General features: G+C 42.9%; 4 protein-coding genes across 6 annotated transcripts in view; 2 read left to right on the plus strand and 2 right to left on the minus strand.

Annotated features, from left to right (window-relative positions):
* SDSL (serine dehydratase like) overlaps nucleotides 1–2830 on the minus strand; it is an 18803-nt gene extending 15973 nt beyond the window's left edge. Inside the window, exons 1-2 of one of the 2 annotated variants that reach the window (XM_066601966.1) lie at nucleotides 2633–2830; nucleotides 1–127 (exon numbers count right to left, since the gene is read on the minus strand). The exon at nucleotides 1–127 is cut by the window's left edge and continues 34 nt beyond it. In XM_066601966.1, coding sequence (XP_066458063.1) covers nucleotides 1–125 — 125 coding nt within the window. In that variant the 5' untranslated portion in view covers nucleotides 126–127; nucleotides 2633–2830. Of the gene's footprint in view, nucleotides 131–2632 lie in introns of both variants that reach the window. The other variant, XM_066601967.1, reaches the window with a different exon arrangement.
* A 38646-nt stretch (nucleotides 2831–41476) lies between these two features.
* On the minus strand, nucleotides 41477–58875 carry PLBD2 (phospholipase B domain containing 2). The gene is made up of 12 exons (XM_066603833.1): nucleotides 58664–58875; nucleotides 57490–57583; nucleotides 53969–54127; nucleotides 51260–51360; nucleotides 49274–49488; nucleotides 47590–47684; nucleotides 47176–47336; nucleotides 46339–46434; nucleotides 45410–45481; nucleotides 45163–45315; nucleotides 44894–45056; nucleotides 41477–43408 (listed from the first exon to the last, which is right to left on the minus strand). The coding sequence occupies exons 1-12, from the start codon at nucleotides 58846–58848 to the stop codon at nucleotides 43241–43243; spliced, it is 1662 nt and encodes a 553-aa protein (XP_066459930.1). The 5' UTR covers nucleotides 58849–58875; the 3' UTR covers nucleotides 41477–43240.
* A 98-nt stretch (nucleotides 58876–58973) lies between these two features.
* SLC8B1 (solute carrier family 8 member B1) lies at nucleotides 58974–104127 on the plus strand. The gene is made up of 17 exons (XM_066603838.1): nucleotides 58974–59106; nucleotides 60774–60812; nucleotides 77472–77601; nucleotides 84517–84669; nucleotides 86685–86737; nucleotides 90446–90503; nucleotides 93409–93514; nucleotides 93696–93863; nucleotides 94688–94795; nucleotides 96384–96440; nucleotides 98839–98969; nucleotides 99923–100064; nucleotides 100184–100305; nucleotides 100403–100556; nucleotides 101844–101924; nucleotides 102629–102693; nucleotides 103524–104127. Exons 3-17 carry the CDS (start codon nucleotides 77473–77475, stop codon nucleotides 103725–103727), a joined length of 1731 nt encoding a protein of 576 aa, XP_066459935.1. The 5' UTR covers nucleotides 58974–59106; nucleotides 60774–60812; nucleotide 77472; the 3' UTR covers nucleotides 103728–104127.
* Nucleotides 104128–116563: 12436 nt separating this feature from the next.
* FICD (FIC domain protein adenylyltransferase) lies at nucleotides 116564–122561 on the plus strand. Of its 2 annotated transcripts, none has more exons than XM_066603836.1 (3): nucleotides 116564–116610; nucleotides 116866–117199; nucleotides 120179–122561. In XM_066603836.1, exons 2-3 carry the CDS (start codon nucleotides 116932–116934, stop codon nucleotides 121252–121254), a joined length of 1344 nt encoding a protein of 447 aa, XP_066459933.1. In that variant the 5' UTR covers nucleotides 116564–116610; nucleotides 116866–116931; the 3' UTR covers nucleotides 121255–122561. The 2 variants fall into 2 exon arrangements, with proteins under 2 accessions (XP_066459933.1, XP_066459931.1); XM_066603834.1 differs by having other exon boundaries at nucleotides 116587–116637.
* Nucleotides 122562–129058: the final 6497 nt, after the last annotated feature.

Consider the following 129058-nt stretch of genomic DNA (forward strand, 5'->3'; position numbering starts at 1 on the left):
AAGGACCCCACTGGTTGAAGGTTCTCCAGTTTCATTAGTACCTGGGTACCAGCCAGCTTGGAGAGAGCTAAACTCTCCTTCAATGGACTAACAATGTGAAAAGGGATTTCATCTTGGGGGTCCATCACTGCTGTGAAAAATATCTGTATTATAACATATAAGGAACACTGTGTAGCATTGATTGGAAACTTATTACTGAGACATTAGATTAAGGATTTCATTTCTCTCTTCTCCATTAAGATTTAGTATTGATTCTCATCATAGCTAGGGTAAGTTATTTCACCTCACCACCATCTACATGGAGAAGACCAAGTTAAATACCCCGTACTCCACTCATGTTCTTGTAGCTCCACTAAAAGAGTTGCCCATGTAGTAATATCATTTACATATCTTCAAAGGTGCTTCACATTGTGTACAGCACTGAATATGGCCTTTTGTTTGTGATGCAAATAGATTTCTAAATATCTGTATATCTTAAACAGAAATAGTAGAATCTAAACATAAAACGAAAGCCATAAAAGGGATTCTGTCACCAGGTTCATGATGCCTGAACCATGGGGCAGATGAACCTGGGGCAGCTATGCACAATGCCCCCATAGATGTTTTATTCTGAATGGCTGCAATGAAGTTTGACTTGGAGCTGAGCCCTGAGTCACAGGGGCGAGCCGCACTGGCGTCTCACCGCTTGTATCACGTAGATTAACGGTTCTTTCCCTATTTGTATATAAGGAGAGAGCTGTCACTCTACATAATGTTGGCAGGGAGACCCAGTCCTGATGCTCATGTCAAATGTAGGTGCTTTCAGCGTTGGAAAGGAAGTGGCATGGGCATTCTTACCGGTCTGCAGTTATGCAGTGCAGTGATGATACGTTTCTGCCATAGCAAGCATTAATTTCCTCTGCGGTTTGTGCTATAGTAGCTCCTCTGTGGGTCTGGAGGAGATGGGCTAGCCTTCTCTCCCTATGCGCATCAATGAGCCTTAATCAACCATTGCCATGTTGCCGCTTCACCATTTGTCCCTCCTTGATCCATTTTTGGTAGGTACTAATCACTGCATACTAGGAACACTCTACAAGACCTGCTATTTTAGAGATGCTTTGACCCAATGATTAGCCATCCTTATTTGACCCTTGTGAAAGTTGCCCAAATGCTCACACTCTGTTTTTTCTCCTACCAACACCAACTTCAATAACTAGCTACTCATTGACTGCCTAATATATCTCACCCAATGAAAGGTGCCATTGTAACAAGATAGTCAATGTTATACACTTTCCCTACACTATTGGCTGTATTTGTTTTGCTGATATCTGTCATTTTCATTTTCAGCCATTTATACCCAAGAAACAGATTAACCTACAGATGTCAAAGAGGTAAAGTTGTCATTATTTTTGTGTGCTGTGATAACGCAAAGATTTTACATGGGCAACAATTCGTATCTATATGAATATCTAAGGGCCCTTTTACACGGGACAACCTGTCGGGCACAGATACCCAACAAATCATCTCAGTGATCTGTGCTTTTAGACAGGAACAATCATCACTCAATGAATGGAGATAGAGCGGACTGGGTATAGTTTTGGCCCACCTGTCTCAATGCACAGGAAGCACGTAGTCGTTCATAGACGAATGACTGCCTGTTTACAGGCGCTGATCGCTGTTTAGTTTTTTATGCCTGCAGAAACTGAATGACAAACAATAAGCGAACAAATTAATGTTTGTCGTTCATTTGGTGCATGCGTTTTGACAATTATTCAGGGGTCAGAAACGTTATCTTTTCTCCTTAGGGAGAGCACCTAGACAGTGAGTAAGGAGACTCAAATGGCCATGCACGCTCCTCTGGGTAATATGCAAATAAGGAAGATGGAATAAAACCTCTACAGCGCCACCTATTGGAAGGCAGCATTTCTTTGCGCCAAAGTCAGACTTTTTATAAAAGCCTTGTAACAGTGACGGAGAATTAAAACCAAAGCCAGACTCCATGTACATACAGCTGTTTCAGGGTTTTTGCCCTTCATCAGTGTACAGTAGGAGTCTGGCTTTGCTAGTGAGAGGCCTAGGACAGGGGTTAGAAACGCTATCTTTTCTCCTTAGGGAGAGCACCTAGACAGTGAGTAAGGAGACTCAAATGGCCATGCACGCTCCTCTGGGTAATATGCAAATAAGGGAGATGGAATAAAACCTCTACAGCGCCACCTATTGGAAGGCAGCATTCTTTTGAGCCAAAGTCAGACTTTTTATACAAGCCTTGTAACAATGACTATGAATTAAAAGCAATTTTTCAGACTCTCGCTGGATTGCAGAGATCTGAACTATTTATCTGCCCCTGTAAAAGGCCTCTAACCTAGTACAACACTACTGCTACAATTATGTCGCATAGCATTATATTATATGCCATGTACTCTCTGGTCAGTAACTCTTCCAGACAAGACTGTGTACCACTGAGTTAAATGAATATATCTTATGTGTATGAAAACCAGGCAGAACATTCTATGATTAGTATGCATTGTATTTCAGTGTAATGTGAAATATGTGAATATGAACTTCAATGGATTTTAACTTTACATGGTTATTATTTCCTCTGCTTTGTGAAAGAAAATTGCCTTGAATGATTGAAATAAGCCATTAACCATACCTGAGCTATTCACCACCGTCTGTGGGACTAGCTTCTTGCTTGTTCCCCTGGTCAAGGTCCAGAAGGGTGTGCCGGCGAGGAGGGAGGGAGCTTCTAGGTCACTGGAATGTATTTGTCACTAAAACAACAGAGGATTTGTTTTCAGATTGGGCATGAAAAGACGTATCATAAGCAATAGATTAATTTCATGTGCATATAAAACGGCTATTAGATTTCTAAATGAATGAACAATCATAGCGAATCAATCCACTTCATGCCTATATTATGGATCATTGGTTCTGCTAAAACAGAACACACTGAGTAATTCTTGTGGATATTTTAGTTTTCACAGCTTGAAAAGACTGTTCATGATGTTGGGTCACATGAGCTCCTAAAAGAGCTGCATTGGCATTCTATCCTATAGTAGCTGTTGATGTAGCAAGTGTGTCACTATCTCTGTGTCATTCAGTCTTTGCATGGACTTTTGTGCTCATTTCACCTAGTAGGCGAGTCCTTATCTCTATTCTGCAGAGTCAGGATCTTATGATTAGCAGAAAATTGTATAATACACTGGAAAGTAATCATTCTGCATGTATGTCCTTCTGGTAAGGATTAGCTAGGAATCGGATGTATTTCCTATGTAGAATACTGTACATGTTTTAGAATTACAGTTCTACAAGTCTTAGGTTTCAGGTATGCAGGATATAATTTGCATGATCCATGCACTCAATGTAATGTGAAAAAAAGTTCCGGACCGTGTTAGCCAGTAGAGTAAAATGTGATTGTTCTCAGTAAGAGAAACCAAGTAATCTTGTAGATATGATACCTTTTAATAGCTAACAAAAATTCATGATGTTGCAGCAAGCTTTCGGGATATCCCCTTCCTCAGGCTAATGAATGAAACAGCCTGAGAAAGGGGATATCCCAAAAGCTTGCTGCAACATCATGCATTTTTGTTAGCCACTAAAAGGTATCATATGTACAAGATTACTTGGTTTCTCTTACTGAGAACAATCATAATCCACTCCATGTAACAAGGTACAGTTAAATACATTTCATTTCAAGACCCATTTTGGGGCTCAGAATAAAGATGGGTACGTTGATTATGCAGATACCTGCTGCTGCACATTTTAACTGCACGCAACGATGATTGCTTTTTATTTATAAAGAGTTTATTCTAAGACAATGTATTGGTATCACTTTGCAAATGACCAGAAAATCAGATCTATAATCTGAACAGTGGAAAGAAAAGCCATACAATGTGCGTATGAACTCGAAAAACAAATGAGTGAAAAAAGATAGGCACTTACAAAGCACTTAACTGTATTATTAGCGCTATTCTAGCACACCAACACGTACAATGCTGAAGGACAGCATGTAAATCTAATGCAAATAGAAGTAAATAATGTAGCAAGACATCATTTAAACATTCAACTGCCTGAGCAATGCTGCTGTTCTGCCCTGTAACCATTTCATTTGAGCAATTTTCAGTTCTCTGATTACATATCTTATAATTTTAGCACAGATGAAGCTTTGTAAGGGAGGATGAAATGAAACAGTAAAAAAAATCTAGACATCAATTAGCCATCATTGTATTAAAGGACCTGCCCATATTATACATTGATCTATTGCTTCTCAGCAGTATTTATAAACATGAACTTCTTTGTTACATTTGGATCAAATTGTATAAGCTCACTACGCATTTCATGGCAACCTCTGGAAGCAGCAATAATTAGCCATCATTTTAAAAGGGGTTTTCCAACCTTAATTAAAACAAGCCTAGATTTTTATTTGTCATTTAAAGAGCGATATGGTCTCAATTTGACAAGATCTCTGTTCGTTCCTGTTATTTTTGGAGGATAGAGTAGTAGCGATCTCTCTTTAGTGAGTCCCTACACTACTGGAAGCAGCACCGATTAGCCATAATTTTAAAGGGGTTATCAAACTTTAATTAAAAAAATTAAAAGTAGCTGCTCAAGAACAAAACAAAAAACAACCAGTACTCAACTCTCATTTCCCCAAGAACTACAGAGCTGAAGCTTCAGTAGTCCTCCCAGTCTTAGTATACAAAGAGCCACCAATACATCCAATCAGTGGCCGCAGTGGTCATGTACCATACTATAGCATCACCGCTTAGCTATAGTAACCACAATGCCAGGAATACAGCATGTGACTGCTGCAGCAGTCACAAGCAGTATGAAATGTCACTGCTGACACTGATGGTTCCTTTACACATAAGGGAAAATGTGGCTAAACCCGCTGATTTTGGTATGGGTGCCTTCTGGGAAGGCTCAGTCTTTTTTATCTCTGGAGATTGAGGCTAAGCTGCAGCCTAAATTGTCTGCCAGTAGATTTTTCCACTCTACCTATTCAATACACATTACCACTCGGCCAAAACGGGTGTTCATATGTATGGGCGAGTTGGGAAAAATAGCCATCTGCCAAATGAATGTTTGGCTAAGAGCTATTGAAGCTTATGGGAATCTTTCACTTTCTTTTAGCCCTATAAGCTAAGCTAAGTCTAGGGATATAAGTGTTGTATTTACCTCTCCTGTTGTTTCCCCGGTATGGGCGCTGAATACCTCTGCTCAAAGCATTAGTGGTGCGCTAAGTAGTCCACCCAGTCTAATTTTATAATGGGAGGACTATTTAGCAGGCCGTTCAATGCACTGTAGCGGTAGCTTTCAGCACTCACATCGGGGAAACAATGGGGGAGGTAGATATAACAGTTCAACAACTGTATGAGTACTTAAGGCTGGTTTACACGAGGTGATGATCGCTCAAAGATCGCTCAAAGGACAGTTTGAGTGACAGCTTTAAACCATAATTTTGCATAAACTATTAAGTAGCTACTCAGCTACTTAAGAGCAATTAGGTGTGCAAATAAAGCTTTAGCTGAATGCAGTTAATAGCCCCAGGCTCTTATCTGCATTCAGATCCTTTGTTCTCCAGGTGGAAACAATGCTATCCGCACTCCCCGTGGAGAACTGCTGATAAGACTCACTGACGATTTTTAGGTTGGACTGAATTTAACGATAAGCTAGCAGTGCCCAAAAAGTCCACGATGGGCGTGCGTTTAGACGCACCGATTTTCGCTAAACCGGTCGGCAATTAGCTTTTTTTTTAAGCGATCATCAGCTGGTGTAAATGGGCCGTTACTGGGCCTTTTTCTTTTGTTTGTATTATTAAACTGACGGACACATTCTTCCTCTTCTGATTCAAGGAATAAGAGGAAATTATTATTGACGTTGGGTCATGTGAGCGCCTAATAAAGAAGCCATGGCATTGTATCCCAAAGCAGTTGTTGATGCAGCAAAAGTGTCACTATCTCTGTGTCATTCAGTCCTTGCATGAACTTTTGTGCTCATTTCACCGAGTAGCCGAGTTCTTCTCTCTTCTGCAGAGTCAGTTTATGATTAACAGAAAATTGTGTAATGAACAGACCATTCAGCATATACATTCTCCAAAGGATTACCTAGCAAGGTTTAGACAAAGTGTGGCCCTAAATCTCGAATACGTTCATGCAAAAAATATATACTTAATTAAAGTACTTCAAGCAGAAATTCAAGTTTCATTTTTTTACATGTCCACCTGATACCCATCCAAAATATTCTTCAGTGTTGACTGACAGAACCTCATCAAAAGCTCCTCAGCTGCTGCAGCACCTCATAATACACGTGTGCGCATCTGAAGATACTCATAACACACACGTCTACTTTTGAAAAATAGTGATAAGCAAACTTTTTTATTAAAGTTTGGTTCGGCTGGTTCACTGACTTCAGGCGAAATGTTTAGTTCAAACCAAACAGGAATTCCCCAGTACCCCCAAAACTGTTGTATAATACTTACCTAAAAGCCATGTATAACACTCTAGGTCACCTAAGAATGTGTCTAAGTTTGAGCTGGTTTAACGAAGAAAAAGAAGAAAAAACTGAAAAAAAAGAAGATGGAAAAAGGAGAAGGGAAAAGGAGGAACTATATTATTTTTCCTTCAATTGTTTTTCCTCTTCTTCTTTTTCTTCCTTTTTCATTCTTCTTTTTACCTTCTTTTTCCCTCTTTTTAAAAGAAGGAAGATGAAGCAGGGAGAAGAAGAAGAAAGAAGACAGAACCCCCCATTCTAAACCACCACAAAAGCATGGCCTAATACATTAGAAGGTGATTTGGTGTAGAAATAAAGTGATGCAAGTCATTTATTAAAGTACATACTGTATACTTTGGATGTTACACATGTGGAGTTGTGGTGAAATCTCCCAGCAGAATATCATCCATATGCTTCAGAAAATTTGGGCGATAGTCGTCGCATGTACAAGTGGCCGCCAACAGGGCACTGAGCGACATTTGTAGGAGTTGTTTGGTTTTTAGCTCACCTAAAAACCAAGCGTCTGTCGGCCCGTGTAAAGTAATCTTAAGTAAAGGTCTGTGAGAGCTGTGCAGCAGTGGTCTGTCAAGGTAAGGGCTCACCTTGTCACAATTTTTTGCGAGAGTAGGCATTACACACCTGGTTAGCAAGGGATGCCAAATGTTTAGTCAGAGGCCAGACGGCCAGGCTTTTGCTTTGCACTGCTTTGTGTAAAGTGTTTCCTGCCATGATGTGAATACAATCTGGTGCGACCTGTTTAAACTTGAACCATGGTCTACGAGTGAATTTTATGTCTGCCATCTGTGTGCCAACCTAGAAAGAGGTCATGTCATTGAGCAGACATCCCCATAGTTGTCACTATATTGTATACATAGGGGGAAATTTATTCAGGTCCAATTGCAGTCATAATATAATATCCACTGGCGTATGATGCACTTACTTTATCAAGAGGTGCACGCCTCTGATTATCTTAGGCCAGTGATGGCGAACCTTTTAGAGACTGAGTGCCCAAACCGCAACCTAAAACCCACTTATGTATCGCAAAGTGCCAACATGTCAGGGGGCGTGGCTTATCACCACGTAAGATTTTTACCTTCGTCATTATAAAAAGGACAGGGCCGGTTCAAAATAGACCCGATGCAGATTTTGACTGCTTTTTGGATGCGGTAATGCTGCAGAATTTGCCACGGAAATTTCTGCTGAGGGCATTCTGCAGCATTTCTGCCACATATAAACATACTCCAGCAGTGACAGTCACCCCCAGAGCGGCCCCAGCAGTGACAGTGACGCCCCCCCACAAGCAGATCTAGCAGTAACAGTAACCCCCCCAGTGGCCCCAGCAGTAATAGTGGCATCCCACAGTGGCCCTAAGCAAAAACAGTGGCATCCCACAGTGGCCCCAGCAGTAATAGGGACATCCCACAGTGGCCCCAGCAGTAATAGTGACATCCCACAGTTGCCCCAGCAGTAATAGTGACATCCCACATTGGCCACTGACGTCACAGTCTGCGCCGGGATCAGTGCCGCTGAGTGAATACTGGCAGGGGTGCCGAAGTACCACTGATTGTATTCACCAACGTGGTGAGTGGCTGACTGTGGCGTGTGCCAACAGGGAGGGCTCTGCGTGCCACCTCTGGCACTCGTGCCATAGGTTCGCCACCACTGTCTTAGGCACACCTCAGCTCCTTTGTGCAACTACATAGAAATCTAAGCCAGCTGGAAGCTGGTATAGATTTCTGGCGCAATTGATACATAAATGTATCGGTCCAGGGCAGCCACTCCCCCTCCTGATAAGTCACACCCTTTTCAGGAAGGTGAAGCAGTGCAGTGTACTGCTCAAAAAGTCCCATAATTTTTGCGCAAGCAGGGCTTGAACCAAATCGTGCAACATTTATGCACCAAAAAAGCCTTGATAAATCTCCTGCATAATATTCAGCAAATGGCTCACATCCGACATGCGCCTTATCTTTATTGACCAGTAAATTGATATGTGTACATAACTGTTACGGTTCAAGCACCTGTCCATAACATGGCTCTGTATGACCTCAGAGTCATAGGAATTTATGACAAAATAAGGAACGATTGTGGAATATAATTAAGGCAAATCACCTGGCACAGAAGGTAAAAAAACACTGATAGGGAGTAACATTGATGTGTATTTCAGTCACTACAAGAGTATAGAAACCATTTGGTTAAACTTACTGTATATCCAAGCACTGCACATAACAGGACTAATTTCAGTTTTTTAGCACTTGGGTACATATGGACTTCCACTAGGGGTACTGTAACATGCAAACACAGAGAACTATAAAACTGCAGCAAAAGGGTTAATGTAGTTAAGAGAAACTCCATTTTGACAATCAGATGACACTTCTGTAATTGTTTGCTAGTTATTTTACTTGCTATTGCCTTCTTAAAAATGGGGGTTAATTTGAGGACTATGCCAGATTTCTGATGTAAAAAATAGTGGCAAAGTTTTGCACCAGTCTTATTTAAATATATTTAAATTCCAACTTTGGGCATTTTTTTTCTGCCACCCTTCCCCCTTTTCCAAAAAGTGGACAGGGCTTCAGAAAAGAGGGCAGGGTCACCTGCAGTCCAGAAAATTTACTATAATTTAGGCCAGGAGCTAGGGTAAATTTTGGACAAATCTAGATTTGATGTTTTGGTGCGCAGGTCAGCTATAGAAGTGACAAATGTATTAAGAAGCAAGCATTACGTAAAATGCAGTTTCAGTAAATGTGCCCCATAGTATTTAAATGGCATTTCTGTCATCACAAATCCAAAGCAGCGATGGGGGATTTTCAAGGTGAGGAATACTTAGAAAATCTTTTTTTAAATTCTTGCTCGCCATGCCTAAAAGTAATAAAATAATGTATACTCACCTCTCTTGGTTCCTCGCAGCTCCAATGCTGTTTTTTGCGCTTGGTCTGTGTTGATAGACTGCAGCTAGCCTGTTTATGGAATGTCACATCACGGTCCAGTCATGGACCTCAGTCATTGAGCGCTCAGGTCTCTGATTAGCGGTAGCAGCCTATGATGTCTCAAACACAGGCTTGCTGCTGCCTGTAAATACAGTGTAATAGGGGAGACTGGAGGACATATGAACAGGGAATGTCATCTTGGGACACAGATTTGATACACACAACCCCTTTGACACACAGTTGCTTATAGTGGAGCATATGGATCTCATAGAGCAGGGTCTTAGAGCATATGGACATCAAAGAGCGTGGTCTCTTGCTTGGAACCCCCCTCCCCCCCACCACCATATAAGCATATATCTATCCTAAGATAGAAATAATATAAGGGTAGATTAGATGGAACATGTGGTCTATTTCTACTGTCAACTCTCTATGTTTCTATGTATGACCTATAATGGTGAGTTGCTCAGTGAGTGCAGCTCTTGTTCCGTCCTGTAAAACTACATTTCCTCTGCAACATAATTTGTGGGTACCGCTGCTTTTCTAGCAAGATCAGCTGATTCCTGGGGAGAAGGGAAGGTTAGAGTGAAGGACCTGGGGCGATCAGCTTTTTCCTGGGCACCACATCCAAGGAGGGGTTATGCATCTTAGCACGACCCCTTTAAGATTACAAGTCATCTTGCCTTGCCTACTACAGCAGCCTGTACAGTTTGTGATCACTAGATGGTAGCACAGCAGCTATAATATCAGATTGACAAACCTGAAGTCATCTAATTCTATTTAGTAAGCATACGCAAAATAAGGATGATGACATAATAGCAATGAACACTAATAAGTATAGTAATTAAAACAAAATAAGTTCATTTCCACCACTTACTTAGTATGCTAACTAGATGTAAAATCAAATTTGCATAATACAATTAAATGCAGAACCATCAGTGAAAGCATTGAGTTCTGTTATCATATAAAAGCAAAATAATGCTATTATACATCCCACATAGTGCAGCAGTCAATGATAGTATGTGAGGAGGCAAAATGCAGCATTTTTAGAAACACAAATACCATGTCAAGTATTAAAGAGGTTTTCTGCCTTAAAGTCAGTAAAGCTTAAACTCTGTACAAAATAAAAAGTTCTACAATTTTCTTATATTAAAGAAAGAATTTGTAAAATTCCAACATCAAAGATAACCCTTTATTTCTTCATTCTTAAAATTGGCAACATGAGGGGATCCTACACATTTTGAGTAACAACTTAATTCATAGTTGTACAAACATGAAGACAGCAAAAACATTTAAAAACAGTATACCCAATGAGACCCTATTAACACTGACAGATGATCGCTCAAAAGTCGCTCAAACGACTTTAGTTTGAGTGACAGTTTTGAGCTATCATCTTTGCATAGTCTATAGTAGCTAAGTAGCTACTTAAGAGCTATGCAGGCGGAGCAGGACACCGACACTATCACTAGGCGAACAATACAGCTGTTCTGCATAAGCAAACACCTGTATTGTTCTCAGGGATTACAGCTCGCGTCCTGCTGTGAACTAGTAGCGGGACATGAGCTGAAAGAATCTTATCAGCCCTGCCGACTGTGATAACCGCTGATAAGAGTTCATCGGTCAATTGAAGAAAACTAGAATTGAACGACTCGTGCATTTAGACGCAACAGATATCGCTTAATAGATGGCTTTCAGCAAATTTTGAGCGAGACTCCTTGTGTCTTAATGGGCCTGAAAGTAGCAACTGATTACTTGCGGTCCTCTAATCAAATGCCGTGACCTGGAAGTGTAATCAAAGGAATCAATATTTCAAAACCATATGTGCTGGTTAATTAATACTATGGAAATAATAAAAGATCATACAATGTAATTTCCATAAATAGTGTACGTCTTATAATATAATCAAACATTGGATTGGGACCTGTTACTATGAGATCAGAAACACCAAACTGACAAACTACAGAAAACATGCATAGGAAGCTGTTGTGAAAGGGATGGAGAGATGGGCCAACGCTAATGGGATGGTAGTGGGGACAGCTCTCATGATTATGGCTTAAAAGAGGTCACAGGTATATCCAAGGCAACACTGAGCTTGGCGCATGGCGTATGGATTCTCTACCACAAGGAAGGGTATCATGAGCGGGGTGGTAATTGGGCGAATTGGCGGCGACTACATACTGGATGACCGCAGTCTGCCAAAAAACTCCAACATTATTTGCCAGCATTTTACTTTGCCTAAAGTCTGGCCATCTCCAGTTGGTGACATAGCACGAAGTCCGTAAAATTTTATAGCTTTAGGCCCGATGAGTCCCTTAGGCAGAGTAGCTATAGTGCAGTTCCAGCACTCTCTTGATGCCTGCTTTTAAGTGCAGCAGATTCTCTCTTTACAATATCGCCATAGCCATTAGGAGCTTCTGCTAACAGGAGAATGGGTTGCTGTGGTAAAGTGCAGAGGTGCGACAATTAGGTGGCATAAGATAAATTTTTTGACAATTCGCACTGGACATGCCAGAAAGGACATTGAGTGATTGGTTGTTCCCTGGATCGAGAAAGGGAATTCTGAGTTATAACACAGGAAGAAGAGAGAAAGTGCAGCAGTATTAGAGTGAGGGAAAGAGCTACATGTTGAGAGAGCATCTCAAGGAACCCATTTGCTCCGTTTGCTTCATAGTGAAAGATGGCAGCAGGAATTTTCAGGAACATCAACTGAGGGGATCGAACGTACAAGAGTGCACAGACAGGACAACAGTTTTTTTATATGCAGATCCTATTCAGTTCTTTAGTTAAAATAAAAATTTTGATTTTAGTAACTTCATGGTCCGCCTCGTATCCTGTGATCTCTGTTGCAAGGCACCACCTGCAACATAGTCCAAAATCGACAACTGGGTAGGGCTTACCTCTCACTTAAGACTGGAACCATGCGAAACATACCTTTTATATATCCTTCACTCTTGCATTATCTGCGAGATCCCACGTCTGTGCTGCATCACCACACCTACGATTTAAAGGGGTTGTCCCGCGGCAGCAAGTGGGTCTATACACTTCTGTATGGCCATATTAATGCACTTTGTAATGTACATTGTGCATTAATTATGAGCCATACAGAAGTTATCAAAAGTTTTATACTTACCTGCTCCGTTGCTGGCGTCCTCGTCTCCATGGTGCCGACTAATTTTCGGCCTCCGATGGCCAAATTAGCCGCGCTTGCGCAGTCAGGGTCTTCTCCTGTCTTCAATGGGGCCGCTCGTGCAGAATGCCGGCTCCGTGTAGCTCCGCCCCGTCACGTGCCGATTCCAGCCAATCAGGAGGCTGGAATCGGCAATGGACCGCACAGAAGAGCTGCGGTCCACGGAGGAAGAGGATCCCGGCGGCCATCTTCACCGGTAAGTATAGAAGTCACCGGAGCGCGGGGATTAAGGTAAGCGCTGAGCGGTTTTTTTTTTTACGTCCCTGCATCGGGGTTGTCTCGCGCCGAACGGGGGGGGGTTGAAAAAAAAAAAAAAAACGTTTCGGCGCGGGACAACCCCTTTAAGGTAACAACATCATTCTATAACATTTTTAACAAAAAAACAATCATAATAAAAGAACATTAGAACAGAGCGGGGTTCCCCTATTACAGTTACATAGTAACACATTTGTTGAATGGAGGAATTGCGTGACCTAAAGGATCCAATGAATGGCATGGATGCTTCCCGCTGCAAAGCTTATTTCATGGATGAAAAGATCACATGCTCTAAAACACTAAATCATAAACTACAGTAACCTCTTACAAACCAAAATGTTCACATAAAATGAAATAAAAAGGCATGTGACATGGGACAACCAATCCATAACATAAAGCCCTACCAAAGCAAAGCCCATTTCATGAATGGATAGGTCACATGATCTAACTTGCTCAGCGAGTGGTTTGCCTAACCTATACAGCGCTGCATGCGGCAAACCACCATACTGTGCAAAAACTCATTTGTCTATGTAGGTACAACCACCCTGACGAAGAGCAGTGGACAGCTTTGCAGGCCCAGGTTGATGGAAGCTGAAGCCAGGCAAAGTCATATTTGACAGTGGGGCCAACCTGCTGTCAGTCCTAGATCTCGAAAATCTTGCACACATACCTTGTCCAACCCACATGATGAACCTGGTAGTCCAATGCTTCCTAACCATTTTGGCCTACCACCAAACTGCCTCATCTGTAGCGTGTCTACATGGTGGAATTCCATGTCCTTTAATACTCTTCTCTTCTCTGCCCTGGCCGCTGCTACCCTACCGTGGTTTTTTCCAGCTAGGACAAGACTCAAACTTCGAAATGTACTGAATACAGCTAAATTGATGAAGGGGCTTTTTACCCTGAAACGCATTTTTATTTGCTGGTTGTTGAATTTACTAAAAAAAGAGAAGTTCGATCTAATCTTATCTCAAACTTTAGAAGGCTACGCTGTAACACCAATATTGTTCTTTATAGTTCCTTATTAGTGATGAGCGAGCATACTCGCTAAGGGCAATTGCTTGAGCGAGCATTGCCCTTAGCGAGTACCTGCCTGCTCGAGAGACAAGGTTCAGGTGCCGGTGCGGGGGAGAGGTGAGTTGCAGCAGTCAGCAGGGGGGAGTGGGGGGGGGGAGAGGGAGAGAGAGATCTCCCCTCCGTTCCGCCCCGCTCTCCCCCACAGCTCCATGCCCGCCACCGGCACCTGAACCTTTTCTCCCGAGCGGACAGGTACTCGCTAAGGGCAATGCTCGCTCGAGCAATTGCCCTTAGCGAGTATGCTCGCTCATCTCTATTCCTTATTCTACGAGGAGTACACTCTGCCCTCACGGTAATGAATGGTGGTGCTGCTATCCTCCTATTCCACCATGTTTCCTCCTCCTACGTCTCCTTTACTCTTAACCCCAAAACAAAAATATTTAAAAAGCATAAGAATGAGCTATAGCGCTAATGTTTTTCCTTGAAGGAGGCCTGTGTTTGGGTCTTCTCTCTACCTGGTATCATTTTTCTTTTTAAAAATTACATTTATTGTAAAAAAAAAACCACCACGCCTGCTGTCCTCCTTCACGTGATTTTTGGTCTAGGAGACCCTATGTGGGCGACACCTGTGCTCCAAGTCACCTCTACACCACTGTGCAGCATTTTTAACAATTTTTTGATAAGCACAATGTTCCCCAGATGTGTAGCTGTACTCTCATGCAATTTGTGTGCATTTGACAGCACTAGGGAACTTCTGGGGGTCAAATTAGTTACTCCTATTTTTACACCCATTGACTTTAATGGAAATCGGGATTGGGTCGTCCTGATTACCAATTATTTTTGGAAAATCAAGCCAATTACTCCCAATCCGATGTAATGTTAATAGTGACAGATGGTCTAAAAACATGAAACCAGTAAATTTGAGTAAGGGCCCTTTGAAAAACTGTTTTCTAACAGTGAGAAGTTGGACAAACTTGTTTACATCAATTATGGTATTATAAAGATCAAATCTTTCACTCGGAACAAAGTTTAAACCCTTAGTCAATAAATGTATTTGTGCTTCTGTGAAGATACAAGCAGATTTACTACTGTCAAATTATCCAGCTTGAATTCCGTGAGCTGTTCCCATCTTATCGACCATTGTAATTCTGTTTGCATATGTGGTATCTGCGAACTTTTGCATCTCCACTTCCTTCCAGCCCTCCTGTTTTTTTCACATTTGTGAAATAGTTACGTCTGGTTTAAATAAACACTTTCTTGTTTTTTGATAATTGTTTCTAGATGACAGCATTGGTATAAAGTCTTTGTTTTCTCACTTTTCAAATTATCTTCATTTTTAATGATGATTTATCAGAGATTTGAGAGATGACACTACAGGAACTATATAAGGTATATATGTGGCAAGAAGAGCACCATCTTCCAGTTGAAAGACACACAGAAACAAGGATAAAAAGAAATATAGTAACTGTTAGGTGGATTCACAACTGGCTGAGTGATCGTACTCAAAGAGTGGTCATAAATGGCTGCACATCCAAGTGGAAGAATGTATCAAGTGGGGACCACAAGGCTCTGTCCTAGGCCCAGTGGTGTTCAACATTTTTATAAATGATCTGGAGAAGGGAATTGATGGGAAACTGATCAAATTTGCTGACGACACAAAGCTAGGAGGGATAGCTAACACTAGGGAAGAGAGGGAGGGTATTCGAAAAGATCTAGTAAAGCTTGAACAGTGGGCAGCGACTAACAGAATGGTATTGAACAAGGAGAAATGCAAAGCCGTACATCTGGGCAAGAAAGATGAAAAAGGCACATACAGAATGGGAGGAATTGGTCTAAGCAGCACATGTGAAAAAGACTTGGGTATACTAATAGATCATAGACTGACCATGAGTCAACAATGTGATGCAGCAGCCAAAAAGGCAAACACAATTCTGGGATGTATTAAGAGAAGCATAGAGTCTAGTCATGTGAGGTCACTATCTCCCTCTACTCTTCCTTAGTCAGACGTCACCTTGAATACTGTGTCCAGTTCTGTGCACCCCACTTTTAAAAAGACATAGACAAACTGGAGCAAGTTTAGAGAAGAGTTCCGAAGATGGTGAGCGGTCGGCAAATCATGTCCTATGAGGAACGGTTAAAGGATCTGGGAAAGTTTAGCTTGCAAAAAAGAAGGCTGAGAGGAGACTTAATAGTGGTCTACAAATATCTGAAGGGCTGTCACAGTGCAGAGGGATCAGTCCTATTCTCATTTACACAAGGAAAGCCTAGAAGTGATAGGATGAAACTGAAAGGAAGGAGACACAGATTAGGTTTTAGAAGAAACTTTCTGACAGTGAAGGTGATCAATGAGTGGAACAGGTTACCACGGGAGGTGGTGAGTTCCCCTTCAATGGAAGTGTTCAAACAGAGGCTGGACAGACATCTGTCTGGGATGATTTAGTAAATCCTGCACTGAGCAGGGGGTTGGACCCGATGACCCTGGAGGTCCCTTCCAACTCTGCCATTCTTAACTACAAGCAAAATCAATGTCTCTTTCTCTTCCTCTGAGCTGGAGGCCACAGAAGCAGTAGCAGATAATTCAGATTCAGAGACTAATGTACACCGAGTAGGAAAAACAAAAGCTTTACTTTATACCATTAAAGTTATCTAGAAACAATCTATCAAGAAATGAGAAAGTGTTTGTTCACAAAATCCTGACATGCCTACCACCAGTAGACACATGCCAACTACCTGTGAACAAAATCCTGACTTGCCCAGCACCAGTAGAGGCATACCAACTACCAACAGAGAAATACAAGTGTCCACTGCAGAGCTCCCTGAAATTGGCTTTCTGAATTGGCAACCACCAAAAATGGACATCTCTCCTTTGTCTCAGAATATAATATTATGCCCAATGTTAATTTGGATCAGTATGTAACAGGATTTGGCTCACTAAAGTTTTTTCCGCTGTTCATAACTGGCAACCTACATGGCGTTCTTGTTAAAGAAACACATTTATATGGTGCCCAATATATTTTGACAAATCCCTTATCCTACTATGTCATGTTTGGATAGTTGATACCTAAAAATGTAGATGAATTGAAAAAATTTCTGGGGATTAGCCCTGGAAATTGGTATTGTAAAAAAAAAACTTCAATATGGTCTTACTGGGAGGCAAGTCCTATCAATGGCACCCCAAGGTTTTCAACTGTAATGCACAGAAATTCTGAAATTCTTCCATTTCAATGACAACAGTCTATGAAATATATAGGCCACTTGTAAATGCTGTGTCTGAAAAAAATCTAACAGTCTATACCCCCTCTGAAAATGTATCAATTGATAAATCACTCAAATTTAACCCTTTCCAATCCAATTTGTATCCTGGTTTTCCTAGGGGGCTTACTCTTTTTCTACCGTTATACAACGGCGCTATCTGCTGGCTAAAGCTAGTACTGCATGAGGTGACACGTTGGATAGGCTCCGACAGCAGAGAGGCTGGCAATATACAGTAAGAGAACCCCGACGGACGTCTTCCAACATCGGAGCTGTACAGCCTTAAATCATAATGTCTTCAGACGTTAGACAGTGGATTGGAAAGGGTTAAAGGAAGGTTACATTTCAAACATTTACTTCTATCAAAGCAGACAAGATATGGCATAAAACATTATAGATTCTGCAAGAATACAACAGACTACACTTCGGTATATCAAGTGTACCAAAGAAGAGACAACTAATTAGACCCCCTAAAATGTCAAGGAAAATAAGGGACGAATGGGTGTACTGCCGGGAAAGGGGTACAAATTAAATGTTGATGATTTTTATCACTATTCCTCTTTTCCAAAGATAAAATGCAAGTTTTCCACAGTCCCTACTGATCAAATAGGAGAATCTGATGGCCCTTGAAGCAGCAACCTGCTGGCAGTATATTACAGCAACAGAAAAGATGTGCTTCTGCTCAGTACTATTGACACTGAAGTCACAGTGCCAATAAAAGAAAGGGGATCAGCCACTAAAAACCTAAATCTCATTTGTGTTGTAGATAATAACACATACATTGGGGGGGGGGGGTGGCTGTGAGGTAATGTGCAAGTTCTGTTTAAGAAGAAAAAGTATAATAAGTTGTCCACCCACATATAGAGTCTACTTTCTAACCATAATTTTTTAAAGTTACTTTTAATGCTCAAACATAGGGCTGAGGTAGTTTTACCTTTTTCCCCATTAATACAAAAGAAGACAATGTCCATAGTCATTTTCCAACAAAAATATTTAAAAAAAATAACAATATTCCTGCCATTGAATACCCTCTGGTGTTTGATTTTGAAGTTAAAAAACAGCCAGAAAAGCCTCTTCCATAAAAAAATCTTCTTAAAATGACATATAAAAAATTAATATTGATGTGACATTAAATTTTTAAAATATATATTTTTATTTTATGTACCATCTTCCAACAAATAGTGGAAACTAACCTATTTTGCATGCTACCCTCTTGTTGAATACCTTGGTGTTTGTTTTCTTCAGTAGTGTCTTTTCTGGTTGGCTTATAATGTCTTTGCTGCATGGGCCCATTGTAAAGACAGAAATACTCTCCTATCTACCTTAGGGTGGATTCAGAAGACCGTATATCGGCTCGGCTTTCACGCCGAGCCGATATACGGTGTCCTTGTCTGCAGGGGGGGATGGAAGAGCCAGGAGCAGGAACTGAGCTCCCACCCCCTCTCCGTCCCTTGCCACCATTTGCAATAGCAGGGGGTGAGATGGGGGCGGAGCTAAGTCCTGGCATTTAGCTCCGCCCGTCCCACCCCTCCCATTGCAAATAGTGGCGAGGGGCGGGGAAGGGGCGGGAACTCAGTTCCTGCTCCTGGCTCTTCCATCCTCCCCCCCCCCCTGCAGACAAGGACACTGTAAATCGGCTCAGCGTGAAAACCGAGCCGATATACGGTCGTCTGAATCCACCCTTAGGCTTTCTACATATGGGCGAGTGCAATATCAGGGCGTGAAACCCACTCAATATCACACTCTCCAGCATGCTTTTTATATGGGGGATGCAAGGCGTTTTCCTATCAAAAACACCTTTCATCCTTTCAGTAAAATAGCGGTCCTCCAGTGCGGCTTTCAGCCCCGGAGAATCAGCAAGTGTTTCCCATTGTTTTCGATGGGAGACTGCGCATCGCACTCGCGTGCACATCACACACCATGCAATGTGTTTTCCTTTCTATTGAAAACAATGAGCAATGAGTTCTGAGGGAACGCCCAAAGATAGAATATACCACTACAAAATAATAAAAATCGCTCATGTATAGGACTCCATTCAAAAGAATGGAATTCATATTTGTGTGAGATTTGTGCATCTTGCAATGCACAAATCTTGAGCGAATTTTCGTGGCCTTGCAAAAAGATATCCGAAACTATGTTAATTTACCAATTTCCCGGATAGGCCGTATGTGAATCAGACAAATGTTACTGCTCCCTAAGATACTCCACATTATTGTATCTAAAGCTGTTTTGATCAGAATTCAGAAATTACTGATGGGTTTTATTGGGCATAATCAGAAAGCAAAAGTAGCTGCTAGAGTTCTGTATCCGCACCCTTACCTAGGAGATCTGGGCTACCCCTGTGTGCAGGATTATTACTATACTTCACTTTTTTTGGATCAATTAAAAAGCTGGTGGCCGAATGACTTCACTAAGCATTGGGTCAATATAGTCTCGCATTACTGGCTTCCCTAAACTTTCTCTTTTTGCTATGGGTTTGTAAAGAGATTTACAAATATCTTCAACTAAGATACTCTATCTCCTCATGGGACATCCTAACTTCTCCCCTTAACACCGCATACAAATGTTTTTTTTCTGACTCCAATTGACAAACCAAAGGAATTACTAAAGCTTCTGCTGCATTCTCTTTACAGCAACCCTCCGGTCCTGGAGAAACAAGGAGGGCTGAGCCAGTTCTCGCTGTTGTACAGCGTACAACAGGTAGTTAGAGGACCAATGTGGCCATCTTTGTTCCTGGACTCGAGGGGGCTTTAAGTTCAACTCCATCCTCTCTCCTTTTTATAACCAACTGGGAAAGAGATTTTCAAGAATCCTTTAAAACAAATCAACATATGTACCATTAGATCATCTCACTGTGCTAATTACCTAGAAACTAACATAAAACTTTTATATACTGTAGATGGTATTTGACTTCATATCCAAAATTCCTGCAAACTTTTAGGCCTCCCTCACACGGGCGACACGGCATCGCCGCGAGAAAATCTACTCGTGGCAATACTGCAATTTTGTAGTGCGACTTTGTAGCACCATATGCGAGGATTTTCGGGGGTGGTGGGGAAGTCTTGAAATATAAGCCCTGCGCTAAAAATAAGCCATAACTGCAGAAAAAAAAAGTATACTTCACCTAGAAGCGCTGTCCGGAGCTCCGCTCTCCTTCCCCGGGCAGAAGAGATGAAGGAGAATAGTGCCGGGGACCCGGGAAAAAGATGTGGCCAGTCTGACAGCGCTTCTAAGGTGATGTATGTGTTTTGTTTTTTTCCTACAGCCAGGGCTTAGATTAGGGCTTTGACAGTAGATTTCCTACTCTCAAAGTTGCATCGCACTGCACGAAAATCACGTTTTCGTGCGATGCGATGAAACAGAAAGGAAGGCTCCATAGAGAAACATGGGCTACAAAACATCACGTGTCACGTGCATATTGCCAGACTCCTGAGGTTTTAGTGTTGGGATGTCGCATGCTACAAAACATCGCATGTGTGAATTAACCAATAGGAAAGCATGGGCTTCACATACATGCAATTTGTAGCATTGTAGCAATGCGACAAAATCGCACGACTTTGTTGCCCGCGTGAAGGAGGCCTTAATCTGTGTTGGAGGTGTACTAAACGAGTGGGCTTCCTGCTACATATCTTTATGAACTTGTGAGCTTTTAAAAACCTTTAGTGGACCAAATTTGCTTCATTTTGAGCATAAAGTTTCATTGGGCATTGAAAATATAACTCCATCTGATCTTATTTTTCATGTATTAATGGCGACCAGGGCCTCCATTGCCAGGAAATGGAAAAATTCAAACATTCCAATGATCAGCAAAGTCTGTAGTAGCATTCAAAATAATTGTGTAATGGAGCATTTGATTGCCTCTAAATTAGATCAGTACAAATATAACTGGCTGAAGTGGCATCAATTTTCAGGTTATACATGTGGAACCCTCCTCTCTCGTTGAGTACAGCAATTTAGATACACTTAATATTGGCTGTGGGTATTACATATATATTTGGTTCATTAAATACAGCATAGAACCCTTTTGTATGTTGCTTGTCTCAAATTTTGTTCATTTGTTCAATAATTGTTTTTTTAACAGATGTTTTTACACACATGGGCCTTCTTTTGTTTCCAATGACACCCCTGTGCTCCAAGTGACCCCTACACCACTCTACAGCATTTTTGCCAATTTTTTGATGAGCACAATGTGTGGCTGTATTCCCATGCAATTTGGGGCCATTTGCCTGCATTAAGGAACTTGTGGGGGTCAAATTAGTTAACCCTATTTGTACTCCCATTGACTTTAATGTGATTAGGCTGTCCAGATTCCCAATTATTTTTGGAAAATCAGACCGATCACTTCCAACCTGAACCAATTATTCCAATAAATCGCTCAGCACTACTTTGATTATCTCAAAGCATGAAGCCAGTGAACTCATTCATCTTAACAGCATCATGTTTAGCCTGGTTATCATTGCATTGCTTCACATTATTGACTTGGGCTCCTTTTACATGGAGCGCTAAATCGTTTGCACGAGCGAACGATAATAGAGTTTAATCATTTGCTCGTGTCGCCTGTTAATACAGGCAGATAAATCGTTCGAGATTGGATTCGCATTACGTTCGGTCGTTAACATTCACTGTACCACGATCGCTGTTCACACACATAAAATGAACAACAATGAGAAGCAAACAAATCCTCGTTCATTTGTTCAATCGTTCGTCATGCTTGAACTGAACGATTGTCGTTCACATTCGTACGATCTAATAATTTTTTGAACAATAGTAGTTCCATGTAAAAACGCCCTTTGAAAAAAGTGTTTTCTAACAGTGAGAAGTTGGACAAAATTGTTTACACCAATTATGGTATTATAAAGATCAAATCTTTCACTCGGAACAAAGTTTAAACCCTTAGTCAATAAATGTATTTGTGCTTCTGTGAAGATACAAGCAGATTTACTACTGTCAAATTATCCTGCTTGAATTCCGTGAGCTGTTCCTATCTTATCGACCATTGTAATTCTGTTTGCAGATGTGGTATCTGCGAACTTTTGCATCTCCACTTCCTTCCGAAACTCATGTTTTGTTCTATTTGTGAAATAGTTACGTCTGGTTTAAACAAACAACAGCTAATCAACTATTGATGACGTATCCTGAGGAACTGAGTCTAAATATCCATCTGGTCTCTTCTTTTAGTAATTTGGCATATATGTCACCACCACGTGGACCCATCCTAATCTGGGTAATACCATAAAACTTCAATACATTCAAATCACCCCCATGTACGGTATTGACGTGCCCCCATACAGAACTGTTGTCCTTATTGAGCTAAGGCATGTACAAATTCTCCTTTGCAATTCCAGTATTGTTTTCTCCACATATAACATGGGACAGTTGAACTTTGCCACATAGATCACATATTTGGTTCTATAGTTGATACGCTGTCTGATATTATACATTTTATTGTCTAGGGGGTTCCTAAAAAAGGCAGACTTGGTCATAAACAGACAAAAAGAGCAGTTACCACAGGGTTGACTGCCAATGGAGTCTTCAATATTGCTTTCCCTACTAAACTGAGATGTTATACCAAATGGCTGTGAACAAGAATGTCCCTAAGGTTGTGACTCCTCCTGTACATAATACTGGATTGTTTAGTTATGATGCTTTCCAATTCATGATCTGCAAGCAAAATTGGCCAGTATTTTTTCAGGATTTCCATAAATTTTGGTATATCCATCGAATGTACCAATGCACCTAATGATCTTCCTTCCATCTGCCTCATTTTGTCCTTCCTACAACTTGTTCCAGTTGGCCCCCATCACTCTATTATAGGCTTTATATAGGCATTTGCCTACGTAACTCCTCTTTCTGAACTTGAGAAACAGTTTCCAGCATTCCAATTGGAAAGATTCTTCAATGCAGCAATTACGTTTAGCAAGCAGGTATTGCCACACTGTAATTCCGCTCTTCAGGTAAGGGGGAGTACAAGCTTTCCCAGTGCAGAAGATTATTTGTAGCAGTTGACTTCCTAAAGATGTCCATTGAATCCTGCCTTCAAGATCAATATTAATGGACAAATCTAGAAAGTGAATGCATGATTTGTGATATCCATGCGTGACTCTCATTCTAATATGGTCACTGTTCAGAACAAATGAACCATCACCATAGAATAAGCACGTTGTCTATGTAACAAACCCAAAATAAGATATGTTGATTAAACTCTTCCATGTCATCCATGAAATCAATTGTAGACTCCCACCACCCTAAGAAATGGTTCGCATAAGTGGGTGCATAAGCCGTGCCCATGGCGGTACCACATATCTGTAAAAAAAACATATTACACAATAAATAATTGTGCATAAGTACAAAAAAGAGTAAATGGTGAATGAAATGGTTGTGAGCAGATAAATGTGGGACACATGTAGATAAAAAAAATAATCCATAGCCTTCAGGCCCAGACCAAGTCAACGGTTGCCAAAATGACATTCTCCAGATTTAAATTCAATCAAAGATAAGAGATTAGAGATGAGCGAGTATACTCACTAGTGCCTTAGCCTAGTATCTCCCCGCTCGTCTCTAAAGATTCAGGGGCCGGCGGAAGGCGGGGAGCGGCGGGGGAGAGCGGGGAGGAACGGAGGGGAGATCTCTCTCTCCCTCTCTCCCCCCCGCTCCCCGCCGCAACTCACCTGTCACCGGCGCTGGCCCCCGAATCTTTAGAGACGAGCGGGGAGATACTTGGCTAAGGCACTACTCGCTCGAATAATGTGCCTTAGCAAGTATACTCACTCATCTCTATAAGAGATGTTACTCCAAAGCCTCTGTCAGGATTGACTTGAATTCTTCAATGAACTGTCTTGTGGGGTCATTAGACAGGGTTCAATATGCTCGTTTGTCTTTGACAAGACGTTCCAGCCATTACCATATAATCTAGTTTGTTCATAATCCCTTTATTACCTCCTTTGTCAGAAGATTTTATTTTAATGTCCACATTACTACGCAACTCCTCCAGGGCTATCACCGTATTTCCTTAGATGTAAAATTGGAATAAATCTTATTTTCAGAATATCATTTGTTACCATACGTGTGAATGCATCAACACTAGCAAACTGAACAAGAGTTGTGTGTGTTTTTGGATTTGGGCGAAGCTTAGTAAAGCGGCCCTGCATCTCTGCAACACCCATTTCATTTTCTGATACTCTGATGATCGTGGGGTATTAAGAGTTACGATTTGTAAAGGTTTTTTTGAACTTTTTTTTTTATGAACTACACACGCACTAGTAATCTCCCATGCCGCTGGCTGAGAAAAAAACAGTTTGGACTAAAAGCGAGCCAACGACTGAATTGTGAGCAAGGATTGTTCACTTTTTGTTCGCCGTTCATTTCATGCCGGCATAATAATCATCGTTGGATCGTTCCCTTATCGTTCAGTTTAAACAGCAATCATTAAGTCTTTCACATTCATTAATACAGCGAATGAGAAAGGCTGAACGATGCTGAACTCTGTAGAACAAGCCAAAAGATATCTGCCTGTCTAAACAGGCTGATCGAGAGTGAAGGAGCTAGTGGTGACGTCACTTGCTTATTCAAATGAGAATCAGCTTGTCTAAACAGACCCTAAGTCCTTCCCTATTGTAAGTACACATGCTCTGCCATTTGGGATTGAAGTCTGTGCTGTGCAATGTTCTGCAAAGCAGCACAGTTGAGCAAGGATCAGTCTATTATAGACATAGGTAAGCAACTGATTGCACCTTCTATATGTCAGTTCAAAACTTTTTCCAATAGCAATGTGATTTAGACATGGAATTCAGGGATTGGCAGTTTGAAATATTTGGTTACTCCCTTCTAACATAAAAAGGTTGTCTAGTCATGGGTCCCTTGCCTATAGTCTCAGTATGTTTCCCCTGAGGACACTGCTTTAAGTAGCAAAACATGTTGGATGGGGGGAGGGGCAGGGGCGTTTTTTATGTTTTAATCATGGTTTCCGCATGCCTAGCCTTTACAGTGGGTGATTTAGCCTATATAGACTCTAGCTACTCAAGCGTATTCACAAATGAAAAAGAAATCTCACACGAGATGCAGGGGAATACAATGAACCCCCAGCTAAATATCACCTACCTAACGCAGAAGAAAGTGCATAGCTGGTTAAAAAAGATTAAAATCAATAAGTCACCGGGCCCAGGTGGAATACACCCGAGCGTTCTAAGGGAACGAAGTGCTGGATAGACCCCTATTTCTTATATTTAGGGACTCCATTGAGACCGGGGTTGTACCACTGGATTGGCATATTGCCAATGTGGTTCCAATATACAAAAAAGGGTCAAGAAGAGAACCTGGTAACTACAGGCTGGTAAGTCTCACTTCCATAATTGAAAAAAAATATTCAAGGGGTTTTTGAGAGATGCCATCCTGGAATACCTCAAGGAAAACAACGGAATAACTCTTCATCAGCATGGGCTCATGAGGGGTCGATCATGACAGACCAATTTGATCAGCTTCTACAATGCAGTAAGTTCTAGGCTGAACCTGGGAAAGTCTATTGATCTCATATATTTGGATTTTTCTAAAGCATATGACACCGTGCCGCATAATAGGTTGACATGTAAAATGAGACAGCTCAGATTGAGCGAAAACATGTGTATCTGGGTAAAGAACTGGCTCAAAGATAGGAAGCAGAAGGTGGTTATAAATGGTTTGTACTCCGATTGGGCCACCGTTGCTAGTGGGGTGCCACTGGGTTTAAGATTAGGTCCCATTCTGTTCAATATATTTATCAATAACCTCATAGAGGGACTACACAGTAAAATGATCCGATTTGATTAAGCAAAAGAGGCCAGTCACAACAAGTAGGAAACTTTCTAGAACATTTAAGTCTCTTTTACACGCAACAATTATCGCTCTAAATTCACTCAAAGGTCCAAAAGTGAGCTAAATCGTTATATGTAAACGCGGGCAGTCATGCACTATTCATTCAATTGTCGTTCAGCACTGGTTTTTAGCCTGCATAAAAACCTTTGCTGGAAGTTCAAAAGAACAAAACATATATCGCTTATTGAGCTGTTAGGAATAACCCTTCACTCTATAATCAAACAAACTGTTTGTCAATGGCTATCTAATGGGTATTTGGTGTCAAAATCCCAAGTCCATATATAGACAATGCATGGGATGACAACCCTCTTTTTATTAATAAACAAATTAGGGAGCTTCCCTCATTGAGGACTCCGAGATAAACCAAAAATTCCAGATAGAGAGAGAGATATTGTGCGTGTTGTAATGACACAGAACTGCACCCTATAAGCTCAAATAAAACCCCCCGTCAATATTAAATAGAGGGGGACTTAATTAAGTGCATAGTGTTTTTACTCCTTTAGGTCTTGATTTCATATATTCTTTTATTCATGTGTGGTAACCATGATTAATCACCACTATTCCCATGAGGGTATGAAATAAATAGGAAAGGTTAAATGGAAGTAAGGACCATCTATAAGGATCAGGGACTAGTATTTTCAGGGTAGAGTAGATATTATCCCAAGTAAAATACCAGTACATGTATATGATGTAGGGCACGATTAAATTTCACAAGGTCCAGTTGGTGAAAGGTTAAATGGTGCCGTGTGCATATGGATAAGAGGAAACTAGCGAAGTTAATGAAAAAAGCTGGTTCCTCACTGCTACTCAGCTGCTTTCCTCCTTAGTTTGTCTCCAATTGAGTCTATCGATTTATTAGAACAAGAAAGGAGAGGAAAGGGTTAACTAGTGACGGATGAGTCCTTCCACTTCATATACAAGTGGCCCAATTCAGAGCTACTGCTATAAATATCAATAGACCAAATAGGAAAGCAGTAGAGATGAGCGAGTATACTCGCTAAAGGCAATTGCTCGAGCGAGCATTGCCTTTAGCGAGTACCTGCCCGCTCGAGGCAGAAGGTTCAAGTGCCGGCGGCGGGCAGTGAGCTGCGGGGGAGAGCGGGGCGGAGCGGAGGGGAGATCTCTCTCTCCCTCTCTCCCCCCCGCTCCCTCCTGCTGACTGCCGCTACTCACCGCTCCCCCACGCCGGCACCTGAACCTTCTGTCTCGAGCGGGCAGGTACTCGCTAAAGGCAATGCACGCTCGAGCAGTTGCCTTTAGCGAGTATACTCGCTCATCTCTAGAAAGCAGTAACTGTCTATTAAGCGCTCTAAGTCAGCACCTGAGGGGTTAATATTGCCCGTGTGCCTAACGTGCTGCTGGCTGCTGTTCCTGTAGCTCAGATTTTCCCTAAACCATTCTGGGATAATAAATGCCTAGGTGAATATCCCTATTGTCTAACACAGCACCGCTGTGGAAAGGGAAAGGCTAAATCGGCATCGGTGCAGATGTGAATGGGAGCGGCCGTGATGTCTGGCGGCATCCCTGGGGGGCCTCCTGAACCGAGTATGGTCGCAATCATTGAGCACCCATGGGTGACCGCTGTGCTGTCCACTGAGGGTGTTAATGCCTTATATTACATATTTCCAGTAGACAAGTAATACTAGGAATTGAAGAATATTAAATGCCTGCACAACTTTGGAAATAGAATGCCCTGTCTGTCTGGCACCCACTATTATGCCTCATTCCAACTCTGATTCAGGTCGACTTGCCATGAGCACGCAGGCCAATGTTAAGCCTCACCCACAAGAGAACACTTCAAACTTATACAAGTATGAGTATTTCCAAGCTGCACCTGAGGTAACGCCAGTTCGTAATCCATTTACATACTGCTATCCCATGAATTTTGGCATGTCAACATATATTAAGTCTGTTATTGAATCTTGACATTCAAGATTCATTTCCAGCTGTCATTAGTATATTAATGACATGGTGGATGCTCATTTGTGAAACATTCAATGAGTTAGGATAATTAATGAAAATATACCAGTTATTTGACATCAATGTAATTAAAATTATGACTCTCCATGTGAACACCATATTTATGAAGTCCATATCAGCGTTTCCAACACAAATGTCAATTTTTGCTTGCCTCACGAAAAAGGAGCATATCCCCCAGGCTGATTAACAAACATTGTTCAGTAGTACATTAAGAAATTGAAAGCAAATTCTTAGCCTTGGCCTGGCTGTTAAATCCTTTCAAAGGCAAGTTAAGAAATACAATTAGTAACAATATGTTAACACCAATCTGGGTGTCAGGAATCGGACCGGGGACCTCCTGCACTCCAGTCTGTAGCTCTCACTACTGAGCTATTCAGCTAGTAGAATGTTTCCTTGCATGACTCCCAGCTGTGTTTCCTGATCCCAGTTACCTAGTTCCTGCCTCCTGGTCCTGACCCTGCCTCTGTCTTGATTGCACTTCCTATAAAAGCCTGGCCCTGCCACTCCCTCAGTGCGTGATTATGCTTTACAGCACCATTTAATCAAGCTCCACTTGCCTGTTCATTTGCATTTTCGGAAAGACCTTCCGTTACCGACTTGTAAGCTTCCCTTCTAACTATGCTACTCACCTCATCCATCTGTACTGCAAACAGAGACCTCCCATTGCTGCTCCTGGCGCTTCCTTAACTACTCTCCAGACCTGTGGCTGCAACACCTGAAGCTCCAGCCTAGTGCCTGAAATGGCTACACTGGAAGATACATTTGGAAATTTCAAAGACCTCATCCCAGAACAGTCTGAGAGATGAACAGTGGCACCAAATGTGTAGATATGTACTTCTGCATATGTCTGTGGTGTAAGTGTCATAAAGATGGGTCTGTGTAGGGATGGTATACCATCTAGAATTTTTTAATATGAGTTTTCCAGCACTCCAATGCAATTTGAGAGTCCATGAGAGAGTTGGTAGATCGTTTTGACTTGCATATCCGTAAATTTACAGAACAAAAAATCTTGAATAGCTTAGTCATTAAATAAAATTATTATTTTTTTAATTGCTCTGCATTTGACAACATGTGGCGAAGATTCTCCCATTGCATACTGCCAGTTACTGAATGTCTCTGTGCTGGAGTTTACAGAAGGGGGGTAGCTAAAGGCTTATGGTACTGAGTGCAGAAGTCTTGGTGCCCCTCTCTCTCCCCACAACTACTCAGTACGGCTCAAAGTTGTTGTATGCCCAGAACGTTTGCTGCATAATAAAAGATTACAGGCTCAGGAACACATGACTTTTACACAAGAATGGATATGCTGGCAACAATTAAAATCTTGTGAGCTAAGAAAACTATTTCAGAATATATTTCCTTATGTAGATAATTGTAGTTGCTCTGGTTGGTGAAGAAGGTAGAGGTAAACTTAAAGGGGTTGTCTCGCGGCAGCAAGTGGGGTTATACACTTCTGTATGGCCGTATTAATGCACTTTGTAATATACATCGTGCATTAAATATTGGCCATACAGAAGTTATACACTTACCCCCTCCGTTGCTGGCGTCCCCGTCTCCATGGCGACGACTAAACTTCTGCTCTGGTCGCACGAACAGTCGGGCTTGCGCACTGAAGATTCCTCTTCTGGATGGTCCGGGCTCACGAGCTGCGTCCTGGCTCCTCCCCCTTCTCAGCGGCATCGCGTAGCTCCGCCCCGTCACGTGGTGCCGATCAGCCGATGAGGTGGCTGTAATCGGCAGTGGAGCTCAGACTGGAGAAGAACATCCACGGTGCACCATGGGAGAAGACCTGCAGCGCACTATGGGAGAAGACCAGCGATGCACCTTGGGAAATGACGGCGGCCATCTTGGAAGAAGATTTTTATAACTTCATGAAACAGCTTCATGGTGAGTAGAAACGCTCTAAAAAACCGATTTACATGTGTAGTTTGTGATGCTTGCTTAACATGGGGGACTGGGGTGTGAAAAATTTTTCATTTTGGCCGCGGGACAACCCCTTTAAATAATGCGACTTCAGGATATGACTATTCTGGAAAAGAGTTTACGTTTACCCATGACCCAATTGCACTTCTAATTGTTGAGATATTACTTGCTACATATATAGCGTATAGTTATAATTATCCCTATAGCTTATAGCGTAATTGATTCTATGAAACTAGCTGTAAAGCTTAAAAAAGTGAGTTATTAGAGGAATAATAGAAATGAGAGGGCAAAGAAGGAACATTTAATACATGCTGTATTAAATAGGGTTCTGTGGAATTTACCTTCAGTGTCAATTTTACTAATCAGACAATGTTAGCCAAATTTGTAAATCAATTTAAAAATATGTTTCCAACCCAAGATCTCAGGATCCACACTATATGGGTAGCTTTTGTCCTGCTATAGACATAGATGCTGATCCATGCTACAAGGATGAGTCTGAGCTAAGCGGCCCGGCCATCCGATGGTCTTGGGCCCGTTTGCATACAGCGCACAGGACAGAAGAATGAAGATTTCCCTGTGATGGAAGCGCTACCAGAAGAAATCATGTTATGATGCCCCTCTATGTTTGAGAGCTGATCTGGCAGTGCAAATAGTAGGACTCATTTCACCTGCAGACTTCCTTTAAAAACATTCATACCCTATCCACAGGATACTTATCTGATTGCTGGTGGTCCGACTGCTGGGACCACGAGCGTTGAGATCTGTGGAATGCTCCATTCACATGGTGCATCCAGAGGGGACAATTCTCGGAATCAGAGGGGGTCTTTGCAGTCGTACCACCAGCAATTAGGCATTTATCGCATATCCTGTGGATAAGAGATGCCATTAGTGGAAAACACTTCGATAAATTCTACTTCTTAAAGAACCATACACAAAAAACCCCACATATACAGTCATACCTACATTTTTCACATACATGCATATTTATATACATTAATACTGTAGTATTTCCGATCAGGCCACTCAGACTGCCTTTGCAAATCGCAACTCAGAGCTTACCCCCGGCTCATGCTGCCTCCACTCCTCTAGGCTCTAACAACTAGCTTGGAGGATCCTAAAAGTGAAGAGGTCTGCAGCAGGTGTCCCAGGCATCTCCACTCAGTTGGCCAAGGACTGATGCTGGGGCCTGGAATGGATTAAGCTCCTACATTCGTGGGCAGTACTGAACTAGAGAATCGGCACAGTAAGTAACCCGAGAGGTGGTCCTGTGGTGGGGTCAGGAGGCAGAGCCATACACTAGTGGTGCTCACATCATGTGGGGGTGGTAGCAAAAAAAAATCTCTTTGCAAAGATCGCCATGTAACCTAAGGCGGATCCCGCACAGGCAAGTTCAGCACTTTGTAATGAACACTGTGTCTCAGCATTTCCTGCATTCTTAAATATACCAAGAATGCCGGAAGCAAGCATGGCTGTCGGGAGCTCCTGGTAGAGCACTTGCTATGAATTACCACATCAGAACCAAAAGAATTGTCGCATTACAAATGCACTTTATGCACTGGATGAAAATTAAATTGAAAAATGAATAGAACAGTGTTTCAATATCTGTTTAACACATGGGTCATAATGTACAAAAAAGTCCTAAGGAACTGTTTACACTGGCCAATGATGGTGTCCACATATTCATTCACCCCATCATTGCCCTGTGTGAACAAGGCAGCGATAAGCCGACAACCTTAGTCATCAGATGAAATCTTTTGTGCCAACACAAAAATCACTGTGAAAAATATATGCGGCAGGGGTGCAGCTAGAGGCTCACAGGCCCTGGTACAAAAGTTCAGCTTACCACCACCACTCTAACTACAATTCATAGCTGCCGGCTGTGGCATGCTCGAAAATGTACACGGTCTCTTAACGGACTAATGGATGCAGCACTAGCAGCCAGGGGTTTTGCTAGGGTCTGAAAAGGTTAGGAACCAAGGGAGTACTTACCATAGAGGCAGATAATGTGATTGCTACTGCATAGAGCCCTTGGAGAGGGGAGGCCATAGCTCTAATTATACCATCCCGTTTGCTACTGGGTAGGGAGAACGTATGCAGGGCCTTCATCCAAAGAGAAGAAGATTATTCAATAGGCCCCCCGTTCGGCGCGAGACAAACCCGATGCATGTGTTAAAAAAAAACCGGATAGTACTTACCCGAATCCCCACGCTGCGGAGACTTCTTCCTTACCTTGCTAAGATGGCCGCCGGGATCTTCACCCACGGTGGACCGCAGGTCTTCTCCCATGGTGCACCGTGGGCTCTGTGCATTCCATTGCTGATTCCAGCCTCCTGATTGGCTGGAATCGGCACACGTGACGGGGCGGAGCTACGAGGACCAGCTCTCCGGCACGAGCAGCCCCATTCATCAGGGAGAAGACCGGACTGCGCAAGCGCGTCTAATCGGGCGATTAGATGCTGAAATTAGACGGCACCATGGCGACGGGGACGCTAGCAACGGAACAGGTAAGTGAATAACTTCTGTATGGCTCATATTTAATGCACGATGTACATTACAAAGTGCATTAATATGGCCATACAGAAGTGTATAACCCCACTTGCTTTCGCGGGACAACCCCTTTAAGGGTCATTTTAAAGGGCATGGCAATGGAAAAACAAATACCAGGTCTTTTTGTTCTGGGTGGCAAAACCAGACACCATAATGGGGCCCATTAAAGCTTTTGCTATGAGCACCCATCTCTTCTATGTACGCCACTCACTGTTAGAGGCTCAAGCTCCAAGACTTGTTTTGCCCCCTCTGTGCCCATTCATAGTAATAGAGTCCTCTCTGTGACAGTCGCAAGTAAAAGTGCCTCCTCAAAGTAATAGAACCCCCACCTTCCTGAAAGTAAAAGTGCCCATGAATGTATTAGAGCCCCCTCTGTGCACCCATTCAAAGTAATGCAACTTTCACTATGCCGTTATTCAAAGTAATAGAGCCCGCTCTGTGACAGTCGTAAGTAAAAGTGTCTCCTCAAAAGTAATAGAACCCAAACCTTATTGAAAGCAAAAGTGTCCCTGATTGTATTAGACCCCCTTCTGTGCAACCATTCAAAGTAATGCAGCTTCCACTTTGCCCTTATTCAGAGTAACAGAGCATCCTTTGTGCCCCTCCTGAAGGTAATAGAGCCCCTCTGATTCTCCATTCAATGTAATGGGACCCCCTGTATTCTCCCCTACTCCAAAGTAATAGTACTTCTTCAAGTAATAAAGGCCGCCCACACCCTGATCTGATGGTTTGTGCAGAGGTGCAGTAATGTGGAGTATACCACGTCCATTTTCCCCAAGTCCTGAGCTTGGAAACGGCCTAGTAGATAGTTCAAAGTGAAACAGGATGGATCAAAAACACACTAGGAAAATTTGCCATTCAGGTACCTAAAAAAGCTGGGTAAGAAACCCTTGACATACCCTATGAGAGCTGCAATGTTGCTCAAAATTTGCAGCCACCAATTTTACCCAGAAAAAGAATTTAAAAAAGGGGAATACTCATAATTCATGTAAGTTTTGGACAAAATGGATAATAATCATGCAAAAGGATTATTATAACAAGGTCCTTTAGTGGATCATTTTCAACACGAGCAGAACACATTTCTAACAGCCCTTCAAACTGTCAAAGAAGTTAATTACACACATTAGTCATCAAACTGTTTTTTCTTCCTTAGAAAAAATCTTGCTCCTTTATCTCTATTCATTTTTGGCATTTTCTTCTTTGTTTGACTTTTTAGTCCCTTTTTATGGTCTCTCATCCAACTTTTTTATGGGACATTTTAGGTCACAGCAGAAATCCACAACATAAATACTCATGCTGCGGCTTTGGAAATGTTCTACCCTTTCCTATGTATTTGTCCCAACTCCCAAGCCATGTAATATGGTCACAATATGCAATTTAAATTCTGAGACATGTTACTTACTAAATAGCTCCTGATAATACTAATTAGCATTTGATACATTAAGATAGTACATTTATAAATACGCAGTGCACAGAAAAGGTTTAATGCATTGCACTTACTTGACTGGCTGTGAGGAGGTTTTGGGGAGGAAGATCTTTGAATACTGATGATACTTCTTGCTGTTGTTAGCACTTGCACAAGTGCTTCATGGGAACTCTTTTCCAACAAGAGTCCTAGTTCCTAGGAAACTTGAAATACAAAGAACAGGGAGTAACTAGAATTTTCTCCTTCTGTGTCTACAATATTTTTGCTGAGATTTATCACCAGTTTGCCATCACATGGCAAGGTAAAATAATGAGATTGTTCACCCCTTTGGGAATTCTCGTTCAGTATGGAACAACTTTGTTTTACATAGTGTTATAGAAAATAAGACATGGGTCAAGTTTGCCAATACTAAGGATATGCAAAGTACAGTTGTATAGTTTATAATAATATGTTGCATTATAATTAGAGATGAGCGAGCATAATCGCTAAGGCAAACTACTCGAGGGAATAGTGCCTTATGCAAGTACCTGCCCACTCGTCTCTAAAGATTCGGGTGCCGGCGGGGGACGGAGAGCGGTGGGGGAGAGCAGGGATGAACGAGGGAGGGGAGATCTCTCTCTCACCTCTCCCCCTCGCTCCTCCCTGCTCACTCCCGCAACTCACCGCTCTCCCCCGCCGGCACCCGAATCTTTAGAGACGAGCGGGCAGGTACTCGCATAAGGCACTACTCGCTCGAGTAGTTTGCCTTAGCGAGTACGCTCGCTCATCTCTAATTATAATACCTGGCTCTATGGTAATGTGCGCTAAATCATGAAATGTGAGACAATTGGTCATCGTTAAAGTGACTGAAATATATGTGTGGCGTTTCACATTTCATTATCATTATTTTCATATATGGACTATATATTATCCACATAAATGGCATATGGATGGAAGAAAAGAATTGTTTTTCACACAAAGATAGCAAAGTGCTAAATAGATAGCTAGCACTTCTATGTAACAAGATGGTGTTCTTGTATAAAGACTGGTTTGTCTTTGACAAGTGTTATATTTTCTTATCGCTCTATAGATCATCATGCCAGAAATTAGCTGTCTTTGTCTTGAACACTCCATTAAAGACATTGTGCCAAAGTCCAAACTATCTGGTATAAAAGTGTATCTAAAACTTGACAATGCACAACTAACAGGGCCCTTTAACCTTTTCCAATTCACTGTCTGACGTCTAAAGATATTCTGATTAAAGGCTGTACAGCTCCGATGTCAGAAAACATCCGGCAGGGTATTCTTACCCTATATTACTGTCGCTCTGTTGTCAGGGGCCTCTCCAGCATGTCACATACCGCAGTACTGGCTGTAGCCAGCAGATGGCACCATTGTATAATGGCAGAAAGAAAAAGCCCCCTAGGAAATCCTGAACCCAAAATTGGATTGCAAAGGGTTAAAATCTGCGGGATTGGATATTTTTGTAAAACAGTAAGGTAAAAATTTGTAAAAACATTTAAATTAAATAGGACAAAAAACGTATAGAAATTACTACAAGTATTTATCCTTCATAAAAAGAGGTTATATGGATCCAATAAGTTATTTCATTTCTGTATGGCTGATTAATAGGACTTGTGTCTGTGTGCGGTCTGATGCAAGTTGTGCCCGAGCCTCTTGTGGACAACTTGAACACACGGCTGGCATGCACCTAGCCTAACAGAAATATATCCATTCGATAGTATCAATAGTGTCATGTTTTAGGAAAGACACAAACACTTATCTCCTGCCTCAGTGTGGCCATTGGGAGCACAAACATGAAAAGTGGCTAAAGAAGAACCTGTATTTTTAGAGGTCATCTCTGACCAAGATGCTGTAATGGCCATTGAAAGATTTCTAGGCAAGCAATTGCAGAGACTATAACTCATTGTGAAGTAGCCATAATAGATTACATAATAAGATATGAATAGCAAATTTTATTTAGAAACTATTAAAATGCTGAATGCACCATGATTCAGAGCTACTAATTATCTACAGTTGCAATCAAAATTAGTCAGTCCCCTACCCCAGCATTGCAATTTAAGTTTATTTTCCAAAATGTACAAACTTTTAGCTGTTAAAAAAAACCCCTCAAAAACACAATTAACATAACAAGTGATTTCTCCACATCCCACTATAAATTTTTTAGGGGTTCACATCAGGCGACGGATGGCCACTTCAACATCTTCCTGGACGACTTCTGAAACCGTGGTGGACTTTGCCGTATGCTTAGGATCACTGTCCTCTTAGAAGGTCCAATGACACCCAAGCTTCAGCTTCCTCACAGAAGTTGCATTTTCTCCTACTATTTGCTTAATTCCATTTTGCGTTCCACTGCCAAAGGAAGCAAATGAGCCTGAGGAGCATCACCGAGTCACTGCTGTACTTCACTGTAGGCAGGATGTTCTTTTTAACCTATACTTCACTTTTCCCTCCTTCAGACATACTGCTGATCCGTAGGCCTGAAAAGTTCCAGTTTTGTTCCATTGTTGTACCCAGCAGCGTCCCTTAGGGAGACCCCGGACAACTGACATACGTGGGGAGCTAGCTGGTAGGGTATAGTGCTGGCTTGTCACGACGGCACTTACCATGCTCCTACCCGAAGGGAAAACATGCAGCCAAGGCCAGAGCATCACTGCAGGCCACCGGGACACCCCTAGGATAGGGTATGCCCGCTAAAAAGGGGAACAGGGATTGTAGTGGTCACATGTGACGCCACTGTTCCTACACACACTGGTATGACCCTTGGCGGTTTATAAATTCAGCTACAGACAGTTCTAAGTACCATGGCTCTCAAGGAACGGTTAGAGCCCGGCATAAACTTTACTTGAAACTTGCAAACAGATAATACAAGGCAGTTCAATTGTAGACTTCACAGTGTCGGGAACATGACTTGACTTCAGAACGTAGTACCTCCACACGGCTCTCATAAACTCAAAGACGCACATGTGTGAACAGACATTATTATCTTGCAGTACCGCCACCCCGACTTGGAGATGTGTGGGTGTGACAAAGGGTGTATATCTATGTGCTGATCCAGACCTCAGACGGCCACATAGGAAAATTAGAGGTTTAATTAGTATCTCTGCACTGGCCTTGGAAGACAGTCGTTACGTACAGATGCTCTCTCTCTCTCATTCACTGTCAGGGACTCACGCCATGCACATCCAGCTCCCAAGCAGCACGGGAAACCTCTACTCTTCTTCCATCTTCACCACATGAAAGCTGAAGGTGCCTCCATGTGGCTCTGTATTATGTTGTAGACAAGATGGAAGATCCTGAACCCTCTTCCCGCTTACAATCACTCACTTTTGTAAGCTCTCTCATACCACATGACATGACATAACTGATACATTTACAGACAGGTTTTGGATTTTATTAAACATTAACCCATCAAGTGCTGCAGCTGTGCGACATACATACTGGAACTGACAAGACAGTTTTGAACTGTGCATCAACATAAGACATTAGATGTATGACATTTATGGAGGGGACCAGGATAATGTACTGGGCCACTACACCATCACATCACAGCACAGGAGTGCAAAACTTCTGTGGCTTATACAGTTTTGAGCATACTGGAACAGAGACGTTTTTCTGCACTTTTGAGTCAGTAGAGGTGTACATTGAGTAGTTTGGGCATGAAGACCATGAGAACGAATCTGTGCAAACAGAAACCTCAGTGGCTGTTGCATTCAAACATTGCTGCAGGTCGTTTGCAGTCATGCAAGGGTTTTTGACCACTTGCCTCCCCAGAAACTGGTGGCAGCCTGTGATAGAAAGTGGGAGAAGGAACGCTACTGTGGAGATTTTGTTCGCCTTACAAAAATGCTTTCATCCAAAAATACACAAAACAAAAAAAAAACAAAAAACACCCGACCACTGACAAATGAATTGGTCATTATGTACATCTTACACAAAGAATAGCTACTCCTAATTTCAGATTTACTACTACAATAGTGGTTTGTTACTCAGCTTTTTATTGAGGATTACACAGCACAGCAATGTGGTTGGGAGGGGTGAAAAAATTATTCTTTACTCTCGGACCGTCAAAAGGTTTGTGCATTTTGTTGACATGCTTGTTGCACCAGTATGTGGTTCCGTCGTGCTGCAGTTTACAGAGATGTTATTGGGAAGCTGCAGGAGGGCAAGCTGAATCTAGATTTCATCTGAGGTCATTACTGTGTGTGATGGGAACAACATTGCTCTCAAAAAGCTATTCCGACTTGAAGGAGAACTCACCACCTCTTGTGAGAACCTGTTCCCCTTATTGATCGCCCTGTCAAAAAGTTTTTTCTAATATCTAATCTGCGTCTCCTCCTTTTTATCCCATTGCTTCTAGGCGTTCCTTGTACAAATGAGAGTAGGGCTGAACTCTCTGCACTGTGACAACCCTTCAGATATTTGTAGACAGCTATTAAGTCTCCTCTCAGCTTTAACCTTTTCTTATAGGACATGATTTGTAGACCACTCATCATCCTGGTATCTCTTCTTTGAACTTACTCCAGTTAGTTTTTATCTTCTTTAAATTTGGGGTGCCCAGAACAGGACACCGTATTCCAGATGAGGTCTGACTAAGGAGAAATAGTGGTCACAAGATCTAGACCAGGGTTTCTCAACTCCAGTCCTCAGGAACCCCCAAAAGGTCGTGTTTTCAGGATTTCCTCAGTATAGCACAGGTGATGTAATTATTAGCAGTGCCTAAGATATTGCCACAGGTGTTCTTACTATAGGAAATCCTGAAACAATCACCTGTTGGGGGTCCCTGAGGACTGGAGTTGAGAAACACTGATCTAGATCCTATGCTTCTCTCAATACATCCCAGATAGGAGTTTGCCTTTTTAGCTGCTGCATCACACTGACCCATGTTCAGGTCTGTTATCTATTAGTATACTTTTTTTTCCTTGCCCAGACAGAGGACTTTGCATTTTTTCCTTGTTAAATACAATTAGTCACCGCCCACTGCTCAAGCTTTTCGAGATCTTTTTTTAATCCTCTCTTTCTGCGTTAGCTATCCCTCCTAGCTTTGTTTCGTCAGCAAATTTGATCAGTTTCCCTTCAAATCCCTCTTTCAGCTCATTTATAAAAATGTTGAATACTGGGGCCAGGACAGAGCCTTGTGGTACCCCACTTACCACATTCTTCCAATTAGATGTGCAGCCATTTAGGACCACCTTGCGTACGATCACTCAGCCAGTTGTGAATCCACCTAACAGTTGTCATGTTGAGCCCATATGTGGTCATTTATTAAATAAGGATGGTGTGAGATACTTTGCCAAATGCTTTACTAAAATCGAGATATAGTATATCTACCACATTTCCCTCATCAATTCAGTCAGTGAGTCTGTCATAGAAGGAAATTAGATCAGTTTTGGATTACTTGTTTTTTAAATTGGCTCATTCTCATCCAAGTTTTTGCATATATATGCTGTTTAATAGATTATTCAAAGGTCTTTCCCCCTATAGAAATCAAGCTCACGTTTGTAGTTTTCTGGGTCCACTTTTTTTTTTTTTTTTTTTTTTTTAAGATAGAGCCATTTGCCTTTTTCCAATCTTCTAGGACTTCTGGAGACTTGAATTAACTTAAATTAGGTAAGTGTTCCGTCACCCTCTCTCTGCTTATAGATATAACATCAACTGATCTTCCCTGTGCTATCTGCTTTGAGAGAAAACCTATACAAAATAGGAATTTTAGAAGTTCAGCATTCTCAAGATCATTTTTAACCAAGTCTCCATTTTCATCCTGTAAACATCCTATAGCATCTGTTACTTGCCTTTTGCTTTTGACATTTCCCTAACAAACTCTTTTTGCTTCTGTTGCAAGCCTCAATTTATTAGCTTTTGATACGTTCCCTACAATTTATACAGACGGCCTTATATTGCACCTGCTTTCAAATTTGGTAAACATTTTTCTTCTTTAGCAGGTGTGTGCAAGTTCTGCGTTCATCCATCCTGGTCTTTTCAAATGCTTCCCCTTCTTTTAGGGATTGTCAACAATTGTGCTTTGAGAGTATCATTTCTCAATATTTACCCAACCTTCTTGGACATTTCGGTCCTTAAGAATATCCAGACATTAGATTCTTCCTACCCTCGTTCTGAGTTCATCAAAAATCTGCCTTTCGGAAATACAACCTTGATGTTCGAGTTTTCTCAGGTCTACCTCCCCTTCTTATCCAAAGATAGCATGATCACTGCCTCCTAAGGTTCCAGGCAGCCGTAATTCCTCACCCATTTCCTTCTTGTTGGTAAGAATTAGGTCCGAGATAATAGATCCCCTTCTTTTATAGTCTCCCTTTTGGAAGATAAAAGTTGTCAGCAAGAGTGGATAAGAATTTGTTGGATCCATTACTTTTACCTGAGAGATTCCCAACAAATGTCTGGATGATTAAAATCTCCCATGATCACTATGTTATGCTTTTTTGAGAGCTTGGCCATCTGATGTAGAAAGAGTTCTTCCATATCTTCTGCATGTCTTATGTAAATGCATACAAATTGCGTCCTTTCTGTTGTTCTCTGCTTGTATTCTTACCCAAATTGTTTCTACAGAACTACCATGCTCTGAAGCTTGCAACTCTGTAGAGATATATGTTAGGGAAGCATACAATACTTCTTCTAATAAGTCTGTTTCTTATAAAGGTTGTATCCTTCAAGCCTTGTATTCCAGTCATGTGTATCATCCCACCAAGTTTCTGTGATGCCTATGACATCATATTTCTCTTTCTGTGTTAGGGGACCCATTTCCTTGTTTGTTCTCCATTATCTGTGCATTTATATAAAAAACATCTTAGTTTGTGTTTGCTGTCTCTTGCTCTGCTATTTTTTCAGATTTTTTTTTTTACCTGGCCTTTCACTCCCCTTCCCATATTGTTCTAGTTTAAAGCCCCCTTGCATTTAGTCCCCCCTTGCATTTAGTCCAAATTCCCATAAGGTATTGGACAAGTTTTCTGGATATTGCATCAACTCCAAGGTTAGTAAAGCGCAGACGGAACAGAATGACATGTTCTTTACAAACCTCAGAAATATGTTTACAGTGTTATCTATCATTTAATCCACAAATGTTTGACAGATGTGATTGTACCAAATGCCAGTAGTTTGTCACAGCATACACAAGACACTTCAGTACTCCTCATCTGACGACCTCCTATGCTAGCCACAGACCTCAGGAACTTTGTCAGAGCCAATATAGATTAGTGCAAGAGATTTATGAGAGTTGGTCATAGATTATAGAGATATGGATACTGAATGTAAATAGGCTTTACACAAAATGTTTTGTTATGTACCAGTAAAGTCTTGCATGTAACCATTTCAGTGTAACTACTATCTACCTGTTCTGTGAACATATTAGTGGGAATATTAATATTATGTGAATTGTTGCATGCACATCTAATAAATCTTATTTCAATGCTTTATGTATAATTTCTGCTACATTCAAATGTTTTCTAATAAATCCACTGTGAACATCTTTGATTAAACTCCTGGACAATTAAAAATTAGTGCTGCAGAGGCAACAGGGTGTGAGCAAGTGAATGTTTTACAGCACTTATGGGGCAGAATACAGGGATCATATACAAAACTAGAAGAAAAAAACAAAACTAAACTTTATTACAGCACACAAAACAGGAGTCGGACACAAGAGAAAGTAAAATTACAGTTTTAATATAATTAAGCAAACCAGTAGCTTATCTTTACAAAAATGTACACAGGCATGGCAGACAATATCAAAGCCCTAACAAATACTGCCCAACTACACCTGCTTACAAAATAGAATTGCATAGATATTTAGCAAATGGGGTGGGTGAACCCACATGTCAACATACTGTATTTATTCAGTACATTACCCCATATAGTTAACACTGCTCTAGCTTGTAGACAAGTACCAACATCTGCAATAAAAGGTTTCAAGGGCCCTTTTACACATGCCGATAATAGTTCATTCTTGCTGATCGATAATAAATTAGTGTAAATGCCAGCAATGTCAGAACGATGATGAATAATTTATTAATTAGTCATTGATTTGTATGCTTGTGCAAACTGAAATGATCAGCTGTGTGAACAGGCAGTTCACCCATGATTGACTGCCTGTTTACTGTGAATGTAGGTGGGTGGCTGCAGTTATTTGTCCTCCAAAGCACAGAAGCGATGATTGTGGCGCTGACTGTTGAGTGCTGCAGCACCCAATCATCCTGTGTAAAAGGGCCCTTCATTTACCAAGTCTGTAAAGGCCAAGTTATGATCTCATGTGATCAATGTGCTGAAGGTACTCTTACCTACACTGTATGGTACATTAGCCCTAGTATAGTGCCATGAGGCACGCAAAGCTACGAGCTGATGCTAGGCATTATAAAGAAACCAAAATTAACGAGGGTACAAGTCTGAAACCTACAACACAGCTAGTTTCTAAATCTAACACACACTTACTAGACACCTTGATTAGAATATAGTCAAGGCAGCACACAAGTCATATTTGCTTTAACACCAAACACATTTACAGCAAAAATTGGCATATACATCTCTTCTACACCAAGGGGTCTGAATTGGTTAGGTTAAATCAAACTTTATGGGAATACTTAATATTGATTCATAACCAAAAGTTACAACTCCAGGGAGACTCATTTTGTTGCATGCCTTCATACAGAGTGTCCTAGGTCATCCACTATTTCAGGATCAAGTAAAATCAAGCAAGACCTTTGGAGCAGGCAGGCAATGGCCATATGGAGGGATCTATAGGAAATACACAATAAGTTGTAAGTCTTCCCAAGTGAGAAAATATGATCTGTGAGTGGTCATGTCATTTTATATACTGAAAAAGCAAATCAGCAACAAAATGTATCTCATATGTTTGCTTTGGTATGACATGAGGTAATAGTGTAAATTGCTTATTGACCAACTGTTTCAAAAGACATGCCTTGTTCTAAAGTGCTCAGGCAATGAGAATATAGATAGCGGTCAGTTTGACGTAAAAGTGACAATATATGTCACATTACCAAAGACAACTTAAATTCGGAAAAAAAGTTATGTCTATCTATATTGACATGAGGGATGGGAGCATGTTACTCCACAGCCATTCACATTAACCAGAACACCCCTGACTACAGTCTAGGGAAATAGATGGGTTTATATATTACTTCAAGTGTAGGTACAGCTTGTCCTCATTACTTTAATGTATCGTTAGGCAGATAGAAGGGGGGGGGGGGGGATTATACATCCAAACCATAGCACACATCTTTAACCTACCTTACACTGTATCCCTTATCATTTGATACTATTAATCCTTGATTGAATTCTCAGCCTTAAACAGTACCCTTAATATAAGTACCATGCCAGTTGCACTGCATGTCTAGGTACAAGAGTTTTAAGAGCTGATCATAAGTGCATTGAATGAAGAGGAGAGAAAATGACTCAATCCCAGTTGATTGCAATGGGAGAAAAATTCCAGAGGTCAGGATGGCCCATATGCATGAGGTTGCTGAAGGGAGATGTGCTCCATTGGAAGGCTGGAACCTGGTCCCATGTGGGGCCATTAACAGCCAACATTTTGTGATATTTGGCAAATTCATAGCTTGTAACCTGTCAAAGTAAAAAAAATAAAATAGCGTTCACTAAAATAAAGGCAACTAAAGCTGTATTATTTAGCCGGGCAACTTAGGTATATTCGGCACTGGTTGTCAAACGCTCCCCTCCCAAACTCTGACCACCACTTAATGGTTTTTCTGTCTGAAATCTTCCTCTGGATTGTTCTGGAGAAACCAAACCTGTTGACCAAGCAGATGCTACCCATCCACAAACTGGCAGTTAGAGTGTGGCAGACATGTAAATCACTGACTAAATATGTAGGTACCCCTTTAGAAACTCCTGTGGGATAAGCAAACACTCCCACATCTTGTGAATCTACCAGATAAGCAGTTCTGGGTTAATCTAGGAATTACCACATTGGATCATCTGTATATTGACGGGGTACTAGCCTCCTTTGAACAGCTCCAGCAGCTCTACCAAGTGCCTAGGACTGGATTCTATAGATATTTGCGACTCCGGCATGCTCTTATGGCACAATTCCCAGAACCAAGGCAACCTCTGTCTCTGTACCCTCCGATAGGCATAGTGCGCACTCAAGGCCCCAGGGGTCTGATATCGGCATTGTACACCCATCTGCTGCATTCTAAAATTTCCTATACGCCAATGTCAGTGAAGGATAGATGGAAAGGACTTATCCCTTACTGGCAAGCAATGGGATGTTGCGAAGGCATCATATACCATGGTATCACCAGCCGCAAAAAATACATTACCTCAATTATATATACTTCACTGGTGCTAACACTGACTAGGCTTTATAAAATGAACAGGGTGTCTACCAACCAATGTGATCGATGCTGAGCAGGAGGGGCAATTTTAATAATTTAATATGGAGCTGCCCAGATATCTATGCATATTGGGGGAGGTTACAGAATTTCTAAACCAGCTAATGGGGACACCAATTCCACTTGACCCGATCATATGCTTGTCGGGTGTTTTGGATGAGGAGCACTGGCAATTTCATGATGGGATATTTCTTACTAAGGTGTTGTTCCTGGCCTGCAAAACAATAGCTTTACGCTGGATGGATAAACGGTCCCCAACACTCCCGATGTGGCAGAATATTGGTAATTCCACCTTACCATAGGAGAACATAGTCTATAAAAATAGAAAATGCCCGGAGAAACGGGGGAGATGGTGTGGCTTGACGGACACATCTTTCACACAAGACTTGCTCCAAGGTTTATTGAACAGACCTGTATCTAGGGCTGGTCAGTAATGTGGGTGCCAACTCTCAAACTCTACTGACACTAACCTAATGCACTGTATTTATATGTCGGTTGTAACAATGTACCTGTGGAGTTCTCCCTTAATCTGAAAAATTTACGATGTATGCAATGTTCATATACTGTATGGTATATTGTTCAATAAAACGAGTTTAAAAAAAAAAAAAAAAAAAAAAAAACCAACTAGTGTTCAGAATACTATATGTTTAGGATCAGGACTCGATTAAAAGAAACACACCACTAGATTGTGACCCACCTTCATATCAGTGCCTCCGTGCGGTCGCTGCCGCATGGCTCCAAATGGGTAGGTACCGTTGGCAGGATTAAGATCAGATCGAGCAGAGATTGCATTCTCTCCATTTTGCTTTGGGGTACAGCTTTCACAACGCGAGAGGGGATCATGAAGAAAATCATTGTACCTTTAAAAAAAAAAAAAAAAGTACATTATAGTCTTAGAAGTTCTACAGAGAGGTACAGTATGTACGTGGTCAGTTAGTATATAGCATATCAGGGTGACCTTCTCACCTCATAAGTTGGACCATAGATTGTAGATCCTGCACAAGTGTCTGATTCCTGCGGAATATTTGAGCACGAGGAGTTTTTGAATAACTGAACCAGTCTCCATATTTTTTCAGAAGATCCATTTGCCCACTTACATTAAAAACCTCTTCAAAGTACCTATAAATAGGCAAGATACATGAGTAAGACCAACACAAAAACTTCGAATCTCCGTCTTCAGTGGTTGAAACCGGAACATTATACACGCACTTACGGAACATTGTAGCTGGCCCAATATCCAGTCTGGTAAAGATGATCAGATTTATCTTCTGAGACCACCAGACCCCTAGTAGGGTTTATGAAGATGAAACAAAACAGATCAATGCCAATTGTAAACCAGTGAGGATTTGCACATTGATAAACAAATTCGACTTTTTCTGCTTGAATATGGCTCCAGACATCCCATTTCCTGAACAGGGTCAGTAAAGGCCCATTTAGACAACGATTATCGCTCAAAATTTGCTCAAAAGCTGTCTTTTCAGCAATAACCGTTGCGTCTATACGTGCGGCCATCTTCCACTGTTCGTACACTATTCGTTTATTGGCGATTTCTAGCAAGCAAGAAATCACTGATTACTTATCAGCGCCGCACATTGATCTTCTCAGTGGGCGGCACCGATAGTATTCTTTCAGCTGGTATCCCACTGGCAGTTCTCAGCGGGACACCAGCTGCAAGCTCCGAGAACAATGCAGCTCTTTGCATATAGAAAACAGCTGCATTGTTCGACACCAACAGCCATGTTTTGCTCTGCCTGCATAAAACTCTTAAGTAGCCAATTAGCTACTATAGACTATACAAAGATGATCGCTCAAAACTGTCACTCAAACTGTCATTTGAGCAATTTTTGAGCGATTATCTTACAGTGTAAATTGGCCTAAAGCCTACAAACTAATCAAGGCTTACTCTACCTACCAGTTTCCTCAGTCTGCTGCTGAGGATCAAGGTTTGGCTGAAGGAGTGGGCATAAGCTTGCCTGGACTATGGTAGCGGGCACAATCTACTGCTCCCTCCCAATAAAAAGCAAATGTACTCTGCAATTCACCACACTAATAAGGAAGAGGACACGGATCCCACATATACATGTGAAGGACTTATCACTTTCAAGAGAACAGGATGAGAAGTAGAGGAAGTATATAGCTTACGGAAGCTGTTCTAGGATGGTGAGAAGTTCACTTGGCACCTGTGTGCTTCCAGCATTGAATTTATTGTAATCCACGACCATCCACTGATTATTGTACCTAAGAGGAAGATCATATAGTGATAGCAGAAATAAGACTTGCATGAACAGTTGTAACAAAAATTAAGCCAAAAAAAAACTTTAAGAGTAAACAGTCCCCCATATCTGGGACATCACAACACTATAATCTTGTACCTGGCAGAAACTTCAGTTCTTTAGCCTCATACTTCATCTGCCACATTAGAGCAAGACTTCAATAAGGAGCTCAAAGATATGCAAGCCAGTACCTACAGGGGCCGATTCCTCAAATCGAGTTGTAGGGCTTCTTTTTAGCTCCCCTCTATGAGGACAGAGCGGTGATCTAACACTAGCTTAGCTACAGTAGTAGAAGTACAAGCGGAAGTAGTCTGCGACACACCCCGGAGTAAGGAGGAAGCCTAAATCAATGATCAGACGGGGTGTGTCCCAGACTTCAGATTCCGCTTGCACTGCTGTAGCTAAAGCATAGTACCAGATCACAGCTCTGTCCTATTAAAGCTGAGCTAAAAAGCTGCCAAGATTTGGGGAAATACAGCAGGCAAGTCATCCCTTTTGAGCCATTAACCAGAGGGTTGTCTTAGAGTACCTGCACTTTCATGTTGGAGCACTTCTGCTGCATCGGCTGTTTTCAGGTCCATCCGGCAGCTGAAGATTGCCCCATATAGCGGCCGGCGGAGCAGGAGTGCTCTGATGTGAAAGTGCAGGTACTGTAGGCCATCATGAAGGATCGTTTCAAGGCTTATTCTACATTTTCTTTACTTACGTTCCACTATTAAACTTCGTGAAGATATCAGCCCATTCTTTCCCACTTGTGGCCAGTCTGTTTGCTACAACGTTCCTTAGCCACTCCAGGACAGAATTTTGTGGCTGGATGTATTTCCAGAGATCCGGATTGCTGTTACCAATCGTTGTCTCCAAAGTAACCTGCAAAAGGACCAGTTATCTTCGGGATTCTCAAAATGATAATTCAATAACTGCTCACTTATAGTAAATGTGGCTGTGCTGAACATAAAATGTATTATGTTCTAAGATTTGAAACATTGTGATTTTTTTTTAAATATTTTTTTTTGGGGGGGGGGGGCCTTTGCTGTTGCATATCATATCAGAAAGATGGAGAAAAAGGTTAAATCCATCAATGTTCAGACCAGTATGAACACATATGGTATGGTGTACTCACCAGCCCACTGCTGAGTATGTAGAAGTCATCACCAGAGAAGATGGTTCCCGGGTAAGAAGAAAAGGTCTGAACAAAGCCTGGCACCACCGAACCTCCTGCAGAGAGAAGTCATGCAAGTTGTCCTTTGAAATTACAACTAACTATGGAGGCAATTATGAAAGGTGTAGTAACAGAAAGGAAAAAAATCTATGCAAGGCTGTATGTACTTGAGTGAGTGCAGTATAGGTCAAAGAAGATCTGATCTAGGAGACACTCATTTGTCCGCAGTTTTAAAGGCTTCTGCAACGAGTTAAAAAAACAAACAAAAAATCATGTTTCTCAAGTAGCTGAAATGGGAAAGAACATAAACACCACATTGCACTTGCATGACAGGTGAATGTGATGCAATTTTTTTTCATGCACCCATTGGAAAAGGGAGATTCATATTTTAGGAGACAGGTCTAGCTTCTGAATTCGGGTTTGTATCTTGTTTTTTACTTATTGCATGGCAAATTAAAAGCTCGTTGTCAGAGTTAAGAAAACCCCATGCCTTAAAACTATTCAGCAGTTACCCACCTCTCCTTGCTGGCTCTGGTCTCCCTGTGTGGTCACTTTGCGGGCTGCAGTCAGCCTGAGCCCATCTTCAAACAAGCTGCAGCAGCCAATGACAATGCTCAGTGATCATGGCTCTGCGTTGTCATTGGCTGCTGCAGCAGGTTTACAGTGCGTCACAGCTGCGGGTAAACAAAGCCAGCGAAGACCAGAGTCTGTAGTGGAGGGAATGAGCAGGGAGAGGATAGCAGTAACTGAGGTTATTTTAACGCATGGGGGACCTGGTAACATTGGTTCACTCAAGTCAGACAACCCCTTTATTACTAACTATACAGATTGTCCTGTTATATTACATTGGTTCCAGATAGCCCTTAAGCTAAACACCAAGGATCTAGGACAATTTATATATGGGAATCCCTTTTGGGATATTTGGTTCTAGATGAACGATTGTGTATAGTATAAAACATACATCGGCCTTTGAGGCTGCTCACATCTTTGTCATTCATATGTTACAATAAGTATAGTGTATTTAATCTTCACATGTGTTTGCACTGGAGACTGGCACATTTTCTCACCTGTCAATAATGCGTCAATACTTACTAATGTTTTCTGTACTACTGTGTTTTATGAACTTTCTATATATCTATCATATGAGATTTGTGGTGCCCCAGATCTGTATATTGCTGTGCATAGTGAAGCAGCAGACGGGCTGATTCTGCTGTATAGCTGTTCTCAGTAGGTAAATATTTGTTGCAGTTCAGAGATGACGTTTTTTGGTTTGCTGGGGTTTCTCCGATTGTTCTTTTTACAGCATAGCTGACAGATTACACGCTGCCCCCTGATGACGCCAGTGTAAAGCGCAGGTCAGGGTGCAGCCGTCATCTGTGTCTGTACATGTCATTTATGAGGTATTACTCTATCAGGTTGCTGGGTCCTTATCAGGAATTGAATAGTAAAGTGCAGATGCAATAAAGTAGCCTTTTGATTAGGTTTTGTGATGAACTACAGCGGTTATGTTGCTTCATGCGAGTTTGTGCCATCTTAAGCATTTTATGATTTTTCATCATTTATCTATTTATTGGAACACACACACACACACACACACACACGTTTATAGGTTGTATACATCTGCCTACATCTAGTGCTTGCTCACCTTTGGGGTTTGAGCTAAAGGGCAGTGTGTACTTCTTGACAATGCGCAGCATGGACTGGTAGGTGTTCCAGGTTACATGAGACACCAGCAGATCTTTATTGCCTGGAAGGAGCTTGATGAGAGCAGAGCACGACCCTGTACCCAGCTCTCGAGTGACATCCGACTTATTCAGAGCAGCTTCTAGATCTTCTAAATCACCGCCAAGTTGAAAAAGACTGCCATGCAAAGAAGACAGTCTAAGTAAAATTCAGAGAGAGTAACATACAGCATTGCATACATGTTGAGGGGGGGGGGGGGGTTCCTTATTCAATCTTGATGTCTATTCTATCAGAGTCCTGGAGCCCATAAAGTCGTGCTCTACATGGACTAAAGATTGTCCAACAGCTAATAGGTAAATTTGCATCACTTCCCAATTTAAAAAGAGGTTTTTTATTGCTTTACCTTAAAGGGGTTGTCCCGCGCCGAAACGGGTTTTTTTTTTTTTCAACCCCCCCCCCGTTCGGCGCGAGACAACCCCGATGCAGGGAGGTAAAGAAAGCTCACCGGAGCGCTTACCTTAATCCCCGCGCTCCGGTGACTTCTCTACTCACCGCTGAAGATGGCCTCTTCCTCCGTGGACCGCAGCTCTTCTGTGCGGTCCACTGCCGATTCCAGCCTCCTGATTGGCTGGAATCGGCACGTGACGGGGCGGAGCTACACGGAGCTACACGGAGCCCCATAGAAGACTGCAGAAGACCCGGACTGCGCAAGCGCGGCTAATTTGGCCATCGGAGGCCAAAAATTAGTCGGCTCCATGGAGACGAGGACGCCAGCAACGGAGCAGGTAAGTATAAAACTTTTTATAACTTCTGTATGGCTCATAATTAATGCACAATGTACATTACAAAGTGCATTATTATGGCCATACAGAAGTGTATAGACCCACTTGCTGCCTCGGGACATCTCCTTTAAAGCAAACAGGCTCTGGCCACAAGGAACATGGCTCACAGCCACTTCACATCTATACATGCTTCCCCTGGTCTTACAAGTATATGACGTGCTGTCATCACATACCCGTACGTCACTACTAACGCCATGTTATAACAAGACAAAACCTTAGATACTTTACAAAACACTTCAATTAAGTACCATCTCTGGAGGACTTCTGCGAGCAGCCTGGGTTTTTTTGCTTGCATTCCCCACATTACTATATAAAACTCCAACAGAGGTTATTTCACAAGTTAGCTGTACGGAATATCTACTCAAATGTAATGACAGTAGGCTGTATTTGACTCTTTATATGCCAACTTTTATGACAGTATTAATATCTAAACATTATGGTTAATTTTCTGGATGAAAGCATTTACGAGCCTCGTATGCCATCATTACTTGTGTGCATTTAATGAGGTGCTGGCTGTGTAATACCTGTGCATACATGTACACAGCCCTAACTATACACCCTCTCAACCAAATTAAGCATACGCCCTGTATGTGGGATTTAATACCCCTCACAAAATGAGAATGTTTCATGTTTTAGAGTAGAAGAGGTGTGAACATAACCCAACAGAATATGTAAGACAGGGCACACCCCAACTGCCGCAGTCTTAAAGCAAACTCACCTGTCTTTTCGCCCCTCCCCCCCCAATCACCTTGTTGTTCTGCCCTTTAATATATCTTTAGCTGCATGACTATTTGGGGGCAACCGATATGCAGTGCACATGATATATATTGCCACGTCATAAGAAAATCATGCTAAAGCCATTAGGTTTCCTTCAAAGTCTTTCTAACTTTGTGGAAGGAGATGGAAGATCGACATGTGATTTTTCTTATTATGCCCACTTTTACATAATTTCTTATATATCGATTTTTTATTTATTTATTTTTTCAAATCACAGGTTTGTCACAACCAAAGAAAAAACTGCTACATCAACCTTAAAGGTCAGCATAATGTGTTGGTTAACACAACATATCAGTATATTAACACTCCCCACAACTTTAAGGACTTACAGGAACCCAAAGGGACTAAGAGTGAACTTGCTTTGGGGAAGGGAGATGCGGCCACTATAGCTGTCCTCCAGACCTTTCAGTTGCAGCAGTGCAAGCCGAACCTGCAAATGTACAAATTCATTTTTTAATAAACCAGCACCTATGTGCCATCGGTCAATGACTGTAGGCTCTTCACATCTGCATTATAGCCCCACTGAGTACATTGGAGTTTCAAATTCTCTTGTTTGACAGCCGGAATGGCAATGTGTGCTGCACTGCTCTTGCTGTCAAAAGTAACACTGTTCTCCATCAGACATTCTGTGGACAGTTGTAAGAGCCTTGAATCCCCATCCCAAAATAGTGTTACTTGTGCATAGACATTAAAAACCACTGCCACAGCAGGCTTTCAAAACTTTATCATTTTCCAATTGCTCCAATTTTGCTGCAACTTTTCCCCCACTGATGTTAATTTAACAGCAGCATTAAAATACATTTCCGCCGTCTCCGTAGGCTCTTTGATCCTCAAGGTGAAAGACAATTTAATGCAGGTTTTGCAGATTGCACTCTTTCACAGACATTATGATGGTTAATACAAGAGAGACCATGGGGGGGGGGGGGGGGGGGGGCGGGGGCAGTTTGGGGCTCTTCTGTTTTTTTATTTTTTTTTGTAATTGGATACTTTTATTGAGTTTTAGCATATGTAAACATAACTGGATGAGTAGAGGAGTAAATACTTAATTAGTAGACTAATAAGAATTTAAAAGTTTTATAGTCTCTGAATTAGTGTTGGGGGGGGGGGGTGTCACCAGGCCAGAGTGTTATCTGTGCTACAGATTTCTCATACTTCCTAATCACGAATGAACCCCCTTGAAGAATGTATGCCTCTGTTGAAAGTGTCAAAGGCAGTTATACACTTGTACTCCCAAATTCTTCTGTGGTTTTGTGATTTGAAAAACACACACACTTTCTGGCTATTTGGGTTGGTTAGTGGTTGGTAGAGACATGTCTATGTCTTTATTGTAACAAACAGAAACTTCTCAATTAAAAGAGGATTCTACTGTCAACTTTGTGTTGTCTTTTTGCACTCCCTTCATTATAGAAATACCATCTAGCTACTGGCAACACAGATGGCTACTTACCACCAGCAACTTTAATAAATTGTAAAAGTATGCAAGTAGAGATGAGCGAGCACCAAAATGCTCGGGTGCTTACAAGTAATACGGGAACAGCACTCACCACAGAACCAATAAGGTAGGACCCACAGATACAGAGCTGCCAGCTACAGCAGGAGTCTGGATCAATAGACTCCACAAAAGTGTCATCCAAGTTGTAGATATGCTGTAGCAGCAATAATGATGCAGGAGTTATGCCAAAAAAGTCTTTATTCCTCTGTGCAACGTTTCGATCATTCAATGATCTTTGTCAAGCATGACAAAGATCATTGAATGATCGAAACGTTGCACAGAGGAATAAAGACTTTTTTGGCATAACTCCTGCATCATTATTGCTGCTACAGCATATCTACAACTAAAATGCTCGGGTGCTCATTACTGGAGCCGAGCTTTTTGTAATGCTCGAGAGCTCGTGTCAAGTAACGAACCCCATTGAAGTCAATGGAAGACTCAAGCATTTTTCATTGCTCCACAGCTACTGCCAGCGGCTCCATTGAAAACAATGCCCTGCCAGCACCCCTGAATTGTTTTTCATGGAAGGGCTTTATATATAAGCCCTTCCCTGAAAACTAATAATTTTAGAGTAAAAAAAATAAATATAAAATCTTACCTCTCCGCCGCTGCTGTGTCCCCCACGGGGATGCAAAACACATCTGTTGCATGCGGCAGATGTTTTTCATCCCCGCTAGTAAAAAGAATTTCCTGCTGCTGCACCTGCCACATCTGTGACAGATGCAGCAGAGGAATTCAATCCAGCTGTCCACTCCCTGTCATTGGATTTCAGGGAAGGGCTTTAAATAAGCCCTTCCCTAAAAAAAAAAAATTTAAAAAAAAAATAAAAAAAAAAAAAAACTGTAAAAGTTGTGAAAAAAAACAAAAAATACATACTCACCTCCTTTTAGCTGCCGGGGCTCAGCCGCATCTTCTCTGCACTGTCCCCGGCTCTGTAGTGCTATTCTTTGAGCAGGCGGGGATTTAAAATCCCAGCCTGCTGTAAGAGCCGATTATGATTGGCTGAGCGCCTCAGCCAATCACAACCAGCTCTTTGAGCGGGGGGGTTTAAATCCCCACCTGCTGATAGATCAGCACTACAGAGCCAGGGACAGCGCAGAGAAGACACGGCAAAGATACTATTTTGCAAATACTTTAGGAAAATAATAAACATGTGGGGAGGAGAGGGTGAAATTTTCTAGCGCACCTAAGCACCACGTGGTGCTCGCTCGAGTAACGAGTGCTTTCGAGTATACTAATGCTCAAACGAGCATTAAGCTCGGACGAGCATGCTCGCTCATCTCTGTATGCAAGTAATAAGCTAAACTAGATTTCATTCACTGCTTAAACACCAGCATGGGGTAAAACAGGTTCTAGGTTTTGCACCATTTCCCTTAGTCCATATGCTCTCCCATCCCTTGGTTGCTCTTGAGGTCTTTCAATAGTGCCAACTTCGTAACAATTCAATGCTATATGTAGTCTGTGCTCCCTCACAATAGTCTCTTACCTTTGTGGCAGGTGCCATAGGTTGAGGTCACCATCTCAGACATCGGAGATCTTTTCTTACCTGGTGCCAGTATTCCTGATCTTGCTCCTTCTCCATCTGTTCCTGCATCCAGGCTAAATTAGCTTCAAGATAGTTCCTCAGCCTTTCACAGTACGGAGTTTCATACTTATATGGACCACAGTAACCAACCATGGTGTTCATCCAATGCATGTACATAAGCTGAAGACATATGCCAATAGAAAAAAAAAAAAGAAAAAAAGAAGTCACCTGCAGTACAGTGAGTGATTTTTTTGCAAGACATAAGGAAACCAGTGAGCGATGTCTTCAGGCATTAATACTTGCAATTAAGGGAATTCTTTCAGCACATTAAAGCCCTTTCGGTGTGTGGTAGCTGCCAGCATACCCTGCAGACAAAGGACTCTGCCAGGGAAGCTACAGCCAGCACAGGGAAATATATTACATCTAGGTGGCTGCAATGTGATACAAGGACATAAAGCTTGCCAGATCAGATGTTTGTTCTTGCTCACAGAGGAGCTTTGAAGAGGACCTCTGATCTACTTCCTATTATGTTATGTGGACATTATGTACTGCCATTGTCTTCAAGATACAAACTAATACTATCTCTTGTTGCACAAGTTATGTTACTGCTACAGGAACAATCCTGGGAGGTTCAGCAAGGTGTGATCTGTGGTTTATCTGGCACTACTATGCATTATTAGGTTACAGATGTCATGTATTAGCACAAGTTCCTTCTGTTTACCCTTAATGGAAGGGGGGGGGGGGTAAGAGGAAGTGGGGTTAAGGTTTGTTTGTATGCATGAACTAATCCATCTGTAAATTGAACATGCTGGCAATCTGACAAGTTGTGAGATGATGCACATGAATCATTCTCTGGCTTTTACATAATTGAGACTATGCCAAGTCACCTGCATTAGGAGTTCTGCGCATTGGGCAGAGCCATGTCAACAGCCTGCATGTTAGCCGCAGCAGTGCTTTCTAGGGGAACCCCTCACTAATATGGCATCCACATGACACCATTTTCTTTTCTATCAGATTCATACAGAACTGTAAGAAGTGCCAACGCTTACTATAATGATGCAGCGGTGCCTCAGTGTTACACGTCCGCACGCAGGGTGCCTAAGGTTGGTTTAGCAGCATAGACGAAAAAAAAAGTGGGCACATAAGCTGAGCACACCCCTTTAAATCAAAGTACCCTTTTCATGGAACGATCACTCCGTTTATCGCTGATCAAGAAAACTGAATGATAATTCTTCAGTGTAAACACTGCCAGAGACCGAACGACAAACGATAATGTGTTCACTTATCAGTTGGCATTCAGTTTCTGCAGGCATAAAAAGCAAATGACGACCAGCCTGAGTAAGGAAGTAGTCGTTCATCTATGAACAGCTGCATATTTACTGTGAACGGAGGTGGGAGGGACGGAAGAGATTGCCAGCCCGCTCCGCCTCCATTCACTTAATTACCGCTCCTGTGTGAAAGCATAGGAACAATATTTGCAATGAATGTTGGGCGCTTAAAGGGGTTTTGTCCTTAAGTTAAAAAAAAACAAACCACCAACCACAACCATAATACTAGTCTGTCTTTGAGCCCCAGGACACAGCTGAGAACTGCTGTTGATACCGGCAGCGACTTTTGGGTTGATGGCCAGGTGGAAGTCAGGTGTTGTCTGCTGCCACATCACTGTACATGCTCCTGGTAAACATGTACGGTGACGCTGCAGCCTCTGATTGGCCACAGACTGCTCTTAGCTGCGTCCCAGGACAGGAGAGTATGCCCTTTTTAAAATAACAAAAAAACAAAAACAAACACTTTAGGCCGGGCCTTTAGGCACCTCACAATAGTTCTGTCTACAAAGACCCTTAGGCTGGGTTCTCACAGGGCAGATTCTCAGTGGAAATCTCACGGTTTGACCGCAGCGAAAAACCCCAAGATTTTTGCCGGAGAACCGCCGCTGCAAAACCCGCGGCGGCTTTGGAGCGGCCCGGCCGCTCGCTCTTCCACTGCGCCCGGCGCTCCCATAGAGAAGAGCATGGCCGCAGCGGAAAAAAACAAAAAAAAAAAACCGAACATGCTGCGGCCGGCAAATCCGCGCTGCAGCAGCGGCTTCTGCCGGCTTAGCCGCTGCGGATTTGCCGTCCTGTGTGGATGAGATTTCTGAGAAATCTCGTCCCCATGGCTGGCTTATCCCAGGATTAGCGACCGCATGCAGATTTGCCACGGTGAAATTCCGCACTGAATTTCCGCGGCAAATCCGCCCCGTGTGAACCCAGCCTTAGGGAAGCAACAGGTCTGCATGAAATTTACTCCATACTGTGCATACCAATAGCCTGAATTCGGTTGCAGAAACCACTTCATAGTATTCCTAAATTGCTTGGACTACAAATTATACATCACAAGCTGTGGTCATTTGTTTTTTTATTCCTCGCTGGTATAATCAGAGCAACATCACCAGTTAAGACATAATTCATGGGAATAAACACCTGCATGCGTATAGAACTTAGTTATCCAATTACAGTACTCCATAATGACACCCATCCAAATAATCTGCTCTGTACTTGCTACTTAGACCAAATTACCTTGTCAAACAGTTTCAAGGGGATTTTAGTTTGTCTGATCAATGTACTCAACGGATCCGTTGTAGACATTTGTTATAGGATCAAGCCTGATAGAGCGCCTGGTAGGGGCATAAAACAGACTGCTTGTTTGGATGTGTAACCCCAAAGGTTAGTGTTCTATCCCCCACCGCCCATTGTTCTTGGCCAGAGTCAGAAATTCTTCAGCCCATAAGGTTGGTTTGACCCAGACAGATGATCTGCCCAGTGAAGAGTGCAGATGGGCAGCTCATCAATCAGTGCTCATTACTGCCAATTACAAGACGATTGCTAGTGTGGGAACAAAGGATCGCTTACATGACTGTTCAGGGGCAAACAGTCGGCTTTCATTGGCAGCATGACAGCATGCGTGGGTGGTATTTGCATGCTTTGCGGTTTGTGCAAGCGGAGGAAAACTTGTAGCATGCGCCATTTGTGTGCAGATTCCAAGCAGACAGCTTCAATGGAAGCCGGACGATCCGCAGCCCTTATGCAATTGAATTGTGGACAGTTCACGAATTCCGCATTATCGCTAGGCAATGATGTGGGAAAAGCAGGAGTTTTAGGGAAAAAAAAATCTGTACTGCGCATGTCCAACGGTGAGCTGTGCGTAACATCCGCAGTACAGAGGAAACCGAGAGTAAGCTGGTACGCGCGGACGCCGCCGCCGCCGCCGCCGCTGCTGCTGCTGCCAGGGCCGGATTCTGCATGTGGAGTTTGGCTCTGCCGTGTGCGGGGGGGGCCTCAAGGATAGGATTAGCTGACAACTGGGCAGTTAGACGTGTTCAGGGGCCAGAGATCAGCATAAACAGCCATAAGAACATTCCAATAGAAGGGCTCTTACGTTCCAGAAAAAAGAAATAAAAGTTTCCATTTGCCGAGGGCTAAACAAGCAGATTTCAGTACCGACATCTGAAGCGTTAGATTATACCAGACTGCCACACTGTACAATATCCTCTGGACACTTACCCGCTGGGTCACGGCGGCCTCCGCCACGCCTGCCGCGTACGCCTGGATGCTGTCATTATACTGCTCATTGCTCTGCAGCTCAAGAACAGCCCAGCTGGGGAAGAGAAACAATGTAACCGATTAGTATCCTCCGGGAGCAACACAGAATCATGTGACGATGAAGCAGAGCTGAACGGTCCGGTTCAGGGGGCGCTTTCCATAATTAGGCTGGTTTTACATGAACGTATTTAAATGGCGTATTCCACAATTGCCGCTCGTGTGTCTGATACGCAGGCAGGCAAATGCATTGACTTTCGTCGCTTTGCTTTCCGAGATAAAGAAAAATCCCACCATGCTCTGCACTGACCACTATGGATGTGTTGGATCGCAGCGCAATTAACGTTCGTATGGACACGGATTCGCTGGCAAGCTGCTAGGAGACCAGATACAAACGGGATAAAGAAAGAAGGAATTTGTGGGCAGACAGTGCAGGACGGGGCCTGGGGAGCAACACCCCCACCCAGACCGCTGTCTGCAGCCTCCGCTTGTTCTAATGGGCCCTTCCTCCACAAGAATAAGGGTTTTGGTTTTTTAAGTGGTTTATACTACTTCCAAAAAAAGTAGTATAAATCAGCCGAGCCGAGCGAGCAGCAGCCCGATCTGAAGGCCCTCAGAGGAGCGCTCACCATGGTGGCACAAGGGAATGTTGCCCGAGTGTAGAAGGGTCTGCAGGGGGCTGGGCAACTTTCTGATGTCATTCCTGCTTTGTACTCCCGCGCGGACGATACGCGGTCCTTAAAATGAACAACCGTGCAGAAAATAAACACATACGTGACTATGCGCAATTAATTCCTGGGATCACTGGCAGGTCTGCTGCTTGGGGTACCCGACAGTGTGAGCCCAGTGGAACAGTAACAGTTACTTGCAGTCCTATGTAAGCAGGCAGATCACACAGCTGCTGCCGACTATCTGCTAGAGAGGAACACAGTCTCACTTCCTTAAACCTCCAGGTTGAGGCAAACATGAAAGCCGCTGGAGTAGCTTCCTCTTGGCTCTGCATGTAGCCCCCTCCCTCCTGCATGCAGCCCCCTGCCCCGGGGCAGCGCCCCATGCCCATATGTCTTGTGCCCAGACCTTGTGAACTCTAACCGCCCCTCACAGGTGAGCGGCCCTCCAGCCGGCGCCCCGCGCTCACCCGTTCTCCAGGATGGTGTCCTTGAGCGTCGCCCACGCCACCGCATCAGCCCTCCGCTCGGGCACAGTGCGCAGCTGCCCGGTGGTGGCATCCACGATGACGGACACCTCGGAGCTCTGCGCCCTCCCTGGAGGGGGAGCCAGGAGCACTACGAGCAGCAGCAGACCCCAGGCAAAGGCGGCCATCTCTGCGCTCACGTGACGGGAGGCCAAAGTCATGTGGAGCGGCCGATCAGCTGACACCTGGGGGAGGAGTCGCGTCGTAGCCTCTAAATACTATTGGTGCTTCCATAAACCACGCCCCTCAGCGCTGCGGGTTGTGTGGCCGGACGATCTGCGAGGTCAGCTGATCAGGCAGCGTGTAAACAGGAGCAGTGACCGCCGCAGCTGCTGCAGAACTGAGACATGAGCCCGGGGGTCACACACTGATCCGGCACCGCACAGGTAACCTGCTGACTACACTATGTTATACTATGCAATACTATACTATATTACATAACTCTGTAGTATACTTTTCAATGCTGTACTACACTATACTATATAATTCGATGCTATACAACACTATATAACACTACACTATGTTATATGCCACTATACTTTACTATGCAATATGCCACTATACTTTACTATGCAATATGCCACTATACTATATAATATGCCACTATACTTTACTTTACTATACAATATAATATGCCATTATACTATACGATATAATATGCCACTATACTATATAATATGCCACTATACTTTACTTTACTATACAATATAATATGCCATTATACTATACTATATAATATGCCACTATACTGGACAATCTGCCTGCTACTTCTTAAAATCTGCTCTGACACTAAAGATTGGTGACAATTAATGTGAGCCCTACTGCAGCTTTCCCAGAGCCCTGAAGGCTGGTCTGCCCAGTAATACCCCCCCCTTCCCCCCCCCTCCCCCCCCCCCCCCGGGCACCCCACCCCCTCCTCTCTAATCACTGCAGTTAGGCTGTGTTCACACCAACAATTGTCATGTGTGACTTCCTACGGGATGGATCAAACCCACAAGTGAAAACAATCCATGCATTTCAATGTGTTAATTCACATGACGATTTTTCTCGCAGACTGAAAGTCCAAGAAAAAATTTTACATATCCAATTTTTGTGTGATTTTCTTTTTTTTTTGTTCAAGAATGGCCTATTATTTCCTTTAGGAGCATGACAAGAATCCCATTGTTCTCGCATGCCGTGCAATTTGCATGTGAGCGCGATGCGTTTTTTACTACTTTAACTACTGGATCCACGTGATTTATTTTATTTTTTCACATGCGTGATAAATCTGTGTACATTGTGCGTTTTTAATGACCAAATGGTGTTAAGGGCTTAAGCAGACTAACGTGTTTACGCACTTTGTGCGCACATGAAACTCAGGCACGCAAAACCTGACCAAACGTACCTATTGATTTCTCGCACCTTGCCCTATCTCTCTGCATGTTAGAACGGGTTCACACGACCGTATGGGAATTGTGTATTACGCGGGCGCTGTACGCCCGTGTGATATGCTGTAGCTCGCATGCACAATACCATTTAGCCCCCGTACACGAGTGTCAGCAGGGCCGCGGCTGGGTTCACGCTGTAAAACGCAGCGAGTGCCCTGCAGCATTTTACGCTTACAGCCGTGTGATCCTGACCTTATGCAGAAAGCTGCCGTAGAAGTCTATGACAGGTTTAGAAAATCAAAGGGACGGGTCTGACCCTGCGGACAACGCCTGATCATGTGCAAGTACGCTCTGTCGCGGTGCGCGTATTTGTGCATTCGTTGGTCTGTTGAAGCCCTAATATATATTCAGCATCCACATACTGCAGACCTTTGTGGATGGTCCCTGTATTTAGGGTCAGAAAGAGGCACCTTGGTGGTTTCCTCTGCCAGGTTTGCTCTCACACTTGGCACCCAGCTGGGACGCGTAGAGTAATCGTTGGCATGTAGTATACGGTGCTGGACGAGCTGCTTGTATACGGTTCAGGGTGTGGATCAGCTTCTATCAGCACTGAATCAGAACCCTTTACGAGATGCACTCTCCACTGCTCAAGTCATAATATCATATTTTTTTTCATTTTCTTCCAGTCTCCTTCAGTCCCCAGAAGCCCCCAGCAGCTCACAGTCGTAAGTATTTCTTTAAAAATGTATTTTTATCAGCTTTCAACATAATAAGATGATTGTACTGCTTGGAGCAAAACACATAAACCAGAGAAATGGTCCAAAGTTCTATAAAAAGAAAAACAGTGGAATCTGGAGAAACCCGGGGAGGAGAGTGCAGGAGTCAGATGATTCACACGAGTGCGGACTGTTCAGATCCTATTTTTTTTTTTTTGTAGATCCTGTTTATATAAGATTTACAGTAATATAACATAGACCGGTGCATGTTCAAAATATGTAAAAACCGTAACTTTTTACATATTAAATAAATGCTAGATTGCTCTTAGGCCGGCTGTCCACGGGCAATGCGGTATCATGGGGAGAAGCTTCGTCGTGGGAGCCGCCGCCCAGGAGCCGCCGCCGAATCTCCGCCGGTCAGCCCTATGTAATAGATAGGCTGACCGTGGAGAATCAGGGGTAATTCGCAGCATGCTGCGAATTGCCCACCGTGAGCGGAGAATCGCAATGATTCTCCGTTCGTGGACAGGTGCCGGCGCTTTCCATAGCAATGCTATGGGAAGCGTCGGCCGTCATGATTCGCCGGTGGTTTACCGCTGGCGAAATCAATGCCGTGGACAGGGGGCCTTAGTGGGAATTGTACTCTTTGAGCAGATTACACCTAGTATTAGGAGCTACTTGCATATATTGGTCAACATATAATAGTATCAAAACAGTAAAAAAAATAGCAACAGCAAAAAAGAGTCCTTGTCATAAAAAGAAAATCTTCTAGTAGGTAAGAAGCGGCCGTTACAATCACACAGTGATTGCGTAAGAGTCCCAGGTAGACCATAAAAAAAAAAAATCGGAATGATCAAACGTATTGCGGGTGGAGGCTGTCGGGTATTCCAGAAGACGGATGTCCTGCATACAGCTAGAACTATCAGACCTCAAAGCAGGAACACTACACTTCCAAAAAAAGAGGCGTATGGCTGCAGTGAGTACAAGGAGGAGCAGCCTGGGATTTGATCTGCTGAAATACTTGAGGGGCGAAGGACGAGGGTGGGGGGCGCATTCTAAAGGTGAGTGGGATTAGTGGGATATTGACTTTAAATAAGTCCTAAGGTGTAAGCTGCAACGCAACTCCAAAAAGAGGAATATGAAAAAGGGTGCCAGTTTGGGAATTGCATTCCAATATATTTCAGGGATGACATTACTAACCCCCCAGCAGTCACATTCAGTCTGGAAAAATCCTTCCAAAAATGTCACTTTTTTATTGTACATTTTGAATTTCCGTCTCATATAGATATAGTTGGCGCAGAACGTCGTCACCCGAAATGTATTTTTAATCCCTTAGTTTTAGTCTTAAGTACCAGTAAATCATTTCCCCTTTTGTGTTCCAGCAATGATAACTTGTACATTTTTCTTTAATTAGCTGTATAACGCCTCGTATTTTGTGTTCTAGTCTTTATGAAAACTAATATAATGTATCGAATAACTTTTATGAATATTTTTGCTGGGGAGCAATGAAGAAAAAGCAATTTGACCATTTTGGGGGGATTTATCTTTAGGGCTTCCACCATGGGGTATAAGTATTATATTAGCGTTATTCCACAGGTCATAATGATAATGACTACTCCAAATGTTATAGGTTTTATTATGTTATTAGTAGTACTTTTGTACAATATCAACACTTTCTTTTACATAGGAAAACTTTTTTGGCAGCACATTTCAAGACCAGAACATTCTTATTTTTCCGTTTATAGAACTGTATGGGGCTTGTTTTTTATTGGTACCATTGTGAAGTATATACAACTTTTTGATAATTTTTTTGTTATTTCTGTTTTGGTGAACATAAAACAGCTATTTTGGCATTTCCGTAACTTTTTAAAATGACATTTACTGTGCCGGATAAATAAAGGGTTATTTTATATTTTGGGTTGTAATGGATGTAACGATTCTAATTATGTGCACTTTTTTGGTATGTTTTTTTTCATGATTAAAAGTATGAATGGGGGAAAAAAAAATCTTCAAAAATGTTCCGTAAAAATGTTTTGATGCCTCTGTCACAATGACTGCAGCATCTGCCTTGTTAAATGGTGTAGATGGGTGATTAGATGAGCAAGTCCTTATTTCTCAATCCTTTTCTGGTGAAAAATGACCCCCATAGGTGACAATGCGAGAGCAAGTATGTTGTGTGATTGAGGGGTGGGTAATAACATGAATAGAAGAGGGAGACACAGGAGAGTCACAAACCTTCTCTGCTGCCTTTCACCTCCCTCCCCCCTCTCTCTGTAAATTCAGTGTTCCAGACCCCACTTGAAAGGGCTGTATGTCCGGTTCTGCAAGTGCTACCAACTTACTTTTGGTGGCATTTTAAAGCCAGGAATCTGGCTTGTTTTATCTACATTTGCAGGAGAACAAGCTCTTTTTGTCCCAAACTGTAATGTCCTTTTCTAGCAGAACAAACAGAGTTCATCCCAAACTGTGGGGGATTAAGCTTGTGCAATAAAGCTGGCGTATACTACCATGTCATCAAGATCTTATCCTGATTTTCTTTGGGTAAGGCCATATTTGCTCAGCCGATAACAAGCCCATCCTGAGATTCTCGGGCACGACTCGCATCGTACAGCACACCGACACCCCATTCGTGTGCTGTGCGATGTACGGGAAAATACATTTGCATGTACTATTCATGTGCAACGGTCGCATAAAAATACGACATGCTGCAATCTCTCCATCAAAAATCGCTCATGTAAGTAGACCCATTGCAAACAACGTCTTGTACGAGAATATAGGCCATATAAATACAGCCAAAGGAATACATTGAGGTTTTCTTTGCTTATGACCAAATAATCAACCACATAGAGGGTGAGATCTCTTTGTAACCACTCGCCCATCTGACCATACATGAATGTTTGTTTGATGGCGTCAAAGGTCTAACATTAAAAAATTGGTAAATTTGAGCAATAAGGCCTTTGAAGGATGGGCCCAGAAGACAACTATGTTCAAACATGGTCAGAGTAGGGAGAGGCATCAAGCCAAATATGGAATGATAAAAATGTTCAATTTTATAAAAATGATGTGTTCTTATGCGAGACAGCTTATTTGTCAGTTAGGGTCTAAATGGGGTACGGGTGATGGGTAAACAGATCCACAAGATCGCGGAGATGAAAAACACCAGGTTAGTGCCAAGGTCTGACGAAGACAGAGGAAAAACTATCAGCTAGTTGTGTAGTTTAGAAAAAGAGGATAAGGGGGAATTTGGGGGTTCATAGATGGAATTGGGATCAGGCGTGGCACTATATATTTTGTGTAAATTTAATCGGGCCCAAAAGTTATTGAGAAGGAACTTGGTACACCAGTTCACATATCAAGGAGCAAGGGTGGCTTGGGGCAAACTAGAGCTTTTCTATCTGGACAAATTGTGGTCCATGAGGCTATGTGGTGGAGATGGGTTGTGTAATAGTAGTGGGTAAGGTCTGGAAAGACCAGACCCTCCTGTGAAGATCTGCAGTCAAGACTGACCTAGGGATTCAATGTCATTGTAAGTTTATTTCTGTTTGTTTGATGCTGTAGCACTTTGTACCTCCAAGTCCACAGATTCATCTGGTATATTATCTTAAGCTGGCTGGGGCCTCCAGTCATTGTAGTATCACATGTAATGTATTTATATAGGTATATATAGCATGATGTGTACATGTATTGCCAAAGTCCACAATCTCCTGATCATAAACTTACCAACAGTGTTATTTTGTGTGATACATTACATGATATCCAATGAATATCCTCCACCCTATTACCTACAATTGCAGGTAGGGTATTGGAAGCCGGTTTGTTTTGCTACCTAACACAAGATGGCATAGTGACATGTTGCATGTGATATTTTACTGCAGAACCCTGGCCCTATAGGGTTGAACCTATGTTAATTGATTCTTGTTTAAGAGTAACTAGACCTTTAAGGTTTTTTTTTAAAGAAATAACTAAAACAAGTGAATACACTGTTTCAGGGATTATTCACACCAGTGTATATTGGCTGCCTTTTCATGGCCGGCCGATATATGTGACCATCTGATGCATTAAATTCCAATGCATAAGTTCAGATGGCCAATTTTTGGGTGCGTAAAAATGGTCAGCCAGAAAAGTTAGCGTATATGGTGCGCATTCTGGTTCTTCTGGCCGGAATACGGCGGCCGGCCCCGTAGACTCCTATGGGAGTTGCCAAAGGAAGGGAGGCTCTGCTAAACTCCCTCCCCCTCTCCACCCTTTGCCAATAGCCACCAAGGGGAGTGAAGGGGGTGGGAGTTTAGCAGAGCAAACCTCTCTTCCTCCGCCCGACGGTATTCCGGGCCAGGCGTATACTCGTTGCACCCAGGCTGTCTGAACAGGCATATAAACGGGAGAGGCATTTCTCGTTCAGTCGATTTTCGGCCGCTGCGGACATGACACGGCTGAGCAAAAATCGCAGCGCCCATGTGAAACTGCTTTGCGTCATTGTTTTTTGTGTCTGGATAAAGATTAAAACCCCATTTAAAGGAGATGTCCCGAGGCAGCAAGTGGGTCTATACACTTCTGTATGGCCATAATAATGCACTTTGTAATGTACATTGTGCATTAATTATGAGCCATACAGAAGTTATAAAAAGTTTTATACTTACCTGCTCCGTTGCTGGCGTCCTCGTCTCCATGGAGCCGACTAATTTTTGGCCTCCGATGGCCAAATTAGCCGCGCTTGCGCAGTCCGGGTCTTCAGCTTTCTTCTATGGAGCCGCTCGTGCCAGAGAGGGGCTCCGTGTAGCTCCGCCCCGTCACGTGCCGATTCCAGCCAATCAGGAGGCTGGAATCGGCAGTGGACCGCACAGAAGAGCTGCGGTCCACGAAGGTAGAAGATCCCGGCGGCCATCTTCAGCGGTAAGTATTGAAGTCACCGGACCGCCGGGATTCAGGTAAGCGCTGTGCGGGTGGTTTTTTTAACCCCTGCATCGGGGTTGTCTCGCGCCGAACGGGGGGGGGGGGTTAAAAAAAAAAAAACCCGTTTCGGCGCGGGACATCTCCTTTAAGGCCTATTTAGATGGAATGATTATCGTTTAAAAGCCATCATTTGAGCGATAATCGTTGCGTGTAAATGTGCCCATCTTTCACCTTTCTGCCGAAAAAGTCATCTTTTGAGCGATCATCTTTGTGTCTAAATGCACCTTTACATGGGACGAACTGTTGGGCAAACGATGCCCAACAGTGAGTCCTAGCGAAGCTTGCTACTGTACTGTTACACAGGAGCGAGCATCGCTGAAAGGGCTGGCGGCATGGAGGCGGAGCTTCCGGGGAGCGTTCTACCCCCGCCCGCTTCCATTCACTGTAAGCAGGCAGTAATTCAGAATGTCTGCTGTTACACTGAACAGTCTTTCAGGTTTCTGAACGCAAACGACTGGACAACTCCCGCTCAGTCGCTACATGCATTTACACGGGATGATTATCATTCCAACTCCCGCAGGGCTGTGGGTTGGACGGCCTGCATTGACTTCACAAAAATAGAGCATGCTGCGATTTTTAAATCCGCTTGCGGAAATCGTAATAACTATCAACTTATGTGAGCAGGCATACGAAACTTCTATATTTTCATTGGATCCGGTTTTTCATGCGGGTGATGATTGCGATTCTACAATTGAAATCTGGTCGTGTGAAGCCGGCCTTACGTTTGTCAAAATGCCAGCATGCATGACCGCACCAAAGGCCATTATAGTCAATAGTTTCTGTTCAGCACCGTTTGGGTTAAGCTTGTGCGCTGCATCCAGCACTTCTGCTTTTGGTACTACGATGGAAGTGAACAACAGAGGGCTGTTACGCCATCGTGAACATTTTTAAGGCTAAATTTACACAGGCGAGTGCTTGCCAGCCCGCGTTCTTACGCCAACGCGAGGCGTTTTTTAGTCAAAATGGCCTTGCATCACTTTTGTGAAATTGCGTTCCTCAGGTGCTTGTTTCACCCGTTTCAGAGGATCCCAAGTGTTTCCCATTGATTTCAATGGGAAACATAATATTGCACTCGCCATGCAATGTCTTTTAATGTCCTATTGAAAATAGGCGAGAATTTCTGAGAAAACGCCCAAAGATAGAACATGCTGCGATTTATATCCTCCCCCACATCGCTGCAAGGGAAAAGGAAATCGCTCATGTGAATAAATCCATTTAAAAGAATGCATTTCATATTAATGCGAGTTTTGAGCGTTTCGCAATGCACTAACCCACGCGAAATACTCGCCCTTGTGACTAAGATTTTGTTGTGTTTTTCACTGCACTGAAATCACTTGTGATGAGATTTTTTTTTTCAGTTTTTAAATACAGTTTTGCAACTGTGTTTATCCATAGAAACAGTTCTAGAAACATTTTAACTTTTTTTTTTTTACCTAAACCACAAAAAGTGAGCATTTACATGTTCCTCTGTTTGTTTCTATTATGGTGGTAATGGTGCCACTCCCTGCCACACAATACCCTGTACCTCTTATCCACAGAATCTCTTTGCTAATGAGCTGGGACACAATATGAAGCCATACCCAGCCATACAGGTGCAGATCCTCAAGAGTTGTAAACACAAGTAAAGTTCTAAAGTCTTTAAAAACTTTCTAGTGCATTTGCTGTGTCCATGTAGAAACTGCCAACACTCATCTTCTGACTAGATATCCCATGTCCATTAAAGGGGTGGTCTCGCGAAACCAAGTGGGGTTATACACTTCCGTATGGCCATATTAATGCACTTTGTAATATACATCGTGCATTAAATATGAGCCATACAGAAGTTATTCCACTTACCTGCTCCGTTGCTAGCGTCCTCGTCTCCATGGTTCCGTCTAAATTCGCTGGCAGCTTGCTTTTTTAGACGCGCTTGCGCAGTCCGGTCTTCTCCATTCAGCACGAGCCGCTTCAGTGTGCTCCCCGCTACAGCTCTTCTGCGCATGCGCAGACGAGCTGTCACTGCTCGGGAGCGCGCTGAAGCGGCCATTCTGCACCATCCTCTGTTAGAGGAAGGTGCAGAAACTGGAGCTGCCCAGCGGAGAAGACCAGCCCAGCCCAGCCGCCCCGAGAAGCCTCCCAGGTAAGTGATGGGTCGGGGGGGGCTGCCGCTGCGCCGGGCTGCGCCGGGCTGCGCCGGGGGGGGCTGCCGCTGCGCCGGGGGAGCTAGCGCTAGGCCGGGGGGGGCTGTCGCTGCGATGGGGGGGGCTGTCGCTAGGCCGGGGGGGCTGTCGCTGCGCCGGGGGAGCTAGCGCTAGGCCGGGGGGGCTGTCGCTGGGCCGGGGGGGCTGTCGCTAGGCCGGGGGGGCTAGCGCTGGTCCGGGGGGGCTGTCGCTGGGCCGGGGGGGCTGTCGCTAGGCCGGGGGAGCTGTCGCTAGGCCGGGGGAGCTAGCGCTAGGCCGGGGGAGCTAGCGCTAGGCCGGGGGGGCTGTCGCTGGGCCGGGGGGGCTGTCGCTGGGCCGGGGGGGCTGTCGCTGGGCCGGGGGAGCTGTCGCTAGGCCGGGGGAGCTAGCGCTAGGCCGGGGGGGCTGTCGCTAGGCCGGGGGAGCTAGCGCTGGTCCGGGGGGGCTGTCGCTAGGCCGGGGGAGCTAGCGCTAGGCCGGGGGGGCTGTCGCTGCGCCGGGGGAGCTAGCGCTGGGGAGCCGGGGGCTAGCGCCGGTTACCTGCTGTCTGGTCGGCGGCTGCGATGCGTCCGGTTGCCATGGAGACACAGCTGGCAGCGTCTCGGGAGCGCGCACGTCGGGCTGCAGCGAGCGACGGGGAAAGAGCCGGCGGCCATCTTGAGGAAACTTTTATAACTTGCTGAAACGCTGGAACGGTAAGTACGAACCAGCTAGAAATGTCATTTACAGGGGGGCTTAGTAATGTGTGTTTAATGGGGGGGACTGGGCAAAAAAAAAAATTAACTGCTTCCTCGAGACATCTCCTTTAATGATACTCACATATCCCAGTGTATTATTAGATAGCATGTGCCTCGAGAACCCTAAAGGCTGGGAAGCCCTTACAAGGAGTCAGGCGTGGCAGGACAGCCTGATAATATGTACCTTTCATGTTTCTCAAACATTGTGTTGTATCGTCTTCTCTGCTGACATGCCATAGCAATTAATGACACATTTGTTGTGTGTTCAAATATACCGACAAGGTCGTGTCCTCCTGTTGACTCACAAAGTAATGCATATAAACACATGTTACATTGAACATGGAGTCGGATCTGCAGGAAGGAGGTTGTAGAGCAGGAGGAGCTCAGCAGGTTGATACATAGTTTAGTTTAAAGAGAAGCAGTATAGGGGCTCCTGCACACAGCAGAGCCGGATTCCGCATGCGGATTCCGGGCCCTGGGAGCAGCAGCGTACACGCGTACCTTGTCACGTTTGTTTTCTTATCTGTACTACGGAAGGTTCGCACGGCGAGCCTTCGGACATGCACGGCACAGATTTATTTTTTAAGCGGATTGGATGGCTTCCATCGACCTCAACGGAAGTCATCCGTGTGAAATTTTGAAGAAAAATTGAGTGTGTTCCGTTTTTTTTTCCCTACGCCTGCGGAAACTGCAATTGGTTTCTGCAAATGTGCAAGAAGAATGGATTTTTTTTCCCCCCATAGCATGCTATGGGTGAAAGAGGTATGGAGGGGAGCTTCTACCGCTTAAAACATATTCTTTATTGATTAAAAAGCATACAGCTCACAAGTATACGCTGAACGCGTTTCGGCTACAGTAGCCTTTGTCAACGGCAAGTTTGGACCCTTGCCGATGGCTATCTGAGGACGGAGCTCCCGCTGGATTCTACCCTCTCCCTCATACTTTGGAGGCATTGCTGGTGAGCTGAGCCCATACTTTCTTTTTTCCTTGCTCATTCATGCTATGAGCTGTATTTGCGGCTGATTCCGGAGCCCTAACTTGTAGCTTATTAATTTTAATCCCTGCTCATTGAGCAGTTAGGAGTCCAGTGGGCGGTCTCTGCATTGGTTAACAGCCCTCCTTGCATACAGAGATAACTGTCAATCACTGATAGGACCACCCACTGGACTCTTAACTGCTAAAAGAGCAGGGATTAAAGTGAATAAATTAATAAATCTCTTCTCACAAAACTAGATATCAGTCTTATTAGCTCCTGCTGCCCTTTATCAAGCTGCCTGTGAATCTGACACCATGTTCAATATAACAAGTTTCAGCATTGGCTTGTTTAAGGACCATTTAGACACAATGATTATCACTCAAAAGTCACTCAAAAGGCATCTTTTGAGTGACAACTGTTGCGATTAAATTCACGGCCATCGTGCTCTGTTCATTTATCGGTGATTTCAGGCAAGCTAGAAATCACCGATGACTCTTTATCAGCGCCACACGTTGATTTTCTCAGCGGGCAGTGCTTATAGCATTCTTTTAGCTGGCATCCCGCTGGCAGTTCTCAGCAGGACACTGGCTGAAAACTCTGAGAGCATATAGAAAACAGCTGCTTTGCTCTTGCAGCGATCACGGTGGTATCCCGCTCCGCCTGCATTAACTCTTAAGTAGCTAATTAGCTACTTAAGAGTTATGCAAAGATGATCGTTTAAAACTGTCACTCAAACGGTCATTTGACCGATTATCTGTCAGTGTAAATGGGCCTTTAATGAAAAACCAGGAACTTGGATGTATGCTTTCAGGTAAAAATAAATGGTAGGCAATAGTTTTTCGAAATCTTTCCCACCAAATTTACACACCTATTATGTATCTTAATGCAGTAGTTAGATATCCCTGATTACATGCACCCCGGAGACTGTCTTCAGCACATTCTTTCTGTGCAGTCTGGAGTTGCTCCTTTCCATTTAACTCGCTCTATTTCCAATCTTTGTTGTTAAAAGCAAAAACCTCTTGCAAAGTGGACGGCTGTTGTAGTGTTCAGTGGATAACGAATTAAGTCACCTGTGTAAAGTACCGTATATATTCCTTGATCTTGCTATGCCTGGAATTTCCATTACGTGCTGTTGTGGATACTTGATTGTGTAGTGCTGTTCAAGAAGCAGCCATTCATATGGATACTGGATGATTTAGAAACCTCTTGGGTAAAGGCTTTTGTAGGCGAAACAATTATCATTCAAAAAAGTGTTCAAACAAGGAAAAGTGAACAATAATTGTTCAGTCTAAACGCTCGCCGACAATTGAACGACAATGGTTATCTTTTCATTTGCCGTTCATTTTATGCAGGACTAAAAATCATTGTTGGCTCGTTCACAAGCCAACGATGTGTCTGCCTGTAGAAACGAGCTCACTTTGATGTCATTCGTTTGTTTAAACGATAATCTTTCGGTGTAAGAGGACCCTAAGGGCCCTTTTACACGCAACGATTATTGTTTGAACGACTGAACAAATTACTTTTTTACATAAAATGCTGAACATTTACAGATAATCGGCTGAAGTAAACACTGTATATGTTGTTTGCTCAGGTGGGCATGTGTTTATGGGAGGAATCTCTGGCAGGCAGGTTTTTAATTAGTGTGAAGAAAATCCGCTGTCTGCTGCCGGCATGAGTGAACAAGTAATCCTTGTGTTTTAGCACAGCAAACAATCACCCCTCCTGTCAAGTCTTTCAAAGACTGAACGAATGCAATTTGAATGAAACGCAAAGGGAACTACATAACAACTGTTTTTATGCAGGCTGAAACTCAGCGACAAGTGAATGAATAGTTCACGACGGCCATGTGTTTACACGTAACGATTATTGCTCACTTTCACTCGTTTGAACGAATTTTGAGTGATAATCATTGTGTGTAAATGGGCCTTAACAATGACCCTTTGTTAGCAACACTTAAGGCTCATTTAGACACAATGATTATCACTCAAATGATGTCTTTTGAGCGATAATCGTTGTGTCATTTACAGCGCAAGATGATCGCTCAAACGTTGAGCGATCATCTTGTGCTGCGGAGGATGTACAAGACAAGCGGGGGGGGCGCTTGTTCTCTGCATCCAGCTGTTCCCCGCTGGGAGTGCCCAGCTGTCATACAGCAGAGCGCTCTGCGCTTAGGATGCAGAGAACAAGCGGGGTATGGAGAACACAGCTGGAGCGCTGTGTTCTTCATACCCAGCCTGTCATCGGGGAGCAGGATACAGCTGAAACAATAGTATCAGCTGTATCCCGCTGTGAATTCCTGATAAGACTCATCGTTGTCTTTCAGCATGCTGAAAGACAACGATGAGCGACGGCTTAACAAAAACTGCGGTTAGACACAACCTGATTAGTTGAACTGCAAAATACAGCAAGCTATATGTCATTAAAAAGACCTTGACATTCATCAAATATCCCATTTCCTAAAACCTTAAGGCTGGGTCCACACATGGCTGATTTTCAGAGGAATGTCCGCAGCGGGTAATCCACTGCAGATCAGCCGCGGAAAGCTTCACACCATTTGGTGCAGGTTTTGAAGCGGGTTTTATCGCAAATTCCTGTGCAGAATTCACCCCCTCATTGAGAGGAAGCTAATTCCGCAGAGGAGGCGACGATACAATTGACATTCTGTGGAATTAAATTCTGCACCACAAGTCACTTTCCGCATGTGTTTTGTGCAGGTTATTTCTGCAGCTAGTGGGTGACATTTTCAAAATCTCATCCACTTTGCTGCTTTTGGAAATTCCGTGGCAAATTCTAAAAAGCACAAAAGCCATCTATTGGAACAGAAAGTAAACAATCCAAAATCTCCTGATTACTTATAAATAGAGATGAGCGAGCGTACCCGCTAAGGACAGATACTCGAGCGAGTACCTGCCTGCTCGCCCGCAAAGACTCAGGTGCCAGCGGGGGTGAGCGCTGTGTTGTGGGAGTGAACAGGAGTAAGCGGAGGGGAGCGAGAGATCTGCCCCCTGTTCCCCCTGCTTTCCCCCGCCTACGAATCTTAGAGAATCAAAATTCTGAACTTAAAGGGGTTGTCCCGCGGCAGCAAGTGGGTCTATACACTTCTGTATGGCCATAATAATGCACTTTGTAATATACATTGTGCATTAATTATGAGCCATACAGAAGTTATAAAAAGTTTTATACTTACCTGCTCCGTTGCTGGCGTCCTCGTCTCCATGGTGCCGACTAATTTTCGCCCTCCGATGGCCAAATTAGCCGCGCTTGCGCAGTCCGGGTCTTCTCCTGTCTTCTATGGAGCCGCTCGTGCAGAATGCAGGCTCCGTGTAGCTCCGCCCCGTCACGTGCCGATTCCAGCCAATCAGGAGGCTGGAATCGGCAATGGACCGCACAGAAGAGCTGCGGTCCACGGAGACAGAGGATCCCGGCGGCCATCTTCAGCGGTAAGTATTGAAGTCACCGGAGCGCGGGGATTAAGGTAAGCGCTCCGGTAAGCTTTCTTTACCTCCCTGCATCGGGGTTGTCTCGTGCCGACCGGGGGGGGGGTTGAAAAAAAAAAAAACCCGTTTCGGCGCGGGACAACCCCTTTAACCCTATGGAGATGCGTGGCATGACCTGAAGACGGCTGTGCATGCAAGGTATTGCAGATTGATGCACGGAAACAAATTTGCCATGAGCAAAAATCCAAAATTCTTTTTCAACATTATGCCAACCACATATACATCTACAGAAAACGTTTGGAGGTGACCGCTGCTAAAGGGGATCTGCAAGTTATTACATTAAGAATCTCACTTACTTTTTCTTCCTGCACTGTGGGTATTTACTTGGTGTGCTTAATAGGAGGGATCGTTCACATTCGCTTTTCTAGCTTTCATTTTTCTGCACAGTTAAGTAGTAATTGAATGGAATTGTCATGTATCAGAACAGAACATCGTCGAGCGGACCCAATTAACTATAATGGGGTCCGCTCATTTTCCAGCTAAACTTACAGCACTTTACAGGATGAAGTGGAGCAGAAAGCTGCGATATTTCGTCGTGTTCTTAAACAGAATTCAGGAACAGACATTCCAAAAAGAACCACTGCTGCTGATGTGAACAAACCCTGAGACCCCTCTTAGACGAGCCAGTTCTTGTTTGACTGCTAGTAACATTACAGCTAACTCGTTTGCACTCGTTCAGTCTGTAGATCATCATTGAGAATCGTTCGCTTTTCGTTCAGTGTTTTACACGGTTTTAGTGTTTGAGGCCTCCTTCACACGACTAGATGCGTTTATGCGTTCGCCCGTACGTACTATATAATCACAACTCTCCATCAGAAGTCGCGTATTTAAAGCCGTCCACACGAGCGTATGCGTGATACGTTCGTGTGTAAGGATTATATATTCGCATCAAATAAAATGAAAGGAGCAGAGAGCAAAAAGTAGGTGGATATGTCTTTGCTAGCCGATCGATCGGTTTATTTGGGGGATTAAAATGCCCGGTCAGTCGCTTGTGTGTAACACCATTCTCGTTGAATAGAGAGGCAATTAAATGCCTAATTAGGGCCAGCTGTCTTCTTTTCCCAGCATTGTATGCAAGGAAACTCGCTCCTCCCTGTTTTTTAGCTTCCATAGAAGTCCATACGAGCTTGCTGTGTATTTCGGCAAAAGATAGGGCAACACCTATCTTTTCACACTCTATATAAAGAAGGCAACCGAAAACGGTCTCGTATGTTCTATTTTTCCAGTTGCAATTTTTTTTTATGCGTCAAAGAATCGTTTGCGTTATATGGGTGATTTTTTCTTTTCTAGTAAAAAGCACAGATCGTAAGCCAAGACGTCTTCCCTGCTGTGCACAGCACTATTTCAGAGTAAACTCTGAGACTTGATTCTCCGGATGTTCTGAAATGCGTTTTGCTACGGTTTGCTTTTGCACATCTACTACATTCAATGCACCATTTGTTTTTATGATTTGTTACCGAATTACCAGTGAAGATTGGTTTAAAATCAGTCAGAAGCATAAAACTATTTCTCAGGATTGTTAAACTGAGTAAATTGGCAATTAAGCACTTTAGTTTATCATGTCGCCGCTCGAGTTCCGCTTTATATGACTAAACAAAGTCATTATATGGTGTTACTCAACTGAATGTCCTCAAAGAATATACATGGGTGTACCAACATAATTATATGGGCCGCTTCACACACTTTGATGTTCTTTTTGTCAAGCAAGGAGTGGATCCCAAAAAGGGAAATGTACAAATAAAAGAATTATATTTCTCTTCCTTTTTTTAATATTCCAACTGCATTGTGTGGGTACTTTGACACGGGCCAACAGTCACTCAAGTAATCGCTCAACAAACAATCCCTGGTAGTTGTCCGCATATGCAAACCCAAGACTCAACATAGCAACTGAGGGAGAATCGATCACTTGTAGGCCTCCCTAGGTTTTCAGCTCACCTAAAAACTGAGCGACTGACGGTCCGTGTAAACAGGCACTCATTTATCTAGGAAAGACTGCCTGTTTACTCTGAATGGAGGCGGTCGGTCGGAGCGATCTCCAGTGCACTCTGTCTCCATTTACTGAGCAATCATTGCTCTTGTATGAAAACACAGGAGCAATAATCGCTGGAATGACTGTTGGGTGCTTATGTGTCCAACAGTCATCCCATGTAAAAGTACCCTTACGTACTTTGGATTTTAAAGGGACCCTGTCACCTTAAACATGCTGACTGAGCTGCAGGCATGATGTTATAGAGAAGGTGGTCCTGAGCTGATTGATATATAGTTTTGTGGGAAAAGTTTCAGTAGAACTTATAATGCAGTTGTTAAAATTCCTGTTCATTGTGAACTTAGGAGTCCAGTGGGCGGTCCTACACTGTGACTGACAGCCTTGTATAAGTGTGCAGAGAGATAGCTGGTAATCACTGGTTAGACCGTCCACTGGACTCCTGAGTAATAAATTGCTCGTTTATACAGAGTATTTTCCCATAATTCTGTATATCGATCTGCTCAGCTTCTCCTGCTCTATAGCACTCTGCCCATAGCTCAGGTTCCCTTTTCAAATAGCTCCCCTGAGAGCTGCTACAAAGATGGCGTCACTCCGCACTACTTCAGCTTGTCCCACTCATCACATTATTCCTTGTGTCTATGGACTGCAATTTCCAATTTTTCAATCTGTATTTCAAAATGTCAGAATTTTTAGGAATCAGTTCAATAATTTGAAATAGTTCGTATGCTGCGGTATAGCACTCGCCCGTGTCAAAAGGCATCTCATGAGAACCTCAAGAGATCTGCAAGCCTCACTGAATCCAAACCTGAGGGTATGATTACATGAAGTAGATTTGCACGGATACCGTACACCCAGAATGTTGGGTGGAGACCTAATGACAGACAGTATCTGCCCAGTTAATGCCCCCAAGCTCCTGATTGGTTAGGGTGGTGTCTTGCCATGGCTGCAGTGTTACGATTAGGGCTGGAGAGTTAGGGTTAGGATTAGGCTGGAGGCGTAGGGTTAGGGTTAGGATAAGGTTTAGAACTAGGGTCTGTTCCACTTAGCACCCCGCTGTCAGTGTCCCCGCTAAGGCGATGGATCTGCTGCGAGGCTTCAGCTGTGCCTGTGCTCGTGGTTTCCCGCTGTAACTCCCCGGCGGCTCTGGACTAACAGCATGGCCGGTGGTCTCTAATCATTGCTCGGCTATGACAGGAGCCGGCCACCTGTGATCTCAGGTCCCGCTGCCCTGTGAGCTCTGTGCTCAACAGCAAGCTGTGCTGACCTTCACCCGGTGAGTGTCCCCGGCGGCCTCAGCACTCTGTTCCCTGCCACAGCCCCTCAAATGCATAGCATTGAGGACAGGACTGTCCCTGGCGGCCTCGGCACTGTGGTTCCGCCAGCGCTCTCACTCTGCACCACGGCTGCCTCCCAATGCATGGGACTGAGGAACGACATGCCAGGGGCCCGAGATAGCAGCGCACATAGTGAGGAGTTGGCAGCACTCAACGCACGGCGCAGGGTAGTAGGACACGCTGGCAGCGCAGCTGCATGAAAGGCCATTGGGTAAGTGAGAAGTTCCTGCAGCCAATCACGAACTGGGCGTGTCACCTGGCTGTCAAGCAGCCTAACCCTTGTCTCCACCCATCATTCTGGTGGAGACAAGATACAGCAGTACCGATTTCGTTTCATCATGATTTTTCGGACGTAATTTTTACACCCGCAAAACGTGACAATATCACAGTCATGTGTTTAAGCCATAAAACTCCTATTGCGTCTCACAAAACAACTCTTCAATCACTGATAAATGATCATCGGTTGGAGTTTCCCCTCCTCAATGGGTGCAGCTGTGTGCCAGGCAGGCAGATGTACTGTAAATGCCATTACTGAAGCTGATACATTTTTAAGTGTGTGCAGTCAATTAATCAGTAGTTTTATCATTGTTCAGGTATGATAAGTATGTGGTTCCTCCAACTTCTCTGATATTGCAGTTTGCTTATAGTTTGGGCATGCGTAACAGTAGGTGCCAGTTAGACAGCGGGTGCTGCATTTATTTATCTCAACAGTTATCAGTGGAATCAGAAATTACAGTAAAAAGTGAGGAAGTGGCCACATGACCGAACCTTATCTTGTGGCTCCTTTCACCCAGTGACAGTATTTGGTTGTGATGCAATGTGTGAATGATAGGGGCTTCCTCCTCGGCTTCACATGACTCTGTTGCAGGAAGATGCTTGTTCTAGTCCTACTACAGGAAGAAAGTCATGCAGAAAGTAAAGCGGGCGGCTGTGACAGTGGGGGCTGAAATGTGCACTCAGAATGCAGAAGGATATCTTAGAATATAATCTACTATTTAATTTAATATTTTGTTCATTTGAACACCTAGGATGCCCCTGTCTACTGCACCATGGCCTATGACTTCCACATCTTTAAGTCAAGAAGATGTCCCCTTACCACTGCACTGGGGCCTTACAACTTTAAACAGATATGGGAACTATACTGCCGAGGGAGCTCACGTGAGTATAAATCTCTTAAGTAGTGAAGACTGTGGCAGGTTTACTAATCCTGTCTAATAGTTAGTGTAAAGTTAAACTAAGCAGTCTTAAAATGTGCCTGATTTATTACAGTGACTCATGCTCAATGATACATCTGGTGCATCCTTAGAAACTTATGTCTAAGGGTCCGGTTTTACCAAATAATATATTTTTTGAATGGGTGAATGATGTCAGAGTTCACTTGGTAAGCCTGTTTATACATTGTTGGCTCATTCAAACGAGAAATCCTTCAGTCGTTAACATTCGCTGTATAAGTAAATGAGAAGGACTGTGTGATCAGTGTTTAAACCGAACGATTAGTGAACGAGCCAATGATGATTTTTATGCCTGCATAAAATGAAGGATGAACAAAAAGTGAACAATTTATCGTTGGCTGCATTATTATCATTCATTTTCACTGATTTGAACAATTTTTTTGAATAATATAATCGTTCCGTGTAAAAGGGCTTTAACTTTATATCACCTATAAGTCCGGCACCTTTTGATTCTGAAATCTGGTATGCATCAAAATTGGGTAAAAAGGAAAAAGTTTGGCACAGTGTTAGCCAGTAGAGCAAAATGTGATTGTTCTCAGTAACAGAAACCAAGTAATCTTGTAGATATGATACATTTTAATGGCTAACAAAAATACATGATGTTATAGCGAGTTTTCAAACCTACGTGGCCTGAGGAAGAACCTCAAGTAGGTTTGAAAGCTCGCTATAACATCATGTTTTTTTGTTAGCCATTAAAAGGTATCATATCTACAAGATGACTTGGTTTCTTTTGCTGAGAACAATCACAAAATTGGGTACATTACCTGCTTCCACTAGGGTTCTTAGGTGGGGTAGTAACTTGCACATTAATAATTGACATCAGAGCTAGGTGAAGTGATCAATTGGACAAGGCCATAGTAGTGTAGGCCAAAAAATGAAACCCACCAATTTATATTACACAGGTCACGTGTCACCAAGCTAAGGGGAAAACTCGTATGTATGTGTGAGTCAGCGTATGTAAAATTGTTTGGAAATTTTCATGTAAACTGTCATTTAGGCGGTCCCAGAGGGTGCCAAATCCGAATTTCACTGTATATGTAAAATATCATAACAGTAGTTCGTGTCTTGCTTTACTTATTTTTGAAGGGGTTCTACCAAGAACAACTTTTATCACCAGGATAAAAAACTGATTGGTGGAGGTCTCACTGCTGAGACAATCCCGAGAACGGGTGTCCCATGCCCCCTTTCTTTTGTCAATGTGGGCTTGCTGCACCCAACCACATTGACATCAGACTGAATGGAGTGATGGCTGCGTGTGTGCAAATGTAAGTTGAGGATGGGCACCACAAAGTACACGGGGTGCAGAACGAAGATGTGAACCAAATCACAATACTACTCACACAAAAGGATCCATATCAAGAAAAATACTTCTCACACCCAAAATCACATACAAAAAAATCTTTATTAGACCGGGAATAAATATACAGACAGATAACCATACTTAAAGACTAAAAACTTTTAAAATTTAGTATAAGAGCAACCAAGCCAAGGTTTAGCACATTAGCAAAACCTCCTCCCACAGATGGAATATCGTTGGCATAACAAATGACGAATAACATACTCCCACCGGTAACGGATCATTAATGCAGTAAATGAAGCCGTCTTTTGAGTGAGAATCGTTGGCTCTAAACGCGTGGTCATCGTGCAGTTTTCGTTAACAATTCGCTCATTTGCTCAGGCTGAAAGACAACCATGACTCTTATCAGGACTACTCACTGAGTTCTCAGCGGGATACCGCTGATACTATTGTTTCATCTGGTATCCCTCTGGGAGACTACAACAGAAGTATGCAGAAGACAGCACTCCAGCTGTCTTCTGTATACCCCGCTCGGAGCGCCCAGCTGTATACCAGCTGAGTGCTCCATGAACACAGCAGGAGTATGCAGAAGACAGGGATGCAGCTGTGTTCTGCATACCCCACTCGGAGTAGCAGTATACAAAAAAAAACAAAAACTGAAGTCAAATATCTAAGCCCGAGCAGGGCATCTGACCTGGGTGCAATCAGAAGAAAAGGGACAGCGGGGCACTAGCACGCACACAAAGAAGTATGAACATTGAATACCACCATCACTAACCGTTCTACATTCGATTCACAACATCTGGACGTTGCTGTTGCCAACCAAGCCTGGTGGCGGCACACAGACCTCCTCTGACATTATACAGAATAGCTAATTGCTGCTAATTGGCGCTCTCCTTCTCAGGTCTGGTCGGCTGCTAGACTCAAGTAAAGTCATTTACTGTGTAGTGAATACAAAGTAACATAGTCAGTGATGGTAGTGAAGGTAAACTATTTGTGTGTGGGCTGACACTCCTCTCTTCCATTCTTATTGTAATGTGATGACTTCTGCTGTATGACTGGGCTGCTTACTGTGAGGCTAGCAATGAGTGAGTATGACTGGTTCCACTTATTTCGGTTTCTCTGCTTTCAGGACAGGAGCTCCTGCTCCACTTGAGTCCCAGATGTGGAGAGCCATAACTGCATGTTGGGCAAGACAATTGCAGAAGCAACAGTTTGACATCCACCAAGTATTGTGCATGGGACCTATTAGAGTAGCACCCATGGATAATACCTGCTGTGCGTTGGACGATTGGCTCTACAACTGGCCCACCCAACGTGCAGTTACAGCTCTCCAGTTCAATTCCTTTTTAATGTTGTTCATTTCTCCCAAAGAACATAAAAATTGATCAAAAAGTCATATGTACATCCCAAAATGTTACCAATGAAATCCACAAAACAAAACCTTTAAAAATTACAATTTCCCTTTGTCCCCAGTCAGTCTGATCTGTCGCTTAGTGACATTGCGCATAAACAGCGCACATACAAAATATAATTGCGTATGCATGGCGTTTATTATGCGCCCATAGAGGCACAGTGTCTTATTTTCAGGGGGTAGGGGGCTTATACTCACCTGGTCTGCAGCGTCCAGGTCCTCGCGCTGGTCTCAAGCACTGCGGCAGGTTGCCGTGTCAGCCTGACCGAGGATTCTCTTCCTTCTGCTAACAGGGTTTTGAATTACCTCGCCTCCGGCAAGCGAGTGCTGTGATTGGATCGAGCACCAGCCAATCAGAGCTGGTGCTCAATCCAACCAATCACAAGCCATTCAGTGATGTCATTCAACCTGCCGCAGCGCGAGGACCCTAACACTGGCGGCTAGGTGAGTTTGTTTTTTTTTTTCAAGTAGTGTAGCTAGGGCTTATTTTTGGGGGAGGGCTTATATTTCAAGCCTCCCTCGAAAATCTGGGTAGAGTTTATTATCATACAGTGATTGGCAAACTATGAACAATGATTTTTATGCCTGCATAAAAAGGATGACAAATGATAAGCAAAATAATTATCGTTCCTCATTCAATCTTTGGCCGTGTCTACACTAAACTATTTGTTTATTGGTTATTTGAACTAGAATTGTTCTGTGTAAAAGGGCCCTTAAGGACATCCATATGGTGTTATGTTGCTCTGGGCTGTACAGGAAACACAAGGGCCTATAATCAAATGAACAGTATTGCATAGGATGTATAGGTAATAAATAAGGCAGAAAGATAAGGAATAGCTCCGTTCAAAAGTCCTTATTGACATTCCTTAAAAAAAAAGGACTTTTGAACTGAGACTTTCCTCAACTTGCATCAGCGGGTTATTATCTATACATTTCCTGTTGTGTTCATTATTGTTTATCAGAGTAAGCGAAACTACAGACAATGCTAGGTAGGGGTGGTGGACAGGTAATTAAACATACCTGTGTGTCTACTTTTATCCTCAACATGCGCCTTTCCATCAAGTGTCCCGAAGGTGGTCCTTCTCCCACAAGTGCTTTTGGGTGAGCTTCTCCACAGCCTCTCACTTCTCTGATCTGATTGACAACTCATCATTAAACTAGTACGCCGTTACAGCTATCGGACTGGAGGAAACTTATTGAAGATCGTGGACTTTTTCCAATAGGACACTTGGTATAAGAATTGCACCTAAGTCCACAATTTGTAATATTTTCCTCCAATCTAATTACTACACCCGGTTCCACACGGTTGGTGATTAGGCAGCACTTTATTCTGTCTTTAGATGAAAGATTAATTCCTCTATCCACAATGTCAATAGAAGTTGCTCCACTCCACTCTCTCTTTCTTGGGTTACAGCTATCCATCAGAGCAGAGGGGAGGGGCACTATATGGAAAAGGCCTACCTTCTGGACACTTGGTGGCAGTGGCCTCTTTTTAATGCTTTCAGTACTTTTACATTATCAAAACTCCTGATAGACTCCCTTTCAAATCTAGTAGATTTATAACAAAGACATACAACTTCTACGGTATAGAAAAAAGCAGGAAACGTATAAAAACATCGGAAAGTTAGACAAAGGCTTTCAATACCAAGTTTCGTATTGAAAAAAAATTACTACATTTGCGTAAAAAAAAAAAAATAAAGTGCTAAAGGAAATGGGACTCCTAACAATAGTACGTGGTGTAATAAACCAGCAGATCTATCACCATAAATCATACATTTGCATGTCTGACAGATAGGAGGAAATCATGTGGGTCTTGAGATGTGAACATTCAATAGCTGTTTTTACCACTCTTCCCACTGTGAGTGGACAGTTCAACTCTATGGGAGAAGTTATCAACTGTTTAATGCCAGTTTACTGGCGCACTTCAGGTTTGTGTCAACATTTGGTAGATGAGGAGGGGCCTGCCGCGGCCCCACAGATGTATGCCAGGAGTCAATGTAAATTATAGTGGAAGTCTATGGCAGCAACAATCTGGTGTAGACTTAGGTTTGTGGTGCATGGGCAGCCAGAGATGTGCCTAATTTATTAATAGGGTGCGCCTCTTAATAAATGTGGTGCATCCTCCTCTTCCGCAGCAATATTTACCGTATTAAGACTGGTGGATGAAATGTCATTCTTGATAAATATCCCATTGTGGGTCTGGAAGCATGTGTAGGTGTTAAGAAGCTGAGAAATGACCACCAACAAACATGTATCCCCTGATAACAAGGGGATCGTAGAGTCTCTGCACCATTACCAGCTTCTTTATTTAGTTTTTTAATGGAACCGGTCTAGGACATTTTTTTTCTACAATTCCATCCCAGAAAAAACATATCATAGATTTCGCTTACAGTTTTTATGTGGCAGTAGATAAAAAAACACAGAAAAAAAGTTAATTGGGTATGATGCTTTTGTGAAAAACTTCAGCATGCCCTGAAATGTGTGTTCTTTGTTCACATTGTGCAAATGTGTGTGCTTAGTATGCGCATATGGAAATGGCCTGTGGTTGCCTACTGAGCCTTTGGAATGCGCACATGTACTTTAATTTGCAACACAATACCTTATGTCAGTATCCCACACACACATATGAGATGCGCAATTATGCGCCTGCAATACAGGTGAGTATCCCTCCTGTGAGCCGATTATCACTTGGTTTTAGGCATGTAAAAGACGAATGATAGGTGAACTGATTACACTGGGGAAGACCATTTTTGGTGACTGAGATGTTAGAACTTTTTGGGGTATTTTGGGGTCATAGATTCTGAAAATGACATTCGTTTTTCTCCATCAGGTCTGCTTATCAAGATATGACCTATGTCCATATAAATGTATACATGTACACATATTGTACTATACATGTAATGACTGCCAATCAAAAGCTACAGGTAGAAAGATAAAGCCCAAGAAACCTAAAATACGAATAAAACTATATTTTTGTGATTTCTTGCGATTAGATATTCCTGGACATTCGCCCTGGATGTTTCACCAGTAGTCCGCCATCATATGTGCATCCAATTGTCCGCAGTCCTGTTCTTCCACGGTCCTTATTTCCTGGTGAAATCATTTACCCTGTTCATTACTTAAGGCCTATTTACATTGGACGATTATCGCTAAAACACTGCTAATCGGTGATCGTTTTAGTGATAGTCGGTGCGTGTAAATGTGCGCCCATCGTTTGAGCGATCATTGAGCGATTATCTGCTTGTGTAAATGGACGTTTACATCACCCAGACAATCTGGAAATCCATCCAGAATGACTGCAGGTCCTGCAATCTGATGCTCATGTTACAGGCAAATGTTCAAAACCAGAAGTGAGCTTAGGGCTCATGTCCACGGGGGGATTTGACTTGCGGAAGATCTGCAAATCAAGCCGCTCATAGGATATATGAGGATCCGCAAATCAATTTAAGCATGCAATTTGTTTTGTGGACCTTTTGGTCTGGAAAACAAATCGCAGCATGCCCCATTTCTCTGCGGATCCCGCTGGTCTTTAATGAGTTCCCAGATTTGTGATCCATCGAATTTACCTGCTTTTAGCTTCTCCATGCTCATCGCAAGAGGTTTTCTTCACTTGTAGCCAAAACGCATTCCATTTCTCTTTCAGTGTCTTTTCACATTGTTTCATCAAACTAAGTTTTATGTGCAGTGGTGGCGATATTTATCATATGTACTAATAGTAAGCAAATGCTGGCAGGACAATAAAGTAAATACAACAAATATAGATAATGACATCAGGAATATCTCAAAGACTACAGATCCTAGAACGAAATGGATGGTATTTTCAGAATCAACGGAACAAAAATACTCAGAATATGGTCTAAAATTCCAAGCACCAGCGAAACCTTTTTTTTTGTCGTTCCCCAGAGTTCTTGTTTGTCGTTCCCTCGTTTGCTGTATGTACAATTAATTATTGTTCAGTTTCACAAGATCTAATGATTACCTGACCAATAGACGTTCCGTGTAAAAGGGCCCTAAAGCATGGCTTGACTAAATTATGTTGCAGTTCTTGCTTTTGTAAAGTCTAATGATAAATCTGATAACAAGGGGTAAATTAACTTTTCACTAATTATTGTATATTTTATTATATGCAGTGCCAGGAAGTGGGGAAGTTAAATGCTTCCCTCCGCTGTGAATTTGTCAAGAAAACCTTAGATTGCAATAATACTGATGGATACTTTAGCTACTTGCATGGCGCGTTCTGCAGCTTTCCTCCTCAACTGTTTCCCTTGGCCATCATGCTGTATGTAAGTATATTGTCATAATAAGCTTTTATATGCTTCAACTAGCTAAATATTTGGTTGTTGTTTGGCCACTTGCATGTTCTGTCCACTGGCACGTGGTGGCGGTGTCGTGGAGTAACCCTGTATTCACACAAACTATGGTGCTTAATTAGGAAAAATCCATGGATGAAGACATTTAAGGAAAACTCCCGAAATAACAGTTTGTCCTGATATTTTGTAGCTCAGCATGCTAGCCTAAAAATGTTATCTGCAAAAATGTATTTTCCTGCCACATCTTAACTCTGACTGTGGGACCTTTTACTTCTCACTGCATCTTTATCAGTAATTCTATGGAAGAGCATTGTGGAAACGGTCATACCATGTGAAGTAGAATAACCTCTGATATCCTAACTGTGCAACACATTCTTGGAAATGAAGAAGGTTTTCTTACGCTCATGTGTGCTCAAATCGTGCAGATAGACTTCATCATGCATATAGTAGGACCATTAGTGCTGCTTTGGATGTGAATGTGAAAAAGGATGTGGTGCGGGTCAATATCACCACAAGTCATGTTGCTCAAGTTTCTGTCTTCAGCCTTCTACAGGAGAAAGGAGTCTGATATGCAGCATGTAATGGTGCATGATATATATATATATATATATATATATGGGGTGGCCAAAAATATGGAAACACTGTACGAAATGCATGCCTTAAGTTACATGGGATTATAAATCATAGTTCAATAAGACATGTAGAGACTGTTTTTCAGTGGAGGTAATATGACACACATGCTGCCCGAGCAACAAGGTTGCATTGGTCAGGGATTCGAGTCACTCAGACTCACCCAAAGCAGGGCAAGAGATGAAGAAAACACAAATTTGGTGGAAAGGCTCTCAGCTATCACCATCTACACAAGACGCGCTGGCTGCGTAACCTGAGAAACTCCACAAACGCACACATGGAACACCAAGGGACGATGAACTGCGTACAGGACTCACGGACAGACATAACATAAGGACTGAACTGACGACCTAACACGCACCATACATACCTGCACACATAACCAGATGCAATATCTAAAAAAGTACACGGTATTAGTTCGTGAATTGGCCAAGTCACGTAAGCCCGCGAGCCTGCTTCGCTGTCTCATGGGTCCCTACTCTGACAAGAAAACTTCCACATGAATCCCGTCTGCACGTGGGATGATCGTCCCAATGGGGATGGCCCCACTTTGGAACCTAAGGACCTAGCTTGCCTAAATGTGGTAAACAATCCAGCCGCACAGGACACAGTTTACACCAACACATCCTGCAATGCATCCAAAATGGAATAAACCTCATCATACCACATGTCCGGCACCCTGCGCAGACACGCACCACACATCACTGTTCACATCCAGAGGGACTGTTATTTATATGTAACAGACCTGTGGTGATTGGCTGGCTGGAGAAACTCCACACCCATCCAATTTAATTATACCACACCTGTGAAGGTGTGCTCCTGGAAACTCGTAGAGCAACAGGTCCCAGCGGCACAACCTAACATCAGCCAAGCAGAAAGGGAGAGAGAGAGAGAAAAAATATGAGAATAGAATTGTTTTTAATTCGCATCTTAGAAGTTACTCGCCCTTTCATTCTGCCTCTGTCATGGTATGCCAAACCATTCCCCTCTGCTCCACTCCCTGCTGATGCAGGAAGTGATGTCATTACTTTCATCGCTTACATGACTGCTGCTGCCAACTGTTGGTCCCAGCAGTTAAGTTCAGTGTATGCACACTTGACTGCTGAGGCCAACCATTGGCCAGTGGTCATGTGATTAGTGAGGGGATTGGGTTGGTTGTGCAGGAGCAGAGGCACAGTGGAAGGGTGAGTAATGGTTATTTTAGTCTTTTTATACCAATACTCACCCTGGGGCATTTTTCTTTCTTTAAGTTTCAGAAAACCTTTTTAAGGGCCAAATTCTGGACTATTTTTCTGGGCTAAGTCGAAGACCTAGTATATGAAGAGCATGGTTAATGTTATTACTTTTTATCTCAACAGGCCCTATGGCTTCTCTACCTCTTCATAATTCTTGCAGTGACTGCAGAGAAATTGTAAGTATGGTATTTATGGCATCTCCTACTCCTATAATAACCCATATTGATACACTGCTAACATATACCACAGCACATTGCAATCAGGAAACCAGTGAACCTCCAAGATAATGAAAGGCTGTGAAAAGTCTACAAACAATAAGACAAAAGTAAAGGAGAGATTTTTCAGTTTGGGGTCTGTTTTTTGTAGTGCTCTACCAAAGCCTCCACCGCATTTTTTGCATATCCCCTTATCGGATGCCTTAACCCCTTGAGTGGCGGGTTTCCTACAACCCTGTCAGACCCACCAGGGCAGGTTTTTTAAATGGTCTAATCATTGAATTTCAACTAATTTTGCAGTTGCGTCTCAAGAGCCATAACTTTTTCATTTTTCCATTGACATGGCCATATAAGGGCGTGTTTTTTGCGGGACAAGTTGTGATTTTTTTAAACAGGGGGGAGGAAAAAAAGAAATGGGGAAAAAAGAAAAAAAGGGGCCATGTCATTAAGGGGTTAAATAATGTATAAACTTCCTTCTCTGGGTCATTACGACGCATGGATACCACATGTGTGATTTTATTTTTGATTTTTTACAAAGTAAAGGGAGACAAGCGTTTTTATAATTTTTTTACTTTTTTTTTTTTGTCCCTTTAGGGGACCTCCACAGGGACCCATCAGGACCCCCTGATCACATTCCGGGGGTACGATGGTGACAGCCCTTTACATGCTGCAGTGATAGCCCTTTACATGCTGCAGTCACATAGACTGCAGCATGTAAAGGGTTAACACAGCAGAGATCAGAGGTTTTCTCTGATCTCTGCTCTAAGAGCTGGTACCTAGCTGTCCTCTGACAGCCAAGCACCAGCTCTCCCTGCCACAGAGACCATCGGCTTGCTTCTGACAAGCCGATGGTCTCTATGGCAACCTGTAAACACAGCAGGAGACCTAGAAGCAGGAGGTTGCCGGCATATCGGCAATATCTTCCGCTGGTTTTTCAAAGCCCTTGCTTTGTTCTCTGTGGGTCTGTGCAGGCAGAGTACACTGTCACAGCTTGTGGCATTGTGCTCTGCAGCTCCCATAGTGATACATAGCCCGGAAATCTTCCGGGCTAGATCACTATCGGCAGTGGAGCTCGTCCCGGAAAATTTCCCAGCGTGCCACTTAAGGGGTTAAAGGCCCGTTAGACGAGACGAGTGTCGGGCAAATGATGCCTGACACTCGTCCCCGCACACACTAGCTCCTGTGTACCTGCACGGGAGTTAGTATCGCTGGCTGACAGCGGGGCGGCAGGAGGAGATTTTTCTCTCTTTGCGCTCCCCTGCCCTTCTCCATTGCCTTAACATAGCGGCTGTTCAGTACTGCATGGCTGCTATTTACACTTAACGATAAGCAATCAGCTCATCATCCATTGTTTGTGCAGCATAAATGACGGACGATGAGCAGATCGCTCAGTGTAAATAGCAGCCGTTCAGTACTGAACCGCCGCTATGTTCAGGCAATGGAGGGGGGTGGGGGAGTGAGAAAAGAGAAATCTCCTCCCGCTGTGACATGCGCATAAAATTCGAATGGACAAAAGATAGGACATATGGGTGGCAACGGACGTTGTCACGCAGTCCTTTTTTAACGCACGCAGTGCGATCATTGTTACGCATGAATAAACGCACGTCAAAACGCCCGTGTGACTGAGCTATTAAAAGGAATTAAAAGGAGTCTGTCACTAGATTTATTTTGCTCTATTCAAAGGCAGCATAAAGTCGTGGCAAGCACTATGGGGCACAATTATAAACCCTTTTACGCCAGTTTATAATGTAAAAACATCACTAAATTTTGCGCCAGAGGGAATTTGCACAAAAATGTGCGACTTTGCTTCATTCTGTGCTGCATTTTTAGTCTCCCGTCATGTCTAAACTGACCCAAGTTAGGATAAAAACTATCTCAGTTTTACGTGGGTATTCACACATCTGCCCTGCAACCCCATGAAACAACATGCCCCACTGTGCTATACTGTTTATGTAACTCCCATGGACTTCTATTGGAGTTACAGAATCTGCATAGCACAGGTTTCTGAGCTATTTCCATAAAATCCGCCCACCTCTTGGAGTCTAGATGTGGCAACCAGAATAAAGAGAGCGGCGGGGCCGATGTGGAAATACTCCTTTTAACCTGAAATAAGTTTTAAAGCAGACATTTGCAGAATTTATTCAATTATGTTTTATAACCCTCAATGCATGATGGGTAACCATAGTGCCAACTGTGCACACAGTTAGATTGATGACAAGACAGATATTTTTAACAATTTCTTCTAATTCCCTTAATTGGTCTTTACGATCACTTAAAGAATCATTATAGCAGTTTTAATCTACTGGAATCTTGGTTTAGTACTTGAGCTGATATAAAGGTAATTTATCTTTATATCTTCTATCTTGTCTGTTCAAATACATTCAGAACTGGAGAATAACTAATATTCTAACAGTAGAAACTGTTACGTTAATAATTACAAACCTTTTCAAAAGATTAGAATCGCGCTAATTGATTACTACCTTTATTAAGATGGACAGCAATGAAATTCGAGGTTCAAACTGATGGATACTACCAGGACATATAACATAAGTGTGTGTGTATATGTGTATGTATATACGTGTATATATATGTATATATATATATATATATATTGTGTGTGTGTGTGTGTATATATATATATATATATATATATATATATATATATATATATATATATATACCGGCGTATAAGGCGACGGGGCGTATAAGACGACCCCCCAACTTTCACCTTATACGCCGGTAATACAGTGGAGAAAAAAAAAATCATTACTCACCTCCCCCAGCGTTCTGCGGCGCAGCTGCAGGCTGTCGCTCCCTCCTGGTCCCGGCAGAGCATTGCTTTCTGAATGCGGGGCTTGAAATCCCCGCCTCCAGAAAGCTAATACACACGCCGTCAGCCAGTTACAGCCATTCAATGGCATCATTGAATGGCTGTGATTGGCTAAAACACACGTGGCTTCAGCCAATCACACTATTCAATGACATCATTGAATGGGTGTGATTGCTAACACACGTGCACCTTCAGCCAATCACAGCCATTCAATGATGTCATTAAAAGGCTGTAACTGGCTGACGGCGTGTGTATTAGCTTTCTGAAGGCGGGGATTTCAAGCCCCGCATTCAGAAAGCAATGCTCTGCCGGAGACCAGGAGGGAGCGACAGCCTGCCGGAGCGCGACAGAACGCCGGGGGAGGTGAGTACTGATTTTTTTTTTTGACACTTTTTTTTTTGTATTACCGGCGTATAAGACGACCCCCGACTTCAGAGCAGATTTTTCGGGGTTCAAAAGTCGTCTTATACGCCGGTATATACGGTATATATAATTTATTAGTATTCTATAAAAAGAAGATGTACAAAAATGGTTTAAAAACTGTGATAATAGCAAGGTTATGGTGCCTGGAAGCTGAGCTACTTATGAGGGAAATGAAGGTAAAGCAGACTAAAAAAATATCAGTTACTACCGCATTTCCCAAGAGTTTCAGGTTTCTGGTATTCCATCCTAGTCCGTTATTACCATGTTAAATTAATTTGTATATTTGTATTTGTTAAACAATTTTATATTTTCTTGCAATATAAATTTGCACATTGTTCAAAAATTACATTTTAATGCATTTATTGTACTGTTGAGTTTATTTTCTCATCATCATCCTTTTTTTTTTTTTGTTCCAGTTTTTGTCCGAATTTGTCCGCAATCTCACGAACACTCAGGCTATCCCATAATGTAGCATTATCCTTTTATTGATGTTTATTTACCCCTCAACAGTCACGATAAAAATCGAAAAAACTCTTCCGAAAATGTCACTTTTTTATTGTAAATTTTGAAATTATGTCTCGTGTAAATTTATTTGATGCAGAACTCAGTTGCCTTAAGTGTATTTTTAACCCCCAATTTTAGCCTTAAAGACCCATTTATACACAATGATTATCGCTCAAAATTTGTTCAAATGACTGAATTTGCGCGATAATCATTGCTTGTAAAGCCCAATGTCCACAGGCAGGTCAGATCCCGCTGATGGGAGCCCGCAGCAGAATCCCACCCTGCCCTGTGCGGGAAGTCAGCGGCATCCGCACGGACCTCTCCGCTTCTTGGCTATCTGTACTGGAGATGGTCCGCACAGCGCGCCGTCGGACATGCGCAGTACAGATTATTATTAATCTCTTTTTAAAATCTCCTACTTTCCCGCGGTATCCACGGCCCGTCCGCAGTGTCAGTTGCGGATCAGACGGCTTCCATTGACTGCAGTGGAAGCTGTCCTTGCGGGAACCGCACAAAAATGGAGCGTGATGCAATTTGTTTTATGGACCAAAAGGTTCACAAAACAAATCGGCATGCTTAAATTCATTTGTGGATACCCATGCTTCTCTATGGGCCGCTTGATTTACATTTCAGCCACGCAGATTCCGCCAATCAAATCCGCCTGTAGACATTGGGCCTTAATGTTGAGCCATCATGCACTATTCGTTCATTTATTGTTTAGTGCTCAGTTTCAGCCTGTATAAAAATGGTCGTTAGTTAGTTCACTTTTCGTCTGGTTTAAATAGCATTTGTTCAGTCTTTGAAAGACAGAACAACTTGAGGGGAGGGGCGATTGTTTGCCATGCTAAACACAATGACTGCTTGTTTACACATGGCAGCAGAAGATGATGGCTTATCTTCTCACTAATTAAAACCCTGCAGGTCAGAGATTCCTCCTATAAACACACGCCCACCTGAACAAACAACATGCACAGTGTTACTTTAGCTAATGAGGAAAATGAAGAGGCTTTCACACGATTATCTATACAGTTAGATGCTCAGCATTTGTAGGCAAAAAAGTTGTTAATTCGTTCAGTTGTTCATTCGTTCAAACAGTAATCATTGTGTGTAAATTGGGCTTAAAGGGGTTTTCCAGGGAAATACTATTGATGATCTATCATCAGGATAGGTCATCAATAGTTGATCAGCTGGGTCTATCGCTCGGGACCCCAAGCGATCATCTGAGAGGGCGCAAGCTGTCATTGCTGAAAAAACACAGAGGTCGGAGTGGAAGCCTCCACGCCAACGTTCATTTAGTGGCCTGTGGTTGTAACTGCCGTGGCTGCAGTTACAAGCACTGGCCACTATAAGGAGGTCGACACAGAGGCTTTTGCTCCGTGCTCTGTGTTATTGCAGCACTGACAGCTGATCTGGGTGCCGAGCGACAGACCCTAGCTGATCAACTATTGTTGACCTATCCTGATGATAGGTCATCAATAGTATTTCCCTGGAAAACCCCTTTAAGAGCCAGTAAATTGTTCTCCCTTTTGTGTTTGAACAGTCATCATAACTTTTTTTATTTTTTCATTATCTGTTTGATACTTTTTTATTTTGGTGGATGAGTTCTGGTTGTTAATTGGATATGGAAGTGCCATCCATTAAATGCATCTTGTCGGCCTAGTATGAACCATTTGCGTTCTATTGACATTAGCAGTTTAGGCAAATTATAAAACAACCCACTCCCAATTTTCATTCTTCTGTTCACCTATGCTGTACACTACAGTTCTTTTTTTAAGATTGCCTACACAATCCCACCCACACATCTATGCATTGGATGTTGATTTCCATAGCTGATCATATAATAATAATTGATTATAATTACAAGCATTTAAGCAACCATTGGAAAAAAGATTTACATACTGAAGTAAATTGGCTTAAACCATAAAGGAGAAACCTGGAGATCCACAAACAAAGGGAGTGAAACTTAGCCAATTTAGTTTTTCACTGGGAAATGACTTGCATTTGCAGAAGACCCCCCCCCCTCCCCCACAGTGCTCTCTCTAAAATGGAAAAGAAAAAGTAAAGTATACATTGGACAGCACTTTGGAATAATAAAGCAAACAACATAGTGTATCTGGAATAAGGGAAGGGGGTTCGCCTGGTGTGAACAGCTGGACCCAAAGTGGGGGCCAAGCTGTCACACTTCCAATCCCCATTGGTCTGAAATTAGAAGAGGCAATCTGGAGACCTATTAAATCCACACCTGCGAGAGAGTTTAAGAGGATCGTAAATCCAAGAGGGAGCTCGGTGTAGTAAAGAAGACAATAGAATAAATAAAAAAAACTCCTGCGCTCAGGCCTGTCAGATAAGTGTAACTTCAGTAGAATATTGAAAAGACACTTACCTAAGGGAGGGGTCTGATGTAAACCCAGACTCCTCCAGAGGTAGAGAACCAATTTCACAAAAGGTCCTTTTAATGGTGATGGTACACACACAGACATAGGTATGTTCTGCTTGAGAAAGGGGGTTCACAACCCCTGAAACACATTGCATGCTCCCTTAACCTATGTCTGCGTGTGTACCACTGGGGACATCTGTGTTTTGCATCAGATCCCCTCCCTTAAATGAGTGTCTTTTCAATACTCCGCTGAAGTTATATCTATCTGACAGGCCTGAGTGCAGGAGTTTTTTTTATTTATTTATTGCCTTCTGTATAAAATGGAGACAAACTTGTATTCTAAAAAAATAGGTGGGTGTGTTTTTGGTTTTTCAACTTCAGTTATTACTAGACTTTCCTTTAAAGCGGCTGCCTCTAATTTCTGCCTACCTGAATAGAAATGCCAGAAAAGGAGGTATCACATAAGATGAGAACTTTTCCTTAACAGTTCACCTCCATGGTGTCACATTCCTGGCCTTCGGCAATGGTGCCCCTGATGTGTTTAGTGCTGTGGCTGCTTTCTCCGACTCCAGAACTGCCGGGTTAGCAATAGGTGCACTTTTTGGTAAGTGTTTTTTTTTAACTACAAAATCCTTTGACTAAATGTTTTATACACCATTCTGTAGTATCAGGTATCCATTCTGAGTCCAGATGATGTATGTCATTTTTTCTTCTAGATTTTTACCAGTGATGTAATTTTCATGTGTAGTACTAGCAAGCATTAAAAGATTCCCTATCTGTTCCAGGTGCAGGTGTGTTTGTCACCACTGTGGTGGCTGGAGGCATTATATTGGTGAAACCGTTCACAGCTGCTTCTCGCCCTTTCCTGAGAGACATTGTGTTTTATATGTGTGCCATATTCCTCACGTTTTATGTGCTCTATCGAGGTTATATAAGCTTGCCAGATGTTTTAGGTATGTTTTTTCCATCCTCTATTTTATTTACAGTATAGCATGCATCATTTCTTAAATGTGATGTTCCCAGCAAGAGAAACCAAGTAATCTTGTCGATATGATAACTTTTATTGCTAACAAAAATACATGATATTAATGCGAGCTTCAGAATCTACGCAGGGTTCTTCTTCAGGCTTAAATGAAATAGATCTGAAGAGGCATGCATATTTATACACACATACTTATGACAAGGCACAGACATGGATGTGATTAATTTGCACTTAAAAGAATACTACAACAGAAATACAAACATCCTTAAATAGTCACTGATAAAGATGTGAAGGTTTTATGGTCTCTTAATTAGTGTTAGGGGGTCATTAGGTCAGAGTGTTATCTGTGCTATACATTTGTCATACTTCCCAGTCACGCATGAATCCTCTTGAAGAATTTAGGTCTCTGTTGAAAGTGTCAAAAGTTGATATAAATTTATATTCCCAAATTCTTCTGTGCCGCTCTGATTTGAAATTGCCTTTCAATATAATAACTTTCATGTCTTCCATATTGTGTCCGTGACTAGAAAAGTGCTCCGCCACAGGGAATTCTGTCTTTCTCTGTTTAATCATGTGGTGATGAGACCTCATCTGAGCTTTAAGTTTCTATCCTGTTTCTCCAGCATAAAGTAACTATCCAAAGCCATTTTACTTTGCATGCACACCATTCATCGTAAGCGGGCATGAGCCATTATACTAGTGTAATTCAGTCTTTGTAGATATCCATGATGTGTTTCAGCTTTGCTACACTAGATTTCTTTGGAAGCATTTAATATATTTATTTTCTATTTTCAGTGTACTTGTTGCTCTACTTGGCTTATGTCCTTGTGGTTGTCCTGTCTACCTGGGTCTATCAAAGAATGCGTCAACGGCTATTGTTAGCCCCCAGCTTAGATGAACCAGGTATGGGCCTTCTCGGGAACTCTGCCAAAATGTATTTTGTGATTCAAATTTTAATGGCAAATTCATTAATGATTAGATATAGGGACAGTGATCTTCACAGATACTTCATTCTGCGAACTGGTCTCAGTGGTGCTCTTGGGATTTTTGTTCCATTATGTATTTGCTTACCTTTGTGTAAAGAGTTTACATTTCTTAAGTAAAAATGCTCAAACTTTTGCAATAGTTGTCAGTCGAACAGTCCTCCAACTGACCGGTGTCCTTCCTGTTCTTTGAAACGTATGCACAGTTACCTCAGCCGAGTGGGTATTTGTTTTTGGTGAGGAGGGGGACAAATTAGTCTGACATGTTGAAATCCATGGGAGCAAAAGATTAGGCATGTCCATTCTCCAGCTAGAACAAGGGATAGGGCATATTGAAATCCAATAGGCACGCTCCCTCATTCCTGTGGCAGTCTGCAGACTGCTATCTCATTGATATTGGCAGGTTCAGCAGACTTTTCATTTATGTGCATGACCAGCACTACAATGCCATCAGCAAAATATAAACCACTGGTTTTGGTAGCCTATATTTTGCCTGTGGCAGGGGTTTTCCAGTACTACACTATTGACGATCCACAGGATAGATAGCTCATCAGTAATTGATTGGCTGGGATCTGCTATTCAGGATCCCCGCTTTTCAGCTGATTGAAGTGACAGCGGTGCTCAGGTGAGCTGTCACTTCAGTCCATAACAGACACAGCGATGTACATAGTGACTGTGCGTGATATTGTAGTTTAATTCCATTCACTTGAATGAGACTGAGTTGCTCTCAGACTATGTGACTATTGAAACCTACGTCAAATGCCTGAGAAGAGACCACAGGGCTTACCTGAGTGCTGCAGCCTCTTCAATAAGCTGATCAGTGGGAATCCCAAGCGGCGGACCTCCACCAATCAACTATTGGTGACCTATCCTGAGCATAATGCAGTCCCAGAAAACTCATTAGGGGCAGATATGTATATGCATATACTAGGGATAACATTTTGTGAAGAACCACTGGGAAGTTAATGCCTCATGTCCACGGGGAAAATCAGATCCGCTGCGGATTTGGGCTGCGGATGCACTGTAATTGTCTTTTATTTTTCATGTGGGAGATCAATTGAGCTATGTGCTCTATGAGCTCCCGCACGCGTGATCCGCACTAAAATGGAGCATGTCCATTTTTTTTCATACTCCAGAAATTTTTTAAATACCATCCGCGGGTATTTATCTACCCGCGGGTGGTCAGTCCATTCCTATGGGGCGCAGATCCGCGTGCGGGAAAACGCTGCAGATTTTAATTCTTCTTTTCCCCGTGGACATGAGCCCTTAGTGGTGGAGTTGCAGGTTATTTGCCATCTCCTGCAACTATTGCTCCTAGATTATTTTTTGCAAGGACAATGCCTTCCGTTATTTTACTTAACAGATCTACCATCTAAACCACTCAGGGGTCTTAAAATGTATTGGGAAAATGACTATACCAATGCTTTATCATGTATGGTGTTATCTTATCTTATTTCTTATAAATTTAAAGTACTAAAACCTAGTTTATTGTTTCCTTTTTTGCTCAGAGCTTCTAACAGATGCAGAAGAAAACACCGTCCCCACGCCTCATGACTCGGAGTATGGTACGATGTTAAAATAATTTTGTTTCTAATGCTGGCCTTAGACACAAATATAGAACATCCCAGATAAGATAACTAGACCTTGCAAACCTTGTCTGAATTAAAATCATCAAATACCTTGATGTCCTCACAGATATCTGCACAATTGCCACTTTTGAAGTAAAGATATAGCTATTGTTTTTAATGATTTCGATGATCCACACAAGGTCTCCATACTAGAATTTCACCTGACAGAAAATACGAACGGGGGATATCAAACCCATATTAATAGGGCATGAAGCACCATAGGAAGTAAATACTAACCAAGTGGAATAGGACGCCCTGAGGGGTGTAGCATCAGGAAAGTTGCACTACTTTCAGCTGTAGTTTAGATTTTTTTTTTTTCCTGTTTCTTTCTTCCCGTAGTTACAAATAGCAGATCTGTGTTTTTAATCTGATTTATTGAGCTGTGATGTTTAACCTACATATGCACTACCATATGGACATTTTAACAAATGCATTGTGGGTTTTTTTTTGTGATACAAAAAGCCTTTGGCAACCAATTTACAGGGTAGATAAAAGCACGAAAACAAGGATGTGGCACAAACATACAGCAGCGTGGAATGAACAACAGAATCAAGACGGGACCTGAATTCTCTTTTATTTAAACTAGCTAATATAACGCATTTTGAGACAACAAACCCCTTCATCAGATAAAGCTGGACTGTGCACAGTTCTAACTACACCAGTAGAGAGAGAAGTAACGGGATATTTCTGTTACTTCCTCTCCAGTGGAAGAGCACCTAGAAGGTGAGTGAGTGAGGAGACTTAAAAGGCCATTCATGCTCCTCTGGATAATATGAAAGTAAGGGAGATGGAACAATACCTCTGCAGCGCCACAAGCCAGAAACCTACTGCACACTGATGAGGAGCAAACACCCCGAAACAGCTATCTGTGTATGGATTCTGGCTTGGCTTTCAATTCCCAGTCATTGTTACAAGGCTTGTATAAAGAGTCTAACATTGACTTGCAGGAATACTGCCTTCTAATGCGTGGCACTGCAGAGGTATTGTTCCATCTCACTCATTCCTCTCCACTGGCACAATTAAGCCTTTGGTATGTGCACAGTCCATCTTTATCTGATGAAAGGGGTTTTATTGCCCTGAAATGTGTTATATTAGTTGGTTTAAAAAAAAGAGAAGCCAGGTTACACTTTGACTCTGTGATTCATTCCACACTATTGCACATGTGTGCTGCATCCTGGTTTTCTTGCTTTTATCTACCCTGTAACTTACCACATTCACTCACATATGGTGTAGTAATCACCCATGCTGCTAACACTGTTTTGTACTATTAGTGAAGCCATTCCTTAGGATCACCACCTCTGCACTAATTGTAGAGAACCCTTTGTGGAGCTCCACCTTTTAGTATCCTTTCCTCCAACTTACAGTGTAACTGAGTTTTCTAAAATACACCAGGCTTTCCTTACCCACTCATATGCTGCTGTTTGCACTTTGTTTCATATCTGTAAGTTTTAATTTTTTGGTGGTTTTTCCCATTTTTTTGCTGTTTGCAATCCACTTTCAGGGAGGAGGCAAATAGCAAGCATATCATTCTACCAGTAGTTCACTGATCTGCACTTCTTTGCCCTTACTTCCTAAGCTGCACTGCTCTGTCTTTGGTCCAATCAGCAGTGAGACAATATTTGACTGCCCACCCCCTGCTTTCTCTGTATGATTCAGGCATTCAAAGAAATGGTTAGTAAACCTGCTACAATATTTATACATGTACACACACACATTGTAACAGTAGAGGAGGCAGAGACTGTGAAGATCATTATCACAGTGTCTGCAGATCTGTTAGCAGGCAACCTGTCAGTACAGGGGAGCCTTGTGTGACAATAGCCTCTCCCCCTGTTACTATGGAAATGTCACTGTGTCCTTGTTATTAAGGAAGCTCTGTACCTAATAACAGAGAGTGGATTGCAGAGAAGCTGGAACGGAGACCCCTAGTGGCAGCCACTTCAAACATGATTTACAGTGGTAAAGCAACAACATTTTTTAATGCAAGTATAACTACAGAAATGATTTGACTAACACAAGCTGGCAGATGTTTGTGCCACTTTAAGCGTTTCCCAGTAATGTAAAATTGCATTTTTAAATTATTTCAATCATATGCCAATACAAACAGCAGCTTCTTATCTCTTTTTCTGAGACTTTATTAGGTTATTTTTTTTTGCAGCTGTTTCCATGTATTTTGGGGGTAAAGCCTAGCAACAGATTTTTCTACCTTTTTTATTTCTGCATATTCCTTTTAAAATGATCTACTACTACAGATTCTTTTTGCTCTAATCATGTTGATGGGAACTGTAAAGAATTGTTCTTTAACAAGATATCCATTTCATGTGCACTGATTACCCAGGAGATGAGTATCAGCCATTACTGCCTCTGCAGCACACTACATGGCAGATAATGTGGGATGGGATCAATCCAGTGGATTCAAGGAAATGGAGACAGAAACGCTGGCATTGGAAAATTTTAAAAGTTTTCAAGGTAAGGGATAACTAGTATGCAATAGCGCATGCAGGAAATGTAACAAAGGAGCTGGTCCTAGTAGTCTACTTGAGAAAAGATTAGACAATTTACATAAATTACAGTTTCTTTAATTAGAAGTGTTTTTATATAATGCTAATGGACATTAAAATAACAAGAAAGCCATTCATTCCTGAACCTGAAGTTTCATGGTGTCCCTTAATCAAAGGTCATTGGTAGCGTTTAAAGGGGTTGTCCATGAGTGGCATAAAATAGCTGCTGTCAGTGCAGCCTGTGGAAACCCATCCTGGGACTGGAGAATTCATGTGCAGACCAGAGGGCAAGGGCTGTAAGCTGAGCCTAATGCCACACTGTTCAGATATTGAGCAGCGTGACTTTTAGAAATTCTATTTGATAACTTTTTTTATTTAAGTAGTGAATGACAATGAGAGAAAGAAAATCGCTTATTGGTTAATATGGGTGTCAGTCACACAGTTACAGGTTAGGAGCCTGTATAAGGCCTGTCTCACACCACCGGATTTTAATTGCAGGTTCCATGAGCGTATGATCCTCGGTAATATGCGGACAATAAAATGGATTGACTTGCGTAGTTCTGATCACATCAGCATGCCAGAACTGCGTGTTCCGCGAGCAGAAAATAGAACACAGCATGTTCTATTTCATGACATATATCAACGACATAGAGACCATTGTTCTCTATGGTCACGGATATACCCACAGCCTATACAATTGCGTAAGGGCGGCGGGTATCCGCGTCATGGCCAGCCACAAAAAAATGATGCTTTCTGAACAGACGACTACTCTCTGAGCATTTTAAGCATCTTACAAGTTTTATTGCGGCCCTTGAAGCTGCACAATATGACAAAACAGCCAAAAAATGTTGTGCACCCATGATATCCTGCCAATACAACCTCTCATTAATGCCATCCCATGTGCCATATGATTGCCTTTAGGTTCCTATAGAGGTTCTGCTGCTACTCTGTGTGCCAGTTGTAGACCCAGATAAAGAAGATCACAACTGGCAAAGACCTCTGAACTGCCTACATGTAATCACTAGTCCACTTCTCTGTCTATTCTGCCTACATTCAGGAGCTTGTGAGTATCAGACTATTATTCTCCCCATCGGAACAGATGCCAATGATATTTTCCTATTGTTCCACGTATAATCTCAGAGCTGCGCACCTTTTAATGGGAGATTGTTTTCTGCCCCTTAGATGCATGCTACATTATTCAGGGAGGGTTCCCAATGTGGAGCCTTTTGCTGCTGATTGGAGTCCCGTTGTCACTTATCATTTTCTTTACCACCAAGAATGGAGAACCCCCGAAATATCACTGTGTAAGAGATTATACTGCAGTCCACTTTACTTATTCTGCCTGTGGAATTGCCTATTTTCTATGTCATACAGCATGTTTCTTTTGCCTGTTTCTCACAGATATATTCCTTTATCGGATTTATTACAAGCGCACTCTGGATAAGTGCTGCAGCGACTGAAGTTGTTAACCTTCTGCGCACCTTCGGAGTCATCTTTCGACTCAGTAATACAGTTTTAGGTCTAACTTTGCTCGCCTGGGGAAATAGTATTGGAGGTGAGTGTGTAAAATTTACAAAGAATCTACATTATACATACTCAGATATATGTTGTACTGATCCCAAGTTACAGCTTTGTATTCTTCCAAATGTAATCCGCAAAGCAGGAACTGATCGGCATTGCTGTTTGTTGGGAGAAGCAGTTGGTTTAGGGAGATGCCTGCAGACCTTAGGATCTGGGCCAGCAGTATCAAACGGGGCCGCTGCAATGCAGACCAGTTTCAGCACTGACAATGGGCCTGGGGATCAGTTGATCGGTCAAGATCCAAAGCAGCAGATCCCAACTGATCAACTATTGATGATCTATCCTGAGGATAGGTCATCTGTAGTAAAAGTCTTGGGTAACTCCTTTGAAAGGGGTTTCCTATAACTTAAAACTGCCTCACAATCACTCTGCCCTTCCTGGTTGCTGCTGACCAGGACCTGTGACTGCTGCGACCAATCACTGACAGCAGTGACCGTGATTGGCTGCAGCATCACATGTCCTGGTCAGTAACAACCAGGAAGGGCAGAGTGCTTGTGAGTCAGTTTTACGTAATAGGTAAACCCTGTTAAGGAGGTGCGATCAATTGGCTATGGGAGTTATCCAAGCAATTATTAGTTTGATACTGTTATTGGTATTAGTATTTTACCATCTTGTATTTTGCTTTACATAATCTTATATGCATTTGTTGTTTTTTTATATAAAAATTATCAGTCAAATATACCAATATCCATATTTTCATGCTCTTCTACCCACGCTCATTTTCAGCAGCAGAATATGCTGCCTGATTAGAAGGCAAGAGGAGGAAAAATATCTAATGCTGCTTAAGTGATGATTAGAGATGAGCGAGTATACTCGCTAAGGCACATTACTCGAGCGAGTAGTGCCTTAGCCGAGTATCTCCCCGCTTGTCTCTAAAGATTCGGGGGCCGGCGCGGGTGGCAGGTAAGTTGCAGCGGGGAGCGGAAGGGAGAGAGGGAGAGAGAGATCTCCCCTCCGTTCCTCCCCGCTCTCCCCCGCCGCTCCCCGCCCCCCGAATCTTTAGAGACGAGCGGGGAGATACTCGGCTAAGGCACTACTCGCTCGAGTAATGTGCCTTAGCGAGTATACTCGCTCATCTCTAGTGATGATCACAAAACCATACCAGATTTGTAAACTCAAGAGCTGGTTGATGGTAAAACAAAGAAAAGTTAAAAATTGTCATTTTGTACAGTATGGTTGAAGACAAACCCAATTGTGCCGTTGGCTGATGACTGACAGAAAACCCTTACATGATGCAGACATTTGTGTGCTTCGTCTATAGATTTTGTATCTGACCTCACCCTGGCTCGTCAAGGCTATCCACGTATGGCGTTCTCTGCCTGCTTTGGAGGGATCATCTTCAGTATCCTTTTAGATGACTTTCTGCACAAAACATTAAAAAAAAAAATTAAGACCACTTCTACCGCCTTCAAGTCAATGCCAATGCAATATTAAACAGGCTTTACTTATAAATACTGATTCAACATATTGAAAACTGTATCTCCCTGAGCCGTGTACCCTTTTATCCTATGCTGCCTTGTGATTGAGTAGAGTATAAAGTCAGGCAGGTCTACTTTTTATGTTTAGTGATATCACAAATGTTTACATAGACCATCCTATTCAGTTTCATTACAGAAGGAGTGATTATCCCTGAAAGTAGTGTTTGCCGTTTTAAGGTAATGCTCATGTATGCGTAAAAACTGCCTATACAGCTTCTTTAGCCTTTGCTGTACGGGCTCTGATAGACTCCGTGGGTATGGAGATAATTTTGCCTAGAAGCAATGAATACCTCCATGCATTCAACGTCCAATGGAATATGCCACAATCCTTTTTTCTTTAAGATTCTGTATGAATACATCTGCTTGCCTCTATGTAAAAGCAAATGCATTCTGTAGTACAGTAGAGGGCTCTTACTTGTCTATGGCAGCCCTACTATGATGCAATCCAGAACACAGCTGCAATTTGACCATGTGCTTGACTCTTTACACGGATGGTACATAAGAAGTTATCAACCTGGCAGTCGTTTCTTTGAAACTGTTTTGAGTTGTATTCCTGATATGGTGTCAGATGTGCTCATCGGAGTTGGTCTGGGTTGTCTTCTACAGATGAGTCCATCCAAGACAGAATTACAGGTGAGTAAATCAAGACTCTGTAGAGGTTATATTTCAACCTAAATAGTAGAGTTGGAGCCCACCAACAAATAAAGAAATGGATACTTGCCCTTCCAAGGGTCCCAGTGATATGCAGTCAATTTCCCTGTGATCTCTTTTTGACATAAAGCGTATCTGTCATTTCCATGAAAGCTAAATTAACAGCATGGACTGACAGCACTCATCACATACATACATTTTCAGCAGCATATACTTGCTGGCCACTTATTATCAGTGGGTGGGTACTGTGCCAAGCTCTCTGCTGGCACTCTGAGTGCTGACACTTCCTTGCCCTTACTTCTCTGCATGCACTGCACTTTACATTGTAAAGTACAATGAGTGACCCATTCAATGACCCCCCTCCTCTGTTATTGCTGCAAACTGTTGAAGGTGGTGTGCCACACAAATATAGTCAAAGTTATGGTCCGTGTGTCTTACTGCTAGTCACTGAAACAAACACTTATGTGTCACAGTAACATTTTAGGGGTTTTTTGCAGCGATTTCAGAAAATAGTGGCAAAACTGCTCCATTTTTGCAGCGGTTTCAGAAGATTTTCTGAAATCGCTGTAAAAATGACATGATTTTGTTGCAATTTTCCAAAAACGCAGCAATAGAATCAAAGTTGCCATGACCTGCGACCCAGTAGTGCGTCTTCCAGTGATTGACAGTTATGAAAATAGCTGTGCATGCTGCTTGCACGGATTGTCTACTGGTAAGCATGGACTCCAGGAAAAGAGGTAAATTGACTAGTATTAAGGCTCTGTAGTACTTTTGCCAAAAAAACCCTAATATTTTGCTAATTTCTTTTCCAGCTTGAAACACAGGGACTTTTGGTGTGGATCCTGGCTGGAGGTCTTGGATTGAGTCTGGTTTTCTCCTTTGTAGCAGTACCTATACAGTGCTTTCACCTACGAAGAGTCTATGGGATGGCCCTATTCTTCATTTATGTGCTTTTTCTAGTTGTCGCACTGTTAACAGAATTTGGAGTCATCAAACAAGGCGACACTTCAATCTGAGGAAAAGATTAAGGGACTAACTTACAAACTTGAATACAAATCGGCACCTTTCCTTCACCTCTACTCCGGATCACCCTAACCCTTAATGGCTGCATTATTGTCTCAGGATGTTTTGGGAATGGGGGGTTATTTTCCTTTTTGAAGGCAAACAATCAAGATGTTTTTACTATTTGTTATTTAAAAGGAAAAATGGTGTGTGTGTCTTTTTTTTTTTGTTTGTTTTTATTATTTTATAAACCTTTATTAAAAAAAAGTTAGGACGAAGTGATATTTTTTTATTCATATTATGATCGCGTTAAACGGCTGCACCCTCAGTGCAAGTAATACAGCAATGTTCTGCTACTTTATGAGGCACTGAGTATATTTTATATATGTATTTTAAATAAAGCTGCTCCTTGTATACATGTTGTTCAGTATTCTAGTGCTACACAACTGTTGGCTGCTGCTTCGCAAAAGACAATTCAAGAACAATATGTAATGTGTGCAATTTAAATGATCATTTTCTTTTTACATGTTTATTATTCTGCTATCGCTCATTGATCCAATGAACAAATGCATTATAGGGAAAAGGGAAATATGGTTGTTTGTTTGCTTGTGAGCTCAGGAATTATGTACATTTGCAACTTGGACAGCCGTGGATAAAGAAAAGTAGTTTTTTAAAAATTGTATTTAGTTGAAATTCTCAAGTCTGTGTGGGTAAATGTTTACTGAACACATATTAGACATACCCTATATGAGCCGATGAGGGGGTTGTCTAGTTGCAAACTATTCATGACCTATTCTTAGGATAGGACATCAATAGTAGATCGGCCGGAATCCCCCTGATCAGCTGTTCACCAGGCCTGTGTACTTAATACACTGAGCTGATTTCTGCAGGAAGCAGACAGCTCTGTTCGCACTGCAGTGGCCAGTCTTGGTATTGCAGATGATTTACTTCAATTGGAACTTTGCCTGTAAAACTATGGCTGGCCACTGCAGTGAGAACGTAGCTGTCTGCGTCCTACAGAAATCGGATTAGTGTATTGAGTAATCGGTGGGTGTCCTGGTCAGCAGTCTCCCACTGATGTTTTTGATGGCCTATCCTGCAGATAGGCCTTTAGTAGTTTATAACTGGACAACCCCTTTAATTCTACCCCAAAACATGTAGGCTATCTAATAAAACTACTCACATATACAGTGGATATAAAAAGTCTACACACCCCTATTAAAATGCCATGTTTTTGTTATGTTCAAAAATCCATCAAAGATGAATCATTTCAGATTTATTTCCAACCGGAATGTGACCCGTTATCTGTGCAATTCCATTGAAAAACAAATTGGAATCTTTTAGGGTGGAAAAGTTTAAAAAGAAAACTAAAATGTGGTTGCATTAATATACACACCCTAAAACTAATACTTTGTTGATGCACCCTTTGACTTTATGACAGCATTCAGTCTTTTTGGGTAGGTGTCTGCCAACATGGCACATCTTTACTTGGCAATATTTGCCCACTCTTCCTTGCAAACGCGCTCCAAATCGGTCAGATGGTGAGGGCATCTCATGTGTAGCGCCCTCTTCAGGTCAACCCACAGATTATCAAGGGATTCAGGTCTGGGCTCTGGCTGGGCTACTCAAAAACTTTGATCATCTTCTGACAAAGCCATTCTTTTGTTGATTTGGAGGTATACTTTGGGTCGTTGTTGTGCTGAAAGGTGAAATTCATCTTCAGCTTTTTAGCAGAGGCCTGAAGGTTTTGTGCCAAAATGGGCTGATGTTTGGAACGGTTCATAATTCCCTCCACCTTGGCTTAAGCTGTTCCAGCAGCAGAAAAACAGCCCCAAAGCATAATGCTGCCTCCAGCATCTTCACTGTGTTCTTCTGGTGATGCGCAGTGTTGGCTTTGTACCAAACACACCTTTTGGAATTATGGCCAAAAAGTTTCTCTTTGGTCTCATCAGATCATAACACGTTCTCCCACAAACTTCGGGCAGACTTGTAGTCAAACATAGCCGGGCTTGGAGCTTTTTCTTTATTAGAAAAGGCCTCCGTTTTGCCCCTCTACCCCCCAGCCCAGAAATATGAAGAATACGGGAGATGGTTGTCACATGTACTACACAACCAGTACTTGCCAGAAACTCCTGCAGCTCCTTTAGGTTACATTCACACAAGCGAGAATCTTGTATGAGTTTTGTGCTTTCCGAGACGGACAAGACTCACACAAATATAAACTCCACCTTTTTTAATGGAGTCATGCACTAGTCTTTTTTTCCCCCCCTCCAAGTGATGTTGCGAGGTGAAAAAAATCGCTGCATGTCCTTTTTGTTTCAACGGGACGGTCAAACACATCGGATGCCGTGGGATGTTCACGCGAGTGCGATATGATGTTTACTATTGAAAACAAGTGCTGGAGGATTGGAATTTCAGAGAAGTGATGTGAGGCATTTTTGCATGAAAAACGCCTTGCCTACGCGGCTAAAGCTCATGTTGACAAGCGCAATATCAGTCCGGTTTCTCGGCCTGATATTGCGCTTGCCTGTGTGAATGCAGCCTTAATGTTGCCTCTTGGCCGCCTCCCGGACCAATTTTCTTCTGGTCTTTTCTTCAATTTCTGAGGGCCGTCCAGTTCTTGGTGATGTCACTGTTGTGCCAAATTTACTCCACTTCTTGTTGACGTCTTCACTGTGTTCCCTGGTACATGTAATGTCTTGGTAACTTTTTGGTCTCCTTCTCCTGACTGATACCTTCCCTTTGATGTGCTGTAAGCGCTTTATGGCTTTAGCTGAAAAATCCAACTAAGAAAATATCAGGAAAATCCAACTAAAAGAGCTGAGCTGTATATGGAGGAAATCAGAGTCACTGTAAATAATGGCAGCCGAGTGCTGACTACTATTTACCATCAGTTTAAGGGTGGCTTTCCACTAGCCTTTTTTTATTGCTGCGGTTTTTTTTTCACGCGATTGTCAATGGGACTTTCTAATGTTAAAAATGTAAAGCAACGCAGTGCACCAAAAACGCAAGTTGTGCTGCATTGCGTTGCTTTTTTAACATTAGAAAGTCCCATTGACAATCGCGTTACCAAAAAACGCAAACGCAAGTGTGTGGGAGCCCTTAATGTGATCGGCTAATTCTGAACAGAACTACATCCCCAAATATAAGAGGGTGCTCACACTTATGCAACCACATTATTTCAGTTTGGGGTTTTTTCCACCCTACATGATTTTAGTTTGCTTTTTTATGGAATTGTACAAATAACGGGTCACATTGAAGGTGGAAATCTGAAATGATTCATCTTTGTCACATTTGTTAACATGACAACAATGGCCTTTTAACAGCGGTGTGTTGACCTTTTATATCCACTATACCCATATGCTGGAAGACTCCATTCTGCTATTATTAGGCAGCACTTCCTACACCATTGTTTTGTTTTTTGCATTTAATGAGAACAGGCAAGGCAGTCAAAAATCTCAAGTCAAAATCTATACACCAAGTTTCTTTACTATAGAAATGAGAAGAACGGTTTTGTACACTGGTATGGAGTGTATATGGTTAAGGCGCCATACAGGTCCTAGGGAAAAATACCCTTTGTTGGCTTCAACAGAAAAAAACCCACCATGTGCCTTGGCATGGAATTGGTTGAGTGTGTAGAATAGAGGACGTATGCACTATAAAAGCTGTATTATGGCTCTGGACACAACAAAGCCATAATACGGCTGTGCATGAACAGTTAGGGTTAAAGGTAGTGAAAATTTTAACAAAGTTGGGAATCCCTGGTCTTTAGCAAAGAATGAAGTATGGTCACTTCTGCAAGAGAAAATATGGGTAATATTGAACAGAGTTTTTAAGTACTAATAAAAAGGATTCCGAAACAGCAGCTGATGTGTTACAGACTATAAATTGGACTCCTAGCCTTTTGTAGTCTGAAATGCATCCGTCGGTGTTTCTCCTATCGCCATACTTCACGATCTTGCTGCTTTTTTGATTGTTGCTTTTTCTATATAAAGTTTTTTGACATAATAAAAATAACTATTTTTTAACCATTAGTGCTGGACTTTATACATTGTTTATAATCTGGGAATTGAAGTGTCTGTGCGCCTCCCCAGGTGAGCTGACTGCTTCTCCTGTTATATAGAACAGCGGTTGATTAATGGATGCATCAAAAAACTCATTCTTGAGAAGCAAAAACCCTATTTTAGTGTATAGTCTCCCCTAATCCAATAATTTGCATAAATGAAAAGCTAAATAGAGAATTGCAGATGAGCAATATAATGTACAAAACCTTGTCTCTTCTTTAGGCAGAAAGAAAACCTACATTTCTCCTAAATCAATCTTGCTTCTGCTAAAATCCGTTGCACCATTTAATAATGAGTTATGTGCCCTTATAACTTGGTAGCATCTGCTCCTGGCTTCAGCGCTAGCACAGATCCAAAGAAACAATCTGCAGGGGCAGTGGAGCGAAAGACTAGCACATTTAAAGGGAATTACAGTTTACATACAGTAAACAAACTGGTCCATTGAGCTGCTGTAGACCTAGGTCAATAGACAACAATGGCTCCCAATCCACCGGGGAAGATGGCTGATTAATAACTGAAGTTATTCAGCCATAAACATTGGTCACAGACTTGGCAGGGATTTTTCCATAAGTAGTTGGCAGATAAATGGGATTCTATCACTGTTCCCTATGTGTACAACACCGCACAATGTTTTGTGTATAAAACTGGAAGAAAAGGAAAGAAAATTTAAAAGCAGTATCCAAAAGTTCTATTTAGAGCCTTCCGTTCTCTGAAAGACTGCAATCTACTCAGAACAGTTCAGTTATCTCCCCGGGGTCTAGGGGCAGGGCTGATGGTCACACATCTCCATATTATTTCCACTATGCTCAATGGTGAAATGGTGATACCCACATATACTAAACATAGGGTACCACAGAATTTCACTGGTATAATTGGCTCAGGATGTACAAGGAACTAGTAAATTAGTAATAGAGATGAGCGAGCATACTCGCTAAGGGCAATTGCTCGAGCGAGCATTGCCCTTAGCGAGTACCTGCCCGCTCGAGAGAAAAGGTTCGGCTGCCGGAGCGGTGACAGGTGAGTTGCGGCAGTGAGCACTGGGAGCGGGGGGGAGGGGAGAGGTAGAGAGAGATCTCCCGTGCGTTCCTCCCCGCTCTCCCCCGCCGCCGGCAGCCGAACCTTTTCTCTCGAGCGGGCAGGTACTCGCTAAGGGCAATGCTCACTCGAGCAATTGCCCTTAGCGAGTATGCTTGCTCATGACTAATTAGTAACTACATTCCTGGTGGTTAGTCATGTATAATGTGGTATAGTTCATATCCAGTCAATGCTGACTCAACATACATTAAAATTGGTGGGAAATGGCAATACATTTACTGTAGACTATTCAGTATTTACTCTTATAAGCCAGTTGATTGTCCAACTCCTTTAATGCAATGTACGTCAGGTACCAACATTGCTACTAAGCTACTATGTTTGTTTCTTTACCATGGCCAACGAACAAGTTTCTTAGACCGGGCTCACACGACTGGGTCGGATTCCGCATGTGGGAGGCCCTTTGTAAAGGGACTTTTAGTTCAGACTACTGTTTCCATCTAGTTATCAGCTTACGGCAAGGTCTACAGAAGTTTAGTATTAAGGGTCGATTATTGTTCTGGTTGTTCAGGCTCCTGCACTTCGAACGATAATCATCCCATGTAAAAGCATGCAGAAACTGAATGACTGCATGAGAGTCATCCAGTCGTTCAGTTTTAAGCATTCTTAAAAACCAAATGCTACATCATTCAGTGTAAACAGTAGCCATTCAGTACTGAACGATCACTGCTTACAGTGAACAGAGAGGGGTGCGGGAGAGCGGGGACAGAACTCTCCTCTAGCCACCCCACCCTCCCTGTTGGCCACGCTGTGAGCGATCCAGCAATACTCGCTCCTGTGTAACAGCACGACAGCGGGTATACACGGGGACGAGTGTCGGGCATCGTTTGCCTCACACTCGCCTCGTGTTAAAGGGCCTTTATACAGGTTATAGAGATGGTTCACTTCCTTCTCTGCATGGTTACTTTCTGGGAAAAGTTGATTTTCCATGGCTTATGTTTCTGTTCCCTCCGCAGGCTCAGTATGTCTTATTTGTGTGGTATGTGTGGTCTGCCTGATCCACCCTTCACTTCCTCCCTTGTCGTCTCCCAGTTGGTTTCCATTTTTTGAATATAGTATGTTGATACTTAAGGTAATGTCCTTTCATTTCTGTGGACTTAATTCTAAATTTAAAAGAGCCTTAGCATTCAACTATGTCAACAAAGGTCTCTCCAAATATAGTGTGTCCTAGAAAAACACTTGGCTGGCCAAAAGGTTCTAACATTAAAAGAGCTGGGGGCACTAAGGGCCACAGTCTGGGGATCTTTGCTATAGGAATTGTCACCTAGGTCAAGAAGAAGCAGCTCTAGAAAGTGAGGAGGCAGAGCAAACATATGTTGATAGCCTGACTGATACAAAAAAGAGGCAATGGTTGCATTGACAGAAGCAGTACATACTCTTACAAAAAGACAGTTCTAAGAAAAAATTTGTCCCCAGAGGTGTGCAGTATTTGAGATGGATCACAAAATTGGCAGAATTGTTGCTTATCTAGTGCATTCTGAAAAGCCATTTGCATCCATCCCCAACATTATGCTGCCATGTAGAAGTTCTCTAAGGGCCCCACTGGGTATAAATATGGCAGGTAGGGAATACACGAGACTGTAAAAACTGTCAACTTATGTTGAACTCCCTCTAAGAGGTGACGTCGTTCCTCAAAGGCTTATTAATTAGCCAAAAGCTCTCTGTCCTCAATATCATAATGCTGTACGGCCGATGAGAACTTCTGCAAAAAGAAATCACAAGGATGAAGATTCGTCAACTCGCTGGTAACCTGAGACGACACTGCTCCCACCTCAGAGGCATCCACCTCCACAACAAATGGTTTAGGGGAATCTAGCTGCATTGACAGCCTTCAACACTTCAGGGGACCATTTTGATGGAAAAGCAGCCAACTTGGTCATGTCAGTTTAAAGTTTAACAATCTCCGAAAATCCACGTATAAATCTTTGGTGATAATTAGCAAACCCTAGAAACATTTGAAATGCCTTAAGTCTTTCCATTCCAGTGTTAGATCTTGTCTGACGAAATCCAACATGTTTCTAACATTATGCAGAGGGGTCTAAAATCACAGTTCTCTTCTATATATGTATATTACAGTATGCAGAAGAGACCTCTGATGTCGGATCTTCCCTCAGCATAGTGTAATATACATATACAGAAGAGAACTCCAATGGCAGGGTTCTCTTCAGTATATTACAATATACAGAGGAGAGATCCAACATTGCAGCTCTGCTCTGCATACTATAATATACACATGCAGAAGAGAACTCTGATGTCCGAGATATATATATATATAATATATATATATATATATATATATATATATATATATACATATTAACTCACTTTTTTTTTAACGAAATTGCTAATAAAACAATCACGGCAGGTCATTTTTATGTGTTTCTATTGAGGAATTCCAAGGAATCCAGAACGCGCTCTCCCACCCGAAATAAATAAGAACTGGGGAGGATGTGGGTGGCAGGGAAATTGGATTAGAAAGGGTTAAGGTTCTCCAGCTGTATCTAAGACGGCCCAGGTTTTATCTGGATCCATCTTTAAACCCAAAGGAGTTATGACATGACCAAGAAATGTGACCTCCTGAATAGCAAATATACACTTCTCTCTCTTAGCAAACAAACCATTATCACGAAGTGCTTGCAACAGCTGTCGGACATGTGATCCATGAGAGGCATAATTAGGGGAATAAATAAGGATATCGTCCAGATATATATATACCAACACAAAACATCCAATAAACCTTTGAAGCAACTCATTAATAAAGGCCTGAAACAGCACAGGAGCATTGGTCAAGCCAAAAGGCATCACCAGATTTTAAAAGTACCCTTCGGGAGTATTGAAAGCAGCTTTCTACCCATCCCCCTCTTTGACTCGTAATAAATGGTATGCCCCGCGCAAATCCAACTTAGAAAACCAGCTGGCTCCAGTTAACTAGTTAAACAAGTCGGGAATGAGTGGTAACGGATAGGGATTGCGCCTTGTAAACTTATTGAGTTCTTTAAAGTTAAGACAAGGTCATAGACCCACATCCTTTTCCTAAATGTGAATTAGATGGGCGTATATGACCCTTCTTTAGACTTTCGACAATATACTCTTTAAGGGGCTGTCTTTTAAGACCAGACGGGTTATACATGTGACTTTTAGGTAATTTGCAGCATCAGATTGCTTGACAAAGACCTAATTGCAGGTTGAAACGTCGCTGCTACTTTTTCTTGCTATGGGAAAATAAAGCTTGCTAAGGATTTTGCACCAACTGATGCTGCCACACCATTCTTTATTTGCTTAAACGTCTGGGACATGGTCCTAGTCCCAGTGCCTGCTGCATCTTGAATGTGTCCTGCCCCTATGGGGATTTTCTTTGTGCTGCTGGTGAGATTTTTTCTATTGTATGTAATTTGCAACGTGGTATAAGATTAAAGCCGCAATCACCTACTCTATGTGGCTGCGCTACTTCTCTAGTGAATACATCTGAGAAATCCTTAATAAACTCTGGAAATTCTTCAGCTAGTACTGTGTCAGGGTATGCATGCTGGGACCAGTGGTTCTACAGTTATCCAGGAGCATACCTTCACAGGTGTAGAATAATTGTGTTTGCTGGGTATAGATTTTTCCAGCCAGACAATCTCTACTGATCTGTTGCATATATATACCAGTTCCTCTGCATAAGGAAGCTGGTATCCCTTCACTCAGTGCTGGGTATTATGCATGTTAGTCTGTAGTGTTTCTCTCACCTTCCCTGTGGACGGTCTGGATACCTGTTGTCCCCGTTTGCATCTTATGCGGACCCCCTTCTCTCTTTCCCTTTTACAGGTGCGGCCTGCACACGTCTGATGTCACGTATGGTCAGATTGGCGATTCCTGACATGGTTCTCTGTGTGTCAGCATGGTGGCTGACTCTCTTTCCCCTTGGTGTGAGGACACTTGGACTAGCTGTGGTTTGATATCTGTATGCATTAAAGTTCTGAGTGGAGTCTGGTTCTGTGGTGTGAACAGTGACGTGTTCGGTGTCTGTGCAGGTGACTGGATATGCGGTGTGAACAGTCCTGTTTTGGGTTTCATGCAATTCCTAGTGTGTAGGTGGGAACTGTGTCCTGGCCTTCTTTGGATCATTTACCATCTCTGGGCTAGTTAGGTCCTTAGGTTCCAGCGCGGGACTGTCCTTATTGGGACGATCACCCTGCTTGCAGGCAGGTTTCCTGGGGGTAGTTGTCTCATTACAGTAGGGACCCGCGAGACAACGAGGACCCTTGATTTGGGATCGCGGGCTTAAGTCACTTGGCCAATGCAAAAACTAATACCTCGTACTTGTTATAGCAATTCTATTTGGCTATGCGTACGGATGTGATGGGTTTGTGTTTTGAGCATGGAAGGAAGATTGGACGTAACATACTGTACCTATATTTACAGACATAAAATTATGCCTACAGGCGGGATTCCACGTAACGTCCCCACCCCCACCCCCCTCCTAGTTAACTGCAGGATTATGTAACCTCAGCCATGGCAACAAACCAAATTTCTTCAGAATGGAATGTTCCAATTTGCAGATGAACATCAGGAGCACAGAATTTTAAACACCTTTGAGAAAGAGAAGCGGAATTGATGGCTGAAACAGGAATCAGATAATCTAAAGTTTTCAAAAATAATCCCAACTGTTTCGCCACATCTTGGCGAATCAAATTAATCCCAGCACCACTATCCAGAAATACAGTCACTCAAAATTGCCTGTATGCAGAATTATCTCAGCTGGAAGAACCATCCTGGAAGATGACATCCAAGCGATTTGTGAACCCAGATGAATCTCCTCATTAACCTCCAGGCCAGTTAGTTTCTCTGGGTGAGAGTTCCGAAACTGGAACACCAGAACCAAATGCCCTGTCCGGCCGCAGTATAAGCAGCAGTTCATGGACGACCGTTTACCGCATCGTTTATTCTTCCTGGACAGTGCGCCTAATTGCATGGGTTCCTCTGAATTAGAGGTCCCGATAGAAGTGACCTCTAAATACTCACTATTTCTCTCTCTCACCCGATAACCAACACGAATGGCCAAGAGTCCTAGGCCTCATGGCCACGGGTGGATCAGATTCCGCATGCGGTAGCCCACAGCGGAATCCCACCCTGCCTGCGGCCGAGGACACTGCGTACCTGTTCCGGGTCTTCTGCATGCCTGTCCGGGTCTTCATTTTCTTCACTGCAGATGCGTACGCCGGCACGGATGTGCAGTGGAGGTTTTTTTTTTCAAACTCCTGCTTTCCAGCAGAATCCGCAGCGCCTCCACAATTGGATTGTAATTTTTGACCAAAAAGAAGCGCTAGGTTTATTTTCAGGGAATGTCTTAATATACTTGCTCGGTCCAGGTCCCTCCCGCTGCTCTCCGGAGCTCCGACTTGCTTGTTGCATTCCTTGGCCACACACAGAAGATCCCTTCCTAGTTACAGGATTCACAAATCCAGCCTCCAGGAAGTGATGGCTGTGATTGGTTCTTGAGCGCAGCTCAGCCAATCAATGCAGCGCTCGATGAACCAATGCCATGGGTGTGATTGGTTGATAGAGCGTTGCATTGATTGGCTGAGTAACGGTCGAAGAACCATTCACAGCCATCGTATAGGTTCATCGATCACAGCATTGATTGGCAGAGTAGCGCTCCAGAACCAATCAACCAGAGCCATCACTTACTGGAGGAAGTTCCCCTTACCAGGAAGTGATCTTCTGTGGGCAGCTGAGGATTGCAAGAAGCGTGTTGGAGCTCCAGAGAGCAGAGGAAGGGACCTGGACCGAGCCTGCTGGGTAATGTATTCCTTTTTTTTATGTAATGCAGCTAGGACTTATTTTCAGGGCAGGGCTTATATTTCAAGCCTCCTCAAAAAATCAGGGTAAGGCTTATTTTCAGGGAAACGGGCTATATAGGGGTACTGAGAAGTTCATTGGCAGTAGCGGCAGAATGCAGAGAATGTGCAGAGATGAGTTGTGGGTGGAAGAATTTGTAATGGAGGCCTGGCACCAAATAGAGAAGAAAAACAAAAATGGATGACTCTAACAGAGAAGATAGTAATAAGATATAACAGCATCAATGGTGCAGAACACAAAGTATCCTCTTTATTCCTACCTAACGAACAAGCAGCAACATTTTGACTCAAGTATCCTTTGTCTAACAGAGAAGATATGATCAGTAAAGGTAACGGCATTGTAATGACTATCACTGTGTAGATCTGGTGCCTGACCATTACGTGGTGACCACATTATCCGCTCTACCTAAGCCCACCATTTTTTAACAAGTTGTTACATTTGTATAAATTCCGTTGTGGGTCTGGGAGATCAGGGCAATTCTGGATTTTGCTATCGAGCCTATAAGTTCTATGTACGTCCCTGTTGTGACCCGACCCTGCTGTCCAGTGTGCATATTAGCTTTTTACACCCCATCTGCACACCATTCGCAATCTGATTGGTTGTTTGGATTTACTCATTCACGGTGATTGGTTATTTCAGGTTGGCTGATTCATGGTGATTGGTTATTTGAGTTGGCTGATTCACGGTGATTGATTGTTTAGGTTGGCTCGAGTAGAGGTGGTGTTGAATAGGGATATATGCATCCAGTGTGTATGGGCCCTCGATGACACCAGTGGACACATATACACTGACAGTCCCAGAGCTGCCAAAACAGCCCGGAGAGGCGCCCCACAGTCCTGTGTGCACCTCACCTCAGATACCAACCCCTGGACACTGCAGCAGGCAATACCAGGACAGGCTTGGGTGGGAGACAAGGTCCCAGCCATGTCATTTCCTGCCCAGCCTGGTCAGGAAGGTTGGTGAGAGAGTCTTAGAGAGAGAGGCACCACACATAGCAGACAATGAGCCCCAAAATGCAGTTCTAAGCTCTGGCTCATGACCTGAAGGTTGCAGGTTCAATCCCCACTCGGTTCAGGTAGCCGGCTCAAGGTTGACTCAGCCTTCCATCCTTCCGAGGTTGATAAAATGAGTACCCAGCTTGGTGGGGGGTAATAAAATACCTGAAAGCGCTGCAGAATAAGTTGGCACTATACAAATAATAAGATAAATGTAATTTTTTTATTCAGATACTGTCTGGGAACACTGCGAGGGGGCACAGAGGGCATGCCAAACAGAAAAGAAATCCGCAGCGCACTTTCCACGCCACAAGAATTGTTCTCTTTTCATTGTTTCCCCACAATATAAAGATTAACTTTATAAAGATTATCCCAGTAATAATAAAAAAAGGCACAAATCCAAAAATGCTTTGAAGTATAATAAAACTATTCATCAGGTTCTCAACGGGTTAAGTCAGGACAAATTGTAGCTCTTATCCTACATAGCGGTAAAACCAGCCAATCAGAAGGCACCACGCTCTCACCACACGCTCACTGCTTACGTCTATTTTACTACATGGTTACTGCAAAGAGAAATGCTCTACATTTTTGTCTCCTTTCACGACGCCATATTGTAGACTGCACTGCAGTTACTCCCATGGAGGGTGCATTGGAGTTCACGCCTCCAAAATGGCCGCGTTGTGGCTATGTCGGTATCAGCAGAGGAGACACTTTACAGTTCTGTTATGTCTTCCTCTAGTGATAGAAAACAGCTCAGTGTTACTACTGGGGGATGAGGCGATAGGCTAAGAGGAGGGCTGATTGGCATTAGCGTAGCCAATGGTAGGAGAGAACTGCGTGTGGGCGGGATTAGGGTGATGACTGTGATTAGCGTCCTACAAACGAGGAAGTGTGATAACTTCCAGGTGATGGGGGTGTACGGGACGGCTCATGTATGTACCGGGGGGAAGGGCTGCAGGGGGCACTAGTCACAGCTTGCCAAGTCTCACCCTGTAATGGGCATTGTGTAGCTAGCATGTGGCAGTCCATGTATCACGGCTTGCTGGGACTTGTGGTCAGCTAGTTTCAGTACAGCAGATGCTGGATCTGTCTGCCCAGGGCGCCCGGCATTCTGTGTGGCATGGTGCCCGCCACTATAACTCTTATTTCTGTTCTTGCAGATCCGCGGTGACCTCCATGACGATGTTCCTGCTGCAGGCGTGTGGAGTTGGGTGATCGACAGTTCGATGGCAGCGACAGAGTTTCACCGGCCGCAGTTGGGGGCTCGGTACGGGCTGCGGGCGGCGCTGGTAGTGCTGTCTGGGTCACTGCTGGTGGCGCTCTTCCCTCTCAGCGGGCTGGAGGGGCAGTATAAAGCGGTCCTGAAGGTCCTGCTGCAGTGTAACCTGTGGGGGGCGAGCGAGCAGCTGCGCACGTACAGCGGACAGACCACCGGACTCGCCGTCACTTCCACCGCTATCGAACTTTTGGTGTTTAAACAGAAACCGTCTTCAGGTAAAGGAAAAAAATCCATTTAGGAGGTCGAGAAATGTTTTAAAAAAACATTTCTGTATCTGTTTTTTTTGTATTGTGGTTGGTCTTGCGGATGGGCCACGGGTCGGATGGCTTCCATTGACTTCAATGGAAGCTGTCCGCGCGGAGTCTGCACAAAAATATCACATGCCACGGTTTAATTTTCGCTCGCAAAAAGCGCAATTGCTGCCCGATTGAGCAGACATGCGAATGTTCTTGTCTTGTTGCGGGTGTCGATCGTGGATTCCACAATCCAAATCCGGTCGTGTGCCACCGGCCTACGGCAGTGTTCCCCAGACTCCATTGCTCACAACCCCCCCAACAGGTCATGTGTTGAAGATCTCCATGAGGTCCTTTTACACGGCAAGACAAAGTGGAAGGAGCGCGCCGCCGGCGGTGACGTAGGGATCGTAGAGCGTTGGTTGGCATGGGTTTACGCATTGGATCATTACCTCGCCGCAGGTGTTCTCTCTATAGGATATCCTCAAATCATGACCTGTTGGGGGTCGTAAGGGGTGGAGTTTTGGAAACGCTGGTCCAAGGGTCCCTATATCAAATGCATAAGCGCCCGACTATCACCCCCTTGCCTTACATGAGTGATGGCCGCCTTCATTCACCATAAACGGGAGTTGCTCAAAGATTGGGCGCTCCTGTCTACACGGCCCGACAGCCGCTTGGGCTTCAGTTCTTCTAACCAAGCGGCTCCAACAGGTGAGTTGTCGCCCGGTCAGCGGCTGCGTGCAGACGGGACGATTATTGCCCAATTCAGCTGTTTCCAGTGAGAACTGGGGTGATAATTGCCCCGTGTAGAGGTGCCATAAGGGAACATGTTCCACCAAGGTGTTTGATGTATATTTACAATGTGCCGTCATCGCTCTTAGCTGGCTTACTAATAAAGGAGTCGTCTCGTAAAGACAGCTCATGTCCATAAGCATCACTAGGACATAAGGAAGTCCTGGAGGGGGGTGGAGGGTAGGGAACGGGGAGGCGCAGGTCTCTAAGAACCAGAGGCAGTCCCTTTAAAGTAATCCTCCACCTTAAAACTGAATATTTATCTGCTGGTGACATTGCCAGATGCTGACGCGTTTGAGGGCTGTAGCAGTGATCAGTGCTGAGGAATGAGGCTGGGCTCTAATCGCAGTCAGTGGCTTCCTGCCAGAGCCTCCAGCATAGCAGATCTGGCGGAACATAAGAGGCAAAATGTTGCAGCATACTGCGCTATTCCATCTGAGAAAATGCTAAAGGGAGGCCGGCCGCCGGATGGACCTCCTTGTAGTCAGCGGGGGCTGTGTCCGCTGCCATTGTTTCCATTGTTTGGCGGATACGTATATGTACCGTAGTAGTAAAACAGCATATCTATCACATATCTATCTATCTGGTTAGTCGGGGCCGACTGTCGGCCACTTTATGGATCAGCCCCCTCTGTGCGGTTGTTTTCTTCTTTCAGATAGGTAATTTGCATGTTTGTGTCGGCTTTCATAGTCTTCACCAGCGTCTTCTTTTGCCGCTGACCGCTCCAAGCATTACCGATGTTTCTAATGAATTCGCTCGCATTATGAGACTTTGTTTCATCATTTTTGCCCTCTGATGAAAACCTTGGCGTGATGCGGTCTAACACTGTTTTGTTCGTAATCTTGGCGGTCCAAGGAATTTGTAGAAGTTTCCTTCAGCACCAACGGTCAACGGCATCAGTCTTCCTCCGGTCCGTTTTTCTTCAGTGTCCAATACCTGCAGCCATACTTTGTAAATGGGAAAGCGACTGCGTTGACTATCTGGCATTTTGTCGCAATGTTGTTCTAGCTCTTACCCCTACTGAATATTGCGCTTCATCTAGCGTGATTCATTGTTTTATTTTGGGTCCGGATTCTCCATTGCGGTTGTGTGTTTTGTTTTTTTTTCGATCCTTGGCAGATAAAGTCTTGAACTGCTTTGAATTCCTCAGTGTTGATTTTGGGTTTCCCGTACCGTTACCGCCTGTTGTCACAATCTTGGCTTTCCTGCTCTTCAAGTATCGGCCGGCTGCATCACTTCCTTCATTAACGCTTAGTATCAGTTGTTCAAGATCTCCCTGGCTTTCTGCCAGCAAGGTTGTATCATCTATCACTACTTTTTATCAACTCGCCCGTCTTAAATAGAAACTTTATTTCTATGTTTTTGTGTTTTTGTTTTTTTTTAAATAGATTGTTAGGCCCCCTTGTAGAGCTGGAGTCCACATGTGGAATCCCGCAGCAGAATCCAGCTCTGGCAGTGGCGTCCGCACGTACCTGCTCTGTCGGCTTCTTTTCTGTACTGCGGATGGACCCAGCAGCCCACTGTCACACATGCGCAGTACAGCCTTTTTTTTTTTTTTCAAACTTTCTTTTTTCTTCATCGCCGCTAGGTGACTATGTGGAATCCGTGACCTGTCCGCAACTGTTCATTGCAGACGGGACACGGATCAGACGGCTTCCATTGACTTCAATGGAAGCCGTCTGTGTGCAATCCACGGAAAAATGAAGAATGCTGTGATTCTTTTTTTTTTTTTTTTTTTTTTTTTAAAACAGTGGATTTTTTGCACTGCACCATAATACAGGCAGTAACTCCTGATCAGCGCAAGATAAGTATTAAAATGTATATACAAGGTTATTCAGTGAATGGTAGGTGTAAACTGTAAAACGGTCATCAAATACGTTAAAGGGGTATTCCATGCCTTAAAATTGCTTTGGAACCACTCTGTACTACCTGGTTGCTTTTGATCAGGACCCTTTGAGTTCCACAGCCAATCACTGGCCACAGCAATGACCTTCTATAGCCAATGATTTTACATTGATCCAGGCGTAGTAAATTCTATTCCCACAGCCCGATGTGTATATATACTTATTTTACAGGCTCTGCAGTTCTTGTTAATACATCTTCATAAATTGACACTGTATGTATAAATACTATATTACTGGGAGAATATAATATATTTTACTATTTCAGATGTCAAGTTTGAAGCTAAAGCTGCATTGAACCAAGCGCTGGAAATGAAGCGGCAGGGCAAGAGGGACAAAACGCATAAGCTCCTTCTCCACGCCCTGAAGATGGACTCGGATCAAGTGGATGCCCTTAATGAGCTTGGCATTTTTCTAGAGGAGGAGAAGGATATCATACAGGCAGACTATCTCTATTCGAAAGCGTTAATGATCTCGCCACACAATGAGAAAGCGTTGACCAATCGAGATCGCACCTTACCGTTAGTTGAGGAAATAGATCAGAGGTATTTTAGCATCATTGACAGCAAAGTCAAAAAAGTGATGTCCATCCCAAAGGGTAATTCTGCTCTTCGCCGGGTCATGGAAGAGTCTTACTATCACCACATTTACCACACAGTTGCCATTGAAGGAAACACCCTTTCATTGTCTGAAATCCGCCATATCATTGAAACGCGTTATGCCGTGCCGGGAAAAAGCCTCGAAGAGCAAAATGAAGTCATTGGGATGCATGCGGCAATGAAATATGTCAATGACACTCTAGTATCTCGTATAGGATCTATTACGACCAACGATGTACTGGAGATACACAAGAGAGTGCTGGGCTACGTGGACCCCGTTGAAGCTGGCCGATTTCGCGCAAACCAAGTGTTTGTTGGCCACCATATCCCACCCCATCCCAGGGACGTAGACAGACACATGCAAGAGTTTGTCCAGTGGCTGAATTCGGATGATGCAATAAACCTGCATCCGGTGGAGTTTGCAGCTCTAGCACATTATAAACTGGTCTACATCCACCCCTTTGTTGATGGCAATGGAAGGACTTCACGGTTGCTTATGAATGTGATTTTGATGCAGGCAGGTTACCCCCCAATAACCATCAGGAAAGAGCAGAGGTCGGAATATTATCATGTCTTAGAACTTGCAAATGAAGGTGATGTGAGACCTTTTATAAGGTTCATTGCCAAATGCACGGAGACCACCCTAGACCTCCTGCTAATAGCCACAGTGGAGCATCCTGTGGGGCTGCCAGAGCCCAATCCGGACAGCTTTGAGTGCAAACAAACTATTCCAGTCAAGACTTGAACTCTAACTAGAACTCCGTGGCCTTTGATGCCTTAGTTACACCTAGACTGTTGCTCTTTACCAGCAACATCTCATTAATTTATTTGATGCTTTTTGCTGCTAGTTTGATTCTACGTCTTTCACATTTTGTTGGAATGTAGAATTATGGTCCGTGTATTTATATATTAAAGGGAATTTGTCGCCACCTCTAATGTTGTCCTTTCTGGGGGCAGCATTGGTTAGTGATGGTGACGCTGATCGCAACAATATGTCTTATGTATCTGTAAAGCAATTTGGTGGAAACTTCCATTTTAGTAGATCAGCATACACAGATGGCCACAGGAAGTAGTCCTCCATGTTCACAAGCTGCAGCTAGCCCCCCACACTCCCACCACTGATTGACAGCAGTCTGCTTGCTACTGTGCATAGAGAGACAACTGACGATCAGTGGATGAAGGGTCCGGTGAGCAGGGATAGCCTAAAGCTCATGAATATTGAGGACTACTTCCTGTAGTCCACTAGGTTTCTGACAAACTGCTTCACAATTATATAAGTCACACACACTGTCACAATCGGCTTGGCTATCGCTACCCTATTCGGCCTTCACCGAGGACAACATAAAGGTGGAGGCAGATTCCCTTAAAGGCGCTGCACAGATTCTCCGTAATGCAGTTCATAGAAAATATTGCTTAGAGCAACTAAATTACTCTAGTAACTAGTGGAGTTACTTTCAAGTTATCATCTGCCCAAAAAGAACACTGATCTGTTTCTATAGACAACCTCCTCCACTTTTTAGACTGCTCCAGAATCTATAAATGCTAACTTCAAGCTGATCTGGCATTGTACTGTGGTGCCCTATCTAAGGGCAGCCTGTTCCCCGGGTAAGCCTACTCTACCAAAAACTTATGTTGTCTGACTGTGGGAAGAGCAGAACTTGTACTTGAAAAGAACTCATTCATTTCAATGGGTTAATTCACATGAGAATGGCTTTTGTCTCCGACAGGCCAGGCCCTATGTCTGTCTTGGACTATTTTTGGGTGATTCAAGTTCAAGAATTGCCCATTATTTGCTTAGGCCGTGAAAGAGAACTTTTTTTTTTTTTTTAAATATACAATCGTACATGAGTCCAAAATCGCTGGTAAACGAGTGCAATGTGGATCAGATTTTCAGTGACCTACATTGGACTCGCCTGTGTGAACATACCCTAATGGGTACTAAGAAGGAATACAGAGGTATTTCTTTTTTGGTACGTTAGGAACAAGTTAGAGCTTGTGTGGCTCTTCTTTTTTTTATTTTTATTTTTTTCCTGTGACCAGGCAATAAATAGACCCATGACAACACTTAAAAGGGTTGTCCCGCGAAAGCAAGTGGGGGTATACACTTCTGTATGGCCATATTAATGCACTTTGTAATGTACATTGTCCATTAATTATGAGCCATACAGAAGTTATTCACTTACCTGCTCCGTTGCTGGCGTCCCCGTATCCATGATGCCGTCTAATTTCAGCGTCTAATCGCCCGATTAGACGCGCTTGCGCAGTCCGGTCTTCTCCCTTCCGAATGGGGCCGCTCGTGCTGGAGAGCTGCTCCTTGTAGGTCCGCCCTGTCACGTGTGCCGATTCCAGCCAATCAGGAGGCTGGAATCGGCAGTGGAGCGCACAGAGCCCACGGTGCACCATGGGAGAAGACCCGCGGTGCATCGTGGGTGAAGATCCCGGCGGCCATCTTACTAAGGTAAGTAAGAAGTCGCGGGAGCGCAGGGATTCGGGTAAGTACTGGACGTTTTGTTTTTTTTACCCCTGCATCGGGTTTGTCTCGCGCCGAACGGAAAGGGGGGGGGGGGGGGCTATTGGAAAAAAAAACCGTTTCGGCGCGGGACAACCCCTTTAAGACTCCTTACACAAAGTCACCAGCGAAATATTTTTGTTAGCATTGGTTATGTAACTCCAGGGATTTGAGCCCTGGTTTAACCATAAAGTAGTTTTAACTAATAAGGAAGATAAAGTAATACCTCTACAGCGCCACCTATTGGATGACAGCATTCCTGCAAACCAATGCTTGATGCATTATACAGGTCTGAAGAGCAATGATTGGGAATTAAAAGCCAAGCCAGAATTCATACACAGACTGTTTGGGGGATTTTGGCCAATAGGTGGCGCTGCAGAGGTATTGTTCCATCTTACTTATTTGCATATTGCCCAGAGCAGCATGCATGGCCTTATAAGTCTCCTCACTTACCTTCTTGGTAGTTTTAACTGTTACATTATTCCAGGCTTGTGAATACTTCCATAAAGGATGACTACTACGGATTTGCATTATTGCACTGCGGACAGGTTGGTGGATCTGTCGTATGTATAGTGGAGTCCATCGTTTTATTGATTTGATGGCCGGTATCTCATTGAGCAGGTTGCATTATGTAACAGAAATAAAAGGGCTGGCCGTAGCTGTCAAAATAATCAAATCCATTGACTTTACCTTGGGCTTTTGGCCCCATCCAATTCCATAGTGTGAAGGGTTTCTCTCTTAAAAGCATTGCTGCGAGGGGAGAAAGTAACACCGTACCGTCTAGAGTGACTCCATACTACAGCGCTGCAGGGATTTTTGTCTTTTCTTTATTTATACATTTTCTAATAAACCACAGTATGGGCCCAAGAGCCCAAGTACAACAGAGTTATAACAAATCATGTGCTATAAACATAGGGAATCCTCATCTTGTATCACAACTAAGTGTCCGCACCCCATCATCACCAGAAGGATGGCAGAGTTCACACTTTAATGCTAAAAGCGGCGGCATGTACTGGAAATCAGGCGGTAGGAGACCCCCGAGGCTGAAATCTGCATAAAAAGACAGTTGGGGGAAATGAAGAACAGGAAAAACTGTCATTGGTTCCTATGGGCAACAATCACAACACAGCTTTCAAGCACTATAAGGAGAAGATGTAGTAAGATGTTTGTTTTATATGCCTGTCTTAACCCCTTAGTGACCAAGCTTTTTTCGTTTTCTCGTAACTCCTTTATCTATCCATCAACGTTGCTGTATGAGGGCTTGTTTTTCGCGGGACGAGTTGTATTTTTCAATGGAACTGATCACATGATAACTTTATTCTATGGGTCAGTACGATTACTACGATGCCAAATGTATATAGTTTTTTCTTTGCACTGTTTTTTTTTTTCCAAAGATTTTAAAATTTTTCTGCCGCCATCTTCCGTGCGCAATAGCTTTTTTATTTTTCCATTCACATAGTTGTGCAAGGGATCTTTTTTGCGGGCCATCCTGTAGTTTGCGTCAGTACAATTTTGGAATGCATATGTCTTTCTGATCGCTTTTTATTGCATCTTTTTGTTTGGAGACAGGGTGACAAAAAAGCACATTTCTGGCATTCTTTAATTTTTATTTTTTTCTGACAATGTTCACCATGCGGGGTAAATAACGCGTTCCTATGATATATTGGACTTTTACGGATGCAGCGATGCCAAATAGGTATTGTTGTTTTATTTAGATTCTTTTATTCTAAATATGGCAAAACGTTTTTTCAAACATTCATAACTTTTTTTTACTTTACTGATCCTTTTTTTTTTTCTCTAGTCCGCAGACGGGATGACAACTTCCAATGCTTTGATCGCTCCTCTAGTATGATGTAATGCCATAGCATTACATCATACTGCAGTTGGGCAGGCAGTCTACAAGCTGCGGCTTATCGGAGCTGTTGCTGACGGGTGTTGGCTATAAGAAACACCTGCACGATCTCCCTTCATACATGTCCTGTAGCTGCAGGCTGTCAAAATGCATATGTGGTCGTCAAGGGGTTAACATTATCCTTGTCAGCGCACAATGTGCCTAATATATATATGACTAAATGTATCTTGGCGCCCACAGAAAATCTAAGCCAGCGAGGAGCACAGTTTACGCCAGCTGTAATTTATATATAAATGTGTTGGTCCAGGGCAGCAATACCACTTTAGCAGTAAAGTGGCATAGAGTGATGTTGCTGTCAAAAAGTCACAGGATTTTTGCACCAGCAAGGCTTTTGCCAAATTTAGTTTTTTCACCCTTTTTTTATGCTAAAATACTTCTGATAAATTTTCTCTATAAGAAATGAAAGCTGGGCTCTGATTGGTTGCTACAGGTTAAAGAAATTTTGTTTTCTGTTATGGATCTCTGCCATTGCCCTACAGCAAGCATTACTATAGTAGAATTGTGACTGGAGGTCTTAATGTCCCCATTAACCAGTGTCTACAATATAATTAGGTAATCTAGTGAAGCCAAGATATTAGAAATGAACTAACATAACTTTTAATGGATTTACGTATGTTAGGCGAAGCAGTTTGCACTTTATATGTTCAGAATTGTTAAATTGTGCAAAATAAATTATTTTGGTATTGGACATTGTATCAATATATGGCAAAGTATTGGTCGATATTAACTACAAATCGGATAAGATGCAAGTCATAAAGTTGGTAAGCCAAACTTCTGTCTCTGATTTTCCCACACCAACTTTTCTTACACGATTCATAATAATTAGTAATAGGTTTCCTTCCATAAAATGATATCCAACTTAATATATAGTACCCTGCAGAAGTTTTAGGCAGGGATGGAAAAAATGCTGCAAAGTAATACCTCATTTACACTGACAAATCACTCAAAAGTCGCTCAAACAACAGTCTGAGTGACCGTTTTGAGTGATCATCTTTGCATAACTCTTAAGTAGGTAATTAGTTACTTAAGAGTTATGCAGGCAGAGCAGGACAATGTTGCTATCGCTCGGTGAGCAATACAGCTGTTCTGCATAGGCAAACAGCTGTATTGTTCTCCACGATTATAGCTCGTGTCCCGCTGTGTACTACCAGCGGGATACGAGCTGAAAGAATCTTATCAGTGCTGCCGACTGTGATAACAACCTGCATCACTGATAAGAGTTCATCTACATGGCACAACTCTCACCCCAATTCACTTTTTCTAGCGAGGAGCCCTAAGCTTGCACTACTAAATGGCTGCCTCACTCATAGTTTAACCCTTTCCAATCCAATTTGTATCCTGGTTTTCCTAGGGGGCTTACTTTTTTTTCTGCCGTTATACAATGGCGCGATCTTCTGGCTAAAGCCAGTACTGCATGAGGTGACACATTGGATAGGCTCCGACAGCAAAGAGGCTGGTAATATACAGTAAGAGAACCCCGACGGATGTCTTCCAACATCGGAGCTGTACAGCCTTAAATCATAATGTCTTTAGACGTCAGACAGTGGATTGGAAAGGGTTAAGACCGTCCAGTGTAGGACTTTATGGGATTCTGTTCTTTTTTTACTTCCTTTACTTAAACCAGAAATATCAGTTACTTTGTTAATCTAAATAATTTATCTGCATTGGAAATATGAATGTACTATAATTCTAAGAGTTTTTTTTTTTTCCTCACAGAGTTCCGTTTTCTACGTAGCTGCAGCATGCATACTATTCCAAGCCTTGTGAGATACCTTCAAAGCGTATCTGTCACCAGACTGTCCTCTTTATATAAGGGCATCTTTAAGATGGCACCCTTTCTTGGGAGGTGGGGAGATGGATTACGGTATGGCTTCATTAACGCCTAACACTTAATAATTCTATCAAGCTGCTACCAAGACATCAGCATGCTTGGAACTGTTGGACAGCTCAATGATCCCTCTTGTCGAACCTTTTGAACTGCAAAGCAAGTATAATACACTCCACATTGAGGGCATTGTAGATTCTTTTTATAGGGCTGTATCTACTTGTGGGTTTGTGTTCCCCCTACATAGAACCAATACTCTATATATGAAAGTGGAGTTTATGTGACGTTATAGTCCCTAGATTACAGGGTTGTACTTTATGCCTCCTTCACACGGGCGACAAAGTCACATTGCTACAAATCGCATGTATGTGAAGCCCATACTTTCCTATGGGTTCCTTCACACATGCGATGTTTTGTAGCATGCAACAACCTGACACAAAAACCTCGCGGGTCCAGTGATATGGTTTTGTAGCCCATGTTTCCATATGGAACCTTCCTCTCTGTTGCATCGCATTGCACAAAAATGCAATATTCGTGCAGTGCGATGCAACTTTGACATTAGGAAATCCTACTGTCAAGGCCAAATCTAAGTCCTAGCTGCAGGAAAAACAAAACACATACATCACCTTACAGACGCTGTCTGACGTCGCAGCTTCTCTCCAGGTCCCGGTACTGTCTCTCTTCTTCATCTTCTGGCCGGGGATTAAAAAATCCCTGCTTCCTGGAAGCGCTGCCTGTGATTGGCTGACACTTACCAATCACAGCCAGTGCTCGATGAATGTCTGCAATTATCACTGCCATTCCTCGAGCACTGGCTGTGATTGGGTAAGTGTCAGCCAATCACAGCCAGCGCTTCCAGAAGGCGGGGATATTTCAATCCCTGGCCTGAAAATGAAGAGAAATAGGGGGCGGGGACCAAGAAGAAGCTGCAGCGGCGCACCGGACAGCATTGGAAAGGTGATGTATGCTTTTTTTTTTTTTTCTTTAGCTACAGCTTATTTTCGGAGTAGGGCTTACATTTCAAATCCTCACATGTGATGCTACAAAATCACACCACTTTGTAGCACTACAAAATCACGGTATTCTCGTGCACAGACACAGCGATATCGCTGTAATTTTCTCGTCGCGATGCTGTGTCGCCTGTGTGAACGAGGCCTTATATGTACTATTGCTGCAGATGCTTTTTACAGGGCTTGGATTTACATTTTGTGATTGAACTTTTGATCAAAAGGTTGGAGTTAGAGATACAATAGATGCAATTTAGATTTCCTGCCTTTTGTTACAGGATGGGATTCATAGAGTACACTGATTTACATCTTCCTTACAACCCCGCATAAATGTGATGAAGGTGCATTGATCTGTAGGAGTCTATATAGGGTGCTGCAGAAGTAGTTATTTTTATTGTAATGTAAGTACAAAACCAGTTCAATGACAAACTAACACACGGAAAAGAAAATTGAAGATGCAGAAGTACATCGAAGGTCTGTCTTTGACATAATGATCCACCATTGCACCCTGAAGATCGATGCAAGCTTGGAGGCGATAAGCCACATGTTTGCATCCATCACTACACATTTGAACCAGAATGTTATTGAATTCCTCAGTGATGGCAAGCCACAAATCATCGAAATGGGATGTGCGTACACTATCTGTAATATATCCCCGAAGAAAACATCTCAGGTGGGGTAAGATCCAGGGAGCGAGCCGGTCCGTGCCCCGGCACACGTCTGCCTATCCAATGCTCTGGAAAGGTTTAATCTAATCTAACCCATCATGAACACATAGTACATAATGAGCTGGGCCTATACTTGCTGCCACATCATGTTATTGAAAATATCCCTAGCCTGGAGAATAGGATAAACAGGGTGTTGCAGCAGATCCAAATTAGGGCTCGTGTCCACGGGTGGTTTTTCATTGTTGAGCCTTAGACCTCGTTCACACAAGTGCTGTTTTAGCACATTAAAGACAGGTGTATGGGTGAATTCCAGCTATTTTAATTAACCCATTCACATAGAGGTGTATGCTATTCAGCTCCCATAGGAGTCTATGGAAAGCTCACACCAAAGATAGGTCAGGTCTAGAGATGAGCGATCACGCTCATCTCGAGTAATTGCTGTCTCCTCAGAGCGTGCTCGGGGAGGCGGCGGGGGAGAGCGGGGTTACTAGTACTAGGCACCGTACGATGGGTAATATCAGGGTGACATTAAGTAGGTTCCATTTAGTTATGTGGTTTGTAGACAAATGCTCTGTCAAATCCATGATCTGTGGAGGGATCACCTGAACAACTCACCAATTACTTAAAG

The sequence above is a fragment of the Eleutherodactylus coqui genome, chromosome 5 (genome assembly GCF_035609145.1).
Source record: "Eleutherodactylus coqui strain aEleCoq1 chromosome 5, aEleCoq1.hap1, whole genome shotgun sequence".
Classification (NCBI taxonomy): domain Eukaryota; kingdom Metazoa; phylum Chordata; class Amphibia; order Anura; family Eleutherodactylidae; genus Eleutherodactylus; species Eleutherodactylus coqui.

Bases quoted from the DNA above. Each gene is read 5' to 3' on its own strand.
- PLBD2 (XM_066603833.1), bottom strand. From the start codon at position 58,848: ATGGCCGCCTTTGCCTGGGGTCTGCTGCTGCTCGTAGTGCTCCTGGCT. The intron at 54,128-57,489 runs GTAAGTGTCCAG...ATATGTCTTCAG, and splicing joins AGGCCGCCGTGACCCAGCGG to CTTATGTACATGCATTGGAT. The intron at 47,685-49,273 runs GTGAGCAAGCAC...TTCTCTCTGCAG, and splicing joins CTTTAGCTCAAACCCCAAAG to GAGGTTCGGTGGTGCCAGGC.
- SLC8B1 (XM_066603838.1), top strand. From the start codon at position 77,473: ATGCCCCTGTCTACTGCACCATGGCCTATGACTTCCACATCTTTAAGT. The intron at 77,602-84,516 runs GTGAGTATAAAT...TATTATATGCAG, and splicing joins ATACTGCCGAGGGAGCTCAC to TGCCAGGAAGTGGGGAAGTT. The intron at 93,864-94,687 runs GTATGTTTTTTC...TTCTATTTTCAG, and splicing joins AAGCTTGCCAGATGTTTTAG to TGTACTTGTTGCTCTACTTG.
- FICD (XM_066603834.1), top strand. From the start codon at position 116,614: ATGGGGGTGTACGGGACGGCTCAT. The intron at 116,638-116,865 runs GTATGTACCGGG...CTGTTCTTGCAG, and splicing joins GGGTGTACGGGACGGCTCAT to ATCCGCGGTGACCTCCATGA. The intron at 117,200-120,178 runs GTAAAGGAAAAA...TTACTATTTCAG, and splicing joins TAAACAGAAACCGTCTTCAG to ATGTCAAGTTTGAAGCTAAA.